This window comes from Panthera tigris, chromosome A1 (assembly GCF_018350195.1).
Source record: "Panthera tigris isolate Pti1 chromosome A1, P.tigris_Pti1_mat1.1, whole genome shotgun sequence".
Taxonomy (NCBI): Eukaryota; Metazoa; Chordata; class Mammalia; order Carnivora; family Felidae; genus Panthera; species Panthera tigris.
The window spans coordinates 178,654,524-178,798,702 of record NC_056660.1 but is presented as its reverse complement, the minus strand read 5'-3'; the positions used below and the strand labels follow the sequence as shown (position 1 = coordinate 178,798,702).

General features: G+C 38.4%; 1 protein-coding gene, 1 long non-coding RNA gene, 1 other non-coding gene and 1 pseudogene across 5 annotated transcripts in view; 2 read left to right on the top strand and 2 right to left on the bottom strand.

The window, feature by feature from the left end:
• SLIT3 (slit guidance ligand 3) overlaps positions 1-1,500 on the bottom strand; it is a 595,815-nt gene extending 594,315 nt beyond the window's left edge. The window contains exon 1 of the mRNA XM_042992684.1: positions 1,254-1,500. Coding sequence (XP_042848618.1) covers positions 1,254-1,459 — 206 coding nt within the window. The 5' untranslated portion in view covers positions 1,460-1,500. The remainder of the gene's footprint in view (positions 1-1,253) is intronic.
• A 32,277-nt stretch (positions 1,501-33,777) lies between these two features.
• Positions 33,778-120,855, bottom strand: LOC122231712. 3 transcript variants are annotated; one of them, XR_006208940.1, is made up of 6 exons: positions 120,762-120,855; positions 97,650-97,726; positions 43,553-43,684; positions 42,663-42,771; positions 37,311-39,047; positions 33,778-33,893 (listed from the first exon to the last, which is right to left on the bottom strand). It is a non-coding gene; the product is annotated as an uncharacterized LOC122231712 (long non-coding RNA). The 3 variants fall into 3 exon arrangements; XR_006208939.1 differs by lacking the exons at positions 97,650-97,726; positions 120,762-120,855 and adding an exon at positions 55,285-55,403; XR_006208941.1 differs by lacking the exons at positions 43,553-43,684; positions 97,650-97,726; positions 120,762-120,855 and adding an exon at positions 55,285-55,403.
• Positions 47,886-48,825, top strand: LOC102971666 (annotated as a pseudogene).
• LOC122232097 lies at positions 65,495-65,601 on the top strand. The gene has a single exon (XR_006209451.1). It is a non-coding gene; the product is annotated as a U6 spliceosomal RNA (small nuclear RNA).
• Positions 120,856-144,179: the final 23,324 nt, after the last annotated feature.

The following is a 144,179-nucleotide window of genomic DNA, read 5'->3' as shown; positions in this document are numbered from 1 at the left end:
TTTGAGCCACAGGAAAGCTCCAGGGAAAAGGAGGGTAGTACCTTTGAGTCTCTGCCCAGGGACACACAGAGTTTGAGGAAGAGAGTGGGGTGACAGGACGTGATCAACAGGAATAACACACCCCAGGACAATCCACTTAGTCTCATGCCACTCTCTCTCTGCCAGCCTAAAGTCAAGAAGGCAGAATGTAATACCCACGCACCTACCCCTAAGACACGTGGGGAAGGGAGACACAAGGAGAGCAAGACATGGAGAAGTCTATTACACTGGAGCAAACCCTCACCCACTTCTGGGCTGTGTTCCCAGGCCGATTCCAACCCCCTCCACCATTTCTCCCTCCTTCCATACTCCCCAACTGCGGGCTGGGAAGAGCCCACCCTCGGAGTCCAAGTTTTGAGTTTGGTCCGAGGATCAAAATGATAAATGTTTCCAAAACGTTGACATATGAAAAGTAAATATTTGGTTGCACAATTGGGGTTAAAACGAGGGTCAATCCACCCCACTCTCCAAACGCCTCTCCTCTCGCTGCCAAACCCTGGATCCGAGGCTGAGTGCGGTTTGTAAGATTATAGCGCTCGGTCTCATTTAAAGGGCTGTCAGCATTTCCATTCTCCGGCCCGTTTGGGGAGGCATTTATAACCGAGCCATAAAAAATTCACCCGGGCTGCAACTTGGCATCTCTGAGACTGCACTCCAGGCAGGGCGGGTTTTGCAAGCACCCACTCTGAATTCGTTTGGTTCCTCAGAAGTTAGACCTTCACACACACACCCAACTTCGCTCGCAAGGGCAGCCGGAAAGTGGCCCCTTCTGATCTCCAAGCTGGTCACAGTCTCGGCCCTCTCCCCTCTCCGTGCCCTGACGCCCCATCACCCTTCAGCTTTCTCCTTCGCCTCCCTTCTTTCATGAGCGCAGACCCCATGCTCTCACCCTAAGACCTCGCTGGCTGCAGTGTTGTCTACTCCCTTCGCTTCCTGCCAGCGTTCTGCTGGAAGCTGTCACCGGGCCCTACGTCTGGAGCCTTCACCCCTGGAGAAGCACTGCTCTTTGCCCACCCCGGTGGGCTTCAAGACCTCTCTCTAGACGTGCCCAATGCCAGAGACCCCAACTCAGAGAAGGAAAGATCCGACCCAGGAGAGGGTGACAGCAGAGACTGCATCCAGTGCGGCCAAAGGGAAAGGAAAGATCTGGTGCCTGGGGCCCCACTATGGACCCAGGTGGGTGGCCCGGGTTGGGCGGGGGCGGAGGTACTCACAGGCGCTCGGCGTTGCGGGGTATGCCCCGGGGAACCGCCCGCAGGCCCAGCCCGTGGCAGTCCACGCTGGCGGCGGAGCAGGTACACTTGGTGGGGCAGGCGGCGGCTGGGGGCCCGCTCAGGACGCTCGCCAGCGCAAAGGCCAGCGCCAGGCGGGCGCGCACGGCGGCGCCGGCCCCTGTCCGCCCGGTGGCCATGGTGTGCATGGGCCCGCGCCTGGAGGAGGCTGCCTCGGCGGGGCAAGACGCGTGGAGCCTGGGGAAGCGCGCGCGGAGCCCGAGCGGCCTGGGGAGCCGGCGGCGGAGTTGGCGCGGGGGAGGAGCGAGCTCGGCGCTCAGGCGCACGGGGCGCGGGCGGAGCGGGGCGCGCCGGGCGGCGGCGGCGGCGGCGGCGGCAGCAGCAGCTCCATCCGCGGGGCCGGCGCTGCCCCGCTGCGCATCGCTCGGAGTGCCCAGGTGCCGAGCGCCTCCTGGCCCCGGTGGCCCGCAGCCCAGTGCGTGGGCCGGGTCGGGGACCTGAGGACGAGCGCACTGGGGCACGGCGCCTGGGGAGGTCCGGCTTGAGTCTGAGCTCGGGAGCGCGGCGGCGGCGGCTGGGGCACGGGGCAGCCGGGTGAGCTGGCCGGCGCTCGCTCTCTCCATTCACTGAGCAGGGCAGACACCGGAGACGCGGGGCCCACCCCTCCCGCCCCCCCAAAACCGCCAGCTCCGCCTCCCATTGGCTGAGCCGCGCGTCATGTCGACTAAGTTGGGAACTTTGCTGGAGCAACTGAGAGCGTGGAGGGGAGGAGGCAGGAGATGAGGGAAGGAAAGGGGCTTCGCCAGGAGGGCCCCAGAATTGAGATCCATTAACTTTTAAGGAGCTAAGGATTGTTCTCGCTGGTGGCACTTTTCCTTTATTCTGGCACTGAGCTAGGCACTCTGCTCCTAGTCTTTCGTTCCATTCCAACAGCGTCCCGCAAGGGGGCATCTGAGTACCGTGTTTTATAGATGAAATAAAGCTCAGAGAAGTCAAGTGACTTGCCCAAGGCCACACAGCTGCTAGGTACCCCAAACCGCAGCACTCACATTCACTCATATTTTACATCACAGCCGATAGGAGCTTCGTCCTTACCTCATCTACAAAGATCCTCAAAGATCCTACCTCACCTTGGCAAAGATCCTACCTCATCTTGGCAAAGATCCCCAAGTTCTTCCTAAAGGACCTATTGTATTGATACTAACACACTTCACAGTCACATGTGTCACATAAAATGGTTGTCCGTGTTGTTTAGGTTGCTGCTGTCAACCCCTACTCGGAGACCTGTCCTGCTCTGCCTAGACCCAGTGCCAGCTGTGCTGCTCAAAGCACTGATGGCAGGGACTTGGATTGACAATGCCTGTTCATAGTCAGCTTCTGCTTCCTGACTGGATGACTCTGGGCCAATCACATCACCTCTGAGCCTTGGTTTCCTCAAAGCAAGGGGCCACAGCTCTGTCTGGGAACACCTCACTGGGATGTTTCGAGCATCAAAGAAGAGAAAGTGTTTTTGCAAAACAGTCATTCGCATGTGAGGCATCCCTTCAGCCCCCAGAGCCTTCATTCTTCCATAGCGCTCTAAATTGGCCAGGTCTGAGCTTTTCCAGATGCTGGTGGGGAGGGGTGCGTGTGTTACAGGCTCCATAAATACTTGTAGGAATGATTTTGTTTGTTTGTTTGGAGGGAGAGGGCAGGAACTGTAGGAAACATTGCCCAGACTTCCTTGAAGTCTGCTCATACTGGCAAAGTCTAAATAAGCCCTGACCATGCGTGTGCACGTTTGCACACGTGTGCACACACACTTGTGCACACACATGCTTACACTCAGGCTCACACACACACATCCATCTACACATTCACACTCAAATACACACGTGTATATGCATACTCTCACACCACACACAATCACGCATACCACAATTACAATTATGAATGCTATTCTAATTCCTTCTACCTCATTTTCCTTCAAGGAAATTTTCAACGACTTGGCCATATCCTGTGAATATATAGTAGAGGTGCAGCTTTTATTTTATTCTATTTAGCATGTTTTCAGACTCATAGCTGCAGGCATCCAACTGCACATACATGTATAGTCGCACACACTTCAGCCCCTCCATCATTCATAAACACATTAGGTGTAATTTACTGCTGTTATTCCTGGGAGCAGCTTTCTACACGAAGCTGTTGTCATCGCCCTCTGGTGGCCATAGGTGGTCTATGCTCTGGTCCATAGAGTGACTTCAGCTTCTAAGAACTCTAAACATCCTTTCCTCTGAAACTTTCCTCCAAACCTTGAACCAATTTAGTACCAGGACTGAGGCAGATGAGAGAACTGGGCAAAAGCCCAAGGGCACAAAAGCGTCTCAGACTGTCTGGAGGAGAAAAGAGTAGAGTTTTCTTTGTTTTCCCAAGTCCACACTAGAGCATGTTTTGCAATCCCTTTAGGCTGGGCCTGGGTCTGAGCTCTGAGCACAGTATGATGGGCGGGGGCAAAGGGGGGGCAGGGACTGTGTTTTCCATTTAAGCTGATGGGGGATTTCATGAGTCTGACTAGATCTTTAAGTGACTTCATAGGCATTCAAGCGTGCTTGCTTTTCCTTGGGAGAACACTTTAGAACAGAGCCTGGGAGTCCAGCATCCCCGAGGAAGGGACAAGTGGGAAAAACAGGAGGTACACAGGACACCAGCCATACAGAATCAGGGAGTGTAAGTGGAACAATCTTAGCTACCACCTAATCCAAAATCTCTGCATGTGTGTTCTGACGACTACTAGTTCTACATGTTTCTTCAAGAATGTTGGTGGGGGGTGATCTTGGGCAAAAACAGGGTGAGAAATGCTCACTTTCACCTCTCTTAGAGATCTGCATCTCCGATGAGCATATTTATGGCCCTGAGAAGTCTTGTAGTAAGGAAACTGGTTTAAGGTTTTTTGAACCCAGTTTCCCAGTTTACATGTAAACCTAAAATTCTTTTGAATATTTTGGAGACCACCCAATATCAATCAGCCCCTGTATTCAATAACACACAAACTGAGTCTCAGAGAAGGAAGGGCACTGGTACAAGTTTATCAAGCTAATTAGTGAAAGAACCAGAGCCAAGACCCAGGGCTCCCAGTGCCTAGAATTAGGCTCTATCCACTTTCCCCCACTAATTCTGAGGCATCTTTAGAATATGTCAGCCTCTACATGGAAGCATTACTCTTCCCAGAGGAGCATGAGTAAGATGAGTAAGTCCTTCGGAGGTCAGTTTGTTGGGTAGGACTTTTTATGTTTAACTGCCAGAGATGGCTTTTACACTCTGTGGTGTGATTTTCAGATTCCACATAAGCCTCTGGGGCAAACTTTTGGATTCTTCCCTTTGGTTTTCTAGAGGCTTCTCAAAAGCAAACTGCCTACCAAGAAACCCACCTCAAATTTTCTCCTCTACCTCTTTTCTGTCTCTCAGGAAAAGGCACCACCATTTACATGGCCACTATAATTAGTTGAGGTTTTCTGGTTGCAACAATAGAAAATAACTGATTGAAGTAAAAAAGTAATACTTTTAAAGAAAGTCTTTGGGTAGCATACAAAATTAAGGGGGAAGAAACTAAAGAAGGAAGCTTTAAAAAAGACACAAATCAAGGCTGGATCTAGGATCAAGCCCAAGCCCAAGGTATCCAAATTCCCAAGAGGGAAAGACTGGCCTGGCTTAGGTCATGTAATCGTCCTCTTAGTCAAAGAAGACAAGAATGTGTGGATAACGGTTCCATGGAAACTATACTCAGTTGGGCAGGTAAGCAGCTGTGCTCTCAAAGAAAAACTGGGGAGCTGTTAGGTGAAAAAAGCAGGGGGATGACAAGAAGCCAAACAGCACCAAAGCATCTTGCCTCTGCTTCACACCGCAGCCTTTCAGTTCCTGAGTCCCATTAATTCTTCCTCATGATTATCACTTGATCTGCCCCTCTTCATCTTTGGATCTCCTGCTATTGTTCAGATCCTGGCTTCATGCATGGCCAATGCTCATACCGCTCCCCCCACCTCACCAAGTCTCTGTCTGGTTTCCTCCACCAATTCAGCCTTAGCCGTGATGATCAAGGGGTTTTTCTAAAATGCACACCTGAAATGCAATCCTGAACTTTGATTTATACCTCCATACCTCATCTCCCCCCACTCTCCCATCTCTCAACATCCCTCCAGAGCATTCTTCCTGGCTCTTTCCTATCTGACTAGCCCAGAGTCAGCTGAGCTGTCCACTCCTCCAGGAAACCTTGCTGGTCCAATCTGTTGGATTCTCAAAGTCAGTGAACCTGTGTAATCCATTAAGGCAACATTTATTATAAAAAATTTCAAACATACAGAAGTATCTAATTCATTTTTGCATACTTGATGCCTAGAGGTACAAATACCTCTGTGATGGTTGACGAAGGACTAATTAACAAATATTTGAATGATCCACCCAATCAGCTAGCTTATTCGACATTATTTCGCTGCAGTTTTACTTATTTTGATCAGTGTTACTCGACCTTTTGGGGGAGGATGATGAGACTATATTCTTCTAGAATCTCTGAGTGGGTTTTTTTTTTTAACTATACACATTCCCTGCCCCACACCTCCATTCTGGTATGTTTGCTCCTATCTCATTGAAACTTAGCATTTGTGCTAGTCATTCTCCAGTGAATTTTCCAGATCGCTCTGCCCACTGACACCCTATTATCTTCACCGGAAGGCTGACCTCTATGGACTGTATCACCCGTATTCTCTTGGGTCTGCCAATGTAGGGAACTAGCCCAGAGATCTGGAGGAAAAACCAGGGCTTCCTCCATAAGGACAGCAGTTTGGCAGCGACTGCCTTCCTTTACTGAAGGTCATAGTTCATGTTCTCCAGCCCTGGCCTCCAGTTGCCATTCCCATCCCCTTTTCTCTTTAGAGGGTAGGAATAGGAATGGCTTCCCACTATTCCTAAACCTTAGGGACTCCTCATCTCTTATTGATTCCTTAACCCTGCCTCACTTTTCTAAATAGTCCCTTTACTAACCCTTCTTCAAATGACTCTTTCAGGTTGTGTTGTCTGTTTCCTATCTGAGGCCCTGAAACTGAAACACTACCTCACTGAGCCATCAAGGCAGCTCTCTGAGGAGTACGTGGATGGGGAGGGGGAGGGAAAGAGGATGAAAACTTTAATTTGAGATTAAGACTGTGATTCCTATTAAATCTTCCTGGGAGAGGGAAGAATTCACATATGTGAATTTCAGGTCACTTCTGGAGCACAGGATTAAGGAAAGGTACTATCAGCTGGACCTGGAAGGTTATTTTTTTTTTCTATGCAAATGATTCTTTTTCTCGCCCTTGAGAAAGAAAGAATAGTAAAGGTTTACTGCCAGTTAAACTATTGACCTTCTCCAAAGGGCAGGATCTACTCTGACTAGGTAAATGTTTGATGAATGAATACATAATTTTAAAATAAATAACTTATCCTGGAGAAGAAGATAGAATAGAACCTTCCAAAATCCAGATCCCTCTGTAGTGGACAACTCTTACTTGATCTTCCACTCCAACTATGTGATTATAACTTAGAACTTTCTTGTTCTTACAGATCTCGCCTCGTCAAGACAGTGATTTTTTAGGGGTGAGCACATGACTGAGATAAGCCAATCTGGGTCTTCCCTGAATTTTTTCCAACTGGAACTGGAGGAAGAGATTCAGTCCTTCTGTGGTTGTAAAGCTTGAGCATGTGAGGAACTAAAATTAGTAGCCATATTTTCAGCTGTGTGGCCGAGCTGGTATTTGACCCATTTTCTGGAAGTATAAGAGGCATTCTAGCTTAATTTAGCAATTAACAGCGATTTACTGAGAACTTTATATATGCCTAGAAGACACAGCCCACAGCTGCCAACAATCCAATTAGGAAGATAAGATTAAGATACATGAAAGAAGATAAAAGATATGGTATATGATTAAATGCTAATTAATGTGAGTCAGGTAGTAAGTGCTACAAAAATTCTAAAAAGGGAGAAATCACTTCACCCTGGATTGGAAGTGCTGAGGAATGCCATTTGGCTTTGGAAGGATATATAGAATTGATGATCTCAATGGGAGGAAAAGGGTCTTCATCTTGAGGAAAGCAAAGACAAGGAGACAGAAATAGAATGGTATATGAGTGTGAGGAAAGGGATTTGGGAATGTGGAATATAGGAGAATTTAGGGCAGATTTCTATTGGTCTGAGAGAAAATTTGAGTAAAAGCTTTGATGCCTGATTTCCCCTTAGATGTGGGTCAGCCACCTTGCTTTAGAAGCTAGAGGGCTCTGTGCAGAGACAATGACTCTGATCTTCAGAGACTATATGGATTGGAATCCCCAGAAAGGAACCATAAATGTGCCCCAGATCGACTTTGCCCTAGTCTGAAAGAACAGCAAATGAATTGGGGAGCTCTTATTTCTCCAAACTGGTGCATCAAGATAGTGACTCAGCCAGATGTGAGGTCAGGCTCCTAGTTCTCAGTGCCAGAGTGCTGACCTGAGAAGCCTAGCAGACAGGTGAGTGCAATCATGGGTCTGTCCAAACTGTGCAATGAAGATTTGTCTCATATTTGAGCAGATCAAGAATTGTCATTGGGGAAATGGCTCTCCAATTTGAGGAGTATTAATCACCTAATTAACCAGAACACCTGCTCATAAAACTCATCCCACCCAGGGAACCAAATGAAACAAAGCATGAAGATGTGCCACACAGACTTGGCGGTGGCATCTGCATTCTTGGCTGGCTTCCTTGGGCACTGGGGCTCACAAAACTCTCCAGCCAGCTGTTGGGACTGAAAGAAACTTTAGAATACCACCCTTGTTTAGCAAGCAGTAATTAGTGCCAACTCAAAGAAACTCCTCTTGCAACTTACCTGGCATCATTGATGCCCCTGATATGCTGGGTACTGTTCTGAGTGTTTCATGTATATAAACTCTCTAATCTTGATAACAACCAAATGAAGTCCCCTATTGTGGCAGAGGCTAGCTTGATGCTCACAGATACAGTTCTTTCTTGGAACACGGGAAGACTGTATTTCCCAGCCTCCTTTGCAGTTAAGTTGGGGCCATATGCTTCATTTTGACCAATGGAGCTTATGCAGAAGTGATGCATATCACTCCCGGACATGGCCTTTGAAACCCCTATAATCAGGCAGGTCTTCTGTCTTTGCCTGTTGGCTAGACAAATAGAGGGGATCCACTGAAGAATCACAGGGTCCTAAGAGGATGGTGGAGCCACAGAAAGGAAGACACTGGAATCTTTGAATCAACACATAGAAGGCAATGACCATACAGTCTTTAACAGAATAACCTAAGCCCCCCAACTAAGATTTGGAGGTTGCTTATCATAGTCATTGGCATTACTTGTCCAGGATGATATACCAATGCAATCTTGAAATTATATTTTCTCCAAATCACACAAGATGAATCTTAGGGAAAGCTGTTATCTATGTGGTATAATTTCAGAAACAACAGGAAATTCTCCCCTTCCCAAAATAAATACCTTTTCCTATTGGTCAATTAATGAAATGCTTTTAAATAGTAGCCCTAATTATCTGCCTTTTATTTATTATTTATTGATTCCACATGTGTTTACTGTATACTTTTTGGGTGAAGGTCACATTATAGTGAAGGCAAAGTAAAACATGATTGCTACTCATGGAGTCTTGTTTGGGCAATAGATATAAAACAATCAATTAAGCAAGAGAATAAATATATGAATAAAAATTATAAAGTGTTGGGAAGAGAATCAACAGGGTGATATGATAAAGACTAATTGAGGCTGGAAAGGTCTCAGAAAAATGGCCATAGAAGGAGATTCAAAAGACAAGAAGAATCTGGCTATGATATAATAAGGTATGGAGAAGGGTGCCTGGGTGGTTCAGTCAGTTAAGTGTCCGACTTTGGCTCAGGTCATGATCTCTCAGTTTGTGAGTTCAAGCCCTGTGTTGGGCTCTGTGCTGACAGTTCGGAGCCTGGAGCCTGCTTCGGATTCTGTGTCCCCTTCTCTCTCTGCCCCTCCCATGCTCATGCTCTGTCTCTCAATAATAAATAAACATTAAAAATTTTTTTTTTTTAATAATAAGGTATGTAGTGGGATAGGTCACTACTCCAAGAGACAAAATGGCACATGCAAAAGCCCTGGTATGAGTGGGCTAGTTGGAGAAACATAAGAAAGGGCTCTGTAGATGGATCCTAGAACGTGAGGGAGACCCCTTCTGAGAAGGTCAGAATTATTTCTTCTTCACCACTGTACTAAGCCTAGTCTATGTGAAGTACTACCATGAGTGGTAATACCACTATCATTTGGTGTAATACTATCATTTGTGTGTATGAAGAGAAGTCTAATGTTTTGGACTAATCTGACCTGATGCAGAGTCAATTGCAATTCCAGGGATATTTGTAGATAAAGGGACTGACAAAAGGCATGTTAATTAGGGGATTTGTAACAAAGCTATTTTGTATAGGCAGCATCATATTTTCTTTTTTCCCACAGCTTTTAAGTTTTCAGTATGGCTAGGGGATAAGGGGTGGAGTTGATGAAAACCACTAGAGTAGGAGGTTAAGGACCTTCTAACCCACTCTTGGAACTACCACCTTAATGAGTGATTACTCAGTCTTGGGTGAGGAGTGTGAATTTCTGTAAAATATTTTATTTCCCAAGTTTAGCTAATGGTATCACGATCTACCCAGATGGCCAAGCCAAAAACCTAAACATCATCTTTAACTTTCCCCTTTTAATCCTCTAATTCACCCTATCCATCAGTTCACCAAGATCAAGACCTGTTGACTCCTCAACTTCAAACACTGTGAGATCCTACTCCAAATGTTCCTTCTCCTTGGATTTGTTCTGGCCATAAAGGCCTCTCACCCAGGCCCTTCAACCCACTTACTTCATTGCTCACCACCTCCAGTCACATTCCAGATACTTAGAGGCATTTCCATTACTTACAAAGTAGTCTAAAGTATGTACATGGTAAAGAAGGGTCTTTGTCAATCAACCTTGTCTCTGCCTTTGTCTCTTGCTTCTTTTTTTTCACAAATCCTTCCCACCTTAAGCTGAGCCATAGAGAATTAAAATTTCCTGAATGCGTTGGGGCACCTGGGTGGCTCAGTTGGTTAAACGTCTGACTTTGGCTTAGGGCACGATCTTGTGGTTTGTGAGTTCGAGCCCCGTGTCGGGCTCTGTGCTGACAGCTTGGAGCCTGGAGACTGCTTCAGATTCTGTGTCTCCCCGTCTCTCAGCTCCTCCCATGCTCATGCTCATGCTCTGTCTCTCAATAATAAATAAACATTAAAAATAATTTCCTGAAAGTGTTGATGTGTTTTCCATCTGTCAAGTTACCTCATGTTCTTCACACTTTATGCAATGCCCTGGCCCACCTCCTCTGGTGAAACTGTCCTGGTCTTTTGCCATGCAGCTCAAGCCTCTCCACCTCTGTGAAGCATTTTATACTTTCCTCCATTAATACCCTCCTTATATTAGAGATTTTTTCATTTGATTTGTGGCTGTAGAAATCTCTATTCTATACTCCTTACACTAATATAATTATCTATTTATGAATAATACTCCTGCCCAACTAGATTGTAGGTCTCTTGACAGATGGAATGTAATTGATTGAACTTCTTGAGAGAGCTGTCTGTCCTCACTGTGTCTGATTCCTCTCTTATTCTTTCTTCAGTACACCCCTTTCAGAATTTCTCCCCAACAGTGAAATTGTTGTTTTCAAAGACCTCTCCATTTTTCTAACTAATTAAGCCAAAAGTCTTAGTCATCCTTAATTTCTCCGTTCTTTTCATACACAACATCCCAGTAATCAGCAATTCCTATATTTTTTCTTCAAGTCCAGAATTCAATCATTTTGTTTCATGTCTACCATTACAACAAATGACTGTCACTTCTCATCTGGATCCTAGCAGTCATCTCCTAACTCCTTGCCTCTACTACCCCCCACCTTCTATAGCCAACCTTTAACTCAGCAGCCCCACATTATTGAAATATACATCTGATCATGTAATTCTTATGATCCAAAGCTTCCTATAGAGACTTCTGCTTCTAGCTGTAGGGAGTAACAAAAACTAGGTTCACCTTTCTACCTGAAGCCTGTAGAAAAGTGGACACAAATATATATAAAAAAGATGATTTTCAAACGTTGGAAAATAGGAGGTATACGACTGCTCCCTGAAATGTGAAACAAATGAGGTAAAGTTGTACAATTATGCCACCTTACTTCCAAGAGATAATTTCTAGGCTGCAGTCCAGGGATGCAAACTCAGCATTCTAAGTTGAGGAGACAGAGACTGGAAAGACAACTGTGTCTAGACTTGTAACACTGTGTACCTAAGAGGTGGGTACTGAACAGAAGAGAATTCTAGAATCTATTGAGATGTTCCTTTGAGTCTTTCACTGAGTATTTGTGAGAGAAAAATACAGGAGGCTGAGGAAAGAACCACCTGACAGGAATAGGCTGAATCATTCCCACAGTTCACACAATACTGGGAATGGTTAGTGTTTCCACCAGCCACAGTGAAAGACCCTCATAATAACATAAGGCATTGAATAGAAACCTCAGAAGAGTATTGCTTTTGCAGTGGAGCTAAAGATATCTTGGACCCACCTTAAGAAAAGCTTAAAAACAAGTTGCAAAAGGCTCCAACTGATTTTTTGTAACTTAACTGTGACAAGAACATAGTCCCACACTGTTTAAAGATATGCAAGAGCACCAAACAATGTAAATTTCATATGACTGCCATCCAGTCAAAAATCACCAGCAATGCAAACAAGCCTGAAAATATGCCTTATGAAAAAAGAAAAAAAAAAAAGAAGAAAAGAAAACCAGTACAGACACATAAATGGTAGTAATGATGTAGTTAATAGACAAGGATATTAAAACAGCTATTATAAACATAATTTGTATATTTAGGAAGTAGAAAAAAATGGAAGATATAAAAAGAAGCAAATGGAATTTCTAGAAATGCAAAATAGAATATTTAACATGTAAACGCACTGGATGGTATTGGCAGCAGGTAAAATTCACCAAAATGTCTTGTGCCCAAAATTTATTTATAAAAAAAGAAAACTCTTACAACTCCATAATTAAAAGACAAATAGCCAAATTAAAAATAAACCAAAGACTTGAAGAGACACTTCATCAAAGAAGGTAGATGAAGAGATATAAATAACAAGTAGACACATGGAAAGATGCTCAAAATCAATCATAAGAGAAATGCAAACTAAAATCGCAATGAGATACCACTATATAGCCACTAGAATGGCCAACATTAAAAAGATTGGAATTACTAAGCCTTGAAAAGGACATAGAGAAACTGGAGCTCCCATTCAGTGCTAATAGGAAGAAAAATGGTACAACTTTGGATAGTAGCTTGGCAGTTTCTTAAAAGTTAAACACACACTTATCATATGACCTAGTAATTTTGCTTCTAAATGCCTACCAAAGAGAAAGGGAAATATATGTCTACACAGTCTTATATAGCAATATTACTCATAATAGCTCAAAACTGGAAACCATCCATATGTCTATCATTGATGATGGGATAAAAACTAAAACTAAAAATGATACATCCATATGATGGAATATTACTCCCCAATTAAAAAGAGTGAAGTGGCTGGGTATCTCAGTCAGTTAAGCATCTGACCCTTGGTTTTGGCTCAGGTCATGATCGCAACAGTGGTGGGATCGAGCCCTATCAGGCTCTGTGCTGGCATGGGGCCTACTTGGGATTCTCTCTCTCTCCCTCTTTCTCTTCCTCTCCCTCTCACCCATATGTGAGTGCTGTATCTCTCTCTCTCTCTGTCAAAATAAATAAACAGATGTTTAAAAAAGGAACAAACTCCTGATACATGCAATGATGTGGATACAGCTCACGCAGCTCAGAAGCATAATGTTAATTGTAATAAGGCAGATACAAATACAAGACTACATATTGTGTGAATCAATTTAATTAAATATGAAGAAAAGGAAAGCTATAGGTATAGAAAGCAGATCAGTGGTTTCCTAGAACTGGGGATGGGGTAGGGTCGGCAGTGGAAATTAACTGCTAACAGGTATAAGAGAACTTTTGGGGTCAATGGAATTGTTCTAAGATTGGATTTTGGTGATAGCCAGTCAATTATATAAGTTTACTAAAACTCAAAAAGTCAACTGAACTTAAAAAATTTATTGTATTTAAATTATACCTCAATAAATCTGCTAAAAGACAATTGTTTAAAGTAAAATAACAACAATGTATCAATGAGTTTATAATATATGCAAAAATAAAGGATATGAAAATAATAGCAAAAAGGACAGGAGGAAAGTAGCCGAAGTATACTCTTGTAAGATTACTCCACTATAGGGAACATGGTATAATATTATTAGAGAGTAGAAGACAAACTATGAAAATTTGAAATATGTGTTGTAAACAATATTTTAGGGAAACTATCAAAAAGTAAAGCAAAAACATATAGCAAAACGGCAGAAGAAATAAAATAAAATGATGAAAAATTCTCACTATATCTAAAGTAAGAAAATAGGAAAAAAGGCAAGAAAGAACAGATAGGGGGTGACTGGATGGCTCAGTTGGTTAAGCTTCCAACTTCACAGTTTGTGGGTTCCAGCCCCCGCACCGGGTTCTGTGCTGACAGCTCACAGCCTGGAGCCTGCTTCAGATTCTGCATCTCCCTCTCTCACTACTCCTCCCCTGCTCATGCTCGCTTGCGCTCTCTCTCTCTCTCTCTGAAAAATAAATAAACATTAAAAAAATTAAAGAACAGAGGGGACAAATATTAAACAAATAGCAAGATGGCAGACTTAAACCCATGTGGTAGTAATTTCATCAGATATAAATGGTCTAAACAATTCAGTTTAAAGCCAGCGACTTATGGGGTTTGTTTAAACAAAGCAAGACCCAACTGAATGATATCTATAATAAATCCTCTTTAAATATAAAGACTCGGGGCACCTGGGTGGCTCAGTCACTTGAGCGTCCGACTTCGGCTCAGGTCATGATCTCGCAGTTTGTGTGTTCAAGCCAGGCACAGCCCCGTTGTGCTGACAGCTTGGAGCCTGGAGCCTGCTTCGGATTCTGTGTCTCCTTCTATCTCTGCCCCTCCCCCACTTGTGCTCTCTCTCTGTCTCTCAAAAATAAATAAATGTAATAAATAAATAAATAAATAAATAGACTCAAAGATGGTGACAATAACAGGATGGAAAAGAATGCAGCATGAAAACACTACTCAAAGAAAGCTAGAGTAGCTATATTATTATTAGACAAGGTAGAATTTAAATAAGCATTGCTTCCCCAGATAAAGAGGAGATGTTTTATAATGATAAAGGGGTCAGTTCACCAAGAGAACATAACAATCCTAAATGTGGATGTACCCAACAAGAGAGCTTCAAAACACATAAAAACAAAACCTAGTAGGCCTAAAAAAAAAGAATAGCCCAATCCATAATTATGCTGTGGCTATCAACACTCTTATCTCAGTAATTGCTACAAGTGGACAAGAAATCACTAAAGACATATGAAAATTAAAAAAACAAAAACAAAAAAACAAAACACTAGTAACCAAATAAAACTCATTGACATTTAGAGAACTTTCCACCCAACAACAGCAGAATATACATTATTTTCAAATCCACTTGGAATATTCACTATGATAAACCATAGTCTAGACTATAAAATAAGGTTCAATAATTTTTAAAGGATTCAAATTGTAAAAAAAAATATTATCTGACTACATTAGAACTAAAATTGAAATCAAAGACACACAAAAATCATTTAAAATGTTGAAAATTAAACATCACTCTTGTAAATAAACCATGGTCAAAGAAGAAATCACAAGAGAAATTAGAAAATATTTTTAATTTAATGAAAATGAAAATACAACATGTGAACATTTGTGGAATGAAGCTAAAGCAGTGTCTAAAGGGAATGTTTTGGTATTAGATAAGAAGGAAGGATGAAAATCAATAACCTAATTTTCTACTTTAAGAAACTAGATGAAGAAGAGCATGTCAAACACAAAGTAAAGAGGAGGAAAGAATAATGAAGAGCAGAAATCACTAAAAGTGAAACAGAGATGCAATGGAGAAAACCGATGAAATCAAAATTTGTGCTTTGAAAAGACAAATAAAATTGAAAATCTCTAGAAAGATTAATCATAAAAAAGAGAAGACATAAATGATTAATATCAGGAATGAAACAGGAGACATTTCTACAAAGCCAACTAACATTAAAGGAAGAATAATAGAATATTATGAAAAGCTTTATGCCAAACATTTGATAATTTAGATGGAATGGACAAATTTCTTGAAAGACACAAACTACAAAAGCTCAAGAAGAAATAACCAAACCAACCCTATATCTATTAAACTTTGAATTCATAGTCTGAAAACCTTCCCACAAAAAAAAACCAGGTTATAGTCTCCCTGGCAAAAATGACCAATTTTACACAAAGTCATCAAGAAAATAGAAGAGAACACTTTCCAACTTGTTAATGAGGTCAGAATTACCATGATACCAAAACTAGACAAAGACATTATAAAAAATAAAAATTATATACCAATGCCCATCATAAATATTTAAAAATTTAACAAAATACTAGAAAATGGAATTCAGTATTTAATAAGATAATACATCATGACCAACTGAAGTTTACCTCAAGTATGAAAAGTTGGTTCGGTGCTTGAAAATTAATGTGTGTCATTTATTACATTAACAGAGTATAAAAAAGAAAAAGCATATGATCATCTAGATAGATGGAGAAAAAGCATTTGACAAAATTTCACATGTATTCATGACAAAATTCTCAGAAATTAGGAAAGAGGAAACTTCCTTAGCCTGATAAGGGGCATCTAGAAAAAAAACTAGTTAGCTAAGATGAAAATGAATGTGTTCCTCCTAAAATTAGGAACAAGGGAAGAATGTCTGATTGACCACTCATTTTCAACACTATGTTGGGGATCCTAGCCAATGCAGTAATATGAAAAAATGTAAAAAGGCATGCAGATGTGAAAGGAAGGCATAAACTTACATTTATATAAATGACAACATGATTGTCTACATAAGAAATCCTAAAGAATCTGCTTATAAGTGAGTTTAGTAAGGTTGCAGGATATATGGTCAATATATGAAAATCAATTGTTTCATCAGATACTGGCAAAGAATAACTGGAAACTGAAATTACAAAAACAGTACCATTTATAATAGCATTAAAAAACATGAAATACTTAGAGGCAAAACTAACTAAATATGTACAGGATTTAAATGCTGAAAATGACAAAATATTGATTAGTGAAATCAAGAGGAAGTTATCTATGGATAGCTATACCTGTGCTCATGGATTGGAAAATTCAACATTGTTAGGATATCAATTCTCTTCAAATTGATCTATTCATTCAAAGCAATCCCAATCAAAATCTCAGCATGATTTTTTTTGTAGAAATTTATAGGTTAATTCTAAAATTTATATAGAAAAACAAAGGAACTAAAATAGCTAAATAGGTAATTTTGAATACAAAGAATAAAGTTGGAGGATTCAAATAACCTGATCTGAAGATTTACTATAAGGATATAATAATCAAGACAGTGTGGTATTAGATAAAAGAGAGACACAGAGATCAAGGGAATAGAATCAAGAGTTCAGAAATAGACCCACATATATATATAGTCACTGATCTTCAACCAAAGTGCCAAGATAATTCAACAGACAAAAAATCATCTTTTCAGCAATGGGTACTGGAGCAATTGGCTATCTATATGCTAAATAAGGAAATAACCTTGATCTTTTCCTGCACTATGTACAAAATTAACTTGAAATGGTCTATATCTAAATGTCAGTGTTAAATGTATAAAAACTTCTAGAAGATGACATAGGATAAAATCCTTTTGAGCTTGAATTAGGCAAAGAGTTCTTAGATAATATACTTAAAGCACAGACCACAACAGAAAGAAAATAAGTTGAACTTAATCAAAATTAAAAACATCTCTTCTTTGAAAGATATGGTGACATAAATAAAAAAGATAAGCAACATATCTCATAATGGGTTCATGTCCAGAATATATAAAGCACCTCTCAAAATTCAGTAAGACAAGAAAGCAAAAACTGGGTAAAAGCTTTACTACAGAAGACATAGAGATGACAAACTCATGAAAAGAAACACATCATTAGTTACTGAGGAAATGAAAATTAAAATCATATTGAGATATCACCACATACCCATAAGAATAGCTAAAACTGAAAAGTGCTATTGAGAATAGGACATCTGGAAGCCTTATACACATTATTCATGGGAATGCAAAAGGTAAGGTCTTTGGCACTTTCTAGTAAAGTAATGCATTCATCACTTACTATGTGACCCAGAAATCCCACCCCTCATATTTTAACCAAGAAAATTGAAAACCTATATCCACAAAAGATCTGTATGTAAATGTTTATGGAAACTTTATGTATAATAAACAATAGAAGCAACTCAAATGCTCATCTACTGCTAAATGGATAACTAATTTGTGGTACGTTAATGTAATAGAATATAATTTAGAAATAAAAAATAAAGCATCAATACAGGCAAAAAAAAAAAAAAAATAGGTGACTCTCAAAAAAGCACTATGCCAGAGAAAGAAGGTACAAAACTTACATACTTTATGATTATATTTGTATGATATTTTGAAAAGGCAAAAAACAGATCAGAAACCAGGTCACTGATTACTAGGTGAGGGGAGATAATTGACTACAAATGGTCACAAATAAACTTTTCTTAGTAATAGAAATGGTCTCTAACATAATAATGGTTTGGGTTACAGGACTATGCACATTTGTCAAAACTCACTGCACTACACTCTTAAAAAGGGAATATTTTATTGTCTATAAATATCTCAATAAACCTGATCCCCCAAAATTACATGTAAGCCTCAGTTTCTTCATTTATACATTTGTAGCCACTGTTATGATTTTTTTAATGATCCTTTTCCATGGAAATATCATTCTGGTTCTGATTTCTAAGTCAATGCTCTGATTACTATTTGCCATTTTGTGTCATTGAAATAAAATTAAAATATACTTATGACAAGCATCTTTCACTATGCTTCATATGTACTAGTAAATTGTGCAATACTTAAATGAGCATGATATTTAATAAAAGAGGAAGTGAAAGTCAATCTTTTCAGGGTCCAAGCAGATATGTTAGACTCCAAACTGTAGTGGGAACATTTTGCTTTTAGAATTCACACCCTGACCTCTTTTCTTAGTTTGCATTGGAATGTTGACTGGGTTGAAGGAAGAATTTCTCAGAAATGTTTGTATTTATTTCTCATGGCCTAGGAGGTATCAGAGTTCTGACATACAGCAGTACAACATGTAAATGCATCTTCATAGCTGACATAATTATGCTCAGAGTAATTGAATCCATTTTGTGTTTTCCTCCATTTCCTCTGGAGGTGGGGGTATTCCTTCATTTGGCCTCAGAACTCTGCCTGTGTTTATGTCCTATTACAGCTCTAACAGGAATTCTTGTTGCTTGACCTTTGTGTCTACTGCCTTCACAGATTTTCTCCCCCAACCATCCTGGTGTATCCCATTGTATGGGCCCAATTTCTAGTCATTCATTGTAACTGGAGACAGACTCCTTAAACCTACCCATAGTTAAATTTTCTATACCAGACCTATCTTCAAACTGCACCACCATGATCATTATTTTGCTTTTTAATAAAAATTATAACAATTACAATAATTATAGTAATATGTCAATCATTACCATTCATTGGTAATTTGGCCCAGGAAAATACTAAACACCTATAATTCCCCCTCAGAACAACATGTGACATAGGTAATGTCCCTATTTTACAATCAGGAATTGAGGCACAGAGCATCCCAATGGCATTTCCTGGGCCACACAGCCTGTGACTTGAAGATCTGGGCTCCAGCACCTATGTTTGTTGTCCAAAACCTATATTCTTCCCTGGGTGAGAAGGATCAAGAGTTCACCCTGCCTATCAGCAAGAACATGTTGGCCCAGGGGTAAATTTAGGCCAAACTTTTGAAAAGAGAAAAAGAAATGAGACTTCCAAAAAAAAAAAAAAAACAAAACTTGGCAAAACTTTCCTTTTAAGCCATTGACAACCTTTAGATCTCCTCTTTTATTATAACAGAGCCAATCTCCAGAGAGCTGCTTTTCCTTGATTGCTGGTAGGCAAATCATGGGGGCGAGTTGGTAATTATGCACCCATATGACCACTTCCTTATATTCAACCCATGGCAGACATCACTAATCAATCACAGCAACCTTCCACAGAGTTCCTAAGTGGCTTTCCAATCATTCCTGTTATTCTGCTGAGGAAGCTTCCATCAACTGATTTTCAATGGTAGAGAAGAATCATTTTCCATCCCTGTCTTAGCTGAGCTTGTTTGGCTTGTGTATTGATTCTTCCCTTCTACAGGTGAAAGCACAGACAGAGGTGGCAGATGAATTGCAAAGGTGTCATCTAGTGACCGACCAGTCTGCTTTGGAATCTCTCTTCTGAGAGACCATATACACAGAAAGCTACAGCTGCTCTTAAGATTTGTCAGCCCCAAAACACTGAGGCAGCACCTTCAGTGGCCACAATTTTATGCATCTAGTTGTACACTTATAACGCAAAAAGGTAGGCAATAATTTAACTGTACCTGAGAAGGATAAAATCTAGAGCAGCCGTTCTCAACCCAGGCCACACACTAGACATCCTGGAAAAACTTTAAACTATATGTATTCCCAAACACCATTGTAGCTAATTTCACATCTAGATATACATCCTAAAGAATTTGACAATTCCACACTTAGTGTAAAAAGATGCTAATATAGCATTGCTCACAAATGTAAATTATTAGGAGAACCTAAATGTCTACCAAAATAATGGTTAAATAAATTGTGATTATATATACAGTGAAAAATATGCAGCTGTTTGAATCAATGAGAGTATTGTGTATCAACATAAATATACAACACAATTCAGTAAAAAATGAAGTTCAAAAATGACATGTGAAGAATTATGCCATATATATATAAAGCTTAACACAAGCAAATTTAATACTAAATTTTCTTTATTGACACATTTATATGAATGAAGTCATTAGAAGATCAGTAGAAATGTAAACACTAAATTCTGGATAATAGTGACTTACGGTGAAGAAGGGAGGGCAATGGAGTAAGAATTTTCAACTCTACCTGCGATATTTTATTTCTTTGGAAAATTATAAACCAAATATAGCGAAATATTAAGATCTAGTAAAGATGATGAGGCAGTTAAAGAATGTTTGTTTATATTAATTTCCAACTTTTACATATGCTAAAGTATTTCAACATAAAATCACTTTTCTGCCATTAAGATAATCTAATGAGAGGTATGAAAAATCATTAGCACACTGCTCTATAATTGGTAGTAGATAATTAGTGATTAAATGGTAGGTACCTTTATTATAAACTCACCAATTATTCTTAAATATGCTCAAATACATTCATAATAATAAATTTTAATAACATATTTGAAGCAATTTAAGTGTCCAATAATGAACTGTTGTATAAAATACAGTCATTCACATGAATGTACACATGAAAAATATGCAACCAGTGAGACAATGGCTTTGAAGATTAACATTACAGAAAATGTTTAATATATAATATTAAAGAAACAATGTGTAATGTATATGTGATATCTAATTAGGAGTAGATTGGAATACACACTGACATAAATAAAAGCATAACACTAGAGAAGTGGTAGAATTATGGGTGATTTATCTTTTTTCCTCTCTCTGCAATTGTTTGTTCCAATTTCCTTAGATTTAAAAAATTCAGATATCAAATGAAGTTCATACTTTTCTAGGTAGCATCTAAAGAAAAAAGTGCTACATGATTCATCTTCTCCAAACTGAGAGCCTGAGAGCAAGAGGCAGATACAGACAGTAGATTTGATGATGATAACTGTAAGTTTTTGAACATTGGCTTTTGATATATTATTGTGCAATTCATGAATTCTTATCTCCAATATAACTGAGGCTCAAAGATATATGTGATTTTCACATCCTCTCTGTTCTCAAACCACCAAAAGAGTCTCTCTCCTTTTCTCTGTCCTGTTTTTCCCCTTTTCACTTCCTTCTTCTCCACTTCCGTAGTCTCTGTGTCTGAACTTGCTTCCTACATCATTGAGAAAACTGAAGCAACCACAAGAGAATTTCTACTTCTATAGATCCCACCACCACATCTAGCCACCTGCTACAATTTCCATCCAAAGATTGCTCTTTGCCTTCTCACCTGTGTGTGAAACATCCACGTTCCCATCTAAAGCTAAGCCCCTCCACCTGTGCACCAGATCCTAACCCCTCTCTTCTATGATCATTCTAGCAATTCTCCTCTTTCTTCTATATAATTAAGTTTTTCTACCAGGCCTTTCCCTCAGCACAAAACATGTTTTGCCTCCCATTAAAAAAGAAAATTCTCTTTGACCCCACTTCAACATCCATCACCAACTTTGCTCCAATTTGAAAGGAAGTTTTCTATTGCCACCAGTTGCCACCAGTGTTGCTCCTCCAACACTCCACTAAAAACCCCTTGCCAAGGTCAACAATGACCTCCATGTGTTTCTGAATCCATGGTCAATTCTAAGTCTTCAGTCATCGTTTTGATCTATTTCACAGAGTTAATCATTCTCTTAATACATTTTTTTTTCATTACACTTAGCTGCTTTTCCTCCTTCCTTGCTGAATAGTCTCCTTCAGTGTTCTCTGCTTTGTCTTCTCCCCAACCTATTCATGTTCACAGGCTTCAGAACTCAGTCTTTGCATCTCTTCTTTTTCTTTACAAATTCCCTCAGTGATCTTATCTGATTTCAAGACTTTAAACACTATCTCTATACTTATGGCTCTCAAATGTGTATTTTTATCCTAGATTCTAGATTTGAATATCCAACTGTCTATTCAACATTTCTACTTGGATGCTTAATGGAAATCTCAAACTTAGCAAATTCAGAACTGAATTTTTGGTGTTTCCTCTCAAACTTTCTGTTTATTGCCTTCCCCATCTCAGTGGATGGCAACTTCATCCTTCCAGGCTCTCAGTCCAAAAACTTTATAATCATCCCTGATTCCTTTCCTTTTCTCACCCCATATCTAATATATAAGAAAATCCTGTCAGTTTAATTTTCAAAATACATTCAGATTCTGGCTAATTCTCACCACTTCCATGACCCTTCTCCAAGCCATGATCACATTTTTCTTTGGGTACTGCAATAGTCCCTTAATTGGGCTGTTTCTATCATTGCTGTCCAAAATACCTCAAGGACACCCCAATTCACTCAAAGCCAAAGTCCTTGTAATGTCTTAAATTCTACATAGTCGGACACATACCCCCATTATATCCGTGACCTCCTTCCTTATTATTCCCTGCTTTGTTTATTCCACTCCAGCCCCACTGACTTCCTTCCTGTTTGTTGAATATGCCAGACACTGTTAAACCTTGCTTTGCTCCACATTTTCCCTTAGCCTAGAGCAAACTTCCTGTATATATCCCCTTGTCTCACCCTTTCCCCTTTCATGTCTTTGCTCATATATGACTATTCAATGAGTCCTATGCTGACCATGTTATTTAATATAGCCATCTACTTCCATTCCCTCCTACCTATTCTCAGGACTCCTCCTTGCCCTGCCTTATTTTTTTTTCCTTTTTTTGCCAAGAACTTACCTTTTTTTTTTTCGGTATAAGTCACTCATTTTTTCATGTTTATTATTTATTGACTACCTCCTGTGATAGAATATGAGCTTCCTGAGGGAAGGACCCTCTACTTTGTTTAGTGATATAACCCAGGATTAAGAACAGAGCCTGGAATGTAGTAGATATTCAAAATAGTATCACTGAATGAATAAACTAATAAGCAAATTGCCTAATTTCACATGGTAGGTTAAAGAGGTGGGTCTGTCTGACTCCAAGCTTTTCCATTCAACCCATGCTAGCTAATATAAGTTATTCATATGCTTGGGGAAAACCATTTATTGAAGTAAAATTTTAAAAAGCATGTTGTGTTTCTGTATGTTAACTAAAATTTAAATAAATAAAAAAAGTCAAAAGATCATTTGAGACCTCTGCTCTCCTCCCAAATGTGCCTTGAGGAAGTCTCCTACCGTCTTTAATTCTGGGTTTAGGCTTCATGATTCGGAAGGTAGATCCTTGTAGCTACATCACATATGTAGGAAGGAACATATTATACTATACTGACCATTTATCTCTGAACTATAGGTATGTGAGAATGGTTGTCCATGAGGTGGGGTGTAAGCCATAAAATATCTTATGGTGACTGGAATGAGAGATGGCCTTTCCAATCTTAGACCCATGAGACACTAAACTTTAGTGAGAAAAGCCTTGAACTCAATAAAGAAAGCATGCTAGTCCCTTATAGTGCAGACTTTGAATCAATCAGACTTGGATTAGAGACCCAGCCTTTCCATTTTCTGGCTGTGTGACCTAAGACAAATGACTTAATAAATAAGAGTTTCATTTTCCTTATCTTTGAAAAAGGATTCTGGCATTATCTATTACATTGTACAGCTATAAAAGATGAATTCTCTGATATAGGCAAAACTTAGTACAGTAACACTTACATGGTACACTCAATAGATGTTGGGGTGCTGGTTTATACTGTTAGTATTTGGCATTTGTTATAGTGTGATGTTAGTTGTAGAGTTTTGTAGATGTATTGTTACTAAAATGTAAGATGTATTGTTACTGAATGCTTCCTCAAGAATAAAGTGAAGATATCTACTCTCATGAATTCTATTCAACATCATATTAGAGGTACTAGCCAGTTCCAGAAAGCAAGAAAAAAAGCTTTTACATTAAAAAATTAGAAACAAAACTGTCTACATTCACCAATAACATGATTGCTTTATAGAAAATCTCAATCTCCAAAAATCTACCAATAGTAACATGTTATAGGATAGAGGATTCAAAAATAATTTTTTCTATTAGAAAAATAGCAATGAAAAATTAGAATTTCAAACAGCAGTGTAATTTATAATATTACCAAAAATAATGAAGTAAGTAGATGTACACCTAATAAAATTTGTACAAGACCTGTATGCTAAAGTTACAAAATATTGAAGAAACCATTTTAAACAATTTTAAAGACTTAAAATAAATACATCAGAATTATAGATGGATAAACACAATATTCTACAGATGTAAATCTGTATATAGATTTAAGATAACCAACATTCTGGTAGAAATTGACAAATTGCATCTAAAATTTATTTGTAAAGGCAAAAAAAAACTAGGATAGTCAAAATAATTAGAAAAAGAACAAAGTTGGAGACTTATACCACCTGATTTCAGAACTCAGTGTCAAGCTATAGTATTTAAGACAGCGTGGTATTGGTGAAAAAGTAGACATATAGATTGATAGTATAGAGACAGTGTCCAGAAAAAGATCCATACATATATACACAATAGATTTTAACAAAGGCACAAAGGTAATTCAGTAGAAAATGATGCTCTTTTCAACAATTTTTGATGGAATAATTGGACATCTCCATGAAAGAAAACAAAATAAAAAACAAAAGCCCTCCACCCATATCATTGACAACAATGAATTTAAAGTGGATCTAGGGGCGCCTGGGTGGCTCAGTGGGTTGAGCGTCCGACTTCGGCTCAGGTCATTATCTCGCGGTCTGTGAGTTCAAGCCCCGCATTGGGCTGTGTGCTGACAGCTCAGAGCCTGGAGCCTGTTTCGGATTCTGTGTCTCCCTCTCTCTCTGACCTTCCCCCATTCATGCTCTGTCTCTGTCTCAAGATAAATAAACGTTTAAAAAAATTTTTTTTTTAAAAAGTGGATATAAACCTAAAGGTAAAGTATAAACTTCTTAGAAAGAAAACCAAGGAAAAATTCTTTGTGATCTTAGATTAGGCAAATATTTCTTAGATATGACATCACATCAAGAGCATCATGTATTTAAAAAATCACAAATTAGTCTTCATTTAAATTAAAAACTTCTATTCTTCAAAACACAGTTAAAACAATCAAAAGAGAAAACCAACAGCCAACTAAATTGGGCAAAGATTTGAACACTTAACCAAACTGTATACCAGTGATAAATGATAAATGAGCACATGAAAGGATACAAATTAAAATGGCAATGAAATATCACTACACACATATTAGAAGAAAAAATGGATACTACAAAGTTCTAGTGAGGGTCTAGAGAAAGCAAAATTCTCATATATTGCTAGTAGGAATGCAAAACAGTACAGACACGTTAGAAAACCATCAGTTTCTTCATATAGTTGAATATGCATTTGGAGGTACTTAACCCCCAAAACGGAAACATATTTACACAAAACTTTGTATGCATATATGTATAGTAATTTTATTCACAAACTTTATTGTCTGGAAACAACACAAATGCCTTTCTACTTGGTGAATAGGTAAATAAACTATAGTACATGTATTCAATGGAATACTATGCAGCAATAAAAAACGAATCGATACACACAACACCTTAGATAAATCTCAAATGAATTATATTGAGTGAAATCAGTCTTTCTCACTAACTTCTGTATGATTCAATTTATATGATATTCTGGAAAATGAAAATTACAGGGACAGAAAATAGATCAGTGGTTGCCATGGACTGAATGGGAGAAGGGGTTGATCAGCATGGGGCATGAGGGAATTTTTGTGTGTGTGATGGAACCATTCTATATCTTGATAACATTAGAGATTACATAACTGTATGCATTTGTCAAATCTCATAGAACCATACACTAAAAAGAGAATTTTGCCTTATGGAAACTATATTTAATACACCTAGGTTTAAAAAAAATCTAGGCTGACTGCTCTGTTTCTGCCTCTGAACTTTGAAATTATTATTGCACTGTTTTTATCCTGTATTGTTGTTAACGGTATTTCTTGGCTTAACTACAATATATCAAGGTATGTATTTATTTTCATTTTTATTTATCCTGCTTTTCAAATCTGAGGACTTATATCTTTTATTAGGCCTGGAAAATTTTTAGCATTATCTCTTTGAATGTTTCCTCTCCTATTCTCTCTACTCTCTCCTTACGTAGCATCTATTATAGATAAATTTGATCTTTCTCATTCCTACATTCCTTTCCACATTTTCCATCTTTTTATCATCTACTTGCATTCTAGAGAATTTCTTCAGGTATATTTCTCAATTTTCAATTTTCACCTTGGTTGTGTCTGATGTTTTCTAACCAATCCCTTGCCTTTTTAAAGTTAAACTAGTTATTGAAATAAAGAATACATACAAAAATATGCAAAATATGAATAAATCATAAATGTCAGCCCAATTTCCACAAACCAAACACACTGTGAGACCACCACCCAGATCAAGAAATTGAGTGTTGCCAGCACCCAGTAAAACCCCTTTGCACCCTTTTTTCAGTCACTAGACCCCTGCCAAGGCAACCACAATTCTGATTATAATGCAATAGAATAGTTTTGCTAGTCTTATGCTTAATATAAATGGAATTTTCAACCTTAACTCTTGACTTCTTTTATGCAACTTTATGTTTGTGAGAGCCATCATACCCACTGTATGTAGCATTCGAATTTTCTCATTGTGGTTTAGTATTCCATTGTATTAAGATATTACACATGATCCATTGTACATTTATGTAAATATGGGTAGTTTCTCATTTGAGGTAACTATGAATAAGGCTGTATGAACAGTCTTGTACATTTTTTTTTTAAATATATGTATCTCTGCATTCCCATTGGGTATATATCTAGGAGTAGAATTACTGAGCCATAGGATACATCAGTTTTCTTTTGATGTTGTGACAAACTGTCATAAACATAGTGGCCTAAAACAAAAATTTAATAATGTACAGTTCTGTAGATCATAAGTCCAACATGAATCTCACTGGGCTAAGGTCAAGGTTTTAGAAGGGCGGCCTTTCTTCCTGGAGGTTCTAGGAGATAATCCGTTTCCTTACCTTTTCCAGCTTCTAGAGGCCACCAGCTTTCCCTGGCTTGTGTCTGCCTTCCTCCCAGTAACTTTGATGTGAATACTTCTTGTTTTACCCATTGTCTTTTCTCATACCTTCTTCCATCTTTAAGGACTCTTGTGATTACATTGGGAACATCCCATTAATCTATTTTAAGATGAGGTGATTTGCAACCTTAATTCCATCTGCAAACTTGATTCCTCTTTGCCAGGTAATCTAACACAGGTTCTGGAGATTAGGACATGGACATCTTCAGGGATCCAGTATTCTGCCTACTACAGAGAATATGCATATTTTCAGTTTCAGTTTACTATGTAATAGTTTTCTGAAGTGGCTCTATCAATTTACACTTCTATAGCAGTAGAGGAAAGTTCCAGTTGTTTGATATCTTTGCCAATACTTATTTTTTCATTTTATTCATTTCGATGATATTGGATTGGTAACTTACTGAAGTTTTAATTTGTATTTCCCTAGTTACCAATGATACTGAATATCTTTTTCAGTGCTAACTGGCTTTTGGAAAGCTTTCTTTCTGAAATGCCTCTTTGAGTCCTTCACCCATTTTTCTATTGGGTTTATGTCTTTGTTATTAATCTGTGGGAGTTACTTTGATATTATGGATAGCAATCCTTGATCAGATGTATGTACTATAAATATCTTCTCACATCCTATGTCTTGCCTTTTCACTTTCATAGTGGTATGTTTTGACAAACAATTTCTTACTTCTAACACAGTCCAACTGTCTTTTATTGTTAGTATTTTATGGTTATTCTACTTAAGAAATCTTTGCCTAAAAATATTTCCTGTTTTCATGTAGAAACTTTATTTTTATATTTAGATGTATAACACATCTGGAATTTTTTATAATGCAAGGTATAAATCAAAATGTTTCCTCATATAGGTATCCAATTAATGAAAAATTAAATTATTTAAAAGAAACCTCACTTCCTACTACATTTCAGTTTCATCTTTGTCATAAAATGAGTAAACATATATGTGTGTGTCTTCTACTGACTTTTCAATTTCAAATGTAATGCTTTTCCTTTTTTAAAAGGCCCGTTGATGCTTTGGATTCTGGGTCTCCCTCTCTCTCTACCCTCCTTCACTCATGCTCTGTCTTTCTCTGTCTCAAAAATAAATAAACTTAAAAAAAAATTTTTAAGGCCTGTTGATTTTGTCTTTAAATAGTTTTAAAAAAATTCCCAATAGTACCTATATCTCTGTAAATGGCAATTCAAATATTTAAAATGTAATTTTTAATATAGTCTCTATCATATAGTTCCATTATTTCAGACTTCAGGGCATTAATTCTCATTTTGTTATATCTGCAGTTCTCCTCACAGTGGATTGCCTCCCAGCGTAGTTTTCTTTTTTGTATGTGATCTTTTTTTCAATGAGCACTGTGTGTGTGTGTGTGTGTGTGTGTGCATTTATGTATAAGAGTCACATGCAATATGAGTTTTAGCTTGACACATGAAAGTTTATTTTTCTCTCATGGAAAGTCTGCAGCTCCTTCTAAGCAGTGATCTGGCAATCCAGCTGTTTCCATCTAGTGGCTAAACTATCTCAAGGTGGAGCTGCCACTGTCATTGAGGAATGAAAAGGAAGGGCAGGAGATCTTATGCCTTCTCTTCTATGATTCAATCTGGAAGTAACCCATGTCACTTCCACTTACAATCCATTGCTTAGAAATAGTTGCATGGTCCTGACAAACCATAAGTGGCCAGAAAATTGTTGGGGAAGTGTTTCTACTTTTAAATCACTGAATACTCTTTTTCCCTCTTCCTCCCAGTTGTAGAACACATTCAAGCCCTCCCCTCCCCCAAGGGAAGCTACCCAAAGGTCTATCCAGTCCTTTCATCCAAACTCCCTCAGATCTGGACATGGTTCCTCTTTGCCTTAAGGTTGATACACCAAAAAGACAAATTCTGCCCCTCTCCCCAACACTGTGGTAGAATACCAGCAGGATAATTTCAGTGAACACATCCATTTAGAAATGGGAGAAAGGAAGATGCAGAGCAGTCTTTGGTCGATAGCCATTCTAAAATGGCACTGGGCAGATATTGAGAAGGCCCACTTCAATAGGGATAGGAACTTCTTGATTATTATTTAGTTTCTTTAGGAATGTTCTACAATATCAGCTTCTTGGAAGGCTCATTCTCCAGTTAGTAGTGTCTCCTGACTCTCCCTCATGATGGAATACATTCTAGGTTGTGTATTTTTTAATTTTTGTTTGTGAGCTGATTATCAGTAGGGATTTATGTGTGCATAACTATGGTAGGTCAATCTTGTGTACCCCAAGTTGTGGAAGTATTTCTATCATGTGCTTTCAGGGATTCATCAGTCCAATATTGCTTTTTTTTTTTTCTAAACAATTTCTCAGGTGGAGATTTGTATGTCATCCAAGCTGTGTAAATTTAGGCTCATACTTGTCCAGCACCAAGCCCAGGGTATGATTTCTCATGGGAAATTTCTAACCTCTCTGAGTCATAGAGGATTCAGTTAAAACTTTTCTTACCCCTTCCCAACTCTCTTCCCCAGAGGTGATTCATATTTGGAGATGGCTTATATCCTTCCCATTCATGTATTTATACTTTGGGTTGTTTAAAACTACTGTACACTATTGATCTGTGGTTTAAAGTTTATACCAATGGCATCTTGTTGTGGTTATGCACTGCAACTTGTTTTCTTTTTTTTTTTAAACTTTTTTTAACGTTTATTTATTTTTGAGACAGAGAGAGACAGAGCATGAATGGGGGGGGGCAGAGAGAGAGAGAGAGACACAGAACCGGAAGCAAGCTCCAGGCTCTGAGCCATCAGCCCAGAGCCCGACGCGGGGCTCGAACTCATGGACCTCGAGATCGTGACCTGAGCTGAAGTCGGACGCTTAACCGGCTGAGCCACCCAGGCGCCCCATCAACTTGTTTTCTTGTAGTAAACATATTTTGAAGATTTAAATATGCTGATCAATACAGATCAGGCTCATTCATTTTAATTGCTGTGTAGTATTCCATTACCAAAAAAACCTCAAAAACTCAACATTTTATGATTTTTCTATTATTGTAAGTATAGGTTGTTTCTAGTTCTTCACTGTTATAACTTACTGATGCATGAATATTCTTTGCACACATTTGTGGAAGTTTATTTGGGCTATATGCTTGTTTTGCAATTATTGGATCATAGGATTTGGAAATCTTTAACTTTATTAAGTACTGACAAATTACTATCTTAAGTGGTTGTGCTAATTTATAGCCATAAACATTTTGATAGAGAATATAATCTTGACTTTCCTTTTTATTTTAATGTTTATTATTGAGATATAGAAGAGACAGAGTGCGAGTGGGGGAGGGGCAGAGAGAAAGTGAGACACAGAATCTGAAGCGGGCTCCAGGCCCTGAGCTGTCAGCACAGAGCCCAACGCTGGGCTCGAACCCATGAACCATGAGATCATGGCAGGAGCCAAAGTCAGACGCTTAACTGACCGAGCCACGCAGATACCCCTCTTTCATTTTTTTAAAAAAACATTTCAAAATGTTTATTCATTTTTGAGATACAGAGAAAGAGAGAGCACTGGTGGGGGAGAGGCAGAGAAAGAGGGAGACACAGAATCTGAAGCAGGTTCCAGGCTCTGAGCTGTCAGCAGAGAGCCGGATGCTGGGCTAACCCACAAACTGTGAGATCATGACCTGAGCCAAAGTCGGATGCTCAACTGACTGAGCTACCCAGGTGTTCCAATCTTGAGTTCAATATCCAAGTCAAAACTTGGTTTTGTTAGACCTTTTACTTTTTTTTCCATCTGATATAAAATATTCTCTCATTATGGTTTCAATTTGTAGTTACAAGATTACTATGAGGTTGAGATTTTTTTCCCATGATAATGGTTTTTCAGGTTTCTTCTGTGAATTATCCATTTTTATATTTTGAGTTAATCTTTCCTTTATTGATTTATGAAGAAGCTTTGTAATTTCTGGATATAATTGTAAGTGAATTGTAAGTATTTTCTTCTAGTTTGTGGCTTGTAAAACTTCCTTAGAGTCTGAAGAAAACCTTACTTGGTTGAGATTTCTGTAGTCTCTATTTGCTAAAATGTATCATTTCTGCTTTTCCATTTGCTACAGTGTGGTGTGGACACCATAGGAGTAGGTGACATTTCCATGTTCCTCTGGGACCCATGTAGACACTGCTCTTGAAGCTGGGTTGATTTTCCTTACTGACTTATGTCTTTAGGACTCTTGACTGTCAGTAGGTTTCAGCGTTCACTGGTCACCCTAGACCTCCAGAAGCCACTTCACCTGACACCATCAGAATGAAAGCTAAAAAGACTGGAGATCTAAAATGTCACAATTTCAGTGACAAATGACATGCTGCCAGGGAAAGATTTCCTACATGCCTTTCACAGACTGTAAATGGTACCTAGGTCAGTATCCCTGAATGGGAAACTTTACATTTCACATAGAAAACTTACCAGCTATCAAAACCATTGTACAAGGTTTCTACTGCAACTTGTAAGGTTTAATTTTGAGAGAGCATCTCAGAAGCAGGCAAACAAATTATATTACAGTCACCCCACATATGAGCTATCTCTTGGTTGGTGAGCCTTACCTGTGCACCCCCAGGCAAAAACTGCCTTCTCTTGAAACCTCATTCTCTCTATACAAAAATTAGGAAAAAGGATTTGGTATCTAACATGTCATCATTTTTTTTTCCTCTGACCCAAAATATACCCCTTTTTGTCCCATGCAATGTCTACCACTGGTTTAGTTGTGAATCTCAAACTTTGACTACCAAGTACTCTCACGAAGAGTCTCCATAAGATCTGCGACATAGCTCTAAGATACAATAAATTGCAAAGCATTTATAGAGGCACATGGGTGGCTCTGTCTGTTGAGCATCTGACTTCGGCTCAGGTCATGATCTCACAGCTTGTGAGTTCAAGCCCCGCATCCGGCTCTGTGCTGACAGCTCAGAGCCTGAAGCCTGCTTCGGATTCTGTGTCTCCCTGTGACTCATGCCTCTCCCCTGCTTGCTCTCTGTCTCTCTGTCTCTCTCTCAAAAATAATAAACATATAAAATAAAATAAAATAAAAAATAAAATAAAATGCAAAGTACTTATAAATTCTCATTATTTATCCTAAATTTTTATGTGAATTTTTTAGTCTACCCCACATTATATCTGGATTTATTTTAATGAAAACATGATGCATTTAAAATTTAATTTTTAAGTAAATTGAAGCTGCAGAAAAAAATACTATGTTTATCCTATGACGTTGAACAGCCCAAGTTCATGTGTAAAAACACCCATGGGAGCTATGGTTAATGGAGCAAAGGCTTTCTCTAGCCATATATTTCACTACTGGCCAAACATATGTAGGACCATTCAGTCATATGGTCTATTTGTTGTCCTTTGAACTTACTACTCTATTTCTTACCTAAAGATTTTTATTGATGTCATTTTTCTATCCAGAGTATTTATCCTCCTGTTAATTTTTCTGAGAACTTGAAGACACTGCTTCTCTGGTAAGATTTCTCATGCTCACAGAGCTCATTCTTTCTGTGCTCACAGCATTTGATCTTTTGCTGTGAACTCAGAGCTCACTGTCTTATATTGTTGTTTCCTGTATTGTACACATTTATCACTAACTGGACTACAAGCTCCTCAAGGAAAGATCCATGTCTCAGAACTCTTTTTCTTGGACTTCATTAGGACAATCATCTCCAGCAGAAATATCTACTTTTTTTTTTAAACATTCTGTAAGTATTTTTAGGCCAAGATGAGATTACCCTCATAAAAAAGAAGAAAAAGAAGGAAAGGGAGAGAAGAATTGTTTTAGTCCATTTGGCTGCTATAACGAAATAACACAGAATGGGCAGATTATAAAAAGAAAATTTATTTCCCACCGTTTTGGAGGCTGGGAAGTCCAAGATCAAATCACTTGCATGGTCACACTCTTGTGAGGTCTCTCTTCTTCCTGGTTCATAGATATCACATTCTCCCTGTGTTCTCACACATTGGAAGGGGTGAGAGAGCTCTGTGGAGTCTTTTTTATAACAGCATTAACCCCATTCTTGAGGGCTTTACCCTTACGACCCTATCACCTCCCAAAGCTCCTACTTCCTAATACCATCACACTGGCCACTAGGATTTCAACAACTGAATTTTGAAGATACATAAACATTCAAATTACAGCAAGAATCTAACATTGATTGAGTGCTAACTATTTGTATGCACTGTACAAACGACATTAACACACATCACACTCAGTCTTTATAACATCGCCGTGACATAGATATCATTTTTATCCACATTTTACACATAAGAATAGTGAAGCTCTGAGAGGTTAAATAACTGTCCAAAGACCACACCACTGGAATGAGACAGCTGGAATGCTGGCCCCTAATTCCCTAGCACTGGATCTTAAATTCTTAATCATTAAAGGGACAGAGAAACAGGAGTTTAGGTCAGACCAGTTTAACACGGGGGTGGGGGGGACTGGTGCAATACAAAATATTACCTGTGGTTAAAAGTAGGAGGCTGCATTCTTTCTCATAGACAGAACTACTATTTTCTAGTCCTTTTTAATAGAAAGGATTGTCCTAATGTGGTCCAAGAGAGACAAAGAGGTCTGAGGCATGCCTAAAAAAGGAGGATGCAGTCCAGTTAGGAATACGTGTGTACAACATAGGATCCAATGATATAAGATGGTGTTCTGAGCTCAAATGGGCATCACTGAACAGCAAAAAGGCCCAAGGGAAGACAGTTAGACGGCCAGAAGAAAGGGCACTGAGAACTCGAATTCCCCTGGAACCTACTTCTTTTCTTTCTGCTGACCCCTTATGGAAACCAAACTCTCATTCAACCTGTCAGTCTGATACCACGCCTGGCCACAGCAGTCATGCCTACTCAGCGTTCCCACAGATGGATATCATTTTCCAGAATGGAGTGCGGAAAATGATATTTTTCTTTTGCCATGATAACATCCCCACAATTAAGGGGGAAAACAGCCAGGGACTGATATTTTACAAGGTCACGCTTCATTTTCCCTGGTTTGATACAGCCCAGGGAGGAGGGTTTGGTTTCTAAGAAGCCAGAAGATAGTCTGGGGATGACTACCTAGGAGAGTCTGTGCCCCCGGCGTTTGATAGGTCTTCTGCAGTTTCCTTAAGTGGGAGAATACAAAATTGTGCAGAGAAATGGTTTAACATGCAGCCAGTCGGGGAGGATTTGTCAGATCAATAAAGGCCAATTCTGAGTGTTCCCTGCTGGGCTTCCTAACGCCCTGGGACACTCAGCTAAACTATCTATTAAGACTATTTTCCCAAGTCATTTGTGTTAGATTATAGGCTATAAACTGCTTATTGTTGCCTGTCCGCCATAAATATAAAGCAATCATTTTTAATGCAAGCAGCTGTTGGGCTGGCTTCTCCAAGATGCTTTGCCCAGGGACTCACATTCTGCTGTTTTCTTCTTCATCAAGTGCATTTCTGATTGTTTTTCTGCTCTGCTGCATACCACACATGTGGTGGTGGTAGGGGTATAAATTTTCCTTGCAGAGCTTTGTTTGGACACATGGTTTCTAAAAATATCCAAAAGGAATTGGAGGTGCAGAGGGGCAATTTAACTTATATGCAATCTGGTGACTCAAGTCCTTAACACAGTGTCTACTTTCTTAAAATGACCTTGGAAGCACCAAATCATTTTTTTCTATCCTCCAGTGATAAGATTTGGGATTTTGGATTATACATATTGATTAACAATTTCTGCAATGTACTAGGGTACCATGTTACATGTTGAGGATATAAAAGTAAGCCAAAATTGACACGGTGCCCACTCCTTAACTCTGCCTCACCCCCAGCTTTATTGAGGTATAATTGAGAAATAAAATTGTACGATATTTAAAGTGTACAATGTGATGATTTGATAAACATACACATTGTGAAAGGATTCCCCCCCAGTGAGTTAATTAACACATCTAACACCTCACATATTTCTTAGCAAATTTCAATTATATGATATAATGTTATCAACCAAAGTAACCATATTATACATTAGATCTTCAGACCTTATTCATCTTATAGCTCAAATTTTTACCCTTTTACCAGCTCTCCCTATTTCCTCCACTTCCCAGCCCCTGGTAACTACTTCTCTATTTTCTGCTTCTGTGAGTTCAATCCCTTCCTTCTTATAGTCTAGTAGGAGAGACAAACTGATCAAACAAATGCAACAATTGTGATACAAGTATGAAGGAAATCTAAAGAACTAATATAATGCACAATCTAGTGATTTATGGAGATTTTTGGAAGAAAGCAACATTTGAGCTGAGGGTAAGTGGAGTTAACTCTGCAAGGGAAGAAGGATAATGAGGATAGGATTTCCAGGAAGACATAAAGGCACATCCAAAAGCTGAGAGGTGGGAATGAGCATTTTAAGAACTGAGTTAGGGTCAGGTACCAGATACAAAGAAGGAGACAAACAGCACAGTGGGGCTGCAGAAGCAGGCAGGGTCTAGATCTGGCAGGGCTGTGGGTGTCTTGTGAAGAGGAGCTTGAGCTCCACCCTGAGACCAATAGGAAGTCATTGGTGGATGTAGCCCTTACAGCCTCAGGAGGAAACTGCTGGTTTCCTTGAATCATACTTGAGGTTAAATGTTGGGGTAATTTACAGAAGGAATTCTTTTCATGGGGATGGGGGGAGTTAAAGGAACTAAGGAGGGATGTTGAGGCACCCAAGAAAAGCAACACTGAGAAGCTGTTTTTACCTCTAGGCCTGTAGAGGCAAGGGGAGGAACAGTGAGAGCTGGAGCCAGGAAAGTGAGCTGCCCTGCAGAAGCTGTGGTCATGAAATGTCACAGATAATGACAGAACTGCAGCATTCCACTGGGATTAAATATTTCAAACTCTCCTGCCTTGTGTTCTCCAGTCTCCTGCTGGATCCTTCAATGCCTGAACCTAAATATAAGCCAGAAAGCCAAAGGAATCCATTGAGGCCAACACCCTTCTCACCCCCAACTAGGTACAAAGAAGGGAGGTACATATATATTAATACCCTTTTACAAATGAGCCAACTGAGACTCAAACAGGTTAGACAAATTGTCCAAGATCCACAGCTGTTAAGTAGAAAATCCCATACTCAAACCCAGGTCTCCCTGCCTCTAAACATCTATGGTCTTAACCACTACTCCATACTGGCTCTCACCTACTTGGCACAGCATAATGCTAGGCCTTCTTGTTTGGGGTGTTGGAGTTGGGAAGGAGAGTCTGAGGCATCAAAGAGTAGGAGGTGGTAAACAGTCAAAGATGGCAACAATCAATCCCTTCCCTTCCTGCGTGTGTACATGATACTCTTCACATCTAGAGAAGTTGTCTAATTTCCCTCTTCATTAATCTGAGCTGGCCTCAGTGACTTTATTTTAACCATCTGAAATCTGGGATTTCTGAGGCTAGGTCACAAAAAGATTTGCAGCTTGCTTTTCCATATGTTCCCTCTTAGAAGCCAGATGCCCTGCTGTAAGAAACCCAAGCCACATGGAGAAGCCACATGGAGATGTTCCAGGTGCAACTTCAGCTGAGTTCTAAGCCAAGAGCCAACAGTAAGTGCAACCCATACAAGTGAGCTGTCTTGGACATCCAGGGCAGTCGAGCCTTCAGATGACTACAGCCTTCAACTGCCATCTGATTATAACCACATGTAAGATGTCCAAGCAAGAACCACCTGGATGAGCCAGGCCAACTCAAGAACTGTGAGAGATACTAACAAATTGCTTTAAGCTGCTAATTTAGGGGTGATTTGTTATGCATTTATGGATAGTCAGAATATTGGGTAATGTTTCTGACTTCATGGAAACATTTAGACAAATGGAACATAAGCATACCACACACATTCCCTCTCCCACATAACTGTTAATAAGGAGCCTCTTTCTTGGAATCTTTCCCTCCTCTGCACAAATCCGGACCCCACTAATTCTTGAGCCCAGTCTCCTTGTTAGTCTATAAAACCTTTCCTTCCTGTGAATGCCTCAGGGTACAAATGAAAGCCAGTGAAGATGGGGAGTACCTTAGATCAAAGCTCTCTGCCTTCCCTTCCCTCCCAACTTCTGGCCATGCATGTTCTCCACCAGTATGGGGTGAGGATGCAGAACGGACTGTAGATGCTGCAAGACTCAGATGAGAAGAAGGTAAGCCAAGGTTGAAGCAAAGGGAGGTGTGGGCCTTGCAGGAAAGCTTTTATCCTAGAAAGGAAAGAAAACACCCATAATCTATCCTAGCCCAGGACTAGAGCTAATCCTGGGTCTAGCAGGGTTTCTCAAACTCAGCACTACTTACATTTTAGACCAGAAAATTCTTTGTTGTGGGGCTGTCCCAAACATTATAGGATATTTAGCAGCATCTCTGGCCTCTACCCACTAGATGCCAGTAGCACTTATCCGCCACTTGTGACAACCACAAAAAAAGTCTCCATACTTTGCCAAATGTTTTGCAGGTGGTAAGAATGGCAAAACTGAAAAGCACTGCCACCTCCCTTATTTCTCTGAAGACTTTCCCTCTCAGATGGTGAGAAAAACCTGTGACTTTCTACCACAACTATACTTCACCCTTCCAGCTACATGACCAAAACCAAATCCCTTCATCTAGCTCCAGCAGGCTCCCCTCTCCCCAGTCTTCCTCTGGCCAGATGGCACCCAGGCTCTCCAGGGGGCATTTCATAGAAATGACACAGTGTTTCAGGCTGAGTCCATTCTATACCCCAGGATTAGGATGATACAGGCCAGATTCATGGGTGAGCCATTAGGCAGCTGTCCAGAGCACCAGTCAATAGGGGCCACCAAAATGCTACTGGCATAAAACTAGAGTAGGGAGCCAGTCAATTCAGGTCTCCATACATGACTGCTGACAAAACTCATGAGACATGAATGGATTTGGCTGCAATTAAACACTCCCTATTGCTGCCAGTCTCTCTCTGTTGATATTTTTTTATGGCAAATACATGAAATTTACATGGTGTGTATAAGGTCTCACTACTAACTTTGAGACTGGCCTTCTGGGAGTTCCCTGTAACAGTCCAGCCTGCTTAAATTCTGAAACTGAAAAATTCATGATGCTGTATGTGCTCTTTCCTGGGGATGATTTATTAGAATGTCTACATTTAAAGAGTTTACTATGCCTCTCAATAAATTGTCTAGTTCAGAAAATCACATGTAATATGTACATGGAAAATATACCTTTATTTTGAATGTAAAAAGCATTTACTTTTATTATTTTTCCCATTCCTATTAAATATTGAATAGAAATGTAAAGAATAGACAAAATCATGTAAAAAGGACCGAAGTTACTCATCTGACATGCCCAACGTCTCAGTATGGACTGGATGCACACATAGCGCTTGGAGTGAAGGGGCAGAAAATTGCACTGGAAACCTTTTCTTTCTACTCCTATTTGTTTCCATTTAAATCAGATCAAAGTGAATCTTCAAAGTAACTTTAATAATGTAAAAACAAGAAACAGTCTGAAATATAAGTCAGGAAATGAGGAAGAACAGATCACGTGTTTGACCTTAGGGTTTTGAGGAAGATTGGGTGCTAACTGCATGTATAAGAGTCTAAGATCTTTTCCAGCTCCATTAGGTAGATCCAACCCCTCTTGTTCAAATTAATACTTCCTTGATGCACTGTCCAACCACTCTCTTCTGTACCCCAAGCAAGGAAATGCTCATCAGTTGTTGGGGTTGAAGAAGCCTCCCTGCTGCATGCTTCCTGTATGCAATCTCAAGGTCACAAATCTGTTATACCTCATCCTGCAAGAAGCAGAAGCCAAGATGGAATTAGACATGCAAGCAATCTACTGGAAAATGTCTGTGAGAGAAACAGAGGTGGAGTCAGAGAAGACAAGGAGAGCTGTCAGACCATAGAACAGGGCTGACCCTGTGAAGGCAAGAGGGAAAGAAGGACAGAGTGCTGGGTTAGCAGTCTCAGACTGCAGCACAGTGCTAGGAAATTTTTGGCTAGGTTGATAGAGAGCCCTAGTACCAATTTATCTAGCATCTCACAGGTATGGGCCTGCCTTAGAACCCCCCCCCTTGTGCTCAATCATTGGCTGAGAGTATCTCAAGGGAAGCAAAGCCTCAGAGCAGATGGCATGGATTTGGAGCACAGCATCTAGGGATATTTATTAAATATGGTCCCCATGACACAGCAGGAATTCTAAGTGGTGCATTTTTAAGGCCACCATAGCTATGGAAGCCTTAGTGTAGCAGAAGGCGATGGATGAATAGGACAATAGAGGAAGGAAGAGGGATACCGCCAGGTAAGGGAGGCCAAGACTGATTTGGCCCAGTTCTGCTCAAAACTCAACTCATACTTCAAATGAAGGTTTGGACTATTTAGAGGTTTCTGACTCCTGAGATCTAGACCAGTACCAAAATCCACCAAATTAGCTAGTGTGTACTAGCTTGGAAAGCAAGCAGCATTGACCATATTTTACCTAAAAGAAAATGTAATTCAGGTTTCAAACAACCAATTTTGAAGTTGACTTTTGGTTGCAGACATACCAACACAGGGGATTATCAACAAGAGAGTAATTTTGCTTACAATGATACAACCATTATCAGAGAATATCCAAGAGTAGGATAAGATATCTACCTTTACACAACTGATATTGTTACATAGCTGAAAAAATGCAATTAATTATTTTAGAAATATTGATTAAATGTCTATGTGTTGTCAGGAATTGTCCCAGGTGCTAGAAAAATAGGTAGACATATTTGGAGCTATTCAAGAATGAAGAACTAAGAAAATGCAGGGAGACATTATAGGGAGATAGATTTAAATTTGTAATATGAATTGCACCAAGAATCATAAAATACCTAGGAATAAACCTGACCAAAGATGTAAAAGATCTGTATGCTGAAAACTATAGAAAGCTTATGAAGGAAATTTAAGAAGATATAAAGAAATGGAAAAACATTCTGTGCCCATGGATTGAAAGAATAAATATTGTTAAAATGTCAATACTACCCAAAGCTATCTACACATTCAATGCAATCCCAATCAAAATTGCACCAGCATTCTTCTTGAAGCTAGAACAAGCAATCCTAAAATTTGTATGGAACCACAAAAGGCCCTGAATAGCCAAAGTAATTTTGAAGAAGAAGACCAAAGCAGGAGGCATCACAATCCCAGACTTTAGCCTCTACTACAAAGCTGTAATCATCAAGACAGCAAGGTATTGGCACAAAAACAGACGCATAGACCAACGGAATAGAATAGAAACCCCAGAACTAGACCCACAAAAGTATGGCCAACTAACCTTTGACAAAGCAGGAAAGAATATCCAATGGAAAAAAGACAGTCTCATTAACAAATGGTGCTGGGAGAACTAGAAAGCAACATGCAGAAGGATGAAACTAGACCACTTACACCATTCACAAAAACAAACTCAAAATGGATAAAGGACCTAAATGTGAGACAGGAAACCATCAAAACCCTGGAGGAGACATCAGGGAAAAACCCTTCTGACCTCAGCCACAGCAATTTCTTACTTGGCACATCCCCAAAGGCAAGGGAATTAAAAGCAAAAATGAACTATTGGGACCTCATGAAGATAAAAAGCTTCTACACAGCAAAGGAAACAATGAACAAAACTAAAAGGCAACCAACGGAATGGGAAAAGATATTTGCAAATGACATATTGGACAAAGGGCTAGTATCCAAAATCTATAAAGAGCTCACCAAACTCCACACCCGAAAAACAAATAATCCAGTGAAGAAATGGGCAGAAGACATGAATAGACACTTCTCTAAAGAAGACATCCAGATGGCCAACAGGCACATGAAAAGATGCTCAACGTCACTCCTCATCAGGGAAATACAAATCAAAACCACACTCAGATATCATCTCACGCCAGTCAGAGTGGCTAAAATGAACAAAACAGGAGACTATAGATGCTAGAGAGGATGTGGAGAAACGGGAACCTTCTTGCACTGTTGGTGGGAATGCAAACTGGTGCAGCCGCTCTGGAAAACAGTTCGTCAAAAAATTTGGAGGTTCCTCAAAAAATTAAAAATAGACCTACCCTATGACCCAGCAGTAGCACTGCTAGGAATTTACCTAAGGGATACAGAAGTACTGAGGCATAGGGGCACTTGTACCCCAATGTTTATAGCAGCACTCTCAACAATAGTAAATTATGGAAAGAGCCTAAATGTCCATCAACTGATGAATGAATAAAGAAATTGTGGTTTATATACACAATGGAATACTACATGGCAATGAGAAAGAATGAAATATGGCCTTTTGTAGCAGCATGGATGGAACTGGAGAGTGTTATGCTAAGTGAAATAAGTCATACAGAGAAGGACAGACTCCATATGTTTTCACTCCTATGTGGATCCTGAGAAACTTAACAGAAGACCATAGGGGAGGGGAAGAAAAAAAATGGTTAGAGAGGGAGGGAGCCAAAACATAAGAAACTCCTAAAAACTGAGAACAAACTGAGGGTTTATGGGGGGGTGGGAGGGAGGGGTGGGTAGGTGATGGGTATTGAGGGCACCTGTTGGGATGAGCACTGGGTGTTGTATGGGAACCAATTGGACAATAATAAATTTCATAATAAAAAAATAAATTTGTAATATGAAAGGATAACTTAAAACTTTTCAATAATTCTGTTATATGTCATCTTCCATTGTGCTTCCCAGCCCTTTGTTCATATAGCTATTGTCTCACTGATCACACTGTATTCTAGTTAGTTATGTATGGATTTCTTTCCCCCTGAGAGTTTTCAAAATCTCCAAGGACTGGGGCCATATATATTAATTCATAATTAAATAAATAACTCAACACTCATATATTTACTCAACAAAGGTTTTTTGAGTGCTTTGTGCCTACTGTTGGTACCTGGGGAGTCCAAGATAAATAAGATACAATGCTTATCCTTCAGAAGCTCATGTAAACTAGAGAGAAAGATGAGGAGACATTAATATAGTTCTGAATGGTGTGTGCTATAGTGGAGGCATTTACTGAGAAAAGAAGGAGCATCAGGACAGGGTGTCAGTGAAGGAATTCCTCATAAAATTGATGATTCTTCAGCTGCATCATGACAGATAAGTAGTAGTTATCCAGGATTTTATCCCTAGTTTCCAGCACAAAACAAGCACTCAATTCAGTTCTGCAAAATGAATGAATGAATGAATGAATGAATGAACAAATGATAAATAAACAGAGTGTAACTGAGAGTATTTTCTCCTGATCAGCATGCATTGCCCTCCTTCCTGGTAATAGCACCTGACCCCTGGCTCCAGAAGTGGGCCCATGACCCCAGCCTTGGCAATCAAATAATGAACAGCCCTGGCCAGTGACTGGTTCAGGAGACTGGACATGGTTGAACTTGGTACAGTGAGACAAATATCAGGACCTGTTTGAGCAGTCGGAGGATAGAATCTCTCTTCCTCAGTCTGGGGCATCTGGGGGTGTCTTGGTGAAGAGAAGTCTTCTAAGGGTGAATTTCCATACAGGAAGCAGGACTAAGAGGAAGAAACAGAGAAATTGGTAACATTGTTTTAGCTCCTGGATCCAAAAATACAAGAAGTAGGTCTATTCCTTAACTGTTCTTTGGGTGATCTTTAAATTACCTTTTCTGGCGGCTATGCGTGGGGTGGGATTTAAGCCAGTTTTAATTGGCTCTTCTATTACTTGTGGCAAAACGTGTGTTGGCTAAGGGAGATAAATAGCTATCCACAGTATAAGTTGCTTCACAGAGGATTGAGTTGCCCATTTCCAGAATGGTTCATATAAAATTAAGTCTATCAGAAAAGGAAATGCTGTATCACTGGAGAACCCTAAATCCTTTTTTAGCCTTGTTGATTGAGGATAGGTTTGTGTCCATTTACCTGAGGAAGATAGTGTGAAGAAAAAGAAAGGAAGGAAGGAAGGAAGGAAGGAAGGAAGGAAGGAAGGAAGGAAGAAATGGACAGAGGAAGGGAAAGAGGAAAGGAGGGAGCGAGGGAGGGAAGGAGGAAGGAAGGAGGGAAGGAAGAAAGACATGAGTGGGGAAGAGACTGCACTATAACATCACCAGATTGCTCATCATTTCAGAATTACTACCTACTTCTTGTGAATGACAAACCAGAAAGAACTAACCCACCAAAAGTTTTGTTAAAAAGAATTAACAAATGTGCACGTTGGTTGAAAGAAAGAGATGTGGCCACTGAGGCATAGCAGCTGAGAAAGATATTTTTCTTTTTCTTCTTTCCCCTAAGTGCACCATCTAAAGGAGGAATTACTATCAAATGCAAACATCCTCACCACAGTGACAACCTTGGCAGGGACCAGAGGAGAAAGTGCCCACTGGCCCCGTTCCCGGGGGTTTGAGTCAAGAGGCCAGGAATCTGTGTAGTACATCTGGGGCAGGAGAGCAGACGTCTAATGGGGCAAAGCCTAGAACCAGAGAAGGTGCATTTTATGAAACGGAAATACAAATAAATAGCTGACACCAGAAGACAGAGTGTCTCCTGACTGTTTAGAAACCGCTGGCCTCTGGTTCTATTTATAAAGATGACATGTTCCACAGAACCAGTTTTCCCTGTTACTAATCGAGGCCAAAGCATCAACATATTCCAGGCACATGTGGGAAGGGATGAGATGTGGGTTCAGGGCTCTGACCTTCTTTAATGAATTCATTCTGCATCTGGGGTCAGGACGCATGCAGAGTGTTTGTACTTTTTACTCTCAGTAACTGGGGGAGACAGAGATGCATAGTCTTCCTCTAGATTTCTAGCTCTTCTCACCTTCCTGTCAGTTTCCTCTTTCTTCCTTCTTGCCTGCCTGCCACCCTTACCTCCTCCTCATTCTCTCCTAGCAGAAAGAACACTCCTAGCTTGTTAAGAGGCATAGATTCTGGTCCAGGCTTTGCCAACAACTGGCTATTCAATTTCAGGCACTTATTTAATCTCTCTGGACTCCAGTTTTCCCATCTGCAAAATGGGCTTAGATAAGTGTTTACCTAATTCATGTTTTCCAAAATATGAAGAATGGGGCTGTGTAAGTGGATACTGAAGATCCTGAGACATATTTCAGTAAAGAACCATATTCAACTTTGTTTTGCCAAGCATGGCTCAAATTCATTTGAGAACAAAATCTCTTTTTTAAAAAATAACATGTAGCTACATCTCACTATTCTATGGTTTATTGGTTGAACTGCTGTTTTTGCCTAATAGTTGGATTGATTCTCTAAACCTTCTTTTTACCATCCTTCTATTTAGAGTGGTTAGGGACAAAAACTGTACTTCTCAGACCTCCTGAAGTGTGAGTTTTGCATTTGGATTACACTCTACCAATAAGATGAACTCACTCATGTGAGATGGGGAAGACATTTTCATTTCTTTCCCAATCCTGACGGATACACTGACCTAGATGATCTATAAAAGTCTACTTCGGGGCACCTGGGTGGCTCAGTCAGTTGAGCATCCGACTTCGGCTCAGGTCATGATCTCACAGTTTGTGAGTTCAAGCCCCACGTCGGGCTCTGTGCTGACAGCTCAGAGCCTGGAGCCTGCTTCAGATTCTGTGTCTTCCTCCCTCTGCCCTTTCCCTGCTCATGCTCTCTGTCTTTCAACAATGAATAAAGTTTTTAAAAAAAATAAAAATAAAAATAAAAGTCTACTTCAACTCTTTGGGATTTTTATGTTTTCTCTCTTGGCCATACCTTTTCTTAGGCAAAAAGCTCATTTACATATCGTGAATCTAGTTCATTTATTTTCTTCTGGATTTTAATAAATCGCAAGAAATAGATGGAGGACAAATCAAGAAAGAATAAATGCTAGCTGGGATCATCTTGCTCTGAAGTTTCCATCATCTTCTACAGCTCATTTCTGATTTCGTGGGACATAGTTCATCTTGGGGTCTTGTAGCAATTCCAAAAAGACAGAGACTTGCTAAAAACTTGTAACTGTAACCATGGTGCCCCATGGATCCTTAGGCCACTGTTACGAGGCTGTATTAAGCTGGGCACACAGACTATTTCTCTCAGCATCCCCTATTAATCTTGTAGGGATGATTGTATTCCTCATCACATTCCAGGAGCACTTTTGTATTGTTTTTGAGAGAGAGAAAGAGAGAGAGAGAGAGAGAGAGCAGAGGGAGAGAAAGAATTTCAAGCAGGCTCCATGCCCAGCACCGAGTCCAACGCAAGGCTAGATCTCATGACTGTGAGATCATGACCTGATCTGAAATCAAGAGTTGGACGCTTAACTGACTGAGCCACCCAGGAACCCCTCCAGTAATGTCTTAAATGCTGCCACACTTAAAGAAGACAGCTCTAGGAGGGCACAGATCTAGCTCTGGCTCCCTGATGACTTAGTAAGCAACCTTGGTCAGGACAAATAACTACTGTGTCTCTTAGATTTTCTGGATCTAAAATCAGTGAAGCAGGCTTTTCCTAGTTGCAAGTACTTTAGACAAATAGGGGACCCTGTATGTAGTATAAGGAGTTTTAAAATTGAGCTTTTCAGGTGGGTGTCGGAATCGAACCTACTCCTGACTCTTGACTCCATGAAGGTTAAACATTGGAAGTTGGACTCATCAAAACATGAGATGAAGGGAATTTCTGGGTGGTTGGTCTTTTGGCAAAATTGTAAAATGGTCAAAATTTGTATTTTTCTCCTTCCGAATGACAAAAATTCAGTTTTCTAGCTTTCAGCACCAAAAAACTTTCCCTATTTTCCTCTGCCTCCTAGAATTGTCCTGTGTTTTAGATTTGTCCTTTTCAGAGCAAGGAAAAATAGTAAGCTCATTTATCCTGAGGCTGTGGTTTTAACTGTGGCTTCTCATCAGTCCTGGATATCTTCAGAGAGCAAAGATGTCAGGGTCCTACAGCTAGAAACCCAACAGTTGGTCTTGGATGGGGCCCAAGTATTGGGCTAAAACTTCCATGGGATGAGAACCACCAGGGTATTGTTACCTAAAAGCACCTCTTCAAAGAAAATCATGGAAAAAGTTCCAGGGATCAACTAATCTCGTCCTACTCCTACTCAGAATTTCCATAAAGCAGATTACTGCCATTCACTTTTACTTACAAGCTTCAAGCTAACCAGACTGGAAGTACAGTTCTTGCCATAAATAAGAAGCTCAAAAAATCTTGAAGTAATGCCAAGGTTAGTTCAATATGAAGTTTATATCTAGTAGCTGGTACCTTGTTCTGGAAATTCTGTGCCCATTCTGCCTCCTGGCTTGATTGTACTCAATTATCCCACCCTTAAATACCTCCCAGAATCTGGTTTACATCCTCTGCCTTGTGTCCTGTCCCTCATGTAATTCTTCAATACTAACCTGATGACAAACACATGGGCTTTGAGTTAGATCTTGTTCAAGTCTTGACCCCACCATTCTGTAATCAGAATTCCTTGGGACATTTGGAGACTTGGTTTCTTCATCTGCAGAGTAAGGGTGATTTTACCTATTCTATCCCAGTTCAGAGTTTGACACATAGTAAATATTCAACAATTGTGAGGTCCCTTTCCTCTCAAATCTCACTGTTTACCTTGTACTTATTTCTACCTATTATTTATATGACCCATAACCCCAATGGTTTTTAAAGGTAGGATTTCAAGTATCAGTAGGAAGATATTTCAGGCACAGCAAGAGCTTTGTGTTGCAATTGAAATTATAGCCTACTGGTCCCCAGTAACTCTATCTTAGCTCCCACCATAAGGGGTCTGTCCTAGGCATTCAGGGCAGTGATGAGATGAAAGAAACTAATGGATGCAATGGGAGGAGTGAACTGAAGAAACCCTTGGTAGTCACTAGTGGGAAGCTGAAAAATAAACCCAGAGAAGACCTGGAAAGGGCAGACCACCAGATGTCTAGCTAGGAAGCAGAAATCCTGGCTGGAGTCTGTTTCAAACCACAAAATATGAATTTGGGGAAGAAAGCATTAAAAACAATAAATTACCAAATTTAAGATTCAACTGCCTCAAACTGTAACAACTTAGGCACTTGTAAAAGAGAAATATTCCAGATGGCAAAGTGGAAGGATGAATTATAGAGAAGGAAGTGGCTAATATCCTGTGCAAGACTTTGAAGCAATACAAAGAGCTTTCCTTGAAGGAACAGGCTAGGGGAGCCTGGTGTTTCTAGGAAACAGAAATGGGGTGCCATTAGATTATGGTCAGCTGGCCCCACTGGCCAGTCCTGGGTGCTCAGGGCTCAGGGCTCAGGTTTGTTTCAAATTGCCTTCTGTCTTCTAGGAGATTCTGTAACAAATGGCCCTGGTGCCTTAGGAGGGCATCTGGAATGACCACTTAAAATGGAGAGGACTTTGAATTGACATAGTCCATCTGGCCTCGCTACTTAATTCAGGATCCCATGGGCCTAGGTATGATTTCAACATCACTTTTCATCTTCTATCTCCTTTTATACAAGGTCACTCCAACCCTGGAACCAAGGAGATTGAATCTGAACAGGTAAACTGAAAACAGGTGAAGGACTCTGATTGCATCCTGGTCAAAGGGGCTTCTCAAAATGTAGTCCTCAGACTGCATAATCTGACTACATGATACCTCAGCACCACCTGGGAGATTATTAGAAATGCAGCACCCCAGTTGGTCTGTGGTGAGCCATAGACACTGACTGGCCTTTGTTCCACAGGATGGGGTTTGTTAAAAGTGTCAAGAATAAGGCTTATTTCAAGAGATACCAAATGAAATTTAGAAACAGATGAGAGGGTAAAATGATTACTATGCTTGGAAACACTTGGTAATTCAGGATAAAAATAAGTACAACACATCTAAATAGAGGATGATAGTTCATGCATATCATTTGTCAGATTGCTTATGCCTGTAGAGAAGGAGATATGATAGTTTGTGTAGCTTTGCTCTTGAGCTCCCAAAGTGTGAAGGTTGGCCTGACAAATTATGTTGCAGCATATTGTACCAGCCTGCTGCTGGCCTGCAGTCTTCTTAACTCATTTGGTATGGACAAGACCTATGAAGGCCAAATGGAGGTGACTAGAGATGAATACAATGTGGAAAGCACTGCTGGTCAACCTGGTACCTTCAGCTGCTATTTGGATACAGGGCTTGCCAGAACTACTACTAGAAATAAAGTTTATGGGGCCCTCAAGGGAGCTGTGGATGGAGGCTTGTCTATCCTTCACAGTTCAAACAATTCCCTGGTATAGTTCAGAAAGCAAGGAATTCAATGTAGAAGTATACTGGAAGAACATCCTGGGTCAGAAAGTTGCAGATTATATGCATTACCTAGTGGGAAAAGATGAAGATTCTTACAAGAAACAATTCTCTCATTACATAAGGAACAACATAACTCCAGACATGATGGGGGTGTTTAAGAAAGCTCACACTGCTATATGAGAGAATCCAGTTTATAAGAAGAAGCCTAATAAATAAGTTAAGAAGAAGAGGTGAAACCGTCCCCCCAAATGTCTCTTGTCCAGAAGAAAGATTAGGTAGTTCAGAAGGCAAGATTCCTTAGAGCTTAGGAGCAGGCTGCTGAGAGCTAATAAACCAAACCACAATTTTCTATGAAGATTTTTCAGATAAAGACAATAATAAACTTATTCACCAGGCAGCTAAAAAAAGGGGGGAATGCAGCACCCCAAGTCTATCAAATCAAAACCTGCAATTTAACATGATCTGTGGGTGTTTCATACATATGCTAAGGTTTAAGAAACACTATACTACTAGATTATATATGCAAAGGAGGAATATAGGCCCACAAAGATATTTGTATGCATAAGAAAGGACACAGTCCATGTCCAATCATTTCAATAATACTGCACCTCATGGAGTCTACAAGTTCCTAATATCACTGCCAAGGCATTTTTCTCAATACGACTAATAAAGGCCTTTTGGTCTGAAATTGGGTCCATAAGTAAAGGGGCATCCAGTCCTCAATCTCAGTCTCAGTTATTTTACTGTTTCTCCTCTTGTCATGCAGCAATCCATACCAACTGAAGGAAAGTCATAACATACAGGAAGCTGCATAAAACCCTCTACTGGTTTGCTATCACACTCACAATAGTTCAGATTCCTTATTGTGGTCTCACAGGGCCCTTCATTCTCTGGCACCTGAGTACTTTTCAGAGTTTATTTCTTGCCCTCTCTAACGCTGTTCCAGCCATTCTTGCCCTTTTCTTTTTGGAACACACCAAGTTCATTCCAAGCTCTGAACATTTCCAGTCATTCCTTCCTTATGGGAATGCACTTTCTTCCCTTATGTCTTACCATGAGTCCTAATCATGTAGGTCTCAGCACACACACAAAAAAATGCTTTCCTAGAAAGACCAACACTGCTACTCTATCTGAAAATCCTACCCCAACTATTCTAGCTGTATCAGATTATTCTGTGTGGTTTTCTTCATTGAATTTAATGTTACCTGGTATTCTAGTGTTTATATTTACTGATTTACTTCTCCCCTGCCACATATAATAGAAACTTTAGAAAAGGAGATTCCTCTTCCTGACTGCTGTATCCCCAGTGCTTAGAACAATGCCTGACAAAGTATTTTTTCAATGAATGTTTCCTAAATGTGAGTGAATGATAGCAGTAAGGTGAAACTACTGGCTTCTCAGTTATCTGTGCATTCCTACTTTCTGTGCTCTAATCACCCCAATTATGCCCGCAGATAACTCAGAAGGGCTTAGATGGCAGAGCCTGAGTCAATGATGCTTTAGGTCTGACCCACAGGATTGAGACAGGTCACACTGTGGTCACTTCAGGGCTGTGTAGTGACTGTATTCAATTCAATACAGTTTTATAAACCTTTGTCCATGCACAAGGCACTGTGGAATAAAGGCAAAATATAAATATAAGGCCAAAGGTATTCCAGGAAGGCAAAATGGAATTTACAAAGGTATAAAAGCAAGAAAGGGGGTTGGGAGAACTGTAAGTAGTTTGGTGATACCAGGATGCAAAGTACACAGTTGGGGCAGGCAGAAGGAAATAAGGCTGGGGAAGGAAACAGAGAGCTTGTAATAATACATCTCCTTGAGATGCTGGACCTACTTTATGTTTGAGGTCAGATGCAAATATCTCAAATTCTTTTTAGTCCAAAAGAGCCAGCAGTGAATTTAGCTGAGAGCATGTTGTAACCTCTAGCCCTCCTCTGTGCTCCCTTTGGGCACCATGAGCACCATACCCAGCAATCTCAAAAGCCCTCACATGCTGGACCCATTAGGCACTGCATACTCCTCTGTCTGAGTCATTTCCCCCTCTGCCAATGGTGACAAACCCAGAGGAATTCTCCATTAATTGAATCTGAGATGACTCACTCTAAACCAGGGACTTGAAACTTGAAAATCTCAGCAGCAATACCTTGGCAGTAAGACTCTTGGTTTCAGTTGTCCAGCTTATTGTCTGGAGAGCCAGTGGGTGTGAGAGGATAGAGTAGAGGGTATCTGGGTGGGGGGTGGGCTTTGGAGCAGGAACTCTGGGTTTTCTCAGACAGCTGGAAAGACAACAGCACCCACTATATGTCATTGCTTGTTTAAATTCCAGCTGGTTGCCAAAGGCTAAAAAATGATATTCAAACACACTTTGTTTGGCACACCTATTTTGTTTACAGTGTTTGATGCAGTATTTAAAAATAAAGAGCTTTTGGGGCACCTGGGTGGCTCAGTCAGTTAAGCGTCCAACTTTGGTTCAGGTCATGATTTCAAGGTCCATGAGTTCAAGCCCCATGTCGGGCTCTGCGCTGACAGCTCAGAGCCTGAAGCCTGCTTTGGATTCTGGGTCTCCCTCTCTCTCTGTCCCTCCCCCACTCACACTCTGTTTCTCTCTCTTCCTCAAAAATAAATGAACATTAAAAAAATTTTTAAATAAAAAAAGAGCTTTCATGTTAAATTCTGTATTTCTGAATTCTCTCAAAGATTTAAAAGACCTGGCAATAACCTACTCCAGAATGGATGCCCTTTATATAGTCTGTGTGCTCCCAAAGTTTCCATGGTCTAGACCCCAACTTTTACATTCTGGTGCTCCTACACTTATACTCAGAATGCTTCATTGGTTTATTGTCCCTTATGGCCCCTGTAGGATTTGAGTTTGCAACCCCTATTCTGAAGCCATCATCAAGAGGACAAACTCTGATGATATTTTCAGTAATAGAAAAGGACCTCAAAGTATTATCTCTCTGGAAAATTTCACCTACTCAGTGCTAAAAAATTTATTAGAAAGTAATATAATAAAAGGGCATGAAAATGACCAATCTCTACCCTCTACATCTTCTCTCCTGGAAGAACACGTTACTTATATTTGAGGCTGGGGTTTAGTTTCTTTATTGTCTTTTGTTCCTCATCATAATTGCATCATGGTATATATTTAACTATTGCCAAATAAATAGGTAAGGAATGAAATGACATTGCTGCTCTAGGTCTTATGCATCTGGTACCCTCCCCCAGGAGACCTGACACCAGGATATGACATGTTTTCTTCTTTTCTCCATCTATTCCTGTTTTAATAGTCTCCTTCCTCCCATATGTAGTCATCTGGCTATTCTTTTCTTTTTTTAATGTTTATTTATTTTTGAGACAGAGCATGAGTGGGGGAAGGGCAGAGAGAGAGGGAGACACAGAATCTGAAGCAGGCTCCAGGCTCTCAGCTGTCAGCACAAAGCCTGACTCAGGACTCAAACCTATTCAAACCTCAAACTGTGATGGACATTTAACTGACTGAGCCACCCACGTGCCCCTCATCAGCCTATTCTTCTAAGAAGCATCCATGACTTCCCCAAATTAGAAATATTAGTTTTCTTTTCTCTATTCAAAATTGGTACTTATTTATTATGTAACTTCCTCAGTTTTATTTCCTTTATGGGAAAAGCAATATATACTTCATAAGATACATACATTATGTCTAGATGTGGTGAAAATAACCATTGCAAACACGAATATATCACTTACTATATGTCAGGAACCCTTCCAAGTGCTTTGTATATGTTGATTTATTTAATCTTCACAACATTGCTGTAAAGTAGGTACTGATATTATAATCCCCATTTTACAGATGAAGAAGCTGAAGCAAAAAAAAGTTAAGTAGCTTGCTCAAAGTCACCAGCTAATAGGTGCTGGAGATTGGCTTCAAATCTCAGAAGCTGGACCCAGTGTGTATGGCCCTAACCACTAAATAATACTGCCTCTCTTCTGAAGTGAGGTCTATATTATATGACCACATCCTTTGTGTTCAAGATTGAAAATTACCCTTTATTATCCATTCTTATCAGTGCTATTTTACATTGTTAGTTACACACAGCCAGGTTGAATCCCACTTGCTTTTAAAGCTCTTTAACTGGCTGAAGAGAAAGGTGGGAAGAAAAGTCTCAAATAACATACATATAACTAGAGGTGGGATCCACAGTCCTTCGTTCTTTTGCCTTATTTAGGCAGGAAATTCTTCAGGCACAGAACACTTTTGAAAAATAGCTTTATCAGCAGATCCTTCCTGAGAGTTCTTTGTCATCCAGAAGTACCATACATCCAGCCTAGATGCAAAACATCCTTGAGGTCAAGCAAAGACTTGGAACTATAAGAATGCAAATGGCATTGGTTTTCCATTTCATCATTTTCAGATATGGATCTGTTTCCCAATCTTATCTGTATACTTTGTTACAGACTCTTTTATATTTGTCCTTAGTTTCTTCATTTGTGAAATGAAAGATTGGAAAAGACCATGAATGGCAAACAGATTTGCTTTTGTATGCCATATCCAATTGATTAGTTGTATTTGCCTTGGAGAACTGCAAGCCATAAGCCTGCAGTATATGAAGTACAGAAGTATATGTCAGCATATTTTCCAAGAATTTGCTTCCCTGGATGAGATGACTCCCCAGGATCCTGCCCAATTTTATGCTCATGTGAAAATAGCTACAAAGGGAAAAGGGAATAACAAAGCAGGGGATCTGAATAAGATTTTTTAAAAAGGACTATGAGGAAAAAGAGTATGTCTGTATAATTACGATTTATACTGGAAGCAGTGAAGAGCAGGATTGATATTGCAGAAAATCCAATCAGTAATATGGTAGACAAATATAAAAGTCATGTAGAAAAAAAGAACAAAGCGAGGAGTCAGGCAAGAAGGAGTTGAGTGTCATTATAAAAAGGCAATGTCAGGGATATTTGTGGTGATGGAACTATTCTGTGTCTTGACTATGGAGGTGGAAAATGGGCCAACACATGTAACAACATTACATATAACTAAGTATGCGCACACACACACACACACACACACACACACACGGATGAGTACAAGTAAAACTGGGGAAATCTGAATAAGATTGGTAGGTTGTAGAAATGTCAATATCCTGTCTGTGATGCTTTATTATATTTTTGAAAGATATTACCCTGGAAGAAAACTGAACAAAAGGTATATGGGATCTTTATATATTATTTCTTACACCTGTATGTGAATCTACAATGATCTCAAAGTAATGTTAATTCACACACACACACACACACACCCCAAAACTATAAAGACATTTAGAGAGAATTAGAGATAAGAGAATAGAGAACCAATACACAGACAAATAGTGTTATAAAATGGAACTAAAATCAATGATCAAAGGTAAAAACAGATGAAAATGTTTCTCTGCTGAAAAATGCCAATATTAATGGATTTAAAGGACTCCTCAAAATCTAGGCCTAATGAGAGAAAATAAATTTATTCTTAAACACATTGTGACATACTTTCTATATTATGAGGCTTGCAGCCAAAAATGACAGCCAGATGAAGTAGCTAGGAGCCAGGAGCTTGTGAACAGCCCTGGGTGCCACAGTGGGAATTCATAAGCCAGGGGCATTAATAAGCCCCTGCCCCATGATTTGATTTAGGGATTCTATTCCCCTTTAAAACCATGTACTCGTGCCAAACCTGAAAATGCTACTGAATCACAGATGCTGCATGAGGAACATTTGCACTGAGAAAGATTAGATAGCTCCCTACCATTCAGAAGGATTTCCTACCATTCATAAATGATTTCTTGAAAAACATAAAGGCAACTTTTACAGTAATTATTTAGACATGGACCTAGACACAAAGCAAATTCAATCATTCCTATACTTGCTCCCAGAAACATTTCTTTAACCTTAATGCCATGTGTTCAGTTATGGATGTTTATGGACACGTGGCAGGCAGAAGGTACTACAAATGTACAAAAATCGGGCATGACCCCAACCTCCAAACAGCCTCTTAGACATAAGCATGTAGTAACAACAATAAAGGCTGTGATTTATTAAGTGTTATCTGCAGTCCAGATACTGCACAAGTGTTTTGTATATGATAATTTAATGATCTCAATAATTCCATTGAAGGCAGAATTGAGATTTTACTTCATGTTAGTGTGACCCAATGACTGTAATATTCTCTATGCTCACTGCCCACCATTTGCAAGATGAGGGTCAAATCACAAAGCTACCATGACATCTTCTGTGAACATGTACAGATTCATCATTTATTCATCAATACATATGTATTTGCATCATCCATGTACCAGGGTTTATGCTAGGTCCTGGGACACAATAATGAGAAAAACAGACAGGAATCCATCCCCAAGGAGCTTCAAGTCTAATAGGAGAAACTGGTATTATTCAAATGATCAAATTAATATGTAACTATATGTATTCATGGCAAGGGCTACAAAGAAAAGGATACACATTGCTTTGAGAGCATATAAGGAACCAATTTGACTTAATCAGAAAATTAGAGAAAGTTTTTCCAAAGAAGTGACTCTTTTAAAGAAATCAGAAGAAGGATTAAGAGTTATCTGGTTGAAGAATGTTAAGGAAGACACTCCAAGAAGAGGAAACAGCAAGGGAAAATTCCAGGGGGGGGGCATAGAAATAAGATGGACTAAAACAAACAAACAAACAAACATAAATAAATATAAAAGAAAAGAAACGAAAAGAAAAGAAAAGAAAAGAAAAGAAAAGAAAAGAAAAGAAAAGAAAAGAAAAACAGAGGACCACTGTAGAGAGAGTGAAAGAAGAAGAGTGGTGCAAGATGAGGATAGAAACTTAACAAGTGCCAGGACATACCAAATCTCATGGTCCACATAAGGAGTTTAGTCTTCATCCTAAGAGCAAGAAGAAGCTGTTGGAAGGGTTTTAAAAAGGGAGTGGTTAGGGACATGATGAGTTGTGAATTTTCAATTATGTTTTTCTTTTTCTGTAGCCAAAGCTGTTAGTGTGAATTTCTAAGTTACAGTCTGTCTTAATAATGCTTATTATGACACCAAATGACAAAATATTATCTTCCTAACTAGAGGGGAGACACCATGAAGGCTAGGATTATTTCTTAAACTATATTTTATTGGATTTAAGATATCTAAATAAGATGTGTGTTTACTGTTGTATTCCACTAATAAGGAGAAAATGCTGCCAATTAGACTTGCCATTGATTATAAATAGCATCTCTATTCCAAAGATTTTAAAAACATGAAATAATGCACATCTTTAACTAATGGAATATTATACTTCCTTTGACTCTCTTACAGTGCCTAACATAATACTGAGTTGGTCAAAAGTGGAATGGGAAGAGTGTTGCCCTTCAAATGAGGAAACTGAGTTTGTAACTGGTTCTGCCATGCACCTGAACAAAAATGACTTTTTGGGTCCCACTCCACTTTTCTATAGTATGGACCACATGAGTACTGAGGTTCCTCCCAGATCTACATTTTCTTTGTGCAACAGCTGCCTGTCAACAGCTATAGGGAGAGGACTTTGAGGCTTTTCTCTGCTAGACAGAGTACCTTTCAGGGAGGTACAGGACCCCCTACACTTCTCCACGTGGAAGACAATAGGGAATGTGTCTGAAAGACATGCAGCCCTGAATTAGAGATAGAAAACTGGACTCAAGAAATCTAGTGACCAAGGGAAGTTTCTGTAGGCCTCATGTTAACCAGAAGATGGGAGCAGAGCATGGGCTATGTTATGGTTTGAACTGTGTTTCTGTCCAAACGGTATTGAAGTCCTAACCCCTAGTAACTATGGATGTGACCTTATTTAGAAATCATGGGTCTTTGCAGATGGTCAAATTAATATAAGGTCATTAGGGTGGGCCATAATCCAATATGACTGTGTCCTTATGAAAGGGGAAATTTGGACACAGAGACAGACATATACAGAAGGAGGAAATGTGAAGTCCCAGGGAGAATACCATCTGTAAGCCAAGGAATGCCTGAGGCCATCAGAAGCTAGGAGAGGCATGAAACAAATTCTCCCTCACAGAACTTAGAAGGTACCAACCCTGCTAACACCTTGGTTTTGGACTTCTAGCCTCTGAATTTTGTTTAAGCAGCCCCAGAAAATTATTAGAGGCTGTTTCCCAGAAGACCTATATTGCTACAGTGATTCAGGGTCTTTTACTTTCCACCCTCCTCTGCTTTTGATAAAGTAGCAGACTATCACAGACCAGGGATCAAAAATACATGATTGTTAAGAGAGTACAGTTTGCCCTCAACACTCTCTCACATCTGCTTTCTACACCTGACAATTCCTTCTCATGCCTCTGGCCTCAGGTATCAGCACCCCACTCTGCTTTCTCATAGCCAAGAATACCTTCCAGTGCCCTCCTCAGCCCTGTGTTACTCTTTCAACCTTAATTCCATTCTGCATCCTCCCCTCTCACTGGCCTTCATCTCATGTGTGTGTAAAATTAGTATTTAGCACTGGAAAGATACTGGGAATTTTGTAGCACAGGTGGTAAATCTTATAGGTGTCTGACATAGAATTTTCTGATAGGTGAAACACGTGTCAGTATGCAAGGTGCAATACTTCCAGGAGCCATTCTGGTGAGCTGAGAAGACACTTAAATTTTGGTTTGATGGTTAAGACAATGTGGGTCTTCCTCAATACAAAATCTTCTGTCTCCTACATTGGCTTTTCTTTTCACTTTGAATTAAAAGTAGTCTATTTGTAGGCTGAAAGCCTCTGGAGGAACCCAATCCCAGTCACATCCATTAATAAGACCCCACCCATTAAGGCTTCATAAATTGATGCCCCTCCAAGGCCAAGACTCTACTCTAACATGGCCTCTTTCCCCAGATCCACAGGGTTGGAAGGTTGATCTAGAAGACAGTTAAGGTCCCTGGCAGCTGTAAGACTAAATGATCCTAGGATTTCATTCTTGTTATATAATCTCTGCTCATAGCCCCATGTCCTCTACAGTCACTTTCTCTTCTAATTTCCAAAGCTTTCTCATTTCATACCTGCCTCTGAAGTATGCCTGGAAATAGGGACAATATTGAAATTCAAATTTTGTGCAATAACCAGTATGAAAAAATAATTATAAATATAAGTATAGCTTTCATTTATTGAGAGCTCACTGTGTGCCTGAGTTGATGTTAAGTGTTCTATAAGCACTTTTTTTTAACCCTTGATACAAGCCTAAGTATGAATAGGAATCCAACTTTATAATAAAGACTGAGGCTCACAGATTTAAAAACTGTTCTAAGATCAGATAGGAAGAAGTAGAAATGGTATTCAAACCTAGATAGAGCCAGGAGGCCATGCTCTTAATCACTTTGCTATGCATTTGTTTATGGTTTAAGAAAATCTCCTTCCACCAGGGAACTTGAATCACTTCTGAAACGTATGGAAGAATTATCTGAATGCAGACTTTTAACCTCAGAGACTATCTTAGAAATTTTGTCCTTCAGGGGAGCCTGGGTGGCTCAGTCAGTTAAGTGTCCGACTTTGGCTCAGGTCATGATCTCACAGTCAGTGAGTTCAAGCTCCATGTCAGGCTCTGTGCAGACAGCTCAGAGCCTGGAGCCTGCTTCAGATTCTGTCTCCCTCTCTCCCCCGCTAGCACTCTGTCTCTCTCAAAAATAAAATAAGAACATTAAAAAAAATTTTTAAAAGAAAGAGATTTTGTCTTTCTCTTCACAACTGAAGAAATCTGAGGACTTCATGGTCAAAACACTTGCTGGTGGATAAACATCTACAGACAAAACTCTGCATTAAATTCAGATTTTTGGTCTCCTAGGCCATGATATAAGACAGGAGGAGAAACTTGTCCTAATCCTTATATTACTGGTTCCCAAACTTGAATAAGCATCAGAATTACCTTGTAGGACAGTTAAAACACAGATCCAAGGTCTTGATGGAGACATGACAATTTTCAATTCACTTGCATTTCAATGTTCATGCAATGCTCTAGGAACTACCTTCTGAAAACTCAGTCTTTAAACCCAGAGGATGCTGTAATATTAGGTGAGTTGGCCTCTTACTCTGGTCATTGGGTAAGAACTGGGCCTTAATACAGTGGTTCTTAGCCTTGGCTGCACATTGAAATCATCTGGGAGGTTTAAAAACCCACCAGGGTCTGAATTAATTGGTCTGAGGTATGGGTAGATCATTGTTTTACAAGCTCCTGACATGATTCTTATGTGCAGTCAGTGTTGAGTACCCCTGTCTTAACACTTCCAACTCTCTGATTGTGGGTAAGTTATACAAACTCTTAGTGCTTCAGTTTTCTCATCTACATAATGAGAATAATAATGGTAGTTATAATTTTTGTGAGTACTAAATGACTTAATAAATTTAAAATATTTGGAAATAGGAGTGGCATTTAGTAAATGTTATATAAATGTTGGCTGTAATTGGCATCACCATTGTAGTTGTAATTAGTGTCTTCTCTCCTTTTTTTTCTGTGTCTTCTGATTTTTATGAACTGTTTTACATATGCACAAGACTTTACGTTTTTTCTAATGACCTATATATTAAAGCCATCAAAATTAAGTAGGGCCAAATGGCCTACATTTCCCTCTCCCCTGGTAAAAAGCAACCACTCTGTTCTTATAGTCATCACTGTTTAGTAGAAAAAGAACTTTCCATTCTTGAAAGTGAGAGTCTTATTCCAGGACTTTCAATTCTATTCCATTGAGTTATATGTCTATCATTATGCCAGTATGACATTGTTTTGATTAGCATAGATATGTACTGCTTTTTTTTTTAATTTTTAAATTGTATTTAATTCCAAGTTAGTTAACATATACTGTAATAATGATTTCAGGAAGAATTTAGTGATCCATCACTTACATATAACACCCAGTGCTTCCTCATCCCAACAAGTGCTCTCCTTAATGCCCATCACCCATTTAGCCCATCCCCCCCACCCAACACCCCTCCAGCAACTCTCAGTTTGTTCTCTGTATTTAAGAATCTCTTATGGTTTGCCTCCCTCTCTGTTTTTATCTTACTTTTCTTTCTCTTCCCCAATATTCATCTGTTTTCTTTCTTAAATTCCACATGAATGAAATCATATATTTATCTTTTTCTGACTTATTTCGCTTAGCATTGTACAAAATTTTAAAATCAGAAAGCATGAGTCCTCCAACATTGTTCTTTTTCAAAACTGTTTTGGCCATGCTTATTCCCTTGTACTTCTATATGAGCTTGTTAATTTCTGAAAAGATGCAAACTGGGATCTGAATAGTAATTACATTGAATCTGTCAATCATTTGGGGACATACTGTTATCGTAACAATATTAAGCCTCTGATTCATGAACATGACATTTCTTTCCATTCATTCAGTTCTTTAGTTTCTTTCATCAATGTTTTATGGTTTTCAGATTGTAAGTTTTTTATTTTTATTTAAAAATTTTTAATGTTTATTTATTTTTTAAGAGAGAGAGAGAGACAGAGCATGAGGGAGGGAGGGGCAGAAACAGAGGGAGACACAGAATCGGAAACAGGCTCCAGGCTCTGAGCTGTCAGCACAGAGCACAACGCAGAGCTCAAACCTACGGACCCTGAGATCACAATCTGAGCCAAAGTTGGACACTTAGCTGACTAAGCCACCCAGGGGCCCCTAGATTATAAGTTTTGTAGTATTTTGTTAAATCAGTTGTTAAGTGTGTTATTTTTTGGATTCCATTTATTATTTTTTAAGTGTTTATTTTTGAGAGAAAGAGAACGTGAGCAAACAGGAGCGGGGCACAGAGAAGACAGAGGATCCAAAGTGGCTCTGTGCTGACATCTGAGAGCCTGATGTGGGGCTCAAACTCACAAACTGTGAGATCATGACCTGAGCTGAAGTCAGACACTTAACTGACTGAGCCACCCAGGCACCCCTCTATTATTCTTTTTGATACTAATATAAATACAATTGTTTTCTTAATTTCATTTTCAGATTGTTCATTGATAATGTATAGAAATGCAATTGATTTTTGTATATTGATCTTATGTCTTGAACCTTTAGTGAACTTATTTATTATTCTAATAGTTTTTTAGTGGATTCTTTAGGATTTCCTGCATAGAAGGTCATATCATCTATAAATAGAGATTGTTCTATTTCTTCCTTTAAAACTTAAATGTCTTTTTAAACTTAAATATTTCTTATTTTAAAATTTAAATTAAATGTCTATTTAATTTTCTTGTCTAATTGTGCTGGTTAGAACTTCTAGCAGAATGTTAAATAAACAGCAAAAGCAGGCATCCTGGTCTTGTTCTTGATCTTAGAGTGAAAGCATTGAGTCTTTCGCAATGAAGTATCGTATTTATTGGGGTTTTTTTTGTAGACAACCTTTATTAAGTTGAGAAAGTCCCTTTATATTTCTAGTTTGGTAAGTTTTTGTGTGTGTGTGTGTGTATGTTTATGAAGGGGTGTTGATTTTGTCAAATGCTTTTTCTCATCTATTGAAAGGATCATGTGGGTTTTATCCTTTATTGATAGTGTATATTACATTGATATTCAGATGTCAATTCCTGGGTATGTCAAGCTATTATTAAAAAAGCAACCAACTTTTTGTTATGTTGTTATAAATTTCAAACACATAAAAAGTAGAGAGAATAATATAGTGAACCCTCAGTGTCAATTATTATCTACTCCAGGACCAATTTGATTCATCTATACTCCTTGCTTAGCTCTGCCACATTCTAATAATTTTGAGGGAAATCCAAAAAAATATATTTTTCATCTGTTACTATTTGTGTATGTATCTCAAAGGGTGTAAGACTATTTAAAAATAGTCATAATATCATCATAATTAAAATAATTCCTTAATATAATAAAATGTCCAGTGAAAAAATTTCTTTAGTTAAAAAATCTGACTCAAGATCAAAATCAGGTCTATATATTAAAATTGATTCATGTGTCCCTTAACTCTCATTTAACTTTTTGGGTCACCTTTCCACCTCTTCCCATCTCTTTTTTTGCATGAAAAAAGTAAGATAATTTAGTAATGCTTGCCACTGTCTAGGTTTTACCAGTTTTATCCCCATGGTAGAGTTTAACATGCTCCTCTAACCCTATATTTCCTGTAAACTGTTAGTTAGATTTAGAGACTTGATCAGACCCAAGGTTGATTTTCTAGCAGTGATTCACCATAAGTAATGCTGTCCAATTTTACCTAGGAGACACATAATATTTGATTGTTCAGTTTTTGTTTTGTTAGCAGCTATCACTATTTACTGCCTAGATTCATACTTTCATTAAGGCTTTCAAAGTAGTTATAGTCTAATTCTCCCTCTGTTCGTAAGTAACATGTTCATTCCATACAAGATTAAAGGGTGTTTGAGGGGGTGGACTGGAATTTATTGGAAGAATTTTTGGGGTATTTCCAGGAACCAAGGCTTCTTGAAGAGTTTTCAGAGTCTCAAAAACCATTAGGCAATAGGGAACTTCTCTCTCTTACCTCCCCAGGCTTGCCTCCATTCCTCTCAACTTAACTTGTTTAGCTTTTTCATAGCCAAATATGGTTGCCCCATACTTCCTGCATTTACATTTCCCCAGCCAAACAACATGCAGAGATATTGTGCAAGGATGTTTCAATGTCAGATCCCCTAGATGATATATTCTGATTAGTCCAGTTTGGACCCACTAGTTATGACTATTAGGACAGTATGGCAAAGTCACACAGTTCAAATATGTCCACCTGTGGATCAGGTGAGGGAGAGTTCTTAGAGAAGAAGTGCATGGTTTTTTTTTTTCCTTCCAAAATTGTATTTAAATTCTAGCTAGTTAATATAGAGTGCAATATTGGTTTCAGGAGTAGAATTCAGTGATTCATCAATTACATACAACACCCAGTGCTCATTGTAATAAGTGTCCTCCTTAATATCCATCATATATCTGGCCCATCCCCCACTCACCTCCCTCCATCAACCCTCAGTTTGTTCTCTACCTTTAAGAGCCTCTCATCACTTATTTCCCTTTCTCTTCCCCCTCCTTTTCCATATGTTTTGTTTCTTAAATTCCACATATGAGTGAAATCATGTGGTATGTGTCTTTCTCTGAATGACTTATTTTGCTTAGCATAATTCACTCTAGCTCCATCCACATCATTGCAAATGGCAAGAAGTATATGTTTGGACAGATCTTCCAAAATAATGGTTATTGGTATCTCCTCCTTCCATGTCAATCCATGGCTTCAAACCACCATTTTTATATATTGATGAATTTCTTTCTCCTCCCTTTTTTAAATGAGCTTCAGATTCTTATATAAAACTTCCAACTGAAATATCTCCTTAGAAATCCTGTAGACCCAAATCTTAACATGTCAAAGACTGAATTCATCATCTGACCACCCAAAACTTGATCCTCCTGCTTCATACCCTATCTCAATGAAAGGAATCATAATCAATGCATTGAGCCATATAGGAAATGTGAGAATTAACCCAGACTCTTCACTGTATTATTATCCCTTTCTTCCCATGTCGTCCCTCTTAACACCAAGGATGCAAATTATACATCCTTTAATATCATTTGCATTTGTTCCTTCTACTTGACTCCCACTAATGGCCACTGCTCTAGTCAGTAGCCATAGTTTCTAATCTGATTACTCCCATAGTCTCCTAACTAGACTTTCTGGGTTTCAAAATGGTTCTTTTCCCATTTACTCTCTACACATCTCATAAAAGACATCTTCCAAAAGCATAGCTTTAATCATTTTATTATGCTGATTAAATTCCTTCAGTAGGCCACCACAGCTTTTAGGATAAGATTTAGCAACAAAAATTCTTCATCATCTGGCTCCTGACCACTCCTCCAACTTTGCCCCCATCACTTCTTCACAGTCAATGTATTGTCTAGTCATCCAGAAGCATTTTCAGTTTCCCAGATTTGACAGGTTATTTCATGCTTTTCTACTTGCTTCCCCTGACCTGTTTTCACTCTCTGGTATACCTTACCTCTGTTAACATTTTCATCCAACTAATAGCTAGTGTCTCTTCAAAACTCAACTAAGAAGTTCAATTTTCATCGTCTGTGAGAAACTTCCTAGAAGACACATTTGGCTTGATTTTTTATCTCCAACATTTAGCCCAGTGCCCAGTATAGAGTAAGTGTTAGATACATGTTTATAATATAAATAAATTACAAACCTACAGATTTTGGGCAAAACTGCCTGGGCTGGTTGCAGCTCCATCTTCTCACATTGTGGGCAATAACTACCCCCTGCTTTTCAGTCAACACAAGTTTTCCCCCAGACTCTTCTGATGGTTCCCTTAGCTCAGTGTATCTCAGTTCATGGACCACAGGCTGAGAGGAGTGAACCAGACAGCTCTGACAGTCAGCACTGCTTCTGGGTACCAATGCAGACAGAAGGAGCCCAAAAAGAACAGGAAAGTATAAACAGATTCTTGAAATCTCCAAGGAACACAATCAATGCTTCCTTGCTTGATCAGGGAAAATTCAAAAATGAAGGACTGATCTTTTGGAGTCTAGAATTACAGTCCTTACTATGAGGTCTTTGCTGATACTTGCAATTCACACTGTTCACTTTCTTGATCATCTAGGATAATTCTCTATTTCTGTTATTCAGTTTAGTTTAGTTTTAGTTTTAGTTTTAGTTTTAGTTTTAGTTTTAGTTTTAGTTTCAATTTTAGTTTGGGAGACAGAGTGCACACGTGCAAGCAGGGGAGGGGCAGAGAGAGAGAATCTGAAGCAGGCTCCACACTGTCCACAACTGAGCCTTGTACAGGGCTCGATCTCATGAACTGAACCATGAGATCAGGACCAGAGCCGAAATCAAGAGTCTGATGCTTAACCGACTGAGCCACCCCAGAGCCCTTCTGTTATTCATTTTAATACCTGACTACGTTTTGTGTAACTCCACAGTTACATGTAAGCAGTTTGTAGAAAACACACACACATACACACACACACGCACACACGCACGCACGCACATACAATAACATAGCATATTTCTCAATGTCAGAAGTACCAGAAACCTGGAGAAGGATAAATAGATTTTTTCTGAGAAAGAAGGGATGATTCTAGAATTTATAAACTCCTTATTGTGTCTAAAGTAAACAAGTAGCAACAATAATTATTGAAAGGTGATTTGTGAGTATACAAAAGGTGAATCTGTAATCATCAAGAGGCTACTTGCATTCACAAAGGATAAATTATGCTAAATGAACCTAACTGTCTTTTCTAACTGGTAAACTAAATTATAACAACAATTCATATTAATCTGGGACTTTAAAATACAAAGCACTTTAAACAGGTAATTCTCAGTGAAGTACCATAGCATTATGGAAAGATAATATATTTTTAAGCAAAACAGATATGAGTTTGAATATTGGTGATACCTTTCTTCTCTGAGCCTCTTTTCTTCATCTGCATGTTTAAAACATATACAATAATAAAAGATGATCTGTTTCCCGATCCAGTTACTGAAATAAACAATATCTTCATTTCATGGAGAACTTATTCTAATTATTACCATTCTTAATTTTCTCAGTAAGCAGTGCAAAATGTAATAGTGTTATCTTTTTTTGCATATGAGAACATCCAGGGTAAATTTAAGTGATTTTTCATATGACACCCAACAAGTATGTTAGAGAACAAAGATATGAATCCTGTTCTTGGCTATATGCTTTCCCCTATGCCATGGAGGAGGGAGATAACTTCATTTCTTCATTTCTTAAGCACAGATTATATGAAATGATAAAGAACTAAGAACTGAATGATATTACAGTATGGAGAGTTTATAGCATTTAATTGACCAGACCTCCATAATGTTGATCAAAATTCACCTGGTTGGGGATGGGGTACACTCTTTCACCCCATAGAGCTCTGGAGTGGCCTATCTTCTTCAACAGTTTAATTAACTTAAATAAAGGGAATTCTGATTAAATATGAAAACAGAGAGTGCAACAAGTGGGCAATATGCTGGACATCAAAATCCAAACTCATTTTAAAATAAATACATAAGAATAGTGAGTCAAAATATTGAAACCAATTTAACCAGAGATCAAGAAAAAAAAATCCCATACTTATGATTTAAAAAATTAAACATGCTCACTTCAACAGCACATATACTGATATTGGAATGATACAGAGAAGGTTAATGTGGCCCCTGTGCAATCATGACACACAAATTTGTGAAGTGTTCCAATTTTTTTTTATTATACGTCACGAGTAGAGAATTGGGGATACATGGTTTAACAGCAGAAAATATGAAAACAATTCTATGATTTAAGTTGATTACAAGCTCAATATGAATCAATAATTTGGCATATCTTTCACTTAAACTTGGCTCCATTCAAAAAAAAAATTCAGCATCATACACAATGAAGATGATGGTCTCAAAGTGTTCTGGGCTGATCAATCTTCACCTGGAATTTCACATTTAAATCTAAACATCAGGAGTGCCTGGGTGGCTCAGTTGGTTGGGCGACCAACTTCAGCTCAGGTCATGATCTCATGGTGGTGAGTTCAAGCCCCGCGTCAGGCTGTGTGCTGACAGCTCAGAGGCTGGATCCTGCTTCAGATTCTGTGTCTCCCTCTCTCTCTGCCCCTCCCCCACTCATGCGCTATCCTCTCTATCTCTCAGAAAAAAATAAACGTTAAAAAAAATCTAGACATCATATTTTGAAAAGAACCTTGACAAACCAAAGGCCATCTGGGAAACATTCCCAGGATAGTGAAAAGCTCAAAATCTTATGCAAGAAATGCCTTGGAGATACTGGGGAAGTCTATACCAGAGGAAAGAAAACATGTGGGAAACATAATGAAAGGTCCAACTAGAAGAAAGATTTGACTTAGTCTTTGTAGATCCAAATAGTGGACCACAGACCATGCAAGGGAGACATCTCTCAGGGCAAAGTGATGGAAGTGAATGACAATGAAACCTACTGTTTACCAAGCACAAAGCTAATATGTACCTTATATACTTTATTTCTCACAAACCCCTTTAAGTAACAAGCACTGCTACCTCTATTTACAGATTTAAAAAAAAATCCAAGCTGAAAAAATTAAAATTACATGCCCAAGGTCCTAAAACTATTAAGTTCTTAATCAGGGATGAATCCTGTCAACCCTATGATGTAGGTACAATTTCAGTTACAAAAAAACCTGAATTACCAAATTTGCTAAAGGTCAAAGGTAATTAAATGGTGGAACTGGCTTAATAAACACTTAAGTTGTACCAGGACCTGGGCAATACATTTTACAAGCATACTTTATTTTAATACCACAATGGCTTGTGATGGGTTTTGCTATTCCCTTTTACAGATAAGGACACTGAGGCATAGATAGATAAAGCAAACTTGCTCAAGATCATAAATGACTGAGATAGGATTAAGACCCAGGTCTATGTGGCTTAACCACTGTGCTATGCTGGCTCTCCCAGAGCAGCAGAAAGAATTATCTACCAACTATAGCTCTCTAAAAATGCTACAAGAGGTGGCCAGGTCTTCATCACTGAAGTAGTCCAAGTGGAAGCTGGTGGGCACTGTGTGAGGGTAGAACTGTGATGAGAAGTCTGGGAACTCCAAGCTACTATGATTTTGTCAAATACGTTTTTTGGATTCATTCTTCACAGGACGTGCTAAGTACCAAATAGGTGCTTGGTAAGTATCTGTTGATTTGCATGGAATAGAAGTCCTCTCTCTAGAAGGGAACCCCTCGGTGCACTGCTGTGGGAGTTGTGGCTTTGCAAGTGAACTTTCTAGCTATTTGTGTCAAGGCTGAATTAGAGGGAGGCGGGCTTCCCAGCACAGCTAGCAATTAGAGTCCAACCCACAAATTCATGCACTGGACTGGCTGCTTGCGTGGGAAGGAGAAGGAAGGAGGCACTTTCAAGGGGAAGCAGAATAAAGTAGAGGCAGCCGTGGGCAGTAGCCCTGCAAGCTGTGGCCACAAGAACAGCCTGGACAGCTGGCCTCGGTCTTGATTTGGATTAAGATGTTTATTCTGCTCTGCCTCCCAGGCTTCTCCCTTCCTGCCCCAAAGGCTATCCACTTGAGTGTCTGAAAAGGTGATTAATTAGACACAGACTCTCAGGACCCGCCAAGAAATGTTCTCAGACTAAGATTCACACTGGGGGTGAAAGATACCCTCCCAGTGGTACTACATAGAAACTCCCTCCCTCACTCACTCCTATAGTTTGAAGGTCATGATCCATGAAAAGATCTGAATTAAATGCATGCCACGCTGAGCTTTTGCCTGAGCACAGATTTAACTGGCACTGTGAAATGGTAATGTAACCCAAATCTTGACTGGGGCTTCCCTGGAAGCAAATTTTCTCAGAGGAACATGCATAGATTGTACATTTGGTTTTTAGAGAGAACAAGTCCTTCTGCTCAATGCCCACCCCGCTGGTCGGTCAGAAATACCTAATCATCACTTCCTTGGGTTAAAGCAATGGTTCTCAAACATTTTGATCTCAAATCTCATTTATACTCTTAAAAATAATACGGGCGTATGGGTGGCTCAGTCGGTTAAGTGTCCCAAGTCTTGATTTAGGCTCAGGTCGTGATCTCACAGTTTGTTAGTTCGAGCCCTGAGTGGGGCTTTGCGCTGCCAGTGCAGAGCCTGCTTGGGATTCTCTCTCTCTTCCTCTCTCTGGCCCTCCCCCTGCTATCTCTGTCTCTCAAAATAAATAAATAAATTTTTTTAAAAGTTTAAAAAAAGAATAATATAGGCTCCCAAAGAGCTTTTGTTTATGTGATTTAGACCTCTCAATATTTATCACATTGAAAATTAAAACTGAGAAAAATTTTAAACTTCATGAATTCTTTTTAAAATAACAATACACTATCCTAAGTTAACACAATATTTTTCTGAAAAATAAATATATTTTACAAAACAAAAATATTTGGTTGAGAAGACTGTCGCTGTTTTACATTTTTGAAAATCTCTTTAATGTCTGGCTTAATAGAAGGCAGCTGGATTCTAAGATCTGCTTCTGCTTTCAATCTGTTGTGATATGTTATTTGGGATGAAGGTTATGAAGAAAATCCCACTTCACACAGTATGTAATTAAGCAAGGGAGGAGTATTGCAATAGCCTTTTTAGATAACTGTGGTGATTTTATTTTTTTTTTTATCACATCAAAACAGGTTAGTTGTAGTATGGAATCTGACCCCATATCAATGAACTTTACATACTCTATTACATTAAAATCTATTGATTTGTCCTGCACTTTGAATAGATCTTTTACCAATGCATGGTTTTGTAATATTATTCATTAATCATTTGGGAAATATTGATTCACTGAGGTATACAGATCTGCTAAATGTTGGTACATTTCATTATACAATATAAAAAAATCTCACATCTCTTAATAACACCACTGATCTTATCAGAAAAAATCTTTAAGTATTGGAAACTTGTCAAGCTCATGGCAGCAGGTAAAAATTTTTTTAATCCTAATTTTCACTTTGAAAGCTCAAATTTTATCATTGAAATCAGATATTGTCAGTTATTTTCCTTGAAGTGACAGACTCACTTTGTTCATTTTTGAGAAAACATCTGCCAAGATACTCAAGTCTGAATAACCAGTTTGTCTGTCAGTCAGTTTTTCAAAAAAAAAAGATGGTGTTCCATGGCAAAAAGTGACTGGTTTAATTCACAGCTCAAAAAATCTCACAAGTGCTTTTTCTTGAGAATTTGGTATGTCTCAAAACTGTTTTATGTATGCTTCCCATTTTGTCACAGGAAATATTAAAAATATGTATACTCAAGGGTTGGGATTTTAATAAAAGTACTAATACAGCTTCATCACAAATATTCTTAAGAAAACTGCCTTTTTGTCTTTCCCATGAGTGTGTGGTGTTGAAGAATGCAATGATACTTGAGTATCCTGCCTTGATTTGCTCTAAAGTGGCATCAGTTATGTCCACAGTTGCTTCTGTACCATCAGTGCAAATGTTAACTCTGTGAGAATGCCCGATAACATCTTAGTATTATTATGAAAATAGTTGTGATTTTGTAGACCTCCTGAAAGGTTCTTAAGGACCCCAGAGGCCCATGGAGTGCACTTTGAGAACTTTTGGGATAAAGTGTTGAAAGACCTTATTAAAATGCAAGTGTCATCTGGGAAGGATGAGCGAAAAAATAAACTCTTGTCAGTCACTGTCAGGTTTGTGTGGAGGCAGGAGAGTTCAGTAAGTATGGCCTTCAACTTCAGGAGTCAGATAAATCTGGGATAGAATACGAGGTTCCACACTTTTTAGCTAACTCATGTAATTTTTAAGTCTTTTCATCTGTAAATGGAAATAATAATCCAAAATCCTTTAAATTTGCTTTAAGGATATAAGTAAGTACCTAATGCATAGTGCACACTCAATGTTAACTGGTCTTATAGTTTATGTTCTTACAAACTAGAAAGAATGAGATTTAAAAATGGCTAAGTTCTTTATTTAAACTTTTTAAATGTTTATTTATTTTGAGAGAGAGAGAGAGAGAGAGAGAATATGAGTGGGGGAAGCACAGATAGAGAGACACAGAATCCAAAGCAGGCTTCAGGCTTTGAGCTGTCAGCACAGAGCCCAATGTGGGGCTTAAAACCATGAACTTCGAGTTCATGACCTGAGCTGAAGTCAGATGCTTAACCGACTGAGCCACCCAGGCATCCCAAAAATGGCTAAGTTCTTAATGGGCATAGGGAACAGGAAGCTACCTGAGAGCCACAGGGTTGGAAATTCCTAAGTATTAACTAAGATTAGCCATCTAGGGGGTACATGGAAAAGAGGTGAAGAAGGGACTAAAGACAGGCTTTACTTTTTCATTCATCTATTCAAAAAATATATGATGATAATCTACAGCATGCCAGGCTCCAATCTTGTACTAAGAAAAGCCACAAAGAAATGACAACTGGTGCAGTGGTCAGGATGTGGATTTCGTGTCAGGAGACCCGGCTTTTGGTCCCAATTTTGTACTAACTGTGTCACCTAGGGCATGCCCTTTAAATCCTCTCAAATTTGGTTTTCCTATTTAAAAAATGGGAAAGATAATGAATGCTTCCTTGTGATGTTTCAAAGAATAAATGTTAAAATGTGGTTAAAGCAGTCTTTAAATATTTTAGTGCCTGTGGTGCTTAAAGTGACTCACCTTTTTAAGCTTTTGAAAAGCAGCATTATGTAGATGAAGGAGTCCCTAGATCCTTGATTTCTTTGACTCTAACTTAGAATAATAACACTTGCCTACTTTTGAGGCATCTTGGCATACACAGTGTCAATATAGTTTGTGTGCGGTACATGTAGGTGTTCAATAAATGGCAGCTATTATTTATTATTTCACAGTGAGATGGATAGATTTGCCATGGAAGCTGACACATAACAATCCAAGAAAATAAATGGCAGAGAAAAAAATTTAGCATGTTGCTGAATAAAAAAAAATACTCCAGCAAGCATGTAATATTGATAGAATGAAAGGTCTGATTGTCATGGAGAGACTCATTCTGTGACCAAACCACGGTGAGGGCATCTTCTTGTCTTCCTACCTCTATTCTCAAGATCTAACCTCCAACTTTTAAGCAGTGTTGGAAGCAAGGGACATATACAAATGATGTATTATTCCAGCCTGAGCAGATGATTAGGCAGAATCTAAAGAGTGGAGTTTGGGGGAAACAAAGGAATTGAAAGGATTAAGAAAGCGTAGGAGCAGACAGATGAAATAGTACCCAAGAAGGGATGTTAGGTGTCTCTACTGACATTAGCAATGGTGCATAGAGCATCTTAGAAGGCCACAGCTAATAACCCAGGCTTTTTTTTATGAGCTGAAAGATGACAAGAATAACATAGAGAAGTATTCTCTACTCTCTACCTCATAATAAAATAGATATAAGATAGGGAATACCACCAAACTCAAAGACTGAACATTCTCCTAGATTTCTCATGAGAGTTTAACAAGCTAGCAGTTAATCTGTGTGGTTGTGAGCTTTATTTTATGATATTTTAAAATAAATATTTATGTAGTATTTACTAAGTGCCAGGAACAATTATAAGTACTCCACACGTATTGATTATTTTAATCCAAATAAATTAGACTGCCCATTTTATAGATAGAGGAACTAGGCAAAGTAATTTGCCTAAAGTAATCCATTAGTAAAGAGTACATTCTCTGAATCTAAAGAATCTAATCTGCTAAAGAATCAAGCTCCAGAGTTCAGGCTTCTAGTCATACAGCTCTACCATTATAAAGGGAGTAAAGTGAGACTTCAATTATTTTGATTCTGTTGATAGTACTCAGCAATGATGTGATGATGATAAAAAAGAGGAAGGTACCCATTGTCGAGGTAATCTTCACACTACAAGGTAAGATCTGCAGACTGGAAACAATATGATGCGTCTTCCTCCTTAGGGTGAAAAGTAGTATATTTAAACTCCCAGTTTAACCTGCTGAGGGATCATCTTAAATCTCCATGAGGGCAGTTCAGTGGAATAGGAAAGTGAGAGAGCTTACTAATGTCTCCTTCTACCTAAGCCTTGTCCTTAATTCTTCATCCTTCTCCCAAACTCCCTGCAGATCTTAACAAAGCTTTCAAAGTTACCCCGAGGGATGAATGGAGCCTCAACCTTTAGGAACCATTCATCTACTTGAAAAGAAATAGCAGGAGGATGGCAGGAAGAGAGACATTGATTTCATTTCCTCAGAAGCTGCTCAGCATGAAATGAATTTTTGGAGGAGATCTGAAACTAGTGTTCAAATGATCCCACATAACCAAATAGGCTCTAGAAACCCCCTTTATCATACTTGCCTCTCAGAGTGTTCCTTGTCCAAGAGTACTATCCAAGAAGTGATATGGGCTCTCCGTCTGACTCTAGTTAGTCAGGTGCTGAAGCTGCCTGCTCACCTGAACTATCCAGTGGGCTTAAAATGGGAGAAACAGCCTATGACGATCATCTCAACTTGAACCAGGCACCTTCCAACCAAGTTAGAATAGCTTCTCAATCTTGAATACAAGTTAGAATCACTTAGAACACATTTTAAAAATATACCCAGAGCCCACATTCTATCAGAGTCCAATTCAATCAGACTCCCTGAAGAGGCAGCCTGCATATCATTATTTTATGAAAGTTCTCCACGAGCTTATGATGCTAAGGTTGACTATAACTGCTAGGGACATTTAAAATCTCTTCTGCACAGCCAGCATGATTCTAGTGGCTTCCTGGTCTCCATGGAAAGTTTCTTAGTAGAAGAGGAAGAGTTATCCCAGTGGCATCAAAACAGCACAGGCTTTGGAGTTCTGGGTTCTAATTTTATTTCAAAGAGTTACTGATACTGTACAATTTGAGGCAGCATTAAGCAGCACAGCAGAGATAAATTAGATGTAGGGTCCACTTTGAAGTGAGAGAGGCCTAGGGTTGAGTCCAAGTGCTTCCAATCACTAGCTGAATGATATCACATCTATATTTATTCATCTGTAGAATGGGTATATTAATGCTTCCTTGCAGGGGAGTGAGATTTGAGATTGCAAATTCTATAAGTAAACCATTTAGTACAAAGTTGGGCATATGGTAGCTATTATAATAAGGACTTTAGAATCTCTCACATATACTCCCCCACTGCAACCCACTATCAAGCCAAACTAGGCCTGTGAGGGCTGAGATTTCTAAGAAGGGTTTTGGGGTAGGTAGAGCCATATCTGAGAGGCCTTGTAGAACATTGTAATTATTGTGAACATTATGCTAATTTATGCAGAATAGGGATAGTCCAATTTATACTTTGAGAAGGCCACTCTGGCTGCTGTGTGAAGATCAGGTTGGAGATGGATAAGAACAGAAGCAAGGAAACTGGTTAGGAGGCTATTGTAGTAGCTCTGGTGAAAGATACTAGAGGTTTAGAGTAATGAAGTGGTAAGAGGGATGAGGAGACATAATCTAATGAGATAAGCTTTGAAAGGAGCAGGAAGAAGGCTTGTGTATCCATTGGACTGGAGGGTAAGAGAGGAGAGAAAGTTCAGTGTGTCTCCCAGGTTTCTGATTTGAAGCCCAAGGTGGATTATGGGCCCATTTATCAAGACGGAGGACAGTTGGAGAAGGATTTTGGAGGACAACTGAAAGTTGTGTTTTGGTCATGTGAACTTTAAGATTCATATGAGTCATTTAAGTTGAAAAAACATATAGATGGTTAAGTATATAGATGTGAAGTTCCAAAGAGAAGAGTGGACAGGTAATATATATTGGAGAATCATTTTCATAAAAGTGGTGTGATTTTGTGAGAATGGCTAAGATCACCTAGGTGAGAATATAAAGTGAAAGTAGAAGAAAAGGAAACAAACATAGAATGGATTCCTAAAGAATACTAAAAGAAGGCTGCTTTGTTGTCTACTAGAGTATACATTCCTTGAGACCAGGAATATGCCTTATTCACTCCTGGGTTCCTCGTGCCTGATACACATTAGGCCCTTAGTAAATACTGTATGAGTCAATAAGCAAATCAATGAGGTAGGTGATGTCCCAAGAACGGTCTCTGATTCTGATATTCCAGACTGTGAGCGTGTATGTGTTTTCTGTGTAAGTTTTAGAAAGTGAGCTCAGCCCTTGAAGAAATATGAGGCCTCTTTTTTTTTTGAGGACCCTTAATTGTCCAGAGAATTCTTATTACTGTAACTCTATGGTTTCCACTGTCTTTTGCCTGAGGAAGCTATTTGATGTTCAGTCCCCCACACAAACAGGTATTTAAGGCATTAAGAACAAAAATGGTTTAGCTTAATTACATGCTTTCAACCCATTGGCTCTGTTTAATAAGGTTCATCTCCTGAGACACTTTAATAAAGATGCAAAATAATCCTCTCAGAAAGGGACTGACATTTCCACAGAGACCAAGATGGGGCCAGTTCATCTCTGATAGCTGTCACCCCTGCATCTCCCTGGTAACCTCTTCATGGCCCCTCTGAGCCAATGCCTCTCTCCTCTTTAAAATTCAGTGAACTCTCCCATTACTTCTTGTGCAGCTCTGTCTCCCACAAGGGAAAGACAAAAAAGCAATTCCTCTTCCAGGCTCCTTTTAAAAAATCAACTAGCCACCTGGTTTAGATGTGCCAATAATGGTATGTAAAAGACCCAAAAGGAGGCTGTTGAGACACCCTGCATAAAAATTAAAACTAAAAAGAGAAATGTTCTACCTGATCTCTGTTCTCCCATCTCTCAGGGTAGGAGGGGTGGGAGAACAGTGCAGAGAGCCAAGCTAGGCTGAGTCGACAGCTCACTCTCCTGCTCCTTAGCTGTGTCCCCTTGAGCACACTATTTTACCTCTCTAAACCTTAGCTCCTCATCTATAAAATGGGGAGAATAAAGTTACGTATAGTCTAGGGTTTTAGTGAGGAAGAAATGAGATAATAGATATAATGCATTTAGCACAGCACCTGGCTCAAAGTAGGTACTTAGGAAATACACACAACTGTACCTGAAAGAATCCCAAGTTCCTCTGTCCTTCAAACCACCACTTATGAATAGAACTTCAACTTAGCATTCTAGGGAACTCCAAAACTGTCTACAGACATGATAACTGGTGGACCAAAATTGGGGCTTTCCCAAGTTGTTATTCATCATTCTGGATCTCTCTGATTGCTTTCTTATGCTTTAAAAAGTCCAAGTCACATCTTGACACCCAGAAGCAATCAAATGTAGATTTAAAAGTATGCATGTGACATTAATATAACTTTCCCCAGATACATAGTGATAAGAAAACATGTCCATCACTCAGAATGGGAGTCATGTGCCTAGGGTGTCCTGTCTGCATCCCATTCGTAGTGCAGAATATTTGCTGGAGTAACAACTAAGGATTCTACTGGTGCATGCATATGTAAATTAAATCTTTAGCTGGCTGAAATACCTTGAGGGAGAAGAAATAACAGACACCATGTTATTCATGTCTGGCATTTATATTACATGTAGGCCCTATCTAGGCACAATTCTGGAACTCTGTCAGGTGCAGTTTTTACATTATTGAAGGTATTTTCTCAGACCTCTTGTGTCCCATCTGGGAGCTCTATTCCAGGAGAGATATTAAGAAGCAAAGCTTGTTTAATGAGCACATCTAGGAGACAGAAGAAGGGTTATTAAGCAGGAGCCCTTTTAGGAAGATACTCTTGTTGTTTAGGAAAATATTTTGATAAATAGCTTTCGTATGGAAGACTCTATGGGCATACCTTGAAAGGAGAGAGCACTGCATAAGTAATAAACAGAAATTTGAATATTGTTAGAAAAAAAAGAGTAGGAAATGGGGAGAGAATGAAGAGAGGGGAATGAGGGCAATATGCTAAAAGACATAATCCAAGGAAAAAGGGGGCAAATAATAAATTTCCACTGGCATAATGAATAAGAGATTTAAAGAATTATATCATCAAATCGTGTTTAACAGTGGAAATTGCCTCTATCATCACTATCAGTAAATTCTCTCATGCACCCAAGTATGACACGTGTGTGGTTTTAAGGGTTCAAGAGGATGAGCTTATGTCAAGATCATGATTGGGTAGAGAGTTGAGAAAATCCAAGACAAAGAAATGAGTAAGACAGTTCTATGGAACCAGAAACTCAAAGCCAGAGATTACCTTAAGAATATAAATTCCCAGGAATTCACAGAAACCTTGGGTTGGGCCCTGGATTTCCCACAGGATGTGGGATATAAGGTTCTAGCCAATTTTATTTAAATCTCAAAGGAAAGACTGTCCTGAATTGACATCTGGTTTATATGAGGAGTGATGGAAGTTATTGGACATATAGGCCTGGAATGGAAGATACCGAGTGGATCTATGAACTGTAGTGCAGTATCTCAGGCAAAATAAAATAAAATTTAAAACAAACAAGCAAATTTATTCCATGCACTGCTGGAGGGGAGAACCAGAGCTAATGCCCTACGTTTATTGATCATTCGCCTTAACATAAAAAAAAAAGAGAGAGAGAGAATTTTCTAAGAATAAGAATTTTTCAACAATCGAGCGATTGGCTTATAAAAATGGTGAATTAGTTGCCTTTTCTCTTTGGAGGTTCCCTAAAAAAGGATTCCTTTAATGAGTCAGATTGGATTTGATGTCTTCTAACGTCCTTTAACTCTAACATTTGTGTGCTTACATTTTAACAAATACTTATTGGGTACAAATAATGTACCTGGCACTGTGTTAGGTAGGCACTGAGACTATAATGACACAAATAACCCACCCAAGTGAAAAGTAGTTCAGTGGAGTCTATAATTCTATGACATGTCTCTGTCTATGTAGGCAACTAACAATACTGAGTACCTACCACAAGCCAGGTATATTACATAATTACCTTATCCAATCATCCTATCAACACTAATTACTGTTTACCATTTTGGAGATGTAAACTATAAAGTCAGAAAGGTTAACACGAAGTTATTCAATATGTGACTTTGGATGATCACACTTTATTTGCTTCCATTTCTTCATGGATATAATAATAACATTCAATGCTTAGAGTTCTTGTGATGAGTATAGCAAGCTAAAACATGTAAAGTGCTAACTTTAAAAAAAAGTAAGGGGGTTGCCTGAGTGGCTCAATCAGTTAAGTGTCTGACTTGCGATTTTTGGCTCAGGTCATGATCGCTCGGTTTGTGAGATTGAGACCTGTGTTAGATTGAGCCCTCTGCACTGACAGCACAGAGCCTGCTTGGGATTCTCTCTCTGCCCCTCCCCTGCTCTCTCTCTCTCTCCCTCAAAATAAATAAATAAATAAACTTTAAAAATATACAAACAGAAAACCATTTAAAGTGCTTAGTAATTCAGTGATTACAGTAATAGCTGTATTACTGTCATTATTTCATAGCTTTCAGTAATGGGTCTGAGTGGAACACAGGATTGCTACTTTAAGAAAGCCTTAGACTCAGATAAATGGGGCAAGAGAGTTCAGTGTCCTTTTATTTCTCCTGACCGAGAAACCAAAAGCCGTTAGAGCCCTTGGATAAGGAAGGAGACACATCTGAATCTCCAAACTGATATCATCTCATTTCAAGTGTCACTAAACTCAGCAGTCACTCCTGCCAATGAAGAATTTTCAGCAGAAATACATCACAGGAGGAAACTAAATTACTCTATAGGCTTCATGACCTTTTGTTCATTCCATATTTTAAGAAATTAATGCATTTTCTTGTCTCTCCTACCTACCATGTAATCTTACAGAGTGTTAAGTAGATGAAGACTAGAAAGGCCAAAGGAGCTTATTTTCCAGCAAGATAGTGAATAAAACGCAAACAAGATAAAAAATACTAACCAATGTCCCTTCCATAATCAATGGACAATTGGTTGAAATGTTTAAGAAGCAAGAATGTATTCTAACTATTCTTTAATGATTTCTGCCCATCCATTTCTGATTATCTTAGCTACAAGGTTAATCTTGGACTGGAAAAATATTCTTTGCATTCACATACTTTGAAATTCTCAATAATTTGCCAATTATATGACTATTTTCCCTCCTGCCGGAGAGAGTTAATAGTTGTTGCATAGGTGTAACAATTAGTAAGACATTGTCCTTGCCAATGACAGAAGGACAATAATAGCTATTTTAAAAAGAGAGTTCATTATGTGTGAAACAGTTTGCTTAATATTTTATCAATGTATCATTTGGGCCTCACAGCCATACCATAATATCAGTATTTATGAATTCTTCATACACTTGAAAAAATAAAGTCTTGAGTATTGGTGGATTAGGTAGCTCAAGCTGATATTCTTGCTGAAGGCAATTTTAAAAATTTTGGAAGAAACATGTAAACCATCTTCCTCTAAAAGCATTAAAGAGGAATCAAGTTAGAGAGTGGAATTACTAAGCAAAGATATGGAGTAAAACAAACATCAGGAAAAGGGAAACTACATTTGGTTCCACTTTATCCCAGAGGACATTTACTAATATTACTAATATATATTTTATATATATCATATATATGCTAATTACTAACAGTATATATACTAATTACTTAATTACTAATACTAATTAGTAATAGTATATGTAATATATACTATATATATATAGTATATATAATATATATACTATATATATATCATATATACTAATGCAGTAGAAGTAGAGAAGAGGCTGAGCAATACTTTTCACAGCATCATACAGGTTTAGGGAAATAAAAGTTGAAATCCCAGGATTGCCAAACTTAGGGGTCCTAAGAAAACATGCTACATTAAGGACTAGAACCTGGAAGAACTAATGCAGAAATCACAGTCATATGAAATAATTTTAATTCATCTGGATGGCCAAGAAAAATTTCAAGCCCTGAAATTGGATTCAGATGATCCTATGATGCTAGTGACCCCAGGTATCTACAAAAAGCAAATGAGAACGCTGTCTTGACAAAGATAGGAACAGAATAGCCATAAAATTATTTTCAAAAATTAATTTTCATACACAATAGCCAGTATACAATGATAACCAGACTAATAGGAGACCAGACAACATAAAAGGAAACTAGTAAAAATAACTTAAATAGATAAATGTTCCAAATAGTGGAAATTCTAGGCATAAGTTATGAAAAGAATTAGCTTACTATTCTTACCTATATAAAAGTTGAACTTAGTATATTCAGCAAAGAACTAGAAATTATTAAATCTAGCTTTGCAGATTTAGAAAATAACTAGAAATTCTAGAATTAAAAAAGGAACACATTGGTTGGATTCAGTAGTTTATTAAATAGATATAAAGAAAATAAGACTAGAAGAGAGGTCAGAATAAATTATTCAGGAAGTATCACAGGGAGAAAAATGTATATAAAAACAGAGTAGAGTAAGTAGGATCCCAAAGGATACAATGAGGAGGTCTAACATACCTGTAACTGGAGAACAGGAAGGAGAAAAGAGAAGATGGAAGAAGGGATGATGACTGGGAATGGCCCAACATTGATGAAAGTACTGATCTACCGATTTGAGGTAACCTAATAAATAACAAGCATAACATAAAAATATACCTACACCTAAAAATATCATATAGAATTTTTTTAAAGAAAATATTCTTTAAAGTAGCTAAAGGAAAATGCAGTTACCCTTCAAAGGAGTAACAATGAGAGTGACAGCTGACTTTCCACATCAGCAGGGAAAGCCAGCAGAGAGTGGAATGACAGCATTTTATTTGCTTTAAGAAAACAATAGACAGCAAAAAATATTCTTCAATAATAAAGATGAGAGATGGTTGTTTTTTAGTCTCCCTGAATCACCCCATAAAAATATTCAGAGCAACTAAGATTGAAAAAGAGACCAAGAATAATATCTATAAGAGAAATAGAGATTAAGGTATCTCCACCTATCCAAACATACATGATTTAGATGAATCATTGGACAGCAGCTACTGGACATTAATACTGTCAGCATGTATATGAATGGCAGCAGAGGGAAGCAACAGGGCATTTACTGTCCTGAAATAAGAACTACAAAATCCTTGACAGTTATTCTCTGAAAAGCATTAAGAGTCCAAACTGAGACTGAGGAGCCAAAACTGGGAGGGATTTTTTTTTTTTTTACATTGTAATTTACAATTGAGGGCAAGGGATCTGTAGGAAGGTGTGAATGGCTGAAGCAGCCAGGGCCTTACCAATTCTCAAAACTAACCACTCAAGTTTCCTTTCAGCATAAAACCCTCCACTGTAGGAAAAGGGCTAGAAAAAGAGTTAAAAATTGAGTAAGGCAGGGTTAATAGGGGCAAAGAAAAGAAAAGAGCCAGATAAAAGTGGAGAAGGGGGAAAATGCCAGGAGGTCTCATAAAATATGATGCCATATTTTTAAACACTTTACAAAAATAATAGAAGGACAAATTCTTGAGTAGCAAAGCTAGAAAAACTATTCACCCTCATTTCTGGAAGTCCAATAACACTAACTTTATGTGTAAAAAAAAAAAAAAGAAACTGAAAAGACCTTTGTGCATTACCCATTGGAAGATATGATGAGAAAAAAGAAAATGAGGAGCATAATAACATCCCACAGACATGGAAACTACCCCAGAAATAAAGATAAAGATTTTAACCCACACCTAAAGATTGCAAAGTTATATATCAAACCAAGCTAAAAGAGATTAAGAAAGTTGACAAAGATATAAAAAGATAATATACATCAGAAATTTAAAAACTCAGAAATGAAGTGATGGAATTTAGGAAAGAAAGAGAAAGAAAAGGAAAACAAATGTATTTCAGAAATGAAGATTAAACTAGAAGTAGCATAGGAATAAACAAAATAAATTATGACTTGGAAAGTGAAATGGAAAGAATAAAAAACTGAAATGAAGAGACTGAAATTAACTGAGAGACAATACAAGATAAAGAAGGTAGGCAAAGATCTCTGAATGCATAGTTGAAGTCTCTAAAAAATAAAGCAATGGAGAAAATATTGAATTACAATAAAAGAAAAATTTGTGGAATTTGAAAAGAAATGACATGAAAGTACATATTGAAACGATTCATCTCTTGGCTGGGAAAATCAAACCAGAACAACCAACACCAAACACATTCTAGAAAAAAAACAGCAGAACTTTATAGAAATGGAAAAAAAAATCTTTTGGCTATCCAGACGAAATTACCAAGTCGCTTATAAGAAAAAAAATCCTATAGTTATCTGATTTTTTTAATAGCTATACATTATGCCAGAGGACAATGATGTAACATGTTTAAAATTCCTATGTAGGGAAATGTGGGCTGATCATTTAGTCATTCACACTGTATTTTAAGAATAAAGGCCCAAACAAACCATGAACATTAGGACTATTATTCTCATTAGCACGTGTGGAAGAAAGTATTAGATGAAAGGCTTCAGACAACCAAAGTGAGTTTTCTAACATAATGTGAGAGTTATTGACATAATATAATTATACTTGATGGATAACCGCTCTCATCAGGAAAAAAAAAAAAAAGCAATCAGTATCATGTGCCTCCTGATGAAAGGATTCAATAGCATATCTGAATAGTCTTGCCAAATGAATATGCATGCAATAAATCCATTAACTACTAAGTTGTGAGAAATAGAGGCAGAGAGGGGCATGTTAAGCAACCCTCCAGGGATGCTATCAGCAAAACTAAGTTTATGGAGAAATTCTACAGGACAAATCATGATAGCTTCAAAAATTAAAATGCAATAAAAAAGAAGACATGAAGAGAAACTATAGGTGAAAATAATTTAAAATATTATTAAGAAGTTACCATGTATATAGATTTTATTAGAATTCCAATTCAAACAAACTGGAAAAAAAAAAGATTAAATACAGTCATTTTCAGACCATGAAAAGTGATAGAATTCACTGCCAGTGGATCTGCACTATAGGAAATACTAAATACTAAAGGGTGCTCTTAAGACAGAAGGAAAGTGAGGTGCAGGAAGGAACAAGGAGCAATTAAAATGTTCAATATGGGAAATAATCTGAATGAAATGACTAAGCAAAGTAAAATTAACAAAGGTGATACAAAAATCAACTGCATTTCTAAATTCAAGTGGCAGTTTGAACATAAATTTTATGAACAGAAACCATTCATAATAGATTCAAAATATTAGATTCCTAGGAATTAATCTAACAAAATCTGTGAAAAACTTCCTACTAGAGTATAATAGAATATAATGATAAAATTTTAAAAGTCCTAAACAGACAGATATATCTTGATTGTAAAGTAGAAGACTCATTATTGCAAAGTATTCAATACTCTCCAGATTGATTCTGCTTTCAAATCAATCCCAAATTTTTTTCTGTGGAATTTTGCAATATGATTTCAAAATAGAAATGTCAACATATAAGAATAGCAAAGACAATTTAAATAGAGAAAACAAGGTGGGGAGACTTGCTGTACTAGATATCAAGACTTATTATAAAGTTATAATAATTAAAACAATATTTTATTAGTATTAGTTTAGACAAATAGATCAATAATGCACAATAGAAGCACATCTACACAATAAAGGGACATTTGATTTATCCTAAAATGTCACTGTAGAGAAGTAAGGTAAGGATGGTCTTTTTAATAAACAGTGCTGGGATAATTATGTATGCACATGGGAAAAAAAATAAATTTGACTACTATCTTAACACCATAAACAACAACAAAAAAGAAAACAATTCTAGGTGGATTACAGACTTAAATATGAAAAGGAAACAATAACATTTTAGATTATAATAGAGAAGACTATCTTTATGACTTTAGTTTGAGACAAAAGTTCCTAACTATGATGTAAAAAGCATGACATTGATCAATTTGACTACATTCAAATTAAGATCTTCCTATCTTCAAAATGTATTAGTAAGCAAATAAAAAGGCATACCACAGAGTGTGAATAGATAGTAGCAAATCATATAACCCCAAAGGGGCTCATATTCAGAAGATATAAAGAATTCTTATAAGTTGATAAAATTATTATGGACAATCCAGCAGAAAAACAGGCAAAGAAAGAAAAGTTTTAATAAAAGGAAAATGGAGCAAAGACCCTAACAGGTCCTTCAGAAGGGAGAAAATCCAATAATTCATAAGCATAAATAAAGGTACAAAATCTATCAATAATCAAGAAAAGGAAAATTAAAACCAAAATAAAATATTATCACGCACCTAGTCTAATGGCTGAAACTTCAAAGGATGGATAATATCGAGTGTTGGTAAGGATGGAAAGTAATGGGATTCTCATACACTGATAGAATTATAATTTGGTACACTTTGGAAATACTTTTGTATTTCTACTAAATTTGAAGATAAAGGTAGAGTGTTTGCTTTGGCAGCACATATACTAAAATTGAAGATAAAGGTAGAAAGAGAATCAAACCAAGGAGGAAATCATGTTCAGCCCAATTAGTGCAGCAAGCTTCACAGAAGTTATGTAACTTGTCATAAATCCAAAAGACCCTGGATTTTTAGATTCTAAAATCTTTCAGGTCTAGATATATGTGGTCATCCTGACCTAGAAGGCCAGATATGGTGCCAGTGCTGTACCTGGTAATCAGGAGACACAGCCTCTCCAGCCCTCTCTGGAATAGAGAGGTCTAATTTCTGGAACAAGATGCCTGAGGAACAACCATTTCAGTCCTGAGTGCCCAAGTTCTTCACAGACAGGAAATCATAGCTGCTAGAAGTCAACTTTGAAGGATTCACAGTCACAAAATTGTTCTCATTAAACAACAGCTTAATGAGTTTAATGAATGAGCCCATAAGGATTAAATTTTTCTGCAATGTGCAGATGGGCTCAAAGAGCAAGAAAAAAACACATGCAAATAACCATCTCTAGAGAATTGATCAAATTCTGTGGGACTAGAGGGAGGAGACTGGGAACATCATTCCATCTAAAAACAAATCTGCATGTCCCTATCCCAGCTCTCTTTCCATCCCCCACTCTCAGCCTGAAACCCCGCCTCCCCCCCCACCCCCCAAACTTCATGTTTCTTCACAGGAGCCTGAGCCTTCTGCATCTTCCATCTGGCACACAGAGAAGTGACTCACAGCAATAAATACCAAGAAGAAAGAAGCCCTTCATGAATAAAAGAGGAGTGAGACTGCCATGAAGCACACAACTCGCCTTCCTACAAAGCAAATAAATAAAGCAATGCCAACAACTTAAGAGTGATGTGCCTCCATTCCACACTCCATCATGTGCCCTGGTTGGTGTCTTCACTGCATCTAACAGCATGACAAGGCAGTCACTCACTAGGTCCTGTCTCTCAGGGCAGGCAGAGACTTGGTGTAACTTTTGGAAACTTCCTTGTTGGGTCCCAACACTGGTACAGTTGGCCTAGCTCCTGTGAAAAAAAACACTATCTGGAAGTTGCACAATGCAGCTGGGTTGGAGGGTTCCATCTTGATTTTCTTATAGTCATTATTAGATCTCTGGGCACTTCTGGGTCTGTTTATCTCCTGAGCAGCCTCTACAGTTCTTTTCAAATTATAGAGCACTTAAGAAAGAACAGTTCTAACAGATTTTCTGACGGGTCGTGCTGACATGACCTAGACTCGGTGCCCTCTCTCAGGAAGCCGACTAGCTGGAGAAAGTCCACATTAATACATGAATGCCATCTTGAGACATCAGTATTACAATGGAGGAAGATTAAAAGGTACTAGGGAATGGATAAATTCTACCTGGGAGAGTAAGGAAGTTCCTAGAAGAGACAGCATCTAAATTGGATTTGGGATGGAACTGGAGAGTGTTGTGCTAAGTGAGATAAGTCATACAGAGAAAGACAGATACCATATGTTTTCACTCTTATGTGGATCCTGAGAAACTTAACAGAAGACCATGGGGGAGGGGAAGGAAAAAAAAAGTTAGAGAGGGAGAGAGCCAAACCATAAGAGACTCTTAAAAACTGAGAATAAACTGAAGGTTGATGGGGGGTGGGAGGGAGGGCAGGGTGGGTGATGGGCATTGAAGAGGGCACCTGTTGGGATGACCACTGCGTGTTGTATGGAAACCAATCTGACAATAAATTTCATATTAAAAATAATTAATATTAATTAATATTAAAGATTCTGAAAAGGAAAAAAAATAAATTGGATTTTGAAGGATGATTTGGTATCTACAAAGAACACAGGGGAAGGGCCAACCAGACAGAGGCATAGAATATGTGAAGACATGGAGTACTAATATTAATCCTAATACTTATCCCAATTCCAATTTGCATTGCTAATCCTAATATTCCATTTATTGAGGATTACTAGGAGTGAGGTGCTGTACCAAGGTCTTTGTTTTATTTAAATCCTATAAAAGCCTTACAAAGTAGAAATTATTATTATCATCCCTATTTACAGATAAGGATGTGTGATTAGAGAATTCATATTGCTGGTACTTGAAGGAAACTACTTAGTGAAGTATATGTTTGGCCACTAAATTATCCTGTCCTTTGGGATGTAGGCAGCCCAGTCAAGAATGGAGTTAAAATTCATAAGAAAGATAATCCAAAATTGTAGAGTCTTTCTGCCTCTTATAGGACACCAAAGATATTAGAAGAGAGAGATGTGTGAATGGCTCTTTAAAATTTTTTAATGTTGATTTATTTTTGAGAGAACGCAAGCAGGGGAGGGGCAGAGAGAGAGAGGGAGACACAGAATCCAAAGCAGGCTCCAGGCTGTGAGCTGTCAGCACAGAGCCCAACACAGGGCTCAAACTCAAGAACTGTGAGATCATGACCTGAGCTCATGTTGGACACTTAATCAACTGAGCCACCCAGGCGTCTCGTGGATGCTTTAAATGGGCATCGGTACTTGTGAAGAAATTCTTCCTTAGAGGAAAGAACCAAATACAGGTGTGTAAAATCATACTGGGCATGGATAGAGCAAGCAAAGATAGGTTTATGCAGTCCTAGAAAACTAGACCTCATAGGATCAGATCAGTGGCAGCTAAAATGCTACTTTACAAATCAGACAGGAATCTTCTTTAGCTTTTGTATACAACTAAGAATAACTCCAAGAATGATTTTGGTAAGCTCCTAGATAAAAAGAAGTATGTTTGGGATATAGAGCTGGCATCAAGAACATCAATTTCTACCTGGGCCCCAGGTAGCCTGGTCCTTGACGACCTGTCCCATGATGACAGCCATGAAAAAATGAGACTGGGAAAGGTAGGCTTCCGAGAATTCTAGAGGATAAGGTGTGTCTTCGGTTTAGGATATTTATGTACACTTATTTTTTAATACTTAATAGCTAAAACAGTAACGGTAATAATACTAGCCATCGCTTACTGGAAGCTGACAACATACTGAACACAGCCTGCCATGCTCACTGACACCCCCGCCAATCGTATGGGGTTGTTTTACAAGGTCCAGCAGTCAATATAGGTGGAGGAAAGGGGCTCAAGCCCTGGCTCCTAGACTCCAAATCCTACTCTCTTCACCTCAGTGTTAAGGGAAAGTGTGAGAACAGAAAGTGTGTCCTGGAGATAATCAACAGCCTTGGCCTGCAGGGATTCCAGGAAGCTGAGTTGGGAGCAAACAGAGACTTTACACAGTTGCTAACCACATCTGTCACTTTGTGGGTGTCGGCACAGAGAGCATTTACTCTGCAGTCCATGGGGGAATTTGAATGGAATTCCTCATAGGATTCCCAACCCGTCTCCAAAGCAATAAGTCTTGGAACAATAAGACACTCTCCAGAGTGCTCTGCATGTCCAAGATCTTACAATGGCATAAGTGGATTTAATCACACAAAGGTCACATTTGACTACAGCAGAGAGATGCTCACAAGTTTGTCATTAGGCAGGAAGCAGCCAGATTTGCTCATGAAACTCTGTTCTTTGTAACAAAGGATGGCAAAAAGAGAGGATCCATTTCTGGATTCCTAATAGAGACACATTGACTTAACCCCTGGGGATGTTTTGAAGGAAGGGGAGCTTGGTTCTTCTGGTTCAGTCCCTGAGTCCATCTCTAGAAGGGAAAGATGTGAAGACAAAGCCAAGTGGATCTCAGAGGAGACTCTGACTCCCCTGGACCTTGCATTAGGATGAACAGAAGCTCTCCTCTCCGTGGTAAGCTCCTGCTGCCCCCAAAGGTTGTAGAAACAAGTTGTGACCCCAGAGGTCCCCTGATAGAATCTCTTGAACCTCCGTGGTCCTGGTTAGGGACCCTTCCTCTGCACACCCAGAGTTACCCATAGCAAACATAGCAGGTTTATATGAATCAGCAGCTCAGGACATTAGTCAAACTGCTTGAGTTCAAATCCCAACTCTGCCATTTACTGTTACCATGGACAAGTTACTTAGTAAGTCTGTGCTTCAGGTTCCTCATCTGTAAAACAGAGATGATAAAACTATGCACCTTGTAGGCTTGGATGAGGATTAAATGATATAGTACATGTAAAGTGCTTACATCAATATCTGGCACATTCAACACTCAATAAGTATGAGCTACCATTATTCTTATCATTTGTTATGGTCACCTTATATTTACACACCAATTTTTCCCATTGATCTGTGAACATCTTCAGTATAGGGTATCACCATCTAGTATAGAACCTAGCATATGACAGACACTCAACGAAGTTTGTTGAATTAAAGAGCATCTCATTCATTCATTCTTACTGAAAAATAATACTAAATTTATTCAAAAAGTGCCTGAGGAATAGAAGTATGATAGCAACCCAGGGCATGATACATTCCCCTTCTCTCCCCCATCATATGGGGACCAGACTGGGGAGGAAACCTTCATTTTAAAACATCAGGAAAGTCACACCATTGCCACCTATGGTCAACCCAGATGGAGGTTTTGATTTTAGAAGACTTTCTTCTTCTTTCTTTCTTTCTTTTTTTTTTTTTAATTCAAGTTAGTTAACATATAGTATAGCATTGATTTCAGGAGTACTGATGAATCACTTACATATAATAACCAGTGCTCATCCCAACAAGTGCCCTCCTTAATGCTCATCACCCATTTAGCCCATCCTCCCACCCACAGATGACTATTTTTGTATAATGCTCCCAGTATTCTTACCTTGTTCCATAAAATAGAAACTCCTCATTTTTCCAAAATACTTGAAAGACAACAGGTTCTTCTGCTTTTAAGTCCCTCTCTGCCCCGTGCCAATCAGGAAGGAATGGTTTGACTCATGAAATAGAAAACAGAGCAAAACTTGCAGAGGCTCATCCCTTTCTGGTTTGGCTCCCTGGGACCTGCCCACAGAACATGAGTGTTCCTTGCTTTCCTACAGTCCCATGGAATGTAAACTCACCTGAGCAGGGCTTCTCCTCCATACATATGGGTGGGCATATAATTAATTTCAGGTGGAAAGGGAGAAGTCCATTCTCCGGGGAGGTCATCATATTGATGCCAAGCTTACTGTGGACACCCGATTGGCATAGCGCACTGCAGCGCAGAACTCCTGGGCTCAAGCTATCCTTCTGCCGCAGTCTCCCAAGTAGCTGGGACTACAGGCATGTGCCACCGCGCCCAGGGAGAAGTCTATTCTCAATAGGCAATAAAAGTAAAATCTTGATTCCTCTCTGCCTTCTATATCTGTTTCCCCAAGAGGTTCCAAAGTCGTGTGTCAGGGGGTGGGGCACTGAAAACTGACTTCTCTAAAACAACATAGCACGTCTACCATTCAGTAATCCAAAGGTAATAGTTAGAGAAAGGTGAGGAATTATGAAGCTACTAATGTAAGAAAAGTCAAATTTGAAGATAGATCTCCTTTGAAAAGTAATTAGTGATATAATATACAAAAATCAATCTTCTAACACTGACATTTATACAAGGGTTATTCCATCAATTAGGACCCCAGGGGCACACTCATTTAATAAGGTTTATTTACAAAGAAACTAACTGCAAACTTGTGGGTGAAATGTAGAAAAGTACCACCAAGTCACTTCCTTCTTACCTTCCATTCCTTTTCTTTCCCACAATTTGGGACATAGCTGGTGGATGATGCTAGAAAATGTGGCTTTGTCTACTTACTCCTTTAATAGATACAGCTAGGTCTGCAGAGAAGATTCCTAATTTATTAACACCACAATCTGTATGGCCAGGGATGACCAGCCTGTCCAAAAAGAGCAAGGCTTCTGTGAGTAGCATAAGGAGGCAGAAAGAGAAGGAAGACTATACCTGGGGCCTGATGTTGCTAACTCACCCACTAGCATCAGGTGGCCCAGGGAATGCTGTTTATTCTATCAATCGAATTACTAGCACTTCTTTGGGAAGGATAGAATATATAAGTGGAGATGGGAAGAAGGATGCAGTTTTCTCCCTTCCAGACTTAGGCAGAATTGTGGAGGGAAAGGACAGAAAATCAACTTCCCTATACAAAGGACTTTTCTCAATTTAGGCTGTCCCAAACAAACCTATGCCATTTATGAATGACCTAATCTTGAAAAGATCATTCACTGAAGTTAAAACTGACCCTGGGTTGTGTATAGGTGAGGTATGATGTGTCTACACATTAAATGCACTTACTCAGTCAATGAACATAGCTTGAGAGAGAACCCTGATGGAGACAGCCAAGTCATAATTTCCTGTATTCACAGGAACACATAATAGAGACCATGGAAAAAGACAGAAAAAAGAATTCCCAGCCCTATCATTACAGTGGTATACAGCTCAGAGATACTCCCCTGCCCACATAGGAGAAAATGTCTACCCATCCCAGATGTGTCACTTCATTTAAACCTAAAAGATCTCTGGGAAAATAACACCACAATTAAACTTGAAAACTCCTCAAGGTCCTGGTAGGAAGTTCTTCCAGTTGTCCTATCTCTCCCCCACCCTCATTACAGTTGGAATCCATTTTATTTCTTTAGGTCATATGACAGACTTTGTTAAGTCATTCCTTAGCTTTTATTTCTGTCACTAGGTAACCACAATCAGCAGGATTTCTTCATATCCTGCCTGTCAATAATTAATCAACCTCTCTTGAGAGCTCTAAAGATCTCTGATAAGGTTAAGTGATGATATCCAGAGTCAATCTTGTCTAATAATCAGGTCTAATGTTTGCCTAACCTCCTTCTCATGATGAGAAGCTGTTCCTGCTGAAGTGTGTACATCTGAATCAGTTTTCACATTAAAAAAATCTATAGACCTATTTTATATGATTAGTTCAGCTATCCTACCTGTGACCTACTTATTTGTTGGACCATTCAAGACTATAACCATGCTGGGCCTTCCAATCTCATGACTAATTGTAAGAGATGTTCAGACCACTTACATGGAGGCTTGTGGCATTTTAGTTTTTATAGACATACTGAATCATTGCCACACATTTAGGCATCAGCATCACAATTTTAAAATGACACAGTACATTTGATACAGAAGATGAGTCTCTGAAAAGCCAGGAATATGCAGAATTTTTGTAAACCAGAATTAACTTTCCATATGTATTGTCAACTACATTTTAACAATCCTCAATTTCTGATTCAATATGCCAGTCTTGGGTTTATCTCTAAATTCCCACCCCATCCCATCCCTAGACAATTTTTGGATGACAACAACAACAACAACAACAACAACAACAACAACAAAAATCCAAGCTTTAAGGAACTAGTGATGGCCTCTATTTAAGAGATTACTTTAATAAAGAACAATTTAAACATAAAAATGAAAATATGAATCTCCTATTACAGTGATTCCCATACTTTGGGATTTTACTGGGTTGTAAAATGGACCAAAGTTAAAAACAGAATTACCATATGACTCTACTACTCCACTACTAAGTATTTCCCCCAAAGAAAACAAAAGCATTAGTTTGAAAATATATATTCATCCCTGTATTTAGAGCAGCATTACAATAGCTAAGATATGGAAGCAACCCAAAGGTCTGTCAATATATGAATGGATAAGGAAGATGTGGTATATATGTAATGGAATATTATTCAGCCATAAAAAAGAATTGTATCTTGCCATTTGCAACAAAAGGGATGGATCTAGAATGTATAATGCTAAGTGAAATAGGTCAGTCAGATAAAGAAAAATATCATATGATTTCACTCATATGTGGGATTTAAGGAACAAAACAAGCAAAGAAAAAAAGATACAAGTAAAAAAAAAACAGACCCTTACATGTAGAAAACAAACTGGTGGTTGCCTAGAGAAGAGGTGGGTGGAGGATGGGTGAAATAAATGAAGGAGATTGAGTACATTTAATATCATGAGCACTGAGAAATGTACAGAATTGTTGATATTGTACACCTGAAAATAATATAATACTGTATATAAATTATACTGGAATTAAAAAAAATTATACAAAATTTAAAAAGTAAATAAATATAAATTTAAGACAAAATGGCCCAAAGTATTTTAGGAATTGACAAGACTGTCAACACTTTAGTTTACCAAGTAATGACATTATAAAAAGTTTTTAAATGAATACCATTTAGAATCACCATTACTTATTACAGGAGGGACATTTGAACACCAAAATGCAAAAAGGCCATAAACTAGCAAAGAATTAACAACAGTTGGCAGTGATGTACTGATTTTAAAATAGATTTTTTACATCAAATTTTATTTATGTATTTATTTTTTATTTTGTTTTTTCATTCAAGTATAATTAACATACAGTGTTATATTAGATTGGAGTATATAGTACAATACAATGATTCTTTAAACACCTTTTAAATATTGAAGAATTGCAGGATATGTTCTAAATTTGTGGTGTTATTTTGCATGTTATTTTTGGTACAAGTTTGGTCAAGTTAGAAATGTACATTCACCAGGAGAACACAAATTAAAGTTCAAACATTCATTTTTAAAAAAATTTATCATGGACTTTATTTAAAATCCAGGTTGACTTAAGCATGTGCACACAAATGGAAACAATATAACTAATACCATTTCTTTCAGTAAAGACTGTGGTAGATTGAATTGTATCACCCAAAGAAATATGCTGAAGTCTCAACTCCTAGAACCTGAGAATATGATTTTTTTTTTAAATAGTTCTGTAGATGCAATCAAGTTATGATGAGGTCATAATGGCTTACAGTGGGCCCTAGTCCAGGGATTGGTATCTTTATGAGAAGAAGGAGAGCATCACAGATACAGAGACACACACAGAAGGAAGATGGCCATGTGAAGATGGAGGCAAACCAAGAAATGCCAAGGATTGCCAGGAACCAGCAGAGGCTAGGAAGAGGCAAGGAAGGATTCCCCCCTCAGGAGCTTCAGAGGGAGGTTGGCCCTGTCAACACCTTAATTTTGGACTTTTGGCCTCCAGAACTGTGAGACAATAAATTTCTGTTATTTTAAACTACCCAGTTTGTGGTATTTTGTTACAGCAGCCCTAGGAAAACTAATACAGAGCCTATTGTGGGTAAAGTGAAAGAAGCCAAGGAAAAATATCTCCTCTCCTCCTTGTTTTTGGCTCTGCTGTCTTGCTACATGGCCAAAGAAAGGGCAGGGGAGGTGACAGAGGATCTGCACATCAGAGGCTATAGAAAAATATGCCCCATTCAGCAGTTGCTCATTTGAGGGCTGTGGTTCTCAGGGCCTTTGCCACTCACAAGAATAGTCAAAAATTTATGTAAAAGTATGGCCACACATTCTGTCCCAGATCAGCATTGGTCATCATAGTTTTCCCAATTGATAAAAAAAAATGTTTAAAGCAACTATGACAAAGTAGCAAGAACATTGTGCTTTTGTACATTCTCATTTTCATATAATAGGTTTTCTTGGAGCAAGGTTAAATCTTGAGCTGAAGCATCCATTGCCCACAAAGTCTCTTCTAGAAGCTGAAGTCCAAATGGCCAAGTCTGAGGAGAAAGCTCTGGGGTCTTTGGCCTTCTGAGTGAAGAATTATCTTCCTCTGCTTCTCTAGCTAACCCAGAATTTCCTGTAGGGCCCAGCTGTCCCCAGTGGAGATGGGGCAAGTGTCTCTAGGGGAACAACTGTCCAGGCCACTCACAGCACTTAAACAAACCTATGAGAGCAGCTCAAACCAAACACAAGAGTCCCCATCTGTGTTTGCCCTCCACCACTCTTGTTTGCAAGCCTAGGGAGGGCAATGTCTTCCCAATGGCTCCTGGGTTATGGAATGTATTTAAATGCCTTGTTCAAAATCCTCATCCACCCCTCTCAAATTTGACAATTGTTTAAGCATTATTGCTTGAATGGATGCAGATGTTCAGCTCATCTCATGTTGGGAGGAGTGTTTCTTTAGAAGAAAAGGGGAAATTGTCTTTTTTCTTCTTTCTTTTTCTTTTCTTTTTTTTCCAGACACATATTTTATCTTTATGTTTGTATCAAGGATTGCCAAGAGATGCATCTGGTCCCCAAATCAAGAATCTCACACTCCTCCTCCCAACTCACAGCTTTCCAAGCGCCTTTCTTTGTGATCTCTGCCCAAATAAGCTGTAGGCAGAGCTCACTGGACAGATGACCCGCGCCTCGTGGAAAAAAAGAATCACTTTCTCATCAATGCTAGGAAGCCTGGCACCTATGGCATTTTTCATTTTTCTCCCCACCCCCACCTTTTACTTTTTTTGTGAAATTCATTTTCTGATTAATATTTTCAGCAGCTAGAGCAAATGCCAGTTTAATTAAATTTCCACACCATCCCCCCTTTATCCAATTAGTGGGTTCACTGGCTCCTCAACAACCTTCAGCGTCTGCATTTTCAGTGAATGCTCAGTTGCTTCTGGCCTCGCCAAAAAAATCTGTTACATATTAAGTTATAATAAGATATAGGCAATTATAGTAGCAGCAGGACAAATAGATTTGTATGGTTCATTACAAGGGATTTCTGGAGCATACCTATTGTAAATAACCAGTTTCTGGGTCAAAGCATATTTTCAAGAGAGGGGGGAAAGCAAGGGAAAGGGAGGGGAAGAGGCCATTATCAGTTTTTATAAGAAAATTCTGGATATAAGGAAATCCTACCACTTCAGTAGCTCTCTGTTATTTAGATGAGCAAAGTCTCAACATGTGAACCACAAACAGAAGTGAAAGATAAAAGGACTTTACATAGAGAAGTGGTGGGACCTGTTTTTCATTTTTAGAAAGAAAGAGTAATACCATTGTCATGGCTTTGGAACAGACTGAATAAGCAAGGGGAATGAACTAACACCGGAGGAGCATCTGACATGTGACCAGCCATGTGCTACACACTTGCCAGACATTATCTCATTTAAAACTCATGACAACCATGAGAAATATCAGGTTGAGACACTAAACTGACAATTTCACAGAGTTCACCCTAACAGCTATTGTTTTACAAAGGAGAAAAGTGAGGCTTAAGAACTGATAACTGTTCAAATTCACTCAAGGTCTGTCTGGCTATTTCCATGATACCATACCAGGCAGAGAGGTCCAGCGTCAACACATCAACAAAGTGGAAGAGTCTTTCTGCCTTCATAGTTTTAGAAATACCAGAGAAGTCCCTCTCTTAAATTAATTAATATATTAGATGATGATCATCACTCAATATACACTAGGTTATGCTTGAAATTTAGCAGGTTTTGATAATAGATTAAAGGAATGGAATTCCTCTGGAAGGGGGAGAAAAGGATTTCCATGATGGGAGTGAAAACATGCCCAAAGGAATGGTAAAATAGTAGATCAGTTGAATTCACAATTTTGTCCAAGTAGACCTTAAAGCTGATTGACTCTAAAGCCACAGCTCTGCCTCAAGGACTTAAAAATATATCAAATTGGGAACTGTAGTATCTTCTTCTAACTATATTTAAGAAAAACACTATTTCCTAAGAGCTGTACCTGGAAAGAACCTTGACAAATCTTGCTCCTCCTGTCACCCAATTCATTCCTAAACCATAAACATTGTTGTTTTTATCTTAAAATCTTCAAGGAAGGTTGTTCTCCAGCACTCTTCTATGTTCCATATGGAGAACTATTTTTTAACCAATACCGCTCTGCAGAATCCATTTTATGATTCCCAGGATAAATTCAAGGCATTTTGCCTAATTCTTCAGCCCAGAGTGGAAAGTGGGGTTGAAAAATCCCATATAAGTAAATACTCCATGAGTTTATATAGGCTGAAGTCACTGAGCCCAGAATATTATTGAAATCCCCAGAGAGCCTACAGCAGCACGTGAAAATGGCTTTAAAGAGATGTGCCAAGATGCTGACTTCTTTCTCTTTGAGAAGCATGGGTAAATATGGGAGATTCAGAGCCAATGCTGGTCACCAGGATGGGTAGAGAATTGAGCTAAGCAAAACTTGCATACCAACTTAAGAGTGAGGGTCCAACCACAGAGTAGAAACCTGGTTGTGAGGAAAGTGAGTAGTATTTTCTGTCTGAATGGGGTTAGGTGGCATAAACATAGGCCCACCTGCTATCATTTTTGCTCTGTGTATTTACTTTTGCTGGTCCCTTAGTTGCTTGTTCCTCCCAGGGAGGCATCAGGGTACACTGGGAATGCTAGATTTGGAGTCTTGGGAAATGAGTTTGATCTGTCTTTGCCTTTATGTACTTAGGGAATTTGTAATCAATATGCTTCTGAAGTCACTATTTCCTCATCTGTAAAAGGAGGGGTCTAGAATTCATGACCACATCTTCTATTCAAGAACTAAGACACAACAAAGGCCAAAGTTAAATGCTATGATTTATAGAGGCCATCATAATAGATTTATATGGCAGAATTCAAGAGCTGCAAACTGTATGTCAGACATAAGACAGAGGCTCTCTGGACTCTTGGTCCCTTTAGAGTTATTAAAAGCTAATTATCAAATCCTATGAGCAAGCGAAAAGCAAAAACAATTTGTATGAGATGTATCTTCTAGAGTGATTGTCCTACCCATAACCCTAATGAGAAGGCAAACCCGGGTTGCTATGTTAACACCACTGGGCCCCACACAAAGCTGGCTACAACTGATAGGACAGGAATTAAACAAGAAATCCATAGGCTGTCCAGAGAAACTTCGGACAGAGTGCTCCATCAAGAACTTGGAATTTGTCAATATCACAAATCATCAGGGAAATGAAAATAAAAACAACAATGAGATAACACCCCACACCAGTCACAGTGGCTAGAATCAAAAAGACAAGAAATAACAAGTGTTGGTGAGGATATGGAGAAAAGGAAAACCTCATGCACTGTTGGTGAGAACGTAAATTTGTAAAATTACTGTGGAAAACAGTATAGAGGGTCCTCAAAAAACTAAAAATAGAAATACCATATGATTCAGTAACTCTACTACTGCGTATTTACACAAAGAAAATGAAAAAAAATTCAAAAAGATATATGCAAACTTATGTTTACAGCAGCATTATTTAATGTTTATTTTTGAGAGAGAGAAAAGAAGAAGAAGAAGAAGAAGAAGAAGAAGAAGAAGAAGAAGAAGAAGAAGCAGGAGGAGGAGGAGGAGGAGGAGGAGGAGGAGGAGGAGGAGGAGAGGCAGAAACATAGGGAGACACAGAATCTGAAGCAAGCTCCAGGCTCCAAGCTGTCAGCACAGAGCCCAACGTGGGGCTCAAACCCATGAACCATGAGATCATGACCTCAGCCAAAGTTGGATGCTCAACCAACTGAGCAAAACCTGGGCACCCCACTGCAGCATATTTATATTAGCCAAGGTATGGAAGGAACCTAAGTGTCCACTAACAGATGAATTGATATAAAAGATGTGATAAATGTATGTGTGGGATATGGGATGTAGTGGGATGGGAGAAATAGGTGAAAGGGATTAAGAGGTACAAACTTCCAATTACAAAATAAATAAGTCATGGGAATGAAATGTACAGCCTAGGGAATATAATCAATAATACTATAATAATGTTGTATGGTGACAGATGGTGACTACACTTATTGCAGTAAACACTGAGTAATGTTTGGAATTGTCAAATCACTATGTTGTACACCTGAAACTTACATAACATTGTATGTCAACTATACTTTAATAATAAAAAACATATATACAAAAATGTGTTGGGACCAATAAAGCACAATACAAAACCATTATAAAAAAATTCGGAATTTGTGAACTAGGTGATTAAACCAGTGAGAGCGGGGATAGGAACTTGAAAGAATGTCTTGAAAAAAGTCTAGAAAAGCAGAGCAGCAGTTGGGAGGGATTACATGCAAACCAAAGTTATGAGGGAGCAGAAACTATGGGTAAGCAAATAAATGGTCCTATGGTAACTGGTCTTCAAAAATGGTCTTCCCAGTCAACCCCAATACCAACTTGATATTCATGTTCTGTTGTAGTCTTTTTCCCCTTGAATTTGGCATGACCCTGCAACCTGTCACACATGGTGAAAGTGATAGAACATGGTTTCCAAGGATAGACCACAAGAAGCCTTGAAGCTTCCACCTACATCTCTTGGAATGCTGGGTCTTGGGATGGTGTCTCTTAGAAAACCCAGATGCCATGCAAAGAGAAATCCAAGCCACATAGGGAGGCCACATGTAGTTCTTCCAGTCAATAGCCTCAGCTGAACTGCCAGCAGCAGCAGCCAGAATCAAGTGCAGACCATGTGAGAGAGACATTTTGGAAGTCTAGCCCAGTTGAGCCTTTAGATCACTCTATTTCCAGCTGCCATCTGACTGCAACCACAAAATAACTCAGGTCAGAACTGTAGAGTGTAGTCAGCTCACAGAACCAGGAAAGATAATGATTATTGTTATTTTAAGTCACTAAGTTTCAGAGTGGATTGGGCAGCAATAGATAACCAGAGCAGTTCCACAGAAAAGGATGAAGATGGACACAGAGAAGTAGTTTCCAAGAGAAGTGTCAGTTCCCAGGACTTCTGTGGTGTCCAAGACTTCTAGCCCTTAGCAGAGCCACATCTATCTTCAAAATACCACTTATTTGAAGAAGCTTAAGATCTCTTTTCTTTAAAAATCTAATCAATCAATCAAACAAACTACAACTAGAAAGAGACTGAAGTAAATACCTGGTAATAGTGGAGGACAGGGGTTTCCAGAAGCTAGTCCATGGATAAATACTTGAAATAATAGGGTCTTCACAACTCTGTAATGTAATTAGAAATATAAACACAATGTAGGAGTTTTTGTTCATGAACCTAAATTAAGTCAATGAAGGCAAGTAGATGCACTCAGAGTCTGAAATGGGAAGTAGGATGGTATCAAATCCCCCACCTCCCAAGCATTCATCACCAAATTCCCAGTTATCAAGAGTTGGCAACATTCGTACCTCTCTCCTTCACTCTCCTCCATCTCTCTGCTTCTCCCCACAAGCCCCAGAGCTGAAAAGGTTAGGAGTTGCTTTTATCTCCCTTTCTCGATCAACATGCACTTCCCTTAGGGAAAGGTGGTTGCAGACCTCCCACTCCCTCTATGTCCTGCCCTTCTTCTACCCCAGACTCATGGCTAAGCACCAAGGCAGATAGTATAAAATGGACCATCGGAAGTACAAACATTTGGGAAAAGGGGGAGGGTATATAGCTTTTATCAGACTCAGTAAAGCAACCCTCAATATAAGACAGGTGGGGAAATCTATTATTTCCCAATGCCCTTGGCTTGCTCTAAACTCAGCTTCTTAACCTGTATTTGAGTAAAAATAAGTAAATAGATAAAATATTTTCAACAAGATGCCCTTTCCTCTCTAGCCCCTCCAGTGCCTCATATGGTGTAAATTATCATAACTCAGATAGTTTAATGACTGCTGCTATGAGCCACATTACTCTTCTACGTGATGAAAGGAAAGTCCTTCCACAGGCTCCACCTTAACCCAAGGTTATAGTGGGTGAGAAAGGACCAGGGCACATGACATTCCCTACCAGCCTTCTCCTTAGGTAGGAGATCAAAGACTGGGCAGAGAGCCCAGTGATCCTAATTTGCATTGTGAAAGTCACCTGTCCAGCTTTTCTCTAGACGCAAAAAGATCAAAGCTGGGAAAGTAGCTGGGGGCAGGGAGGAAATAAAATATTGATTTAATGAGATGCATGATAATTCTCCTCCATCCACCTTTTCAGTAATGCAAGTGGGGCCAGGAAGTGACAGTTATTCATGCTCCTTCCATGAGCTCACATTATGGCTCCCATTTGCCCTGCCAGATGGGTCCCATACAGCTTTGTCCAGAAAAGGAAAAACAGGAGGGAAAGGAAGATTGAGAAATATGGTAGAATCAGACAGCTTCCCAAGAACCTCTACCACCTCTACAGAGATGTTCTGTAAGGAGGTAGGTTTTGAATTCTTTCAGTCTCAGTTCAAAACTAATTATATGCAGAAGCTCAAAATCTAAAACAGATAAAAGAGCATCTGCCGTCCTTAAAAAGAGGTGAGGAGGGAGGATGTACTCTGGAGCCCCATCTCCCCTCCCTGGTCACTGAAGAAGCCACACAGGACAAAGGGAATATGTTCCAACTTCGGGCATTTCTATTGCTGAAATGCTCTGAAGTTCACCATACTTGAGCTCGGCTGTAATGAAATAGGGTGGGGCTAGGGTGTAGCTGAGAGTAAGAAGGGATGTCAAGCTTGGTGGCAAGCTGAGATATTACAGCAACATATAAAACTTATGGAATGAACATATTTTCTGTCTGGGAAGGCAACGGGGGCAGGAGACATATTGATTGTAAGGTCCTTGGGGACTTCTCCATCTGAAACTCCTGCTGAAGATGACGTCACTAACCCTCATCAGAGGCCAGGCCCCAGGGAGCTGTGGCTCACCACAGAAGCAGCTCCAGTTTCTGGGTAAGAGAAGCCAAGGCCTCTTTGGCCCTAGCTGCAAGAGTGTGGGCGGGTGAGGGAAGATTTAAGGATTAAGTGGTGAAAATGTTAAGTGAACATGGGCTCCTTATTCACTGTCTGGATCTTAAAAATCTTTCAGCTTCTTTTACTGCAATACCCAAGAAGAACAGCTTATGTATTCGGTTCTCATATTTCTAAAAGTATTATAAAAGTTGTTTAAAAAAGAAATCTGGCCCCTCTCCCCATGACAGGCACCCTTGGTGCAATTTGCAATCTAGTCTCCCCACTTGCTTCAATATCCCATCCTTTCATATATTTGTCTTACACATGCAAATTGCATCTCTTCCGAGATGGCCCTTTCTTCTTCTCTATGGCAAATACAGACACCAAGAGCAAGCATTTTTGGAGTTCTGGGATTAAATTCTGACACTCTTCTACTTACTGTTTATGTGACATTGGGCAAGTCATTGAAACTCTCTGAGCCTCTGCTTCTCTATTTATGAAATAGGATAAGGATTGAAAGAGATAACAGATATGCAGCTAGCTCTCTGTCAAGCATATAGCACATGCTTATGGAGGGTTGCTATTTCCCTGAGAAGCTCCAGTGACTGCGGTTCACTTCTTCCCAAGCAAGGCTCCGCATTATTGACAGAAAGTTGCTACTATATTGCAGCAAAACTTACTTCTGCCAGCACATGCAGAGAAAACTTATTTCCACAAGCGCATGCTGAGGAATGAGTGCTGCCACTTCAAGTCAAGGTAAATGCTTTGTGTGGGTCACACTATAGAGGCGACATAGAGGATCCACTGTCCCAGTGTGCCTGAATCCCCTCTGATGGAGTCATAATAGAGCCAGGAGGATGAAATTCACTTCTTCTGGGCTCCGCGTGGATCTAAGTAGAGGAAGAGAAAGTCTCCAAAGATCTCCTCTGTCCCTGCCTCTGGATCCAAAAAAGTCCTATCTCCACTAATGCAGCAGCCCAGTGATTTCAAGCCTAGTTATTCTTAACACTTTTCATCTAGGTTCAAATATCCTTTCTTTGCAAGAACCCACCCAATGCATCTTGAGTTCTGAACGCAAAGCAGTTTTCTTGGATGGTAGAATCTCACATAGGAGGATGGGGGAAAAGAGCTCTTGAAAGATAATGAAAATTGTCTGTAATTCAGACATGTTACAATTTACACTTGCAGGGGCCTCAGGATGACAGAGTAGAATAGTCCAGTGGGCAGAAAAGGGAAGGTAAGGGAAGTGGAGTCTGTAACATTTAGCGCATCTGCATCCAAACTCAAGTTCAGCCGGCAGAAGAGCTGGAACCTCCATGGTATGAAGTCAGACAAAGAAAGAGATTTAATATGAGATGGCTCTGCACATATTTCTTAATCAGAGGAATTTTCTTGACTACTGCTACTGACGGCCTCCTACTGGATTGCAGCTCCACCCTCAAAACACCTGGTCCACACAAAGACACCATTCATTCATTCACAAATATTTATTGCAAGTCTAGAATCGTCTAGGCACTATTCCAAGTCCTGGAGATACAGTTGGAAAACAGACAATTCCTGCCTTCGGGAGCTTACTTTCTAGTGAGGCATTCTTTGCATAATATCATAATGAGATTCAAGGTCAGGATTCACAAACCCAATGACTCTAGAGGCTGAATGGGTAGCAGCCATGAACACAGTGATTTAGTTATAAGATTAAAGAGAGTGGTGGGGACTCTAGAGACAGCAGATCTCATACTCCGTCTAAAGGAGGAAGCTGCTATTTGGATCCAGACAATTGTTTCCACACAATTCAGGTTCATTGCTTTCAGACCTGGTTTATCAGTAGAAGCCAGAAACAGAGATTTCTATGAGAATTTCCAATTTTTAAAACCCAGAAAAAATAAAACTAAATTTATCTGATGGCTAGGTCCTATCTGAAAAAGATCTACTTATGATTCCTGCTCTTGATGTCCAGTGGAGACGGTTGGGAATGGAGAAGCAGAGTTAATCAACTATAAATCCTGGAGTCAGATAGGATTTAAACCAACCAAAGATATGGTTGCAAACTAGCTTCACCATTGACCACTAACGTGTAATAAGGTTACTTTTTAAAAGCAGATTAGTTAAGCTCCTAAATTTTAATCTCACTCTATGTAAAACAGGAATAAAATCATAGAAACATTGCATTGAGCAATAAATAAGAGGTGTGTAGCACCCACACCTGGTACATAGTGAGAGCACAGTAAATGTTAATTGTTATAACTGTTGAGGTCCTGGCAGGAAAAAGATGTACATTTAAAGATATTAACTGAAGGAATTTAATTGTTCTATTTATAGAGGCATATACAAGGTTTGTGGAAAATGCATAACTAGTACCATTTAGATAAATAGGAGAAAAGATAATTCATCATATACAACAGATCCTTAGGACATGAAGGCTTAATTCTCATGATGAACCCCATTTAAAAAAAAAAAAACAACCTAAGTTTTAGTGCCTTTTAAAAACAAAGGTTTAGGAACATATTATGCTAAGTGATATCAGTCAGAGAAAGACAGATACCATATGTTTTCACTCATAGGTGGATCTTGAGAAACTTAACAGAAGACCATAGGGGAGAGGAATGGAGGAAAAAAAAGTTACAGAGAGGGAGGGAGGCAAACCATACTCACTTGGACACTGAGAACAGACTGAGTGTTGATGGGGGTGAGGGAGAGGGGAAAGTGGGTGATGGGCATTGAGGAGGGCACTTGTTGGGATGACCACTGGGTGTTGTATGGGAACCAATTTGTCAATAAATTATATTAACAAAAAAACAAACAAACAAAGGTTTATTTCTCATTCATGCAAAGTATCTAATGACGGTTGGCTGGGAATTTTGCACCACATCTCCTCCTTCAGAAACTGAGGCAGATAGTGCTTTCACCATCCAGAATGTCTCTGGTTGCTGTGACAGGGGGAAAAACAGTGATTTTCACACCGCCTCATAAACTTCCACCTAGAAATGACACATGTCAATTCCACTTGCATTTCAGTGACCAAACCAAGCTACAATCACTTCTAACTTTAAGGCAGCAGGGAAGTGCCATTTGACATGCCTGGAAGGAGGAGAAGGAAAATATTTGCGAGCAGGCCTAGTGACTACCATACAACATTAGCAAGAGGTAGGTGAGATGGACATTCACTGGCACCTTGATAGCAGTGTAAATTGACACAGATTATCTAGAAAGCAAATTGAAAATGTGTGCTAAGGGTCTAAAGGGAAGTTCATTCTCCTCTTCAAGTAACCTTCCCTTAGTAGAAGTAGAAACCCAGGCAAAGATTATGAATAAATGTGTGTGTTGAAGTGCTATATATACAAACAAACAAACAAACAAACAAAAACAACTAGAATGTCCAATAGCAGGACAATAGTTAAATAAATCAAAATATAGCCATATTATGGAAAAGTCTGTAGTGTTCCAAAATGTTGTTTTTGAAGAGTGTTTAGTGACATGGGAAAATGCTCACAACAAGTAAAAGTTAAGTGAAGACTAGAATATTATACTGTACAAATTAACATGAAAACAAAGTACTAAGAAGAAAGGCAAAGGAAATAAGTATTAATGATGGTGGTCTCTAGACAAATGTTATTTTCTTTGTTTATCTGTATTTATTTATCTATACAGATTAAGTATTTTTTTCATAATCAGGAAAAAATATTATTAAAAACATATGTAAGGTTATTCATTACAGCAATTTTTATAACTGCAGAAATTGAAAACATCTAAACTCCATCATAGGAAGTTGGTTAAATGAATTATAGTTCAGTTAAATAATAGATTATGATAAAACACTTAAAAATTAAGATCTATTTCATCTGCTATGGTACATTTGTTACACTACATTAAGGAAAAAAAGCAAGGTGAATAAAACATACAGTATACTTCCATTTGCATAAACATGCACACACAAGCACACATTTCTGAAAAGATTGTATAAAAAATTGTAAAAGTGGTTTCCTTTGGGTGGGTAAAGCTAGGAGAGCAGAGAGCTGTGGGGAAAGGAAAATTTCAACTCTTAATCCTTTACCTTATTTGATTTTTAAAAAAATTGTGTGTGCTTTATCTTGAGTTATAGTATATAAGCAAATAATAAACAAATAAATAAATCAGATCCTGGCTCTGGCAGACACAACATAACTACCAGTCACCTTCCCTGCCCTTTTGCTGTCTTTAGAACATTTCACTAAATGCCTCAGTCCTAGGCTGGGTCATTGTTATGACTTAACAAGGTTTAGGGATTAAGAATGATTTCATTGATCTGCCTGCCATTCTGCGCGTAAATAACAAAGGGTTCCCCAAGGAGGCTGGACTCAGGCACAGGGAACAGGAGCCATCCTTTCACCTAGACTACAGGCATCTGGCACCCTTGCCAGGGACCCATGTGCCAAAAAGACAAACGTCTCGATTTGGCTGATATTGAACACTTCCTACCAACAGTTGACATCTTAAGCCCAGGCCTTTGTGGCTGCTTAGGGCCATTTAATTCTTGCGAGTTACTTCTATCCATGGATACTGAGCTGAACCAATCACTGTAAACAATCTCAGGGGCAACTTTTCTGAAGAAAGAAAGGCTCTAATGCTGATGCAGGAAACTTACTCTCAGCTTCCCAGAGCAAGGCATTTCTAATGATAGGTCCCAGTACAAGTTTGGTAAGAGAACAGTCAAATGTAGAAGAGAGTTTACTCTCAACCATTATTCTGAAACTGGGCTCTATTGTTCTCTGGGTTTCTGCCACACAAGCCTTCTCTCAGTACCTCCAACAGCATATGTTCCATCCTTCCCATCTTTGCTGGGCATGGTCTATGACAAATGTTCTGATTCACACAGCAAATCCCCTATCTAGGCACCAGGGATATAGTAGTGAACAGAACTGAAGAACCATCTCTACTCTTGTGGAGTTTATGCTCAGACAGACACACACAAATAATAAACAAAATTCAAAAAGCAAAATAGACAGTATGACACAAGTTCTACGGAGTTAAATAAAGCAGGATATGGGTAGGGAGACCCAGAGGGAGACCTTACTCCACAGGTGAAGCTCGAGTGAAGATCTGAAGGCAACAAGGGAGGGAGCCATGTCGATATCAGGGGAAACAAGCTTCACGAAAAGTGGCTGAGTTCTACCCCTAGTTCAAAAGGTAAAAGATAGCTAAGATGTAGCAATAATATTTTAAAATTTCTCCAATGAAATGCTTTAAAATTTATTTCCAAGATCTGAGCAGTTATAAGAAATAATTTAAATGTCCAACAGTGGCTATATTGTAGTATGATCATGAAATGGATTATGATCTAGTCCTTAACAACTATGGATTTATAAAGAATATTTAATAAGGTGGTAAAACACACTTGAACTAAAATGTCAAGTGAAAAAAGTAGAATGCAAAATTATATTCTAGTTTGTCTTGTTCACTGTGATAAATTAGTTTAGCAGCCCAAAAAGTGCTGGTATATTGTAGATACATAATAAGCACTAGTAAATATCTATTGATTAAATTAATTGTTCAGTTTAGCTATGGTGGGGAAAACCTAGAAGATACATCAAATTATTAATGGTGGTTGGCCCTCAGTGATGGAATTCTTCATAATTTTCTGTGGCTTCCAAGTTTTCTACATTGAGAACAAGTATTACTTATTTTTTAAAAACAGGATTTAAACACATAGTATTGCATCTGAACCCTTCTGCCGTGGACACATTTGGCTGCATTTGCCATGACTTTAGTGGCCGCATTAATGGCCGTAGATTTCTTCACCAAGCCTGAAGTTTCTACTATCAGGAACCTTCCTGGGGGGCATTATCGAAGAATTTCCAACATCAAATGTGTATTTGAGGGCCAGAAAATGTGTTATTCTTTTTATATTAGGTGTTCTTGGTTTTGGCTTCACATTGGAATCACCTGGAAGCTGTACTGCACACCAACTAAATTATATTTTTGGAGGTGGGACCAAAGTATCAGTATTTTTAAAGCTCTGCAGAGGATTCCAACATGCACCAGAGTTGACAACAACTGTCTTATGTATGTCTTATTTTGTTTTCTGAATAAGTATTTCAATCCCCAATGCATATATGAGGAACTGAGGTTCATAGAGGTGAAGGTCAGTTTGCCCAAGGGCATATGTTAGGAAAAAGGAGAGCAGATGATTTAACTGCAGAGCTGATGGAAATCACTTGGCCTGATATTTTTGCTTAAGGTAGCCAAAATGCAGAGAGGAAACTGGAAGGACTTACTCCAATGCATAGGCTAGTCCTTTTGAATAAGTACCAAAAGTGAGGTTTCTATGCCCTGCTTGGGACTCTTTCCAACTACTCATCGCTGCTGAGACAGGGAGGATAACAGAGCGCACGGCGCGCGCACGCAGACACACACACACACACACACACACACACACACACACACGCACACATAAAACTGTGCTGTGTCTGTGATTTCCACCTCTGCCTCTGGTATCATATGAATTCCAGGTCTGGTTCTATCTAGTCCCACCAGCATGAGACAGGAGCTTCCCTATCATGCTAAGACATGGCCTCTAGGAGTGCAGAGTCCATTCAAGGATGCTGAGAATCCTGGGCCATTAAATGAGGGCTGTCTGCATGGGGTGGTTGTATGGGGTTCTTAAGCCCAGAAAATCATTTCCTGGTTATTGGGGACCATCCAGCCAATGGTTGGTCATCCTCACTGATTGTGACAAAGAGAAATGGGTGCTATTTTAGCTGCCACCTGGCTCCTTCTGATAAATGGAGTCTGCTGTGTTTATCAGTCTTACATTGTTGAGTCTCCTTCCTTTTTTCTCAACCCAATGACTTTTTTCTAGTCAAAAGGTGGGGCAACTATTTTGCAGGTATCCATTAGAATGCTCCTTCTGTTTCATATTTTGGAAATTGATAGCATGGGCTTATGGCCTTTGTATCTTGAATCTGTAGTGGGTGACTCATGCCTTGTATCAGAAACAGGGTGGAGTGGGGACAGGCCTTTAGGGTCATACTCATCTTATCCTGTTGACTGAAGGTACAACGCAAACATGGAGAGGAAATCAAAATGACTGATAAAGCAATGCCTTCCTGTGACAAAAACAATAGGCCAAGCACCTCAATGTAGCCTTTAAAATGCTTCATTTGCCCCTGAATCAATGTATGTGAAACTGAACTGGGTATTATTAATATTACTGCAGCCATTATCTTGGCTTCAGGCTACCTACATTAAAGCTGAAAAGACATCTCCTGGCCAGAAGCCTGGCCCTCTAACAATTGATTTCCTTTTCAGGCAGTCCAAAAAGTTCTCTTAGAGGGCTGCATAAACCACCATGCACTCTGACCGGATAGAACACATGGCATAAATATAAAAGGTCACCTTGGACTCGGTAGAGTTGGTGAATGCCAATGAGCTGGAGCTCCCTGAAACCCCAGCTTATACAAAGCTGGGTGCTAACTTTGCCTTCAGGCCTAGGCCTCTGCCTTTGCTGCCCATGCTGACCTTAATAGAAAGGGTTTGTCCCACTGAAGGACCTCTTCAGGATTGCTCACACAGGAACTGATCCATCCAAGGTACTCAACCTGCTAAAAGCTCTGGCTAGGCTCTTTTGCAAGCTAGCTTTTTTTCTTCTTTTTTTTTCTTCATATCATTATTTACAGATTGGGTTTTCCCCTCCATGACATGAGGAAAAATAATAACAGGGAGGCTCATGAAATTGCAGAATCACGGAACACAGTTCTATGTGCCCTTTCTACAGGCACACCCTCTCAGCTACATGCAGGAGCCTAATTCTTATTATTCCGTGGGCGTTTTGCCCAGAAGTGAGCTTCAAAGAAATAGGAACATAAAGATCCACATGTCAACAGGTCTACAGAAGACCCTGAGAATCTCATCGGAATGGGAGACCCAGCACCCCCTAATATTAACTTCTCTGTCTCAGTCCCATTGCACTGGTCTAAGTCAGTTGAAAATTTTGTCTTCTACTAAAATACACACCTTATTGGGAAAGGTTCTGCTTCTGGTTACGTATCAACATCTCTTCAGGAGTCTGTAGTGTGCACAGGGACTTCCTGCACTCAAATCCATGTTCCAGCACTTAGTAATCAGGTGAACTTGGGCCTGTTCTTGAACTTCCCTCAGGCCTTGGTGCACCCATCAGTAAAATGGAGGTTACATAATATCTAGGGATATTTAGCTATCCTTAAAGCTCTATTTTATTCCCTAAAAGTAGGGTTGATCAAGAAAGTCATGTGGGCAGAATGGGACACTTATGGGGAAAAGAGATCGAGAAGAGGTGGAAAGGGACATGGAAAAAAGAAAGCTGTGGGCACTGGAATAGAAGTACCATTTCTAAATTGTGTTTCTAGTCTCTCTTGCAGACATGTGCACAAAACCAGGTAGAGATGGTGACATAGAGATTGGGGCCCCAGCATGAGTGGGATATATAGCACTGACAGGATGTGAAGGGACGCGTGAGTGGCAAATAACACCACTTTACAGTTTTGAGGGGTTAAATTTACATTAAAATTATAGTTATAATGAATTATTCTGTAGAAAATCTAAAAGAGCAAAAAGAGAAAAAATTTAAATCAATATTTCTACTATCCACTGACCATTTTGATGTATTTCATTCCAATATTTTTTCATGCAGAACTTATATAACTAATATGCATTTGTCCTACTTTACATCCAATTTTAACACAATATTGAGATCATATTTCAAACTACTTTTTCCCTACTTACTACAGCTTGAGCACTTTCCTCTTATTAAATATGGCTTTTAATAGCTACATTATATTCTATCATATGGGTTCATTTATCCAATTCACTATAAACATTTAGGCTATTTCTATTTTTGTTATTATAAATCATACAGAAAAGAACATCTATACACATAAATCTTTACATGCATGTCTAGTAACTTCAGGGTAAATTCATAGAAGTGGAATTAACAGATGAAGAGTTACATTCATTTTGAAGTACCTCGATACATACTGCCCTCTTTCTTGCTGTGCACACACAGGAATGACAGTTATAATTCAATCACCCTTTCTTCCTCCCTCCACTTTCTTCCTTTGGCTACATATTTGTCATCCTTGTATACTCAGTTCAAGCATCACCTTTCCCAGGAAGCCTTTCCCAACCCTTCCAGACTTGTTTAGATGCCCCTATTCTATACTTTTATAGCCCTAGGTCTTCACTCTATAGCATATTAGATTGCACTCGCTAATTTACCTGTATGTCTATCTGGCTAGATTAGAAACACATTAGGGTAGAGTAATTTCTATAATCCTGGCACCTGGGATATAACAGATGTTCAATAGGTTGGTCTGAGTCAATGCAAAGCAAGCACTTGAGTAGGCTGGTGCTCTGCAGGGGTATATGTGGCACACTTCTCTGCTTACATAGGCCTCCTCCATCGTAACCTCTTTAGGTAATGCACTCCAGGTAATGTGCTCTATTGACCTCCAGGTCAATGAAAATGCTGACTCAGGGATTATTATACCTCCTGTGGAAGGCTGACCTACATACAAGATCAAGGGAAAATAACTTATAAGGCTTGTCTAAAAGAAGCCAAGGCTCTTAAAAATCATGATCTTTGGTCTGGAAAACAGGGCCCTGAACAGGACACAGAAGGCAATTAAGAGGATCACAGATTCTTAAATATGAAAGGAAATTATGAGACTACTTTGGATTACAGCTCAATGTATCAACGCCTAGAAAAGTATGGATAATAAGCCTTATACCATACATTTTTCTAAGGATTGAAAGAACAACAAATGTTGAGTCCTCATAAATATCTGGTATGTAATATTTGCTCAATAAATTTATGAATTAACTAATTCAGTCTTTTATTCAGCCAGTACTTACTGACTATCTTAAATGCATTATGACTGAATTGTGTCCTCTCAAAATCTGTATCAGTTGAACCCCCTGTATTTGGAAATATGGGCATTAAGGAGGTAATAAGGTTAAATGGGGGCATATGGGTAGAGACCGATTCTTACAGGACTTGTGTGCTTGTAAGAAGAGGAAGAGACACCAGAGCACTCTCTCTCTGCACACACTGAGGAAGGCCCTGTGAGGATGGAGCAAGAAGTTGGCCATCTATAAGCCAAGAAGAGAGGCCTCACAAAAATCAACCCTGACAATACCTTGGTCTTAGAATTCTAGCCTCCAGAACTTTGAGAAAACTAATTCTGTTTAAGCCACCCAGTCTGTGGTATCTTGCTATGGCAGCCCAAGCTGACTAATAAATGTGCCATGGTCTGACAGCTAATATGTGGTAGTGCTCACCCCCAGTGTAACTTGTGCTAGGAAACCGTAAAAAGACCCCTGAGATAAAATGCAACATTATCCTTTTGATCAGTAAGGGGTCTCTGTTTTCTCATTATTCAAGGATGCTTCCCTGCTCCCAATTAGAAAGACATCCATTCATTACATTCTATAAATTGCCACCTCTTCAAGACCGACACACAGTTCTATGACCTCTACAGAAAGGTTATAAGAGGCAGCTTGCTGTTCCAGAAAGAGTGAGCACTTTTGAGTCACAAAGACGCAAGTCTGAACCTCAAATCTGTCACTCAACTAGATCTGGGACTGTGGAAAAGTAACTTCACCTCTCTGAGTCTTAGTTTCCTCATTTGCAGAATGGGTTACATTGTGGCAAACAGAATAATAGCCCCCCAATATGTCCATATTCTAATCCCCAGAACCTGTGGCATATGTTACCCTATGTGGCAAAAGAAACTTTGCAAATGTCATTAAGAATAAGGACCTTGAGATGCAGAGATTATCCTGCCTTATCGGGGGGGGGGGGTGGGTGGGTAGGAATCTAATCATATGAATTCTTAAAGGTGGAGCATCTTTCCTGGTTGTTGTTGGATGCAGTGTGGCAATGGAAGTGTGCCAGAGAGATAGCGGCATGAGAAGAATTTGGCCTAATGTTGCTGGCTTTGAAGATGGAGGAATGGGTCACACGCCAAGGAACGCACGTCATCTCTAAAAACTAGAAAAGACAAGGGAACAGATTCTCCCCTAGAGCTTCTAAAAAAGAATGCATCTCTGTTGACACCTTGATTTTAGCCCAGCAACACGCATGTTGCACTTCTGACCTACAGAACTTAATTTGTGTTGTTTTAGCCACTAAGTATGTGGTTCTTAGTAACAGCCACTGTATGAAGCTCATACTATTTTATACAATTGTTATAACTTTTAAAAGAGAATATATGCTTGTCACTTCAGAGACCCACTATGCAGACTCATTCACAGTCCTTTGAGGGAGGACAGATCATTATTGAAAAAAAGTGCTGTTTATATTTAAATGTCTCATCATAAGGGAAGTGAAAAAATCAATAAACAAGAGTCCCTTAACCACAGGTGATGAATGTGTGGTTGCATCCGTTCTCCACCCATCTTTTTGCAGCATTTGATTGAATCAGCAACAGCTAGCTGGCACAAGCTCTTCTCCCTACGGCCAACCAAAGGCCTGGCTGACAGTCCCAAGCAGAGCCTACCTTCTGATCTGATAACACATCTCCCTCCACCCCACTGAAGGCAGTCTCATAATGGACTTTTTTAGCTTTATGCTGAGGCATGCACATGAACCAATCACAGTCTGGGGCTCAAATTTTGTTGTTGCCATTTCCTGGTTGTGTGACCTTGGGCAAGCACCACATCTCTTTGAGCCCTAGATTTCTCTTTTGTACTTTGTGTTCTTAAAAATGTTTATTTATTTATTTTCAGAGAGAGAGTGTGAGCACAAGTCGGGGAGGGACAGAAAAAGAGGGAGAGAAAGAGAATCCCAAGCAGGCTCCACACTGTCAGTGCAGAATCTGACACAGGGCTCAATCTCACAAGCCTCAAGATCATGACCTGAGCCAAAATGAAGAGTCAGAGTCAGAGGCTTAGCCAACTGAGGCTTAACTAACTCCAGCACCACAGATTTCTCTTCTGATAATAAAGGGTAAGTTCTACTTTATACGGTTGGTCAGAGCAGGAAAAGAGATATTTGCAAATTGCTTAATATAGTGCCTGCTACATAGAAGTTGCTTATAAATGCATTAATTTATCCAAAAATATAAAAGGAACACTAAAAAATAAATATATATGTATATAAATGCATCAGAAATGTATGCTACATGCATAAACGTAAATATATTGTTATATATGCCTATATAAATATAAATATATATAATTACAAACACACATGCCCCAAATAAGACTTAGGGCTTGTCCTCAAATCTTCCACAGTCCAGTAGAGACAGAACAGGTAAAATAGGCAATGATAAGATAATGTAATAAGTGCTAAAGTACCAGGAGTACCAGGTACCAGGTACCAGGTAAGGTACTAGGAGGTAGTATCTGGTACTATGGGTTTAAAGGGGAGAGGCAACTAATCCAGCTCACGTGATCAGAGAAGACTTCTGGGTGAAGTCACTTCTAAAATTAATCCTTCAGGATTAACACTAATTGGGTAGGTAAAAGATAGAGGAATTGCATATTATATGCAGGTTGGTAGCAAGTACAAGACCTAATGCAAGGGAGAACACACCAAAAAATGAAGAAATGAACATAATTTAATATTACAGAGTTGGAAAGGAAAGGAAGTGTAGAGAAACTGCTTATTGACAGAACTGTTATGTGTGGGTGTGACTATTATTACCAGGTGTACCAAACAAAAGATATCTGCATTAGTATCCAGCCCATTTCTCTCCCCAGCCTACTAAGGAAAATTCTGGTTGCCACTTGACTCTGTCCTGAAACTTAATGGGAAGACTGAGGTAATTAATGAAGTAGAGAAGGGCTGAAACAGGGAGAGAATAATTTGCCAGAAGAAATGAGAACCTAAGAGGAGAGAAAGATTGGTGAGGAGGAGCAGAAGTCCTCCAGCCTTAGTGTTCCCTTAAACAACTGTAGTAAAGCTTTAAATTAGTTTCAATTTTTCCAACTATTACTTATTTGAATTTGATTTCATGCCAAAAGCAGGCTTTCTAGGGCCTGGTTTTATACAGCTGACACATACATGAATACATCTGAACCTTTTCCAGACAGACTATTTTATTTATTGTTCCTTTGAAATACCTGTCTCTAACCCTTATGCCATTTGTCCTGCTTGGAATGCGTTCTGTACTTCTCTAAATCCTTCCCATTCTTTAAGGCCTAACTTATACTCCATGTGTTCCCTCAAAGCTGTCCCAGCATAGAGAAATGCCCCTTAAATTACTTTAATGTCTTTGTTGTCTGAATTGAAGACTTTAGTACTTATTGTCCAAAAACTCTTCACAAAACTTCAAAGAAAAATATACAAGAAAATGCATCACTCCTTAAGACCATTGTCCTAAAGGAACAATTACACAAATCCCTTCCAATCCTTAATTATGAGTATAGATAATCAATGATATTATAACTATGCTAGGAATTTTGATTTCATCAGTTTTTAAAAAGTAAGCCTCTATTATTTTTTTAAGTTTTTAGTTCCAATTATTTAACATACAGCGTTATCTTAGTATCAGGAGTACAATGTAGTGATTTAACGCTTTCATACATCACTCTGGGCTCATCACAAGTGCTCCCTTAATTCCCATCACCTATTTCACCCAGCCCCCAACCCCCCTCCTCCCCTCTGGTAACCATCAGTTCTCTATAATTGAGGGTCTGTTTCTTGATTTTGCTCTCTCTTATTTTTTTTTCCCCTTTGCTTGTTTGTTTTGTTTCTTAAATTCCACACATGACTGAAATTATATGGCATTTGTCTTTCTCTGACTGACTTATTTTTCTTAGCATAATACTCTCTAGCTCCATCCATGTTGTTGCAAATGGCAAGATTTCATTCTTTATGGCTGAGTGATATTCCATTATATATGTACCACAACTTCTTTATCTATTCATTAACTGATGGACACTTGGGCTGTTTCCATATTGTGGTTATTGTAAATGGTGTTTCTATAAACACAGGGGTGCATGTATCCCTTTGAATTAATGTTCTTGAATTCTTTGGGTAAATACTTAGTAGTGTGACTACTGGATCACAGGGTAGGTTCTATTTTTAACTTTTTGAAGAACCTTTGTACTGTTGTTCACCATCTCTGTACCAGTTTGCATTCCCACCAATAATGAAGCAGAAGAAAGAGAAATTAAGAAAACAATCCCATTTATAATTGCATCCAAAATAATAAGATACCTAAGAATAAACCTAACCAAAGAGGTGAAAGACTTATACTCTGAAAACTAAAACACTGATGAAAGAAACTGAAGATGACACAAAGAAATCAAAAGACAAAACATCATGGAGGTATATATACAATATACAATTGTGTGTGTATATATGTATGTATGTATGTATGGAATGGAATATTACTCAGCCATAAAAAGGAATGAAATCTTGCCATTTGCAACAACATGGATAAAGCTAGAGAGTATTATGCTAAGCAAAGTAAGTCAGTCAGAGAAAGACAAATACCATATAATTTCACTCATGTGTGGAATTTAAGAAACAAAACAAATGAGCAAAGAAAAAAATGAGAGAGAGGCAAACCAAGAAAGAGACTCTTAACTATAGAGAACAAACTGACAGTTACCAGAAGAGAGATGAGTTGGGGATGGATTAAACAGGTGATGGGGATTAAAGAGTACACCTGCTGTGATCAGCCCAGGATGATGTATGGAAGTGTTGAATCACTATATTGTATACCTGAAACTAACACTACACCTTATGTTAACTAACTGGAATTTGAATAAAAACTTAAAGAAATGGAAATACATTCCATGCTCATAAATCAGAAGAACAAACATTATTAAAATGTCTATACTACCCAAAACAATCTACACAGTTAATGCAATCCTTATCAAAATACCAGCAACAGTTTTCACTGAACTAGGACAAGGAATGCTAAAATTTGTATAGAACCATAAAGACCCTGAATATCCAAAGCAATCTTGAAAAAGAAAAGCAAAGTTTGAGGCATCACAATTCTGGATTTCAAATTATATTACAAAGTTGTAGTGATCAAAACAGTATGGTACTGGCACAAAAACAGACACATAGATCAATGGAGCAGAATAGAAAATCCAGAAATAAATCCACAATTATATGGTCAATTAATCTTCAACAAAACAGTAAAGAATATCCAATGGGAAAAAGAATGTCTCTTCAACAAATGGCATTGGGAAAACTGGACAGCAACATGCAAGAGAAAGAAACTGAACCACTTTCTTACACCATAGACAAAAATAAATTAAAAATTCTCAATGTGAGACCTGAAACCATAAAAAGACTGGAAGAGAAAACAGGCAGTAACTTCTTTGACATCAGCCATAGCAACTTCTTTCTAGGTATGTGTTCTGAGGCAAGGGAAACAAAAGCAAAAATAAACTATTGGGACTACATCAAAATAAAAAAAAGCCTCTCACAGCAAAGGAAACAATCAACAAAACTAAAAGGCAACCTACAGAATGGGAGAAGATATTTGCAAATGATATATCTGATAAAGGGTTAGTATCCAAAATATATAAAGAACTTACACAACTCAACACCCAAAAACCAAATAATCCAATTAAAAAATGGGCAGAAGACATGAACAGACATTTCTCCAAAGAAGACATCCAGATGGCCAACAGGTCCATGAAAAGATGCTCATCATCACTTATCATCAGGGAAACACAAGTCAAAACTACAATAAGATATCACCTTATTCCTGTCAGAATGGCTAAAATCAACAACAGAAGAAACAACAGGTGTCGGCAAGGATGTGGGAAAAAGGAATACTTATGTACTGTTGGTGAAAAAGCAAATTGACTTTATCTTTTAACTTTCTACCTTACAATGTTAGTGACATTTTTATGTCTAGAGTGCATGCCCCGTCTACCTTTCTAGCTTTTATATAGCATGGTATCCTATAAGGTTGTAATCTTAAATTTGTGGTAGCTCTAGAGCAGTGTCTCAAATAGAGAAGATGCTCAATAAATGTTAAGTCCTCCCTTGAATAGTTAAAAGTTCCCTAGAGAAGGGATGTATCATTTTTTTTTTTGTCTTTAAAATCTCAACAACTTAACAAAGGTCACAAACTCAAACATCTCTAGGAACCAAGCAGGTCTTGTTAATTAATAAAACAGGCTGGGTATAGGGTGATTTGGACAGGTTTAGTACACTGCAGTGGTTTTACAGCTTGTTTAAGAGCCAATTGTTATACTGTGAGGACTTCTGTGGGCCAATTTAAACAAAGCTTTAATAACTTACCACTACATAAATTATATTAGAAAACAAAGGTAATAAATACTAAAAACTCATCACTTCCTAACTATTTTAATGTGTTGCCTTAGCTATGTTTCTGAGGTTGTGTCTATTGTACTAGTATGATGGAAATGCCATAGTGTGTGTTCCTGTGCATCTCTTTCCAGTCCTCACCCAGTGATGTCAAGTTGGTCGGTTGAAATTGGCTATGGTAGGAGTTTGGACATTAAGGAAATTGGCTAACGCTACAAATCAGTGTTTGGCCTATTGTTTTGTTGATTTTCTACTGAAGAGAGTGATGACAAAAATGTCATTAATGATGATAAAAGTAAAACTGTATTACGTTTCAGTCATTACATGATGAGTAGCATAAAAAATCGAGGCAATAGTTTTCTAGTATTCAGAACCTAGTTTGTGATTCAGTAAAGAAGTCACTTGTGTTATTGAAGAACCAGTGAAGTTCTTTAATGCTAGGTAAAATACAGGATGTCTAGTTAAGTTAATTTATTTATTTTAGTAATCCCTATACCCAACATGGGGCTCAGACTCACAACCCTGAGGTCAAGAGTTGCATGCTTTTCCATCTAAGCCAGCCAGGCAGCCTAGTCAAATTTAAATTTAAACTGACACAAATATTTGTAGCCTAAGTATGTCTCAACTATTGTTCAGAACATACTTATACTATTTTTTGCTTATCTGAAACTTAAATTTAACTGAGCCTTCTGTATTTTTATTTGTCAAATCTGGCAATCTTAGACATATATCTTCATTGTTGCAATTTTATCTTACGTGTTAACATAGATAAAAATATCAACAAACATTCACGTTGGAAATGTACTTGTCAGTTGCAGTTGGCTATGGATAAAAGAGTTTGATGAAAGGTATAGAATAATCCTGTGAGAATCAATTGGCTTTATGAAATTTACAATGAAGAATATTGTATATTTTATTATTATTTACAAATTTTATGCTACACATCCTTTTTATCAGTAATGTATGTGTGTGTGTATACATATATACCCATATACACACATTTTATTATTTTTTGGAGAACTGGTCATTAAACATTCATCAACAAACAACTGGGACATTGAGATGGTAATCAACCATCACTTGAGAATGCATAAAATTCTATGCATATAAACACTATCCTTCTAAACAAAACTTCTTCACTCTACCCTCTTCCCACTGCCATTTTTGCTGTGTCAGACCTATGACAGGTCAAGGTCAGGGCCCACTTGAATAATAACAGTAGAGTTCACAGTTTTGAGAAATCAATCATCTCCAAAGCATATAAACACAAGCAAAGAAATAGGTTCTCTCCCTGTATAAAGGCTAAGTTTAAAAAAAAATGAAGAAGGAAGATCTTTCTTCCCTAACCCTCCACTCTTTTTGTGAGCCCCATCCCAATTATCTGAACTGTTACACACCATGTCCATCTCTACCTGACTACCCATTTAAGCTAAGAAGGCATCTCTGGGTGCCATCGGGCTCTGACATATGGAACTTACAACCACAAGTCAATAGCATTTCCATTCTTGCCAGAGTGGTGTTCATATTGGGAAGACTGATGCAGCTGGAAAGCCTGAGTAGTTATGCTCCTGCTGCTATTCTCTCTGACCAGAGGCCACCCGGATCTTGCTTAGGCAGTTCTGGAGCTCAAGAGGCCTCTGGAATGCAGAATTCCTCTGAATCAATACAGTTAAACACAAAGTGCAGGAAGCATGTCCATGAGGAGATATCATTAGACTCTCTCATTCCCAAAGAGGCAAATTGGTGAGGGCAGAAAGGAAGATAAACTGGGCTTCCAATCCAGGTGCCTGGAGAGAGGCAGGGGGTCCAAAGAGACCATGTTTTTCCATCACAAAGCTTAGCTCAGCTCCTGATTGATTCTCTTGCCATACATTTGCTTTGTGTTAGCAATAAGAAAGTATCAACAAACTTCAGAGCAATAAATATTCTGTTACTTATTTTATGTGTGGTAGTGTTTCTCTCCAGAATGAGAAAACACACACTAGAAAAAACAACAACAATCTCTGGGGGTGTTAATGCTACAATTACCCCCAGTTATATATTCCCAACTCCAAATCTATGCCTTAGGCCAGCATTTCCCAAAGTGGGCTCAGTCAGATGTTTATGTATATTTTATAGAAAGAAGGGGAAAGGGTTCCATGGTCAAATAAGTTTGTGATATTTCAGGCTTAAAGTTTTAATTTTTGTTTTCCTGCTGGACTTCTCAGACCTTTAATATGTTGATGTACTTTCGGAATCTATTCGCTAGAGTAAAGTTCACTACATTTTCCAAATTTATTTGAATCAAGAACCCCCGTTTCATGGAGTATCTTGAGGAAGAAGTGTTCTGTAGAGGAGACTTTACAAAACTCTTAGGGTCCCACTATTTTCAACACCATCTCATTAACCAACAATAGATTGACATTCACATTTCCATGACTGTTCATCTACTCTCTTCTCTCATCTTCAACTATTAAAGGATTTCTCTTCCTTCAAGGCTCTTCAGGTGCTCTCAGAGCCTCTGTCATAATTCCCTCCTCTCCTTTCTTTGCTCAAACAAGACTTGCTGGATACCAACATCACCATCATTATCATAAGCCCCTGAAAGTCAGTGGGGCTTGGTGGGGAAAGCCTGGACTAGAAGCCACACGGCCTGGAGCCAAGTTCCAGCCCTGAATCACCTTAATCAGGGTACTTTACCTTTTAAAAGTTTAGTTTCCTTTTACGTAAAACAGGAATAATATTTTTTGTCACAAATTCATGATGATAATCTCATGAAAGGGTTTCATGAAAGTACTTTATTATCCTAAAATGAAACTGGAAAACTATTATTAACCTTATATTCCTAAATTCCTCTGATCATAAAATCACCTAGGATACTTATTAAAAAGAGAGATTTGTCTGAAAAGTCTGTTTCCATGGGTGGGACCTGGAATCTGTGATTTTAACAAGCGTCCCAGGTGATTTTTACCATTAGAAGAATTTATAAGGTTCTGAATTATCTGAAAGAAATGAGGAAGGAATGATGAATTTAACAGCAAGAACTACAGAAAAGTGTGAGATATTTGGTTGGGGGCAAGGTCAAGGAAGAAAACTCTACAGGGCTCCTCCTATTTATTACACCAGGTAAGCATGAGAATAACCCTTCACTGGGCAAAGCTAGGCTGGGCATTTAACCTTTGGAGTACATACTCCAAAAAATATATTATTAAATATCCCACTATTAAATATCAAAAATTATCCTGGTTACTTATTTATTTGAATCTTAAATCTTTTTTAAAATATCAATTATAACCTTGTGGACCATCATAATAGATCATAATTCAAGAAATCAATCTCACTACATTTTTAATCAAGGATTTGCTCAGCATAAGAGAAGGGCCAAAACACATGGGTGCACATGTGCGTGTGTGCACCCCCCCCACACACACACACCTGCCACATCTGCCACTTATAACTCTTTATATAATTGTTGAAGTGCTCACAACTCACACACAAAGAAATGATCCCATCTCTGAAATGATCTCTGTGTGTGTATTCTTTATGCTGCTGGCATGAAGGATCTGGGATTACTTAGAGATTTTATTTCTTGTGGAGAAGAGAATAAAAACAATATTGGCTTTATTAAAAATAAACTAAATACCCTAAACAAAAACTCATTATTTCTAGAAAATCCCCTCTCGTATCCAACCATCAAGGGAGACTCTACTACAACTGATTTCTTGAAAAATTCTAAATCAAAGACGGGAAAATCTTGTAGCCATTAGACTGCAATCTCTATGAATCACCAATTTGTTTTTCATGACTTTTTCTGCATTCCTTCTCTATTCTGTAGTTTATTTTGTTCAATGTTTTCAGCAACTGCTTTGCCAAGCCTCAAAGTGTAGAAGCCATCTAAGAAGGGAGTGTGCTTCCCACTCTAAGATCTACTTGTCCAAGGAACAGAGCAGGCATCTCTGACTTCTCTCCCATCCCATTCTCTCCCTGTGTGGTTACAGGCATAGGAAGAAAACAACCAGACTTAAATACTCACGGAATAAGGCCTTAAACAATTGAGGATGCCATGAGCAAATTCTGAGCAACAGAATGCTTTCTTTCCTATTACTCAGAGTATATTTACAGAGACTGAGGCCTTTAAGAAAAAGGAACAGCAGTTGTAACCAGTTGGCTGTGGCCATATTGTGGCTTAGTGCAGTAAATAATTTACTTTAACTCAGCTCCAGCTTACTGAGTCTCTCGCTTCTCTACCCCTATACACAAACAATTCACTTCTCATTTACAAATATTACACATCTGTATGTGTAACCACACTCTGTCTTGTTAAATAGATATTTATTTCTCTTTCTGCCCAACATGAGGAACTGGTTTTGAAGTTAACCAGATCAGCCTCTTTCACTGTACTAAGTAGACTGGTATTTCTGGATCAATCTTGGTGGTGACAGCAGGGTGGATATCTGATTTATTCATTCAGCCATCCATTTATTATCCATTCATCCATTTATTGAGTAAATATTATTAAGTGTCTATTCTGCAGTGCACAGGTATTGGGGTAGGCACTGGTATTGGGAGTACAATATGAATTAAACACATGGAGTCTGTGCTCTGATGGAAATGTATGTTATAATGGAAGAGACAAACATTAAACAAATGATAACACATGTTTTAAAATTTTAGCTTTAATGAGGACTGTAAGAAGAAGTAAAAGGAACTATGAAAAATTTTTAAAAAGGGAACTAAGGACCATATATTTTATTATTTCATTTATAAGTAATGTCTAGAACAGGCAAATCTGGAGAGAAAAAGTACATTAGTGGTTGCCTAGACTGGAGGTAGTACTTGGAGAGTTTGAGGATGATGGCTAACAGGAGTGTGCTATTTTCTAGGTAATAAAAATGTTCTAAAATTGATTGTGGTTATGGATGCACAACTCTGTGTATAGACTCAAAGCCTTGAATCCCTCTTTCTCCATTCACCGATACTTGCTTTGGAGCTAGATTTATTTTCAGGGACTATGTCCACCTGCAGCTATTGGGTGTGTATTCTACCAGCCTAGCAACCCAAAGATAGTGAGGGCATTTATCTTGTAGCTCCAGCCAAAGTCACAGGTAGGGCTTACCTTGTCTGACTTCGTAGCATGTACCTCCTTGCATCATTCATTGGTCAGGGGAACATGATGCCAGGGTGAGGAAGTAGAGTCAGTTCTACCAGAACTTCATGCTCTGAGGATGAAGGAAGAGATGGATGGTCTGTTACCAAATGTAGAGAGGTTAGGCAGGCAAAGGCAGCAGCTGCCTACTCAGAACAATCAGTTGCCTCAAGCAAACTTGGAATAAGTGTTTCATTTTGAGGGACCACAACCCTTCAGGATATAGACACACATTTCAACTGCTGCATGTAGGCTGCAATTGCTGAATCATTCAAAGTGTCACACAGAGAACCTGTAAAGTTTGCAACTCTTAATGGGTTCTTTCAGTTAGTTAAATAAATAAATAAATAAATAAATAAAATCTGATACACACATACATACATACATGCATACAATTCCCTAGCTATGGGATAAGATTAAAAAAACAGTTAATATATTTGTAAACTGGGTTATGTAGATATGTTTAATTCACATAAATAATTCTTATTTGCAGTGTGGGTTTGGGTGTTTTTTGGTGGGAGGTGATGAGGTTGGAATTTTCATTTGGTTTGGTTCCTATGAGTTTATATCAGCTTCTGTGCATACTGAGGTTCCCAGTGGTATGTAATGAAAAGCAGTGAAGTAATATACATCTTGGGATATTTCCGCCGACAAATTTAGAGGAATTATAGGTAACACATTTATCTGCTAATTACTACCATGTGAAATTTGCTTTGCTAGTGGGAAATGTAATCACACAATGATGGCAAATGCATAGCCAGCATGTCTCACTACCTTCTCACACGCAAACATCATGAATTGGTCAAGGCTCTCTTTCCCATTGTTTTGTTTGTTTGTTTGTTTGTTTGTTCATTTGTTTTAGTTTATTTAGTAATTTTAAAAAAGAGTGTGTGTGAGTGAGGGAGGGGAAGAGAGAGAGGGAGAGAGAGAATCCCAAGCAGGCTCTCCACTGTCAGTGCAGAGCCCAACACAGGGCTCAATATCAAGAACCATGAGATCATGACCTGAGCTGAAATCAAGAATGGGATGAGTAACCAACTGAGGCACTCAGGTGCCCCTCTCTTTCCCGTTATTAAACAATGTGACCTCAGAATTCTCCTCAACACAATGCTTCAAGAAAACACCACCAATCAAATGTAGTTAGAAACCAGGATGAGCTATGTGAGTTTGGAAGAGTTATTCAAGCTTTAGTTAACTTGCTTATACATATGAAATGCACTTGTGCTTGATAAAAGGTAGTTATGGTGATGATGAAAAATATGACTGCCTTTAGTTTATTTGTAAACAGAACTGCTTCCAAAGTTTTTCTCCATAGGTTTTCTCCATAGTGGTGAGGAGGTCAGCATAAGTGATTCCTTTTTTGGTTTATTTCAGGCTCTCTCAGCATATTAGAAAGGGGATTCCCAGTGACTAGAATGTTTGATTTCATAAATGGTCAAGATGAGACCATCCAGATGAAAAACTGCACATTATATAAGAAGCTATGGAGGGAGATATTGTCCATTCTGTCCCACAGTGACTCATGTGATAAATGCCTAAGTTTGGTTCCAGGAAAAAGTTTGTCTCTAAAGAAAAATGTGTATGCTTTCCATCGTCAGAAAACCAAAACTAAATAACCCAAGATGTTTCCACTTTGCCTTCACTGCCAGGAAGCTTGTGCCAAAAATATATTAGCCCAAGTGTTAGAATTAGCCCAAATCAGGTGCCTAAAGACATCAACTCCTTTTGAGTCCTTCGGATATTCCCAGTTTTCATTTTCCTTAAATGGTTTATTTTATACTGAAAGAATCTTCAAGCTTATTTAATCCCACTGGAAGAAGTGGATCACCTGACCTTTTAAGGTCCCTTTTGACTATAAAATTCCATGAAATCTTTAATCTAAAATCCAATTATTAGAGCAAAAATGACTAGTTCTAAACAAGACTTATGGCCTCTTGCATCTAAATAAACGGGAGAGAGATTATTTAAAATGTATTTAAAATGTATTAGGAACCCACTGTAGGTTAGGCATTCTACATCTGCAACAGGTGTTCTTGATGTTCTCACTAGCCTGTGGATACAAATATGGCCATGTTGCCATGTATAACCACATTTGTACCTCAGTGCCCTCCACCATCCCCTGCATGGCAGCAAGGCTTCAGAATTCCCCCAAATAATTTTTGGGACCCACTACTAGTGTCTCATGAATATTCCATGTTTTCAGGATACTGCTGTTATGAATATAGGGTGTTGGCTTTGTTGGGCAGCTGAGCATGACCCCATTCCAGCCCACTCCAGCTGCTCCCCTGGGAGGCTCTACTGTACCTCGGGCGGTATCTTCTGGAAAAATCCAAACCTGAAAACCACCTGGAATGCCAATATGTTACTATATATCCCCTTCCTCTTGTTCTGCTCCATAAAGTAATGACAAACCATCTTCCTATCTTTTCTAGTGGAAGAAAAATAAATATAGTATGTGTGAAATCATCCAGGATAAGAGTATCAAGGGAGAATTGTTTTCAGAAACAAATGTTGAAGAGCTTCATTCAACTCAAGCTAGCCTAGAGGAAAGAAAAGGAGACTGACAAGGAGGAGCCAGAAAGGTAGGAATAAAATGCTAGAGCGATGGTGATGGAGGCCACCAGGAGAAGAACGTGTTTCACAAAGGAGAAGCAACCGCTGCTATGTGTGTTATCACATAGACTCCTGAGACAGATATTATCATTCCTATTTTAGAGATGAAGAATATAAACTGAGACAGGTTAATTTTACATTTTCCCAAGACCACAGCACTAGTGTCAGAGCTAAAACTCAAAGCCAAGTCTGCTCTACAATTGCCATGACACGCCCGTGAGAAAGAGATTACAGAACACACCTTTCCTGTTTCTTTAACTTTGTTAATATCTCTTTCCTGAACCTACGATAGAACATCTCTGTTATAGTGCTTCCAAAATCAACTTCTCAACCTGACAAATGCCAAGGATAGCAACTAGTGGCTTAAAAATCAGACTGCCATCCTCTTATCTGAGCCATAGTAGCAAGAAAAGAAGGACTCACATGCAGATTAGAAACTGAGATCAATCTTGGAGGGTTTTGTTTTTGGTGTTGTTATTTTCTATGGGTATTGTAATAAATGCAAAAATGCTTCATATAAATTATAAAGCATACATATATATGTAATTTATAAATTAAAATTATATACATATATGATTATTAGCTTTATTAGAGAATAAGAAATGAATGGATCTTTGGAGATTTTGTGTTTGCTAATACTAGCTACAAGCCAATATCAAAACATAAAAGTGAGATTGATAAAATCTTTAATTCTTTGCCTTCACTGAGAGAAGACTGTCTCCGTATATATCATCTGTGTGACTGATCATCTGAAGGTTGGGTAGATTAAAGAGGTTAGAAATACTCTAAAAGTAATAGGATGAATTTTTTTTGTGTGAGAGGAAAAGCATATTATATGAATATTGGATGGGGTTCCGACCTTCTGGCACTGCAGCATCCTCGACTCCTAGGCAAGGGCCAACAGTATCTCCAAGCTCCTAGGTATGTGCCTGGAGGAGATCTTGCCAGGCTGGGTGCTCCAGCCTTCCCTGATCCATCATGAGGAGTCATGTACTGAGGCATCCCACTCCACCAGAAAATTTTATTTCTATGGAATCACACAATTTTAGAAACTGAAAACACCCTGAAGACCTAGCCAGTGTTTATAATATTTATTTTTAAAATATGGAACCCTTTGTGTATATAATAAATATAACAAGTTCAAAAACTATTATCTTGACATTTGACATCTTAATCCTTCTTAGGGAGGAAACTATCATTATTTGGAAAATACCTTGATAAACATACTTGGGATATGACATCAGCAAGAGCCAAGACCTCAGAGGAGAAAGAAGACAAACTATTCTGGGTGAAAATAGAGAAGGGTCATAGGCAAATTTTTAGCTGTTATTCCTGAATGGGAAAAGGAGAGGTCAGTGAGGAGAGAAAAGAATGCAGGAGTGAAAGGAACTAGAAATTAAAATAACAATAACCTTATTTTATATATAGAATTGAATAGAATAGAATATAATAGAGATATTATCTATCTATCTATCTATCTATCTATCTATCATCTATCTATGTATCTATCTATCATCTTTCCATCCATCCACCTCCCTCCCTCTCTCTCTCTCTCTCACACACACATATCTCGCCTTGTTCTAATCATTTTTCTTATATTAACTCATTTCATCCCCATACCAATCTTGTGAGTAGATATTATTGTAGTTCTCATTTTAAAAGTTATTCTGAAGAACAGAAAGGCTAAACAACTTAACCAGATCCTACAAGTAGCAAACATGAAGCAGGAAGGAAGCAGATGAAATGGCATCTTAAAAACACTCAAGTCTGCTATTTGACATGAAGTTAATTTGGCTTGCTGCAAAATAAAACTTCTGCTTTCCCTAACTTTGCCCCCACCTCTACCAAAAATGTCTGTTGTAAAGTCTACAAACACTTGGGTGCCTGAGATACTTACTTATGGAATGCAAAGAAATGGCCAAGTGCCATGTTTGGGCACAGTACCACTTCAAGGGGTGGTGTGGTAGCCTGGGAGATAGAGGAAGCCATGAAAATATACACCCCACTTCCAGGACTTCTCAGAATTTTGGGCAGGGTACTGAACTTTGAAATTGATGGATTTTAGGCAATACAACTTGGATCACAGGTGGCAAAGAAGACCCAAATGACAACTGGGAACACAGGTGGAAACAGCACTTCACTGACTGAAATTAGGTGGGGGGCAGTGCCCTGCAGATCCAGCCTCTCTCTTCCCCAACTGCAGGTTGTAAATCACCACACAGACCATCAGACTGCATAGATATAGGACTTTTCTCTTATTTATGAACAAATTGAGAAGACACATACCCTAGATTTTGTTTAGTTTTGCCCTGATCAGTGTTTTTAAAAACGAAATCATCAATATTTAACATGAGGGAATTTTGCATTTAAAAATTTTTTTTCAATATTTACTTTTGAGAGAGAGAGAAAGAGACAGAACACGAGCAGAGAGAGAGAGAGGTGGACACAGAATCCGAAGCAGGCTCCAGGCTCTGAGCTGTTAGCACAGAATGGGGCTAAAACCCACGAACCATGAAATCATGATCTGAGCCGAAGTTGGACACTTAACCAACTGAGCCACGCAGGCGCCCCTGGAAACTTTGCATCTTAAAGGTCAAGATTTCCTGCTTGTCTTGAAAATAGGGGAACCTGTGCTGTCTTCCAGCACAAAGAGAGTTAACCAGAGGTGGGGCTCACCAACTACTGTACATTTCCAGAATGGACATGGTGCCCACCCTGAGTGCTTCATTCTTTTGCTACCTGATCAAGTACTGAATCTGAAGCTCCTGATATAGCACTAAGACAGCAGATTTAGTGTTAATGCAGACCTGAACTTAAACCTATGACTTCCCTTTTCAGAGCTTTACTGTATCATAGAGATCAGACTCCAGCACCCAAGTTTTTCTTGCCAGTGTATTCTGGTGTTTAGCACAGTGTTTAACACATCAGAAGAACTCAATACCTATTTCTCAGCTCATGGATAAAAGCTCATGGTGGCCAATGAGCAGAAGGAAGTATACCCCCATTTCTCCTCCTACCACTAAAACCATCACCAAAGAGCTTCACAGACAGGGCAAGTGTCCCTCCTGACTTTTCCTCTTTAGAAACAATCTTCCAAATGAAACTACTTTATTAAGGCCTAAAACTCCCCACCTAGGGAAGAAATGCACCATCTATTCTTAAGTACGAACTCTTCCAGTCAGTTCTCAGGGGTTATGCTTCTCAGACTGGGGACGTGAAGAAGATAGGACAACCCAAACCAAAATCAGGGACGTGGACATCTCAGAGGGTCTTCAAAAAATGGGAGGGGTTCAAGGAATCAGACACTAAGTCATCATGATAAACCCCAGAACCCAAGGCACAGCCCTGTGCAGTTTTTCTGTTGGCTGGATGGTATTCTAAGCCTTAATTATTATTCTGTTTTATACTTGCAGCCTCAGAGTCTTGCTATTAAAGTGTTTTCAAATGTTTGGGAAGTCAGTCGTGTTCAAGTTTATCTTCTTACTGTTTGGTTGACAGAAACTATTTGTAAACGGAGCACCCTGCCAGTTACCAGCATTTATTTGCAGTTATATCACAAATGTTTTTGAAACTTGTGTTTATCTATAATTTGACACATCAAGAGGACTTTTGCTCTTGGCCTGAGCTCCTGCCAAAGCAAATGGTTATGTGTTAAAGTTGCTTTCATCAGGGCTTCACAGACCTAATGGCTGACTCTCACATCTCCCTCACATCAGGGTTACCCAAACTGATGTTAAGAAAGCAATTGAACACATATGTGACAAGTTGGAGGGCCCAAGTAAGAGGGAAGGGGTGGGGTTGGGGGCTAGCTCCACTTGGAGTAATGTTTTAAATAAAGGGCTGTTTTCAGAGAAGCTGGCTCTGACATCCACAAAGGCAATTTGGCAGAGGACTTACTTACTCTCTCATCCACCTCTTTACTGATTACGATGATTGCTCTTTGCTCTGTTGCTAAACTCAGAGAATGATATGTCGGCACCCGGAGGCATCTGTTTCACTCGGCTTGCTTACCCACCATTTCACTTAAGCCTTGGGAAATCCTATCTTGGCCAATTTGTGGAGAAAACCTCTCTGTTGGAAAGATGAATGCTTTTGGTGATGGATTTTGAAAATCATAGTACTTCATAGCTGGAAGGAGACCCTCAGAGATGATCTAGTCCAAACCCCAGCTTATCTAATACATGTATTCATTCAACAAATATTTGCCAAGCTCCTTCTACATGCCAGACACCATTCAACATGATGGAGACATACTGGGAACAAAGCAGACAAGGCTCCTCTTTTATGGAGCAAGTAAACAAATAGCATAATTTCAGGGCCTGTTAGTTTCTATGAAGAAGACAAAAACAAAAAAAAAAACAAAAAAAAACCCGAGATAATGTGATAAAGAAGTGGTTCTTTCAATAGAAAGACCCTGAGAGGAAGCAACAGTATTGGACCTGAGATGAAGTAATAAAAAACTAGTCAAGCAAAGATCTTTGGGAAGGCAAAGAGGAAAGAGCAAGTGCAAAGGCTTTGAGATAGAATAAGACTCCCGTGCTGGAGAACAGAAAGCTGGCCATGAAACTGTAGTTTACAGGGTAAAGCTAGAGAAGAGCAGGGACCAGGTCACACAGGGCCCTGGGATAATAAGGAGGCAACAATTAAGAAACTAGTTGACTTAATATCTGATACAGCATGCGTAAGCACAGGTCTCCACTCCTACTCAGAACTTTTTTACCTAGCACATGTTGTCCCTAAAACAAAAGCCACCATCCTTTCTCTCATTATATTTCCCACCAGATTTGCGTTCTGGGAGGCACAAGATATAGAAAAATATGTCTTGGCACAACACAAAGAGATTAATCCAGGAATATGTCACTCTCATAATGAAAATCACTCTATGAAAATGATGTCTCAGCCTGAGTTGTTTTGTATTATTTTTTTCTCCATGGGCTTTTCAATAAATTTCATCCCCTCTGATCCAGGTTAGCAGAAGAAAATCTCTATATTGAGCATTTCCCAAAATTCACCTATTTGTGAATCACTTTCAGAGTTTATGCCATATATGTGTCCCAGCTACTATTTTTATTTCATGTTTTCACTTAAACTTATCTATTATTTCATACTTCTTTCTACCTGTTCTAATTGATATCATCCATATAATTGTGAGTTTGGTATGCTAGCTAGTTTTTGTTTTCCTACACATAAACTAAATATAATATTAAGGTTTAAAAGTTCCAATTTTTATACCACCTAAAATCATACCCTATGGGTAAATTTTTTTTAGGGAAAAAAACCCACTTCCTAAGTTGAATAGGGGCATGCTGTCTCAGAAGGTTAGCAATATAAGCAATTCTCTTTCTGTTTCTCTTTTATTTTTGTTCCTGACATAAACTTTTATGCCAACTTTCAATTGCCGCTCTGATCTCAATGATAGAATATGCAGAATCTCTAGAATGCCCTTTCTTTTTTTTAAAGCTTAGGATTCCCAAGTGAAAATAAATAGTACAACCATTGATTCTTTTCAATTCTCTTTGAAAATACTGTCTATAAGTGGCTTCTGTAGGGGAATAAGGGAGAAGAGAAGACAGAGATCCCTTCTGGAAAGCCACCATCAAGTGTCAGAGGCATGTGCACACCATGGACCAGGGCAACAAACCATATCCACAGGCAATATTTGTTAAAATGATGTACATAAAAAAATTTTTATTAAAATATTTCCTGAATCTTAATTTTTTAAAATATTTACATAAGTAAAGAGGACAGTATAATACCCACATACCCATCACCTACTTTCAAGCATTACCAGCTCATGGCCAACCTTGTTTCTTCTCTACTCACACCCATTTCTCCCTTCCCAGTGGATTATAATGAGGCAAGTCACAGACATTGCTTCATTTCATCTGTAAATATTTCAGTATGTGTCTTTAAGAGGAGTTTGATTTTGACTGTAATCATGATACCAGTTTCACACCTAATAAAATTAATAACTATTTAAAATAATAAAATAGCTAGTGTTCAAAATGTAATTTTTTACAGTCATTTTGTTCAAATTAGGATCCATACAAAATCCACACAGTCTATTTGACAGGTATATTTCATAAGTCATTTAAAATTGATAACACCTCCCTCCCCCTCCTTTTTTTCATTTTTGAAAGAAAACAGATCATTGTCCTAAAATGTTTCCCACATTCCAGATCTTTTCTGATTACATCCTTGGAGTGTGTGTAACATATGCCTCTGTTCTCTAATTGTCCTACAAATTGGTGTTTAATTCTAGAGCTGTTCTATCCAAAACAGCAGCCACTAGCTGCTGCTTTTTAAGCACTTGAAATGTGGCTAGTCTGAATGGAGATGTTCTCTTAATAAAAAATACATACCAGACTTGGTGCAGAAAAGTAACATATCTCATTAATAATGTTTATGACTAAATGTTGAAATAATAGCACTTTGTTTATATTGGGTTTAACAAAATATGCAGTTGATTCTTGAATAACACAGGGGGTAGGTGAGCTGACCCACTAATGGTCAAAAATTCATGTATAACTTTTGGCTTGCCCCAAACTTGGCTATTAATAGCCTAATGTTGACCAGAAGCCTTACCGAAAACACAAACCATTGACTAACACATATTTTCTAGTTATATGTATTCTGTATCATATTTTTATAATAAAGTAAGCTAGAGAAAAGAAAATGTTATTAAGAAAATCATGAGGAAGAGAAGATATATTTAGAGTACTGTACTGTAAAAATCTGTGTAAAGTGGCCCACACAGTTCAAACTTGTGTTATTCAAGGGTCAACTGTATCATTAAAATTAATTTTTATCTACTTTTTTAATTTTTTTCACATGGCTATTAGAAAATTTGGAATTACATATGTGGCTCACATATTTCACATAGCCAGTGCTATACTAGAGGCTTGGTCAGGTTGAGAGTTGATGCTTTGGTGAGAATATTTCATACCCTACTACATGAGGGGACATAGAACAACTAGTTATCTCTCTTTGTTTCAGGTAAGATTGATCAGTGTTATCAGCCTGACCCATCCAGTCTAAAATTACCTAGCAGCCTCTCACATAACAGCTTAAGCAACAATTAATAATTAATGTCTTAATCAGAGTTTCTCAGCCTCAGCACTATTGGCATTTTGGACCATATAATTCTTTGTTGTGGGAGCTGTTCTGTGCATTGTAGGAGGTTTAGCAACATCCCAGTCTCTACCTACTAGATTCCAGTAGTAGCACCTCTTCTGCCTTCAACTGTGGCAAAAAAAAAAAAAAAAAAAAAAAAAAAAAGTGTAGACATTGCCAAATGTGCCCTGCAGGGCAAAACCACTTCTCCTACCACACCCACCCCCAATTTGAGAATCACTGGTTACAAATTTAACCTCTTCAGTGAAGTCTTCCCTAAAGCCATATTCCTACAACCAAGAATTTAAAGCTTCAACTTTGTACTTCCCTAGTGTCCTGTGGCTCTCTATTAGCATTTATTGCATTATTTCATAATTGTTCAGGTATGTTTCCCTCCCTAGAATGTGAGCTCCTCAAGAGCAGGCTCCACATCTTTGCATTCCTACCACCTGAAAGAATACCTGAATGTGGGGCTCAGTGAATGAAATGTCAAATAAGAGCAAGAAGCAAGAACTTCTAGGTTTCCTGATGCCATTAAGAGGAAAAACATGACTACTCATCTGGCTCCTCAGGAACCATTTCTAAAGTTTGTTTATGAGAAGGCCCTTGTGTAAAATGTACTGTTTTTGAGAAGTCTGGAGTCAAATATGTCACTCATTATACCTGAGAATTTATTTATTTGTTCAAGGAACATACATTGAGCATTAACTATTGGACAAACACTTTTCTCAAAATGAGATATACAGTGAAGAACAAGACAGAGATGGTCCTCCCCAAGGAAGCTATATCCTGTGGTAGAGGGATGAGGCTAGAGTGTCAATAAGCAAATACACAAATAAATACATATATAAACAAGATTGGGGATTATAAGTGTATAAGGACAAATTTTAAATATGATGTGATAAAATGTATGGAAGGAGAAGCAATTACTTTATATAGAGAAAAAACAAAATGGAGAAAGCCAGGGGCAAAGCAGGAAAGGACATTCCAGGCAGAAGGAAGAGCAAAAACCAGGACTGCAGTAGAAACTACATGTATTCAAAGAACAGATTATAGGTCAGGGTGACTAGCATATACTCAGAAAGAAACACGTGGAACAAGACAGTTCAGAAGCGTGGGCAAGACAGTGTAGACCATGGCCAAACTTTGGACTTTATCCTAAGAATGAAGAGAGCTATTGAGCAGCTTAAAAGATGTATTCAGAATAATATTAATTTATATTAAAAAATAATAGCCTTATTAAACTATAATCCATATACCACAAAATTCATCCTTTTTAAAGTGTACAATTTAGTAGTCTTAGTATGTTCACAGAGTTGTACAACCATTACCATTACCTAATTTTAGAACATTTTAATTATTTCAGAAAGAAACTCCATACCAGTTAGTATTCACTCCCCATTCTCTCCTACTCCCAGACCCTGGCAACTACTGATCACTTTCTCCGTGGATTTGCCTATTTTGGATATTTCCTATAAATGGAATCATCTGATGTGTGGCCTTTTGTGTCTGGTTTCTTTCACTTAGCATAGTTTTCAGAGTTTATCCATTTTGCAGCATGTATCAGTACATTCCTTCTATGGTTGGATAATATTGCATTGTATGGATAGAATTTTTTATTTACCCATTCATCTGTTGATGAACATTCTGGTTGTTTCTACTTTTTGGCTGTAGAAATATGCTATTATAAACATTTGTATAAAAGTTTGTGTGGAAATTTTTTTAGATTTATCTTGGGCATATGACTAAAAGTGGAATTATTGAGTAATATGAGTGACTCTATGTTAAACTTTTCAAGGAATTGCCAAACCATTTTACAATCCCATTGGCAATATATGATGATCCAATTTCTCCACATCCTCACCAACACTTGTTATTATCTGCCTTGTTTAATTTTTAATTTTAGCCATCTTAGTGGGCATGGAGTGGTATCTCATTGTGATTTTGATTTACATGTCCATAATGACTAATGATGTTGAGCATCTTCTATGTGTTTATTGGCCATTTTTACATGCTCTTTGAAGAAATCTTCAAATAATTTGCCCATTTTTAATTGGGTGACTTTTTATTTTTCATTTTGAAGAATCTTTATATTTTCTAGATACAATCCTCTATCAGATATATTATTTGCAAATATTTTCTCCCATTCTGGGGGTTGTCTTTTAGTTTTCTTAATGATGTCTTTTGAAGCACAAAGGCTTTATTTTTTATGAAGTCCAATTTACCTATTTTTAAATTTTGTTCCTTGTGCTTTTGTTGCAATAGCTAATAAGGCTTTGTCTAACCCAAGGTCAAAAAGATTTACTCTTATATTTTCTGTTTTTAAGAGTTTGATAGATTTGGCTCTTACATTTAGGTCTATGTTCCATTTGAATTAACTTTTGCGTGTGGTATGAGGAATCCCACTTCATCTTTTGAATGCCCCAATACCATTTATCAAAAAGATTATTCTTTTCCCATTGAATGATCTTAGCACCCTTGTCAAAAATCATTTGATAAAAAACATGAGAGTATATTTATGGATTTGCAATTCCCTTCCCTTATCTATATGTCTATCCTATGATAGTGCTCCACAGTCTAGATTACTGTAGATTTGTGGTAAATTTTGAAATTGAGAAGTGTGAGTCCTCCAATTTTGTTCTTCTCTTTTAGGGTTCTTTTGAATATTGTTGTTCTCTTGCACTTGCACAAGAATTTTAGATTTAACATGTCAATATTTGAAAAGAAGCCAACTGGAATTTTGATAGAGATAGTGTTGAATCTGTAGATCAATTTGGAAAGTATTGCCATCTTAAGTCTTATAAACCATGAATACAGCATGATTTTTCATTTATTTATGTCTTCTTTAATTTCTTTCAAAAATGTTTTGTATTTTTCAGTGTGCATATCTTGTACTTCTTTTGTTAAGATGACGCTTAATGTACTTTATTCTGTTTGAGGCACTGCAAATGGGATTTTTAAATTTCATTTTAGATTGTTCATTAGTAGTTTACAGAAATACAACTGATTTTTATATATTGATCTTATACCTGTAATCTTGCTGAACTCTTTTCTTAATTCCAATAGCATAAGGATGTGTGTGTGTGTGTGTATGTGTGTGTGTGTGTGTCTTTTTTTTTTTTAATTGCCCAGACTAGAATCTCTAAAACAGTGCTGAATGTAAGTGGAAAGAGTAGACCATCTTTCTGTTATGCCTGACCCTAGGGATAAGGTTTTAAGTCTTTCATCATTAAATATGATGTTAGAAATGTGTATTTTATAGAAGTCCTTTATCAGGCTGAGGAAGTTGCCTTCAATTACTACTTTGTTAGGTATTTTTATCATGTGTACTATTTTGTCAATGCCTTTTTTGAGTCAAAGGTATTGTTACATTTCTGTTATTTATTCTGTTAATATGATATATTACATTAATTTCTTTTTATATGTTAAGCCAAATTTTCATTCTTAAGATACATCACACTTGGTCATAGTATATAATAGTTTAAATATGTTGCTGGATTCAGTCTGATGGTATGTTGTTGAGCAGTTTTTGCATTTATATTCATAAGGTATATTACTCTGTGGTTTTCTTGTAATGTCTTTGTCTGGTTTTGGTATCAGAATAATACTGGCTTCATAGAATACATAAGAAAGTGTTCCTGCTTCTTCTCCTTTTTGGGAGAATTTGCAAATGATTAGTATTCTTTTTAGACATATGGTAGAATTCAATAGCAAAATCATCCATGCCTGAGCTTTTCTTTGTGAAAAAAAAAACAAAACACATTTTATTAGTAATCCATTCCACTTACTTACTGTAGGCCTATTCAAATTGTCTATTTCTTTTTAAGTCAGTTTTAGTAGTTTGTGCCTTTCTATGATTTTTTTTATTTCATTTCATACAATTGTTCACACTATTCTCTTATACTACTTTTTTATATCTGTAAGTTCAGTAGTGGTGCCTCCTATTTTCTTTCCTGAATTAAATAATTTGAGTCCTTTTTTTTTTTTTTCTTGATCAGTTTGGCTAAAAGTCTGTCAATTTTATTGATCTTTTGAAAGAACCAACTTTCGGCTTTATGAGTTTTCTTTATTGTTTTTCTAATTATTAACTTCAACTCTCATCTTAATTATAGTTTTCCTTCTCATAGCTTTGGTTTTAGTTTGCTCTTCTTTCTTCTAGTTTCTTAAAGTGGCAGTTTAGGCTCTTGATTTAAGATCTTCTTTAATATAAAAAGTTAAAGGTAAAATTTTCCTCTAAGTACTGCTTTTTACTACATACCATAGTTTTGGTATTCTGTGTTTTTATTTCATTCATCTCAAATAATTTTCTAATATTCCTTGTGACTTATTCTCTGATCCACTGGTTATTTAGGAGCACAGTGTATAATTTCCACATATTTGTGAAATCCTCAAATCTACTTTTGTTAATGATTTCTAATTTCATTCCATTGTGGTCAGAGAACATAATTTGTATGTTTTCAATCCTTTTAAAAATTTTTTACTTCTTTTATGGCCTAAAATATGTTCTACCCTGTGCTTAAGAAGATGATCTATTCTACTCTTGTTGGGTAGTATTCTGTAGATATCTGTTAGATCTAGTTGGTTTATAGTGTTGTTCAATTTTTGTATATCTATTTGATTTTCTATATAGTTGTTCTATCTATTAATGTAGATATTGAAATCTCCAACTCTTATTGTTGAATTATCTTTTTCTCTTTATAATTGTCTCTTTTCATGTATTTTCAGCTCCATTGTTAGGTGTATATGTTTATAATTTTTACATTTTCTCCCTTATGGATTGACACTTACACCATTACAAAATCCTCTTTGTCTCTAGTGATACTTTTTGTCTTAAAGTCTATTTTGTCTTGTTTTAATATAATCCTTTCCCTCAGTTCTCTTTGGTTATCGTTTGCATGATATCTCTTTTCATTTTTTTATTATTTTGTATGTATTTTATGTTTAAATGTGTCTCTTTTAGATAGTATACAGTTGTATTTTTAAAAAATCCATTTTGTCAATCTCTGCCTCTTAATTAGTGTTTAGTCCATTTACAGTTAATATAATTACTGATAAGCTAGGATTTACATTTGCCATTTTGCTCTTTGTTTACTATACGTTTTATGTTCATTTTGTTCCTCTAGTCCTCCATTATTGCCTTCTTTTGTGTTAAATACATATTTACTCACATATCATTTTAATTTCATTGTCATATATAAACATGATGTTATGTATTTATTATTATATATAATATATAGTATCATTTTATTTATTTATTTATTTATTTATTTATTTATTTCAGTTAGTCTTAGTGGTTGCCGTAGCATCTTAACCTAAAACAAATTAGAGTAATACCGACTTATTTTCAGTATCATACAAAAAAATTCCTCCAATAAAGCTTCATTTCTTTCCCTTTATTCATGCTTTTATGGTCATAAAAATTACACATTTATACATGTATTAGCTTTGATATACATTACAAACTTTATATCTTTGTGTGAATTCAAGTAACTCTCTAGTGTCCTTTTATTTCAGCCTAAAGGACACCTTTTAGCAGTTCTTGTAGGTCATATCTGCTAATAACAAATTCTCTGTTTTTATTATCTGAAAATTATCTAACTTCTCTTCATTATTGAAGGATAATTTTCTGGTTATAGAATTCCTAGTTCACAGTCTTTTCTTTTGACACTTTGAATATGTCATCCCATTGCTTTCTGGCCTCCGTAGGAGGTTCTGAACAGAAATCAGTTTTAATTATTATTGAAGATCATTTGTACATGGTGAGTTCTTTTTCTATTACTTCGTTCAAGATTTTCTCTTTGCCTTTCAATAGTTTGGTTATAATATAGTTAGGTACATATCCCTGAGTTTTTTTCTACTTGGATTCATTGAGCATCTTGAATATGTAGATTCATGGTTTTCACTAAATTTGAAAAATTTTTGGCAACTGTTGCTTCAGATACTATTCTTCCCTTTCTCCTTCTCCTCTCCTTCTAGGATTCCATTTTGTGTATGTTTGTAGGCTTGATATTTCCCATAGGTTTCTGAGGCTCTGTTCTTTTTTCTTCATTCTTTTTCCTTTCTGTTCCTCAAACTAGTTAATGTCACAAATGATCGATCTTCAGTTTTGATGATTCTTTCTTCTCCTAGCTCAAGTGTGCTTTTAAGCTCCTCTAGTGGATTTTTCATTTGTTATTGTATCTTTCAACTCCAGAATATTTATTTTTAAAAATAATTTATATCTCTTATTGATATTCTCCATTTAGAAAATATCATTTTCACACTTCATTTTTACATGGTTTCCTTTATTTTATTTATTTATTTCTTTGAACTTATTCATAGCAGCTGATTTAAAGTATTTAACCAGTTAGCCCAATGTCTGGGATTCCTCATGGAAGTTTGTATTAACTTCTTTTTTCCTTGTTTTTGGGCCGTACTTTCCATTTCTTTGCATTCATCATTTCTTTTGTTGAAAAAGGAACAATTTCAATAATACATCTAACAACTCTAAAAATCAGATCCATCCCCCTTCCAGAGTTTGTCATTATTGCTATTTGTTTAGTAGCTTTCCAGGACTAGTTCTATAAAGTCTTTATTCTTTATTGTGTAGAGCTGCTGAAGTCTCTGCTTGGTTAACTTAGTGTTCAACTAATGATTTGACACATATTTACTTAAATGTCTTGAGTCAATGTATTTCTCAGCCTTTATCAAGAGGTTTTCTGTGTTTATTGGGGGCATGATTTCAACACTCCAACAGGCAGCTGACAATTCTGCCTTAATTTTCACTTTCTGATTGTACATGTCCTCAAGATCAGCCAGAGGTGTGATTAACATCTCCTCAGAGGTGTGATTCAGGTCTTCTAATGTCTTTTCTGGGTATGTGCACTGCCCTGCATATATGCAGGTCCTTCTAGATTCCCAGGAATATGTCTCAGGTTTTCAAATTCTTTCATGGACATCTCATTCCCCAATTTTTCGCTTCATGTATTTTCAGCTCCTAACCATGTTAGGTGTATATGTTTATAATTTTTACATTTTATTCCTTATGGATTGATAAGTTTTTTGTCTGAAAGTTTCTTGTTAGCCTCAACGGATATTTCCACCACAGGCAACTCTCATGTTAAACAATTGCCACTGATTTTTTTAATGTTTATTTATTATTGAGAGAGAGAGAGAGAGACTGAGAGAGAGAGAAATAGTGACAGAGAGAGTGGGAAAGGGGCAGAGAGAGAGGGAGACAGAGGATCAGGATCTGAAATGGGCTCTGTGCTTACAGCAGACAGCCCAATGTGGGCCTGGGACTCACAAACCACGAGATCGTAACCTGAGCCGAAATTGGACACTTAAACAACTGAGCCACCCAGGCGCCCTGTCACTGTTTTTGACAAATTTCCTAGGGATAGGGTTGTTCAAAGACAGCAGATCTTTGCATCAGCCAAATAAAGACAAGCCCTAAGACTGGAGATTTTTACACTTTTTGACATTTTTTTTAAGTCAGGTTTATTGTGACTTACATACAATGAAATCGACCTTTTTAAGTACATAGATTGATGAGTTTTGGCAATGCCTATACTCATATAACCAATGTCACAATCAAGATATAGAACATTTCCATCACCCCCCAAAAAGTTTCCCTTTTCCCCTTTGCAGAGTTAATCCCCTCCCTAGACATTGGAAAATACTGTTTCTTTCTTTCTTTCTTTCTCTTTCTTTCTTTCTTTCTTTCTCTCTTTCTAGTTTTGCCTTTTCTATAATGTCATATACAGGAAATCATACAGTAAGTAGCCTTTTGTTGGATGTACATTTAAAAAAATGTTTATTTATTTTTGAGAGAGAGAGAAGGAGAGAGAGGCAGAGAATCCCAAGCAGGCCCTGTGCTGTCAGCACAGAGCCCAATGTGGGACTCAAACTCATGAACAGTGAGTTCATGACCTGAGTCAAAATCAATGGTCAGCCACTTGACCAACTGAGCCACAGAGGTGCCCCTGGATGTACATTTTTAAAAAATGCATCCCTGCTGCCTTGTGGAGAATGAATTAGAGAAAGTCAAGACAGGAATCAGTAAGAATCATTAAAAAGCTATATCCTAGTCCAGGTGCAAGATGGTGGGAACTGAAAAACAATATAAGAGTGGAGATAGAGAATGAACTCAAAGTAATAGGGGATTAGGGCCATGGAAACACCAAAGATGACTCATAATTATCTGTGTGGTTGTGGCCTTTCCTGAGTTGGGGATACTACTGGTAGAGAAAAATATCAAAAGTTCTAATTTAATCACATTGGAAACATTTTGGGTTAAGAAAAAAATCATGCTTCCTATAGCACACTAATGAAACTTATGTACTTTATTATTTTTTTAATGTTTATTTTTGAGAGAGAAAGAGAGCATGAGAGATGGAGCGGCAGAGAGAGAGGGAGACACAGAATCTGAAGCAGGCTCCAGGCTCTGGGCTGTCAGCACAGAGCCTGATGCAGGGCTTGAACCCATGAACTGAGAGATCATGACCTGAGCTGAAGTCGGATGCTTAACCGACTAAGCCACCCAGGTGCCCCAAAACTTACGTACTTTAACATGTAAACCCATTCACCCTTTCTCATGATGCTCAGAGTTCCCCACACAAAACCCATTTCTATAGGCATTCAAGAAAATGCCACTATCAGGCAGCTCTACCATGAACTCTATATCTGCAGGCAGAGTCCTAAGTAGAGCTTTCATCTTCTCCCCGTGTACCGACAAGCCAAACAGGAGACACTTTGCCTTGCCAGTCTTCCACTTAAAACAACCTAATTAGATTGTCTTCTAGCTTTGATCAGAGAAGGTCTTTGGAAAGTTTAATGGGTCAGAATGGACTTGATGGCCAGACAAAAACCAGCATGCCAAAAATAAAGCATTAACCAAAGCCAAGAAAACTGTTGGCTGAGACACGAGGTGGTATGGGGCTCTAGGTATTTCAAACAGCCGGGTTTGATGGAAGCAATTAGGAACAGCAGTAATTGCCTGTCAGGCAACATTGCCATTTGCTGAGGACAGAGTTGATACATTTAGACACAAAGGCTGCTGGGCCTCTGTTGTAGCCTTCACTTTTGGAGATTGTCTTCTGGTTTCCATTACAATGAAGCTCAAGCTGCCGACCCCATTAAAATGTCAAGGTGGGAAGGAAAGGAGGTCTTGAATTAAGTCTTTCAAGGCTATTGCCATGGTTGGTTTTATTTATGAAGTAAGGTTCCTGTACACACTTATTTTACCCTTTCTTACTCTTAAGTGATGAAATAACCAAGTCCGTTAGCACCTTCACCAGGGAGCTCAAAAGCCAACGTTTGTTCTCTCCATCAGGAGGCTATTGTCAGGCCATACTCCACCATCTGCTATACTTCCTCACACCTGGAAGAATGAGTTCAGGTGCTCCAGAAGGACTTTTTTTTAACAAGTCCCTTGACTAGTGACTCTTAGACCTTCATAGTGTTTTAAATACCTACTTACATAACTAGAAATGTGGCAATTTGGAATTCCCCTTTTTCTCTTTGTTCAGAAATGCCCCATCACAAAGTTGTTCTTGCATCAGATTATCTGATCCTGAATTCAGAGTCAAGGAAAAAAAGAAGGGTGCCCATCCCCAGGGCTAGAGAGGATTGTGATAATGCATGTATCGTGTCTAAAGGAGAATATAAGTTTGCCAGTAAGGAAACAGGTTATTGAGCTCCCTAGAGAATAGCAAAACAATCCAGGCACATTCACAAGCAGTATAAGAATTGCCAATTTTTAAAAAAAATTTTTTCAATGTTTATTCATTTTTGAGAGACAGAGAGAGACAGAGCATGAGCAGGGATGAGGGAGAAAGGGAGACACAGAATCTGGAGCAGGCTCCAGGCTCTTGAGCTCTCAGCACAGAGCCTGACATGGGGTTCAAACTCATGAAGTGTGAGATCATGACCTTAGCTGAAGTCGGACACCTAACTGAATGAGCCACCCAGGTGCCCCAGCACTGCCAATATTAAAGTCAGTCCTTACTTTGGAGGATATAATGAAAATAAACCAAAACAGAAATGCTGATCTGGAAGTCCTGGCACTTGGGTGTCATCATATTATTTGTCTTTAACAAGCTGTATACCCTAAAGCATGATTTTAATTTTGTTTTATTTAGAGCTGTATGCATAGGGACTGGAAGAGTACCTGACACACTGCAGACTCTTGACAAATACTTCCTGATTGAACTCTCTAAACTTCAAAATACTGGTCAGAAAATGGGGATTGTATTAGTTTCCTAAGACTTTCATAACAAAGTACCACAAACTAGGTGGTTTAAAGTGACAGAAATTTATTTTGTCACATTTGTGGAGTATGGATCCAATGTCAGGGTATCAATCCTCTGAAATCTGTAGGGAAGAATCCTTCCTTACCTCTTCCTTTTATGGTGGTGGCTGTCAATCCTTGGCACTCCTTGGCTTAGAGCTCCATCACTGCAACCTCTGCCTCTGTTGTCACATGGTGTTCTCTCTGTGTGTTTGTTTCTCCTCTTCTTATTGGTACACCAGTCCTACTGGGTTAGGGGTCCACCTATTCCTTAACTACATCTGCAACACGCTATTTCTTTCTTTTTTTAAATAATTTTTTAAAGATAATTTTTATTTATCTTGAGAGATAGAGAGTAAGCAGGGGAGAGGCAGGGAGAGAGGGAGACAGAATCCCAAGCAGGCTCCATGATGTCAGCGCAGAGCCTGATGAGGGGTTCAAACTCATGAACCATAAGATCATGACCTGAGCCAAAATCAAGAGTCGGACACTTAACTGACTGAGCCACCAAGGCACCCCTGCAATACACTATTTCCTTTTTTTTTTTAAGTTTTTTTTTTTTTAACATTTATTTATTTTAGAGAGACAGAGCATGAACAGGGGAGGGGCAGAGAGAGAAAGACGGAGACACTGAATCCGAAACAGGCTCCAGGCTCTGAGCTGTTTGTTAGCACAGAGCCCGACGCAGGGCTTGAACTCACCAACTGTGAGACCATGACCTGAGCCAAAGTTGGACGCTCAACCGACTGAGCCACCCAGGCACCTCTGCAATATACTATTTCTAAATAAGTTTGCATTCTGAGGTCCTGGGGGCTAGGATTTCAACATATCTTTTTGGGAGACACAATTCAGCTTGGAACAGGGATAATTCCACCTCTCTAATCCATCTCATCACTTGTTATGAGGACTCAGTAAGCCAATGTCTTTAGACATAATGTCTTCATGGAAAAAGACTTTTGAAATGATATATTAATATTCACATGCCTGGAAGAGTTTCTCCCCTTTACTATTTGCTGTGAAGAGACAGTAATATTTCATAAAACATGAATTGTCAACATTAATACTTACTAGGACTTTATAATGTATAAATCCAAATTATATACGTTATCCCACTTTAGCCTGTGAAATGGACAGGGCAAGAGATACCATCCTTATTCTTTCTAGAGGTGAAAAAAACAGAGTGAAATATTAAATGACACAATCAAAGTAACACAGCCTAACAACAGTGTCCCTGGCACTAGATCTCAGGCTGTCAGCCTCTTGGTTATGACGCTTTCTAGGTCACCATGATGCTGAAATGACAGTTTCTCCTTGGAGCTTTCATTTTCTCATCATCTAGTGGCCTGTTTCAGAGACCAGAGTTCATCTGCTGATCCACTAAGACTGGCTACTGCTATGAAACCTTTGTTCAGTTGTATCTAACTCCCTGAATTGTGGTGCTGGAAATGAAAGCTGGAATAAGAGAGAAGGGGGCAGTAGGGGCACCTGGGTGGCTAAGTCAATTAAGCATCGACTTCAGCTCAGGTCATGATCTTGTGGTCCATGAGTTCGAGCCCCACGTTGGGTTCTGTGCTGACAGCCCAGAGTCTAGAGCCTGCTTCAAATTCTGTGTCTCCCTCTCTCCCCACCTCTCCCCAACTCACAGTCTGTCTCTCAAAAATGAATGTTAAAAAAAAATTTTTTAAAGGATGAAGGCAAGAAGTAATTATAATGAGTAGGTGAACTCACAACTCAGCCAACAACACATAAATTAAGTGTGGTGCATAGGATAATTAGCAGTCATTTAGTGCAAGAAAATTACTACCAGCTGTTCAAAACCCAAGACTCAGGGGCTGGTCTGTAAATGGTTATCTGAACAAGTAGGCAGACAGCTTCAAAATGAGGCTGTTCCTCAGGGCCTAAAGGCTATGTTTTATTGTCCAGAGATGGCATTGCCTTGAGATGAAGCCATTATGCTCATTAATTGCTGATACACAAATTTCTTGTCTTGATCAAAAGCTCCCAGAGAACAGTGGGTCATGAATCTGTGGGTAATCAGACCTACAAAGAGGTAAACAGGAATTTCAGAGTCCTGAAACCACAAAAACTGCTCTTAGTATGGATCTGCCACTTTCCTCTCAGTGGCTCAGTCAACAAATACAGTCCTATCCATTATCAATGCCCATTTCCTCATTGAATCTTCTTGCCTACCTCTAAATATATTAGCTGAAGCACTATTCCAAAAAAGTCTGATATCTTTCTTCAATTTAGCACCCAAATATAGCTGAGTTACCTTGGAACATTCAGAACAACAACAACAAAAACATAGGCAGAGAATGTATAAGATGACCCTGGAATGTCTTATTACACCTGAAAGCAGGGACACCATCAAAGACAATGGTAGTCAAGTCAGAAGGTCAAGAATTAGCTCAAAATGGCTTCCATTGACTAAAACAAGGCAAGTCAAGCACTGACATGAATAATATACCAAGGAAGGAAAAAACTTCAAATACATATATTTTTTAATGTTTTATTTATTTTTTTGAGAGAGAGAGCATAAGCAGGGGAAGGGCATAGAGAGAGGGGGACAGAGGATCTGAAGCAGGCTCTGCACTGACAGGCCGACAGCAGTGAGCCTGATGTGGGGCTTGAACTCACAAACTGCAAGATCATGGCTTGAACTCACAAACTGCAAGATCATGGCCTGAGCTGAAGTCAGACGCTCAACTGACTGAGCCACCCAGGTGCCCCCAAAAACTTCAAATGTATTAAAATCCATGAGTTCATAAGATACTAAAAACAATACTCAATGTCTTCTCTGGAGCTTGCTGCAGTACCACATTACTCAGAAACTGGTAAAGGAAAGAATTAAGCAGTTGGCCTGATTTCCTGTAGGACCTGTACCTCAGATAAGGGTTGATGAAGAAAAGTTTTTTCTTTATATAAGGGTTCCCAATAATAAATGAAGGAAAAATGCTATTATTCTTTTGCAAACCCCCAACTAACTAATGGATTTAGGTAAAGATCAATGATAGCAACTAACACAAAAAGAGACACTGTGTTCTTCCTGATAAAAGGACACATCACTACCTATAAAAAATCCTTGTAAAAATTCATGTCAGATGAAGCTGCTATATCTAACTACCAAGTTACAGAAATGCAAAAACTGAGAAGCATGTTAAATGATACTATGGATATGCAATCAGAAAAATACAGGATGTGGGAAATTCCACAGGACAAATTATTTGGTTTCTTCAACAAATAAATTATAAGCAGGAAAAAATGAAGAAAGGAAACTGTGATCAACTGACATGTTGGCCTCCATTATTTACCCTTTTCTACATCCATACCCATGGCATGGCTTCACTGTGGAAGAAGTGTACCTTACTGCCCTTGACATGGGCCTGGCAATG